The 111375-nt window shown below is 36.0% G+C and overlaps 3 protein-coding genes and 1 long non-coding RNA gene across 6 annotated transcripts; 2 read left to right on the top strand and 2 right to left on the bottom strand.

Moving 5' to 3' along the window:
- Positions 1-6474: 6474 nt before the first annotated feature.
- On the top strand, positions 6475-79699 carry ARL13B (ARF like GTPase 13B; the record flags this gene model as incomplete). 3 transcript variants are annotated; one of them, XM_079704873.1, is made up of 10 exons in its annotated part: positions 6475-6533; positions 21782-21852; positions 28426-28675; positions 58408-58513; positions 59536-59738; positions 62865-62979; positions 66162-66387; positions 68793-68909; positions 69875-69943; positions 79623-79699. In XM_079704873.1, 10 exons carry the CDS (start codon positions 6475-6477, stop codon positions 79697-79699), a joined length of 1293 nt encoding a protein of 430 aa, XP_079560999.1. The 3 variants fall into 3 exon arrangements, with proteins under 3 accessions (XP_079560999.1, XP_079561000.1, XP_079561001.1); XM_079704874.1 differs by lacking the exon at positions 69875-69943; XM_079704875.1 differs by lacking the exons at positions 21782-21852; positions 28426-28675.
- Positions 39824-40729, bottom strand: STX19 (syntaxin 19; the record flags this gene model as incomplete). Its single annotated transcript, XM_079705179.1, has 1 exon — positions 39824-40729. The coding sequence occupies one exon, from the start codon at positions 40727-40729 to the stop codon at positions 39845-39847; it is 885 nt and encodes a 294-aa protein (XP_079561305.1). The 3' UTR covers positions 39824-39844.
- Positions 43902-53919, bottom strand: LOC307054025. Its single transcript, XR_013810926.1, has 3 exons — positions 53894-53919; positions 53652-53702; positions 43902-43975 (listed from the first exon to the last, which is right to left on the bottom strand). It is a non-coding gene; the product is annotated as an uncharacterized lncRNA (long non-coding RNA).
- Positions 79700-88802: 9103 nt separating the features above from the next.
- On the top strand, positions 88803-107692 carry NSUN3 (NOP2/Sun RNA methyltransferase 3; the record flags this gene model as incomplete). Its single annotated transcript, XM_079704791.1, has 5 exons — positions 88803-88817; positions 89628-89737; positions 98211-98554; positions 106664-106818; positions 107559-107692. 5 exons carry the CDS (start codon positions 88803-88805, stop codon positions 107682-107684), a joined length of 750 nt encoding a protein of 249 aa, XP_079560917.1. The 3' UTR covers positions 107685-107692.
- Positions 107693-111375: the final 3683 nt, after the last annotated feature.

Below are 111375 nucleotides of genomic sequence, written 5' to 3'. Positions count from 1 at the left end.
TCCTGGATTCAAATGACAATGCTCGGCAGCTTACTAGTTGCATCATCCGTAAAATGGAGATAGTAGTAGGTTTTCACAGTGTTAACAGAAGAATTTAAAGAGATAACACATGTGAAGCAATTAGTGTGTTAAAGAGTAGCACACAGTTAAGGCACACTTACTACTATCATTCCAGTATTTCTGCCCAGTGAACAATATCAGTTTATTTCCTATGTGTGTGAGTGAAAGTCAATAGGCTGATGATCTTTCAAGGGTATATTCCAGCTCTAGCTTTCTGTGGTTTTATGATCCAGGTGGATGAAAGTTGATATTAGAGTCACTTTTTCTAAGAAAATTTCCAAAGGAATTGTTGAATATATCCTTATTCTTCCCTCTTTTAAATTCTCTTCCTTCTTGCTGTGTCTGAATCTACATGTCATTCTATTCACCACTTTATTCCCACCCCAAGTGACTTAATTATAAATATAATTCTAATCTCGGTAGAATTGTTTGGTGGACTAGCAATCAGAACATAAAACAAAATGACCTTTAAATACTATATTTAATTATTGAATATTTAAATGCATTTAGGCCATGAGTCTTTCCTCATTTGTTAGGAAGAATTAGAAGTAGAATATCAATTTTGAGTTTTCAAAATTTCACGAGGGAAAACTTCCAAAATCATGAATCAACAGCATTCATAACAAATCATCTCCCATAAAGACATTAAAAAATATAAAGAGTATGAAGAAAGAAATGTTGGAGAAATGCAAGGTACCTAAAAGAAAAATCTTGATCTTTCAAAGACTCCAACTGAATGTGAAGTTTTAAGTCATTTTAAGACCACAAAGTTACATCACAGTGCTAACAGTAGTTGTCAATGTGTCCTACCTACACTGTAATGTTGAACTTTGAAAAATAATACCCTGAAATGTTTAAAATGAAATTTAATAACACATCTTTGGATAAAATTTTCAAGTTTTTAATTTATTGCATAAGTTCACTCTGTGAAGATGATTTGGCCTTTAGCTCAATATTGTTTAACATTTGGTCAATTTCACTTGGCCAAAATTTGTTTTCAGTATACTTTTAAATATGCAATTAAATCTTATTCAAAATATAACTGCTAATCTAATCCCTTTTCCTAGTCCTAATTCTAATACCATTCCCTCACCCAGTTTTACATTTCTCCATATAATCTTCTACTGGTATATTGTCCCATTTACTTATTAATTATGTCTATTACCTGCATCCTCATCTCTCTCCACCATGCCAGCTAAAAATTGGCACTTGCCATTTGCCTCTACAAAGATTAAGTCACTAGCCACTGCAGCCGCTGACCTTCAACACACCCTGAAAGGAGTTCCGGGTAATCAGGAGTTAGGCACTCTGTGCTCTGGGAAAAACTGACAGAACAGGCCTTCAGACAGTTAGATAACTTCAGAAGATTTTATGAGCCCAAATTCTTTCATCTTCTCATATCTAGAAAAGAAGTAAAATCATTAACAGTGACATCTGCTCCTCGTCACTGCAGCAAGCCTCTGCCAAAATGTGTGCTTGACTGCATGTACCCCCGGGGCTTCACTAAAGTCATATATAATACTGACTTTCCCCCTGCCTCTTTAGAGCAGTGCCTCAGAGTTATCTCAGATGCTCTTTCCCAGGCTATAGTACTCATTTTGCTCCCAATAAAACCTAACTTGAAACTCTCACGCTGTGCATTTTTTTTTCAGTCAACAACCACTAGAATCCATGAGGGCAGGAATTTTTTAATGTTTTGTTCACAGCTATATTCCTGGTGCCTAGAACAGTGACTGGTACATAAACATTCAACAAAATTCAGTTTAACAATATGTCTGGGAGGGGATTTCCCTGGTGGCACAGTGGTTAAGAAACTGCCTGCCAATGCAGGGGAGACTGCTTCGAGCCCTGGTCCAGGAAGATCCCACATGCCGCGGAGCAACTAAGCCCGTGCACCACAACTACTGAGCCTGCGCTCTAGAGCCCGTGAGCTGCAACTACTGAGCACGTGTGCCACAACTACTGAAGCCCGTGTGCTTAGAGCCCGTGCTCCGCAACAAGAGAAGCCACCGCAATGAGAAGCCCGTGCACCGCAGCTAAGAGTACCCCCGCTGGCTGCAACTAGAGAAAGCCCACGTGCAGCAACCAAGACCCAACACAGCCAAAATATATACATATATATATATATATACACATATATATATATACATATATATATATATATATACATACATGTATATATATATATATATATATGGGAATATTTATGCCCAAATATCAACAGTGATCATTTTCAGTGGTGGGGTTATAGATCATTTTCTTTTTGCTGATTTACGTATTTTACTTTTCTACAATAACCTTTTAATATTTGCTTTGTAAAAACAAACAAATACTACAGTAGTTAAACCACAGGCATTGAGGACCTGTCTTGTTTTATTTGTTTGTTTGTTTTAGATAGAGTGATTTTTATGGTTGTACTTTAAGAATGTTATTTGTTAAATGCTTACAAAATGGATCAGATTAGAAACCAAGTAACATTTATACAAGAGATAACAAGTGTTGGTGAGGATGTGGAGAAAAGGGAACCCTTGTTCACTGTTGGTGGGAATGTACACATCAGTACAACCATTATAGAAAACAGTACAGAAGTTTCTCAAGAAATTAAAAATAGAACTACCATATGATCTGTAAACATAGAGTGTTGCCCACGATTCCAGTTCTACAAGGATCAAGTCATTATCCACTACACTCACTGACTTACAAATACATGCTGAAAGGAATTCAGGATAAAGTGTTCTGTGTTTTGGATCTATGGGCCCCTAGATAGTTAAGAAGTGTATCTAAGGAAGAATTTCAATGACCCCAGATTCTTGCATCTTCCTGTACATAGACAAGCACTAAAATCCTTAACTGGAGATATATGTTTATGTGATTAGCAGTAATCTTTTACCAAGATGTATGCTTGACTACATGTATTTTCCAGCCAAAATATTCATATATATATGAACCTCTTCAGAGAAGTTCCTCAGAGCTATCTGAGAGACTGTCTCCTGGGCTACAGTCCTCAGTAAGTCTTGAATAAAACTCAACTCACAGCTGTTATGTGGTGAGGTTATTGCCCAGTCAGCAGATCTGACAATTTCACCTCTGGTTATATATCCAAAGGAAATGAAATCACTCTCTTGAAGACATCTGTACTCCCCAATTTATTACAGCATTATTTACAAGAGCCAACAATGGAAAAAACAACCGAAGTGTCCGTCAACAGGTGAATGGATAAGGAACATGTGAAATCTATCTATCTATGTTGCACATTTATGTGTGGCAGTAGGGCATTATGCTAAGTGAAATAAACCAGACAGAGAAAGACAAATTCTGCATGTAATCACTTACACGTAGAGTTTTTAAAAAGTCAAATTCATAGAAACGGAGATTTCAGGGGTTTCAGGGGCTGAGGGGTGGGGAAATGGGGAGAGGCTGATAAAAGGGTACAGACTTTCAGTTATAAGATGAATAAGTTTTGAGGATCTAACCTATAGCATGGTGACTATAGTTCATTATACTGTATTGTATACAGTATAATTTGCTAAGAGAGTAGCAAATTCTCACAAAAATAAAAGAAGAAAGAAGGAAAGGTAACTATGTGAGGTGGTGGATGTGTTAATTAATTTGATTGTGGAAATCATTTCACAATGTATACATATACATATATATGTATACATACATTTTCACATATATCAAAGCATAAGATTGTACACTTCAAATATATTACAATATTATTTGTCAATTTTACCTCAATAAAACTGGAGAAAAAAAGTAACCACGTGACACTTAGGATGCATCTCTGGGAGATGAAACAAGAGTCTTAATTAGGATGATGACAGCAAGATTGTTTTTTTCATTCAGAACAAACTAGGTTGTATTGTAGTCAAACAGCCACAAAATTATAGTAGCTTAAAATAAGTGTTTATTTCTTGTTCATAGGAAGTCTACTACAGGACTTTTTGGCAGCTGTCTTCCATGTGTTGGCTCAGCATTCCACGCTGTTTTTATATTGTAGTACTTCAGAGTTAAAGTAGGCTTCCACAGTTACCATTGCAAGGGATGATAGAACATGGAGAATTGTGGACCAGCTCTTAAATGCTTTCACCAAGAAGTGATATAACCACTACATTCACATTTCACTGAACAAAGCAGGTCCCATGACTTCAAGAAGGTGGGAATAACTATCACATGTGCTTGTAAAAGAAAAAGAGAACTGGAAATAGTGAGCAGCACATATGTCTACCAAACCACTTAATATATTGAAAAACGAATAGTCAGCTAGTTAACTAACTGACTAGTACCAACTGTATGTTGGTACCAGAAATGTTTGGTAATGTATCACTAACAGAATTAAGGAAGACATGAAATAGAGCAGGGGTTGAGTATAGTTCCAGAAATGCTCAAGGATAGTAAGTGTCGTAGGTCTCTTCAGGCACAGAAATAGTTATTAGACTCTCCAAGAGAACATGTTTTTTAAAAGGGAAAGCAGAGGGATAAGGTCAGATCTTAGAGAATACATATAGGAAGATGAAAGAGGAATAACCAGTGAGATCAGAAGATAACCATAAGAGCATATAATTGTGAAAAGCCAAGGGAGGAAAGAATTTTAGAAGAGTTAACTGTATTAAATGTAGTTACAGAGGTATTATAGTGTCTGGACAAGACAGTCTGGGCAGAGACAGTCTAGCACTGATGAGGAAGGGCCGGTTAGTTAGGAAAACCAGATGAGGTCATACAGCCTTGAGCAACTGGAAAGAAAATTGAAGTTATCAAGGCAGGACAATGAGAATAGTGAACAAGATCCCTAGCAGTTTGGAGACAGAGGTAGGGGGATATATACCATAAATATTTATGGGACAGGTGACACCAACTTCAAAAATCTGCTATCTTTTATTTGTTAGAAATTGCATCTGAGCTTTATTTCTTTCATTTCATCACCTTAGCAACCCTGCAAAGTAGGTATTTTCATTGTCATTTTACAGATAGGGTACTTGAGTTCAGACCCAGTAAGCTGTAAGAGATGTATATGTGTTTGAATTAGGGTTACATGAATTAGTAAAAGACAGAAAATAATTTTAAAACTAGATCTACCTTAATCCCAAACCATTATTTTCTCTTGGATACACTGGGCTTCCCAGGGCCCTCTCTCCTTTTACCAGGATTTGAAAATATATATTTAAGTGGAGACTAAATGGACACACGGGTCCCTACATATAATGCATTCATTTTTTTCCCTATAGGAATGTATTTGTCCTTTACTTATTTCCAAAGAATATAAAGGAAAAGCACATATTACATATCTCTTTAAATAAAATAAAGCATGTTACAAAACAGCCAGTAGATCATGCTCTCCATCTTGCAGAAACCAAATAGCTAGCAATCTATGTATCTAAAAATCCTGGAAAGAATATACATCAAAATATTAACACTGGTTATCTTTGGGTGGTGAGTGTGAGATCTTATTTTCTTCATCTTGTTCCTTTTTCAGTCTTTTTCACACTTTCTACAATGAGCATATTATTTCTTTTGTAAACATAACCCCACACACAACAAATATCATAAATTTCCATTTCACATTTTATGTAACAAACAGCAATAAACGTTATACAGATTAAAACTTCACTCTCATCTGAACTATTGGATAGTTAGCAAATGAGTTTTCCCCTCGTTCTTAACTTAATTGCCCCAGTGTATTGTTTCTGTAGTTGTGCAGCCAGAGTTGGCTGGAATTCCACAGGATCCTCATCCTTGCTTCATGAAACAAAACAAAACAAAACATGGACAAGACCTGAGATCTCTGGATCTCAGTTGGGGTTGGAGACAGACGAGGACAGCACCCTCACACGGTTTGGATGGGTATGCAGATCGGTCTTAGCCTAAGATCTGTCGGAAATCCCTCAACTCATTTCCAGACGCTTCCGTTGCCTAGTTACGAGAACCACCTTCAGCTCCCCCTCCCCCTCCCTCTTCAAGACCACTCCCCCTTCTCCCTCCCACCTCTCCGGCGGGGGCGGGGAGCCGGGCCGCTTTAGCCACTCAGAGCCCTCTGCGGTGGGTCGTCGAACGATGATTGGAGAAGTATATGGGCGGTGCTTGGGGAGGGCTTTCCGCGCCTGGGAGGAACGTCAGCACGTTGACGCGGGGGTTTTCTCTCGTCGGCCCCGTAAACCGTTCCCCGGTCTGTGAAACTGCGCCTTTGGCTTCGCTGTGCATGGGCGAGGAGCGCAGTATTCCGCTCGCTGGTCGGCGCGGTTATTGGCCTTGGTTCTCGGACTGACCGCCCTCACCTCCCTCCCGGCCTCTCCTCCGGGCCCATCCTCGTCAGGGGCGCCTCGCAGCGGCGGCGGCCCCCAAGACTCGGCCCAGTACAACTAGCGGCCCATCTCCGTTCCGGGCTCGGATGGGAGGTGGCGGGAGGAGCGGCCTGGGATGTTCAGTCTGATGGCCAACTGCTGCAGCTGGTTCAAGCGGTGGCGGGAGCCCGTCAGGTAGGCTGGAGCCGGTTGGCCGGGTGTCTTCCTGGGGGAGGGGGACAGCTGCGCCCCAAGGGTCGGACGGGGCGCCGCCTGTCCTCTCTGCGCCTGGACGAGTCTCCCAGGCCGCAGGGGATGCTTTCCCTCCCAGTTTGATATATCCCCTCAGGGAGCGATAGGAGAACGTAGACTTAATGTTTAGTTGCAGTTAAGTTCTCATCCGTAATGCTTATTATTGTTATAATTTAAATGGATCCTAATTTCTTAAAAAGTTGTGGATTGTGTGTGTGTGTGTGTGTGTGTGTGTAATTGTGTATTTTTCCTCTGAAACTTTTGTAATGGGAATTTTTTTTAATAGGGAAGAATGGAATATAATTTTTATAACATCCACAAACCCCTTCCCAACACACACATTTTGTTTAAGAACTTGGGCTTGAAATCTGGCTCCACTACTTAATAATTATATGACTTAACCACTTTTGGCCCCATCCTCCTCATATTGAATGAGAATGATAGTATTTATGCTTTAGGAGTTTTGTATTAAATGAGAATAACTGATGGAAAGTGTTCTTAACTGTAGTGTAGCTTCAATTTTTATATGAGATTAAACCCTTTAGTTGAAAGAGTCCACTTCTTGATGTTTCATTTTGAATGCTAGATGTATTAATATTTAGAGCCTGCTACTTGGTATTCATTCATTTGCTGAGAAAATACCATGTGCCAGGCACTATGCTAGAAGAAGTCAGTGAAAATGATGCTTTTAAAATTGAGCTGCTCAACCAATAAAGAAACCTTAAGTTCGTTGGTCTTTATAAATAATGTTGATTTTTTATAATTCTACTTTAGAATTAGGCCAAGGGTAAATTATAGCAAAAGTTTTGGGGTTTTCAATCATTAGCATTTCAAATAAGTATTTGCCATAAGGATGAACTATCCTTTAAAGAATGGCTCTGAAAAGCTACGCTTATAAGGAAAACTATATGCCTATATTTGGAAATTTGCTTTAAATGAAACTTTTGAATTCTTCTCCCATTATTAACTCTTAAATGGATGTGAATCTTTTAGATATAAGTGATGTGATCAACTTTTAAGAGTCAAAGATGTGTTTGGGTGTGTAGACTCTGATTTAATTTGTTTTAATCATGTTCTGGTCTGATTGCCCAGTGTCTACTAAGATGGGAGGGTTATTCATGATAGATGGCCCTTTATGTTTTTCTCTATGTCTGGTTTTAAAAATATATATTTTATTTTTGTAAGAGAGCCCAGTAGTAGCATGTGTCCTTTTAACTAAAAACACTCAAGAACTTTGCACTCCAAAGGGGTTTTCAATTTAATTTATCATTCTTTGTGTTTGCTTCTCCCAGTAGCTATAGTATAATAGTCTCTGGGATGATTAAAGAAAATACAGAGTTCAGAGAACAGAGGATATATTGATTGCCAAGTAAAACAGATAATTGGATTTGATTAATAAAGCAGAATTGAAATTTAACCCTATAACTCAGTTTATTTTCTTCTTTAGTAAGTAGTAGCATCAAGATCTGAGCTGTCCAATAGGGTAGTGACTAGTTGCATGTGGCTGTTGAGCATTTGAAATGTGGCTAGTCAGAACTGAGATGCTGTAAGTGTATAATACAAAGTGGATTTTGAAGATTTAATATGCAGAAGAGAAAAAGATAAATTATCAGTCTTTTTTTCAGTTTGATTACATGTTGAAATGATAACTTTTACATATACTGGATTAAATAAAGTATAATATGTACTTTATTTTCACCTTTTATTTTCATGTTTTAAAAGACAGTTACTAGAAAATTTAAACTGGAAAATTTAAACTTATATGTGTGGCTTGCAGTGTATTTTTATTGGACCTCACTGATCTAGATCATGGCATAATATGAAGGACATGGGTAAAATCTCTCAATGTTGGATAGAGCTAACTGTCAAAGGACTTAAAAACAAATTGGGTTACACCTATCTTTTAAGTACCTTTGTTCAATGCCTGGTTCATAATAGTGGCTGAATAATATTTGCATAGTATTTTATATAGTTTGATTACTCCTTAGCAAATCCTTAAGTAAATATTAAGGAAGTAGTCCATTTACTGGAATAAATGAGAGGTGAGCAAGCTGATTTTAAAAATACATCAAATTTTGTGCGCTTAGGTATTTGTGCTGTATTTTTTAAGTTTTAGGCTGTGCTGTTCCTTACTGAGATTCCTCTTCATGTTTTTATACATATATATGTATATATATTTTTTGGCTGTATTGGGTTTTTGTTGCGCGCAGGCTTTCTCTAGTTGCGGCGAGCAGGGGCTACTCTTCGTTGCAGTGCATGGGCTTCTCATTGCTGTGGCTTCTCTTGTTGCGGAGCACATGCTCTAGGCACGTGGGCCCGGTAGTTGCAGCACGCGGGCCCAGTAGTTGCAGCACGCGGGCCCTAGGGCGCGTGGTCTTCATTAGTTGTGACTCACGGGCTCTAGAGCACAGGCTCAGTAGTTGTGGTGCATGGGCTTAGTTGCTCCTTGACATGTGGGATCTTCCCTGACCAGGGATTGAACCCATGTCCCCTGCATTGGCAGGTGGATTCTTAACCACTGCACCACCAGGGAAGTCCCCCACATTTGTATTTTATGAAGATATGTTTGTAAGTGTGAGAGGTGAGTGTGTGTAAGAGAGAAGATGATCATTATAAATACACTATGTTCTGAGATTACTTTGCTGACTTAACTACTGTATACTGCACCCTTTGGATTTACCCACCTGTTCTCACTTAGATTCTCTCCCAACGAGCATATTATTCTAGAGACTGGGATCAGGGATTAGATGGCATATTCAGAACGTGTGATAGGGACAAGGCAGGAGTCAGAGGTCAAGAGTTAAAAGTACCAGTCTAGGTCAGGAGTCAGACCAGGATGCTAGGGAATTCAGGAACCCTGTATCTGCTATTGTTAACCACCAGACAGAACCTAACGTAGTCTCTGCAGCTATGTAAAATTAACCTTGAATAGACTAAAAGCTATACACACAGATAAGTAAGTGGCTTGCTCCTGTAGAAGCAGTGCACTATAGTGTTTTTTTTTTAACTTTTTATTTTGAGATCATAATACAGTGATCAAAGCTAAGGGATTAACTTTGGTACTGTACTATTAACTGAATTATAGATTTTATTCTGAGTTCACTTGTTTTAACATCTAATGCTTTTTTTTCCCTGTCCAGGATCTAATCAAGGATTCCACATTGTTCTGTTGTGTCTCTGTTCTCTCTCAATCTATAATGGTTCTGCAGTTTTTCCTTGTCTTTCATAACCTTGAGACTTTGAAGAGTACCTGTCAATTGTTTTGTTGAATACCCCTTACAAAGATGTTGCTGCATAAATGGGTAAAGGAAATACCATGGAGGTGAAATGTCCTTTTCAGTACATAATATCAAGGGGTACATGATTTTGATATGTCTTACTACTGCTGCTGTTAACCTTGGTCACTTGGTTATTGTGGTGTCTGCCAGATTTCTCAATATAGTGTTTTGAGTCAAACAGATTTGCATCTGAATCTTAGGAGTTTTAGCACTTTCCCCCCAGTCAATTGTGGATAATTTTTGTTTTACAACATTTTGAGAAAGAAAATGTATGCAAGTACTTGATGCTTTGCACATAGTAGTTACTCAGTAAATAATACCTCGGATCTTAGGAGATAAGTGCTGATTAGTAGGTTACCTTCTTCAATTCATTTTATACTTATCAGTATAGATAACCTTCCTTTCCTCTCTTTCTGTTAGTGGAAGAAGGGTTCCTTTTTCTTTCCAAGTCTAATTCTTACACCTGTGCGCTTAATTCCATTTCTTCCCATTTCCTGGGAACTTTAGGGGTTCAGCATTCAGTCAGAGATCACAGAAAGAACTTCTGGGATACAAGAATAAACCTACACTTTTATCCAAAAATTTATTGTCCAATTTTATCATCAAAAATACAAAATCTCTTTCTCTTCTGTCTTCAGAGCTTCACTTCTGTTCTTCCTTTAGTACGTAAACATGTTCAAGCCTCTCTTACCTAAAAAATAAACCAAATTGAATGTTTCTTAATGCTGCTGTAACAAATTAATATCAACTTAGTGTCTTAAACAAGTTTATTATCCTATAGTTCTGAGATCAGAAGTCTAAAATGGGTCAGCAGGATTGCTTGCATACTTTCTGGAGGGTCTAGGGGAGAATCTGTTTTTCTTTGCCTTTTCCAGCAAAGAAAGAGGCTGCCTGCATTCTTCGCTTGTGACCCCCTTCCTCCATCTTCAAAGCCAACATCATAACGTCTTATCATAACGTCTTCTCTCTTCTGTGCTCTCCTGCTTCCTTTTTTTTTTTTTCTTTGCGGTACGCGGGCCTCTCACTGTTGTGGCCTCTCCCGTTGCGGAGCACAGGCTCCGGACGCGCAGGCTCCGGACGCGCAGGCTCCGGACGCGCAGGCTCAGCGGCCATGGCTCACGGGCTCAGCCGCTCCGCGGCATGTGGGATCTTCCCGGACCAGGGCACGAACCCGTGTTCTCTGCATCGGCAGGCGGACTCTCAACCACTGCGCCACCAGGGAAGCCCCTGCTTCCTTTTTATAAGGAAGGACTCTTGTAATTACATCGGGCCTACCTGGATATTCCAAGATAAGCTCCCCATCCAAGATCCTTTAGCTTAATCACATCTACAAAGTTCCTTTTGCCATGTAAGAAAACATAGTCACAGGTTTTGGGAATTAGGATGTGGACATCTTTGGGAGGTTGTTATTCTGTGTCTACCATCCTAAACAACCCTGTCCCTGCAGCCACTACCCTTCCTCCTTCCCTTTACTCCACACTTAACAATTGGCAATGTATGAGTGGTACCTTCTCAGCTTCCTCCCCTCTCAAGCATTCCTTAACTTCCTGCAGTAGAAGGCTTTCACCCAGACCCTTCAGTTTTTCTTGCTACACCAGATGCTGCCTGGTTATTAAATCCAATGGATGCTTTTCAATCTTTTGGCATCAGTTGACACTTAAGAACACTCTCTTCTTGGAATTCTCTTATTTCTTTTTCCTGAATTTAAATTTTTTCATCTTTCCGCTTATTTCCTTTTCTGTCTCTTTTTGCCAGTTAGCCTTTCTTCATCCGACTCCCAAGTTTGCTACAGGTTCTGTCTTCAACTCTCTTTTCTTCTTCTACATATTCTCCCTTTATGGTCAGTCGCACCATATAGAGAGACTTCAGCTACCACCTCAACATTGACTCTCAAGTCCATATTTCCAACACAAAGACTCATCCACCACTTAAGACTTACATATCCAGTTACCACAGAATCTTCAATCCGAACACATCCAAAACTGAACATACATCTTCTCTCATGCCTAATTGCTTCTGCCTTCCTTTTACCCACATCAGAAGCCAAGAGTAATCCTGCACACCTCTTTGTGCTGTTATCTCAAATCATCAAATCCTTTGGTTTATACCTACTTAATACAATTTGTGTGTCTCGCACTCTTTCAGCCTTTTCATACCCACTGCTCCGTTTTAGATAAGGTTTCCATTATTTCTCTCCCAGATCTCTTTGACAGACTTTACACTGTTCCCCTCTGATTAATGCTCCATACTGTCAATGATCTTTTCAGTACGCAGCTGATTTTAAACCTTAAGTCTTTCCTAATTGCCTTCAGTATAACATCCAAACTTATTACTTACAGAATACTTGCAATTTGACCTGAGCCTGGCTATATGGACTCATCATAAGCCATTCTTTTTCTTCCTGTCATTCCAGATTTGGGGTATTTAAGTTCTCTAGTCCCTCCATTCCTCCCTGAATGCCCTTCTCTCTTTTGACTGTTCCTAATCATACTTAAATCTCACTTGGGAGATTCTCTCCTTCAGGAAACTCTTTGAATTCCAGCTAGATTCTTTACCTTGCATTGTGTTTGCTTATTACCCCCTTGTATTGGTCTCTACTTACCATGTATTGTAATGTTTATTCAGTTTGCCTAGTCATACAGGATGTCTTGTGGACAGGAGCTGCTGTTATTTAAAAACATTTAATAAAATAGATAACTAATAAGAGCATGCTGTATAAAAAAATAAACAAAATTCAAAAAAAAATAAAAACATTTAAAAATAATGTATATTTATTGTTATTTAAAGGTGATGCATGTTTATTGTAGAACATTGAAAGCACAGTTAAGCAGAAAGGGGCAAATTTAAGTTAACTCACAATCTCACCCACCAGAGATTACCATTTTTTGTATTTTGGTGTAGAATCTCTTACGTATGTGTAAATTTTTTTAAACAGTAATGAGAAAATAAAGTGCTATTTCATAGCTTTTTATTTATTTTGCCTTAATGTATAATTAACATCATTACATATTTTCGTTCAACATCTTTTTAATAGCAGCAGAGTAATGTGTTGAATAGATTCACCAAAGTGTTTTTAATTATCCCCGTTATTAAATATTTAGAATGTTTAAATTTTTTTTTTTACTGTTATCAACAATGCCTTGGTGAGCATCCTTATATAAATGTCTTTGGAAGTGGAATTCTAGATCAAATGATATGAAAAAGTTTAAGGTGTGTGATATATATTGCCAAATTGCTCTTCAGAAAGCCTTCTTGTTTTTTTAAACCAATTTTTACTCCTACCAGCAGGGTAAGAGAGTGCTTTTTTCCTCAAAAAATAGGAGCCATCACTTTTTCATTTTTTCCAGGTTATGGGGGAAATGTTATCTGCTTTCAGTTTCTATTTTCTTGATTACTGGTAAGGTTAAAAGTTTTTTCCCGGGCTTCCCTGGTGGCGCAGTGGTTGAGAGTCTGCCTGCTAATGCAGGGGACACGGGTTCGAGCCCTGGTCTGGGAGGATCCCACATGCCGCGGAGCAACTAGGCCCGTCCGTGAGCCACAACTACTGAGCCTGCGCGTCTGGAGCCTGTGCCCCGCAACAAGAGAGGCCGCAATAGTGAGAGGACCGCGCACAGCGATGAAGAGTGGCCCCCGCTCCCTGCAACTGGAAGCGTAGAAACGAAGACACAACACAGCAAAAATAAATAAAAATAAATTAATAAACTCCTACCCCCAACATCTAAAAAAAAAAAAGTTTTTTCCCTTAGACATTTGTATTTCTTCTTTTGAGAATTTCCCAGTGATTCCCTTTGCTGTTTTTCTATTGGCACAGGTCCATTTTCTTATTGATTTTTCTAAAAGAGTTTTTAAGTGTTTATACTAGTAACCCTTTCAGTCTAGTATATGTTGCAGATATTTTTCTTTCGTTATGTTTTAAAATCTTTTGATGGTTTTTGAAGCGTAAACATTAAATTTTTTTAATTCAAATATATCATTCTCTCAGTGTAATATTTAGGAAGTTCATCACCACTCCAAGATTATATTCACCTATACTTTTTATTTCTAGTACTTTTATGTTTTAATTTTTAACATTTGAATCTCTGTTGAAATTTATTTTGTGTATAGGGAGCAGCCTTCATCCAGGGCACAGAACACAAGGTCTGTCAAGTCATGGTTCTCAGTAAATATCTGGACCCTGTCAGCAGGTCCTCACCCTTACATATTATCATTTACATACTCAGAACTCTGATTATTTATACCAAGTAGCATCTAGTTGATGAAATGGTAATATAACATATGACAGAATATATGAGTTTAAAGATGATTTCCAAGATTCTAGCAAGGCTTGGAAGCAGAATTTTGGAAAGGGTGTAATTTTACCTGGGTCTTGAAGAAATTTGTGCTTCCTATGCTTTCCATGAGCGTGATTTCAGGAATAGCCCACCTAGAGAGGCAGAAAATTACATCAATTTAAAGGAAGTAATTTTGGCAGCAAGAATTATGTAGTATAATTTAAAATAGTAAAAACATATTTTTACCAGTATTTAAAGAACAAGAAAAATATAGTAAGTACTCATGTGCTTACTACCTAGGTTTTACAAATATTAACCTTTGGTCATCACATTTCAGTTTTTTTCTGAAGAAATGGATAAATCCTTGAAGCTCCCCGCACCTTATTTGTCTCACACCATCCCTTCCCTGAGGTAACCACTAGCTAAAACTAGTTTCTTACCCATCTATGTTTTTCCTTGTCACAATTCAGCCTACCAAAGCTTTAATTCAAGTTTATTAGTAGATTGTTATTCACTGTGGCCAAGTCTAAAAGAAGACACTCACATGTCACAGTAAGCAATGTGGATTGGTGCTTTCTGTGTATCAGTATGGTATCTGGTAAAACATGCCATGATGTGGTATGTTATCTCCGCTAGGAATTTTTTCAGTGGGGAAACAGCACCCTATTAGCCATCTTCCTTGGTCTAAGTAAATATAATTGTAAATCCTAGACTATTTATAGAAATTGGTGGTTCTTAATTAAGCTGTACATACAGATTAGCAAGGATTATCTGATGTGCCATGGGCAGAACTGGAATATCTTACACTTGTTTTTATCCCCCTACAGCTTCCTGTTTATTCATAGTAAGAATCTCAGAATTTTAGGAAAGGGATCTAGAGATATTTTGATTCTACCCCTTTATATTTTATTTTATTTTTCAATTTAAAAAGTATTTATTTTTAGATCAATTTTAGGTTTACAAAAAACTCAGCAGAAAGTACAGAGAGCTCCCATATACCTTCCCTCCTCCTAGTTTCCACTATTATTAACATCTTTCATTAGTGGGGTACATTTGTTACAATTGATGAACATAGTGATATATCGTTAGCTAAAGTCCATAGTTTACATTATCCCTTTATATTTTAGAAATGAACAAACTGATACTAAGAATTTCACTTGATCAGGACTTCAAAGCTAGCATATAACCCCAAGTTTTGCCCTCTTTTTAGTGCTTCATAAATTTAGAGTTATTTTGATGCAGTATTATCCTGGACTCTACAATCTGAATTAAAATGTCAGAAAACAGTACATTTGTATAATAAAATCACACCATAAATGTTTTTGGTAAATTTTTTTCATTGTATTAATTTTTTTTGAGGTAAGTTTTTTGTTTTCTCACACATATATCATAAAACAGTATTCCCAAGTCCCTTTTCATATGTATTTGTTATTTGTTAAATTGCTCCATGTAGTTTTAAATATTTTAAGTAATAAATATTAATTTTGATGTGTTAAATTTTGCTTCATAGTGTTTCAGTGAAGTGTTTTATTTTAACTTGCATAACATTTTTGAAGTTAGAAATAGCTTTTATGTAATTATCTCATTTGAAGTATTGTCTTCCTTAGTTGACAGATGAGGAAGTTTAGAGTTGTAAATGTTCAAAAGGTTGTAATAATGTCTTTCAGAAAAGATTCAGAATTCAGATGTTTTCTGAGTCTAAGTTCAAAGTGCTAATATTATGTGGCTTATATTTTAGACATATTAATTTCTATATCTGTTATATAAAAAGGGACCCTGAGATAAAATATGTAAAACAGTCTTTGGCTCTCTTAATCAATCCCTACTTTTTTTTTTTTTAACTCAGAATTATTTTAGTTTTAAAAATATTTCTCACTGTTAATTATTACCTTGAAACCATAAGCATGTAAATTTATTCAGAAAACTTCAGTCAGTTTGATGTAAGAAAATAGGTAATTTTAATTACATTCTCTAATATTGAACTGTTACTTTGATGTGAAGATTTATATAAATTAAATCCATTATAGTATGTTCTCAACTTAAAGTTATATATTTTAATTTTACTTAGTGTTTACTTAGTAAATGAGGGATCAGAAAGTATGTTTATGTTGTTTCATTCAGTAAAGATGCATGATGTACTCTCAGCACATCTGATCCTGGGGCTGCAGAGTAAAGACAAGTTCTAGTTGAGAAGACTGTATGAAAAGTTGCATGAAAAAGTTAAGGTTTATTTGCTGTGTTAACATGCATGGTCAAGAAGGACTGGGGGAAACCCCAGCCTTAAAGGCTTGCTGGGGAGTGGCAGAAGAAGAGGCTGCAGAGTTTGGATTTGATTCTGTTTAAGGATTTTAAACAGAAAAATGCCATTGTTAGATTTTCATTAACATCATGGTTAGGTTTTATTAACAACATACAATTCATTACCTATTACCTAATCTACCTATTACTAGGTAATTACCTTCTCTTAGCTCTAGGAAGTAGGTTATGATTGTGATAGACTGAAATGTGGGGAAAAAATTCCAAAATATTTTGATGAAAATGAGCCAGACTACCTGGCTATCTGGTTTGTATCTGTGTGTGTGTGTGTGTGTGTGTGTGTGTGTATAAATGTGAGTAAATTTTACGATAAACGAGATGGTTCAAGTTGCCCTTTAAAATAATTATTATTTTTACAAACCGTTGTTTTTAAACTTCCCATGAAAACTGCTGTTAACTAATTTTTATTAGCACTGTAACCTTGGGTAACTTGTATCTGCTCTACTTGCAGGGACAGCATGAAGGTAAATGATAGGGTAAAATAGCTTTGAACTATCAAGACATGCCATATAAATTCAAAGCGTTGGTATTGCAGGGTTTGGGAAAAGCTGAGAGCATTTATTTCTGAGGTACTTAATTTGTGGCAATTACCAAAAAGGTACTTTTATTTTACAAAACTTTGTAGTATTTGATATTGTTCATCTCTTAACCCTTCTGGAAACTGTTCCCATCGCTGCCATTTCTTCGGTGTCATTTCTTTCTGGCTACAATTTTAAGGGTTTCTTCAAAGGTTCTTGGGGTTCTGTGTCCCCTGTCCCCTGTCCCCTGGCTCTTCTTCCTTCTGTGCTCTTTCATCTGTTCTTATAGTTTTAACTACCACATAGATGTCTCATAATCCCAGTCCAGGTCTCTCCTCCAGCTTCAGACTTCAGTGTGAGACAAGCACTACTGTCAACATGTGCAAAACTGAACCCATTAATCCTCCTCTATAATCTGGTCCCTGCCCATCTCTCTGGTCTCATTTGTAGACTCCCTGTCTTGAATTTTATTCTCTAATAGAACAGCTATAGGTTGAGCACTTACTGTGTGCCACAAGCATTGTGCACCTTACTTGCATGTCTTATGTAATTTCACCACATCCCTATGGGATGGATATTTTTATTATCCCATTTTACTGATGAAATTCTGAGAAGTTAAATAATGTATCCCAGGTCATATAGCTTGGGAATGGCAATTTTGGGATTTGAACACAGGCTGCTCTAACACCAAGTTTGTGGCTATATATCAGAGTACCCACAATCCCTATATGTTACTTGTTACGAGTAGAAACATACTGTACATCTTACAACAGAGTCCTTTCCATGTCAGCCTTTCTAGTTTGGTATATAATTCAAGACTCAGGGATAACTGTAATAAGAGCTAAGTGATCACTTTCAACTTCTGGAAGGTCACATTATTACCTATATTATGATACTGGTTCCTTAAGTAGAAGTATGTCGGGTTCCGTTTAGACTCAATACACAGTTGTATTGAGTTGTGATTGTGTATGAATGTAACAAGCATGTTCTCCTTTTGCTTAAGGCTGCTTTCCTGAGATGTACTCTTAATGCCTGGGTTTAGCAACTCAGCACCCTGCCAGTTCTTACCTCCTTGGTGTGGTGTCTTCTCAGGCAGTGTTCTTAGTCTGGAACCTCTTCATCCTTCCTCCTATTTTCACCTTCCCCTTGCTCGGCAAAATTCTACATTTTACGAACTTAGCTGAGGCATCATCACCTTGTGTAAGAAGCTTCCCAGACCTTCTCCTGTATCTCTAGACTGAATAAAGTCTTTTTGCTCTGTATTCCTTTAGCATCTTGTAAATATCGATAAGCATTTTAAACTGTCATAGTGTCATAATGTACAAATATTTGTTTACATTTTAGTCATTTTCATTAGATGATGAGCACTCTGGGATAGAAATCATGTCTCAGGCATTTTTGTGTCCATATTACTCAAATGCCTTACGTACTTTTATTGAATTACTGCCTGACCAAATGACTAAATGATTGCTTTTATTGCTAGTGTCAACTTTCTAGACACTATAAACCTAAGAATACTGTTTATTATTTTTTCAATTGAAGGACTAGTGTATTTGATCAATAAACATAAGACTAAAAAACATAGTTTTTTATTTCTCTGTTGTTACATAGCATCACAGCCAAACTGTTCCCAATCAGTGATAATTTATCTTATTTTAAAAAGCTATAATGACATGTACATTTTAAAATGTGTTAGATTGAATATATTCAGTGTTTAAAGAGTTCCATAGAATTTTGATTGTTAGGTGATTGTTAGCCTTTTAAACCCATTCTATTCTGAAAGTATAAATTTAATGCTTTGTTATCAGGCATTGCAGTAATTCATACTGTGATTTTCATTTGTACTGCTAATGTTATGTTTTTTCATTAAGGCTTTAATTACCTCAAATATTTAATTAAAGCTGTGTTTTCAAGTATATGGCATAATGATCTTAAAGATTAACTGTGTACTTGCAAGTGTAGTCAAAATAAAAATAGAAATCCAGAGAGACTTATTTCGTGCCAGTCTCAGCATGATTATAATTTTCCAAAGTGATTTTCATGTTTGAAGAACTTTTTTTTGTTTGAACCTAATACTATGTTTAAAAAAGGAACGCTTTTAAGGTAAAATCTAACATTTTTCCTTGATAGCTGCTTTAAGAGTAATGTTTCAAAATGTGTAAAAGTAATTATTTGGACAGTGATTTTTTCTTTTAAACTGAAATCTTGACAAGGATGGAGGGGGGAAAACATAGAATGCTACCTTTGTAGTAGAGAATGAAGGGCCATTTTCCTTAAAAAGGTATATTTGAGATTTTTTTACTCTGGCTCATAAGGGATGGGAAAAGGATCCATGATGTTCCTAGGAACTGCTGACCCAGTCGATATATGTTTGCAGTATGGTCTTCTGTGACTTCTAGAATAGGCATGGTCATCTGCTATCTCTTCCTGTGCCTGCCTGTGCTTTCCCTTTACAACCGTCATCACACATAAATCTCTAATGCCTCTTTTCTTTCTAGGCTCTAAGGTTTATGATGGCTAGGGATTGTGGATGTTTTTTTGCTACTGTTTAATCGGTGCCTAATCAATAGTTACAGAATAAATGATGCAAACAAGCAGAAAATGGGGATTTGTTCCCCAAAAGTAATTGTTTTGGTCATGGTGATGTTTGAAGCACTGTAGATCTTGAAATAAATTATTAAAGAGCAATTGAATTAGCTTTACTATTATGGTCTAATTTATTATCTATCTAGTAACTTCAGTTATCCAAAATATTGTTTAAATGCTATACAATCCATCTTTTTTGGATAGTCATTTATTATATTTTATTTAAAAATTATTTTGTACTTAAATTTTGTTCTTTGATATTTGGAAGTTATGAATTCTTCAAACAAAATAGTAGAGTTATACTCTACATATCTCAAAGCTTCCTTAAGAAGTAAACATATTTTTCAAAGTTGATAATACAGGTAAAACTTTCCCATGGATAGAAGTACCCAGACCTCACATACTACCTCAGATCCATAAATTCATAATCTGCTGTGTGCCTCTTTGGCATTTCCACTGACCCCACCACTGACTGACTGTGAATGGGGTGTGGGGATGCTGCTAATTGTGACTTACCACTGACTCAAGCATAGACATACTTTCGTTTATTCTTCATGGTGGATATAGGGATGGTTGAAGCATTTACAAAAGACTAAGGCTCCTGGATAACAAAGGAAATTAACATGAAGAGTAAATTAATTTCACTTACAAAAACCAAAGTCCTCACCATGGCCTACAAGGCCCTATGTTATCTGGCCTCTGATGCGTTTCTGACTTCCTGTCCTTCTTCCCTGCTCCTGTCTCACTGGGTTTTACCACACTGGCTTCCTTGCCTTTGCCCCAGCTGTACTCTCTTGCCCCAGATATTTGCATAAGTAACTCCCTCCTTCAAGGCCTTGCTCAGACTTTACCTTCTTTCTTAGTGAGGCTTGCCCTGATCACCTTATGTAAAACTACAATCCGTATCATGCTCTACTTTATTCTTTTTTCTATAGTACCTAATCACCTCTAACATATGATATAACCTGTAATTTACTTATTTTTATATGTATTATATTGTTTGTCTCCTGTAACTAAAATGTAAGTTTGATAAGGGAAGGGTTTCTCTATCAGTTTTTGTTTTTCATTGTTGTTGTGGTTATTTAAATAAACAGGTGTATCTCAGGTACCTAGAACACTGGTGTATGGTATACAGAAGATGGTCAGTAACTATTTGTTCAATAAAGAAGTCCAGATCCAAGAGAGCCAGGTCTAGACAGATGAAAAAACACCCTTTCTTGCCATCTAAGTTCTGTTTTTTAACCCTTGGAATGATCGCCCGTGAAGAATGACTGTACTTGGTAGAAACCCTGACTCTACCCCATGGGAATGTGGCCCAGTTATGCTGTGGCTTTCTCTCTATATTCCCAAAATGGTGTTAATAGATGGTCTCATCATTTATACTAAGCAGTAGTTAAGCCTGGAACAGAAATGAGCTTTAGTGGTGGAGTGAATCGCTGAGATAATAGGACCAGGATAGTAGGTTTGTTCCTTTATAATCTGCCCCAGGTTTGAGAAGTCCCTAGGAGTTAGGTGAATTAGGTTCTGGTTCTGACTGTAACCAATTCATTGTCTTATCTTATGACTCTGGACTTATGTTTCTTCAATAGTAAAATTGAACTGGATTGTATTTTTTTTTCTACCTCTGTGAAGTTTAGCTATATCATCAGGAACATTTTAAGCTTTATAATTTAGGAACCCTCTTTCAAAATATGTTAGCGCTTAGGTTAATAATCATGTTACTATACTATGTTTAAGATTTATACTTGGTAAGGTGCTGCATATATAAAAACAGTTGAGCATACTAGTAGTGTCAAGAACGTAACAATCATTCTTTTCTTATGTAATTTCACAAGAAAAAACAAATTTGTGCTAATCCTTAGACTTCAGTTAACTAGAAAATTGAGTCTTTAGACATGATAGATAACTCGTGCTAGGATCCATCTCCCTCCCTTGCTTTCTCTCTTCTTTCCCTTATTTCTTCTCTATCCTTCAGGTTATCTACTGTACAGTTCCCTTTTTTTTTTGCTTAGAGAACAAAAGGATGACACTTTACAGGTATTTTTCAAGAATTTTGCTTTTTGAATATATATTTTATTCATCATTGTACCCCCTAGCATCCAGCAGATTGTCTTGTACATGTAGATGCTCCTTAAGTGTTGCTTGGATGAATGAATTTGCTTTTATTTTTACCCAAATACTTAATTGACTCAAAGTGATTTTCAAATTTTTATTGTTTTAAGAAAGGTGACTCTTGTGATGGTGGGACTTGATAATGCTGGTAAAACGGCAACAGCAAAGGGAATCCAAGGAGGTAAGCTGAAAAAATTTATTATTAAATTACTCTGATTTATTTATTTAAATTGCTTTATTACATATTCGGGTACATATACTGTGCACTCTATTACTTTATATTCTTAGTATACTTGAGGCTAATGTGGTGAATAGACTCTGGCTTAATAGTACCAGCCTGTTATGTTTCAGATTTGAATGAATGCAGAGGCTCCTCGAGGTTTTTGATCAGCTAAGAGGGATCGCAGCTGTCTTCTAGCCAGTAGGAAGGAAAAAGTAAAAAAAGGACATGCCCCTGCCTTTAAGGATCCCTATCTTCTACTTACATTTTCTTGGCCAGAATTTAGTCACAGGGCTACAGCTAAATGAAAGGGAGGTAGAAATACAGTTAGCCAGCACAGTTCTCTTTGCATCTCTTGATTTTTTTTTCAACATGATGTGTAATTTTTACAGTTACATTAAAGATACATTAAAGCGCTTTATGTCATTTATATTACATCTCATTGAATGTATTTATTTAGTCTTAATTTAATGCTTTGTAACTACAATATAGAGGTACTATACTAATGAGTTTGTTATGTACCCAGAAGATGTAGCATGAGCCAGGCATCTCGAGGGTATGAATTGGGAGAAAACCTAACATATATTTGTTCCTGAAAATGGATTTTGCAAGTAGGTATCATGCATGACAGATAGGGAGCTTTTATTTATGGAAATTCATGAAAAAAAATTGACACCTTGCAAAATTTGCTGTTAGAGAAAAACATTTTGTCACCCCCCTAATTAGATGCAAACTATATATTATTGTTTGAGGAGCCTTCTAAAGCCTTTTTGTACCCCTCATGCTGTCACCTAGGTTATATCCTTGCAAAGCACTCACTGTCACCATCTAAACCAGGGGTTTGCAAACTTCTTCTGTAAAGATCCATATAGTAACTATTTTAGACTTTGAGAGTCATCTGGTCCCTTTCCCAGCTACACAGCTCTGACATAGTAGTGCAGAAGTAGCCATAGAAAATATGTAAACAAATGAGCGTGGCCATGTTCCAATGAAACTTTATTTATAGACCCTAAAATTTGATGTGTTATGAAACATTATCCTTGGGGTTTTTTTGGAAATTATTTTAAAATGTAAAACACATTCTTAGCTTGAGGGCCATGTAAAAACAGGTGGCTAGCCAGATTTGGCCTGCAGGCCATGAAACCTTATCTAAACGTTTTCTCTTTCATTCCTTCAAAGCCTTATGTTCAAGGGAGCAGGATCCAGGAAGGTGCTAATCAGACCGTCTAATTATTTGTGTGTACTTAGAACAAACTCTTTCCATCAGGCCTTTTTCTTCTGAATCCCACCTCCATTAGTTTCTTTTTCTGAGTTTAGAAAATGTTCAAGGTGTCACATCATGAACAAAAAGCCAAAGCTGCCTTCAACTTTGAGCTCCCCTGTGGCTCTGTTTTTGTTTTTCATTTCGTATTTACTCTTCAGCCTACTCCAGTGATTGATTTCTTACCATTTTTCTTTTTTAAAGATTCCAGTTATATAGAATGACTTGAAGGTTTTCAAATTGAGCCTTTTGATACCTTCGTGATTTTGTTTATGCTGTTCCCACTTGCCTTATTGAAGAGAATATCAACTTATCCTTAAAGACAGATTATCTACTTATCTCTAAAGATGCTCGTTTGTCGTATAGTTTCCTTCTTTATGAAGTTTCTTCTGATCTCCTGCTGCCCTCACCCCTTACCACCACCATCAGTACAATTGACTACATCCTCTGTTTTTGTCTACTCTTATCTGTATCTACTTGTATAGCTACTTAATTGCCCCTCTTTTTATGTATTACTCTACCTCTCCAGACTATAAATTCCCCAAGGGCAGTTTTACTTATTTTGGTGTCCTAGTTCAGGCCATGCCTTAGTAGGAAGTCTTCCTAAAACATTTCTCCCATGGCTTCTCTTAGCTTATTTCTGGCTCTTTTCTGTTTTGTTTTTTATTAAAATTTTTTTAAAATTTTTTATTGTATATTTCCTCCTTTCTTTTGAGATAATCTTCCTCTCCCACTGTATTGCCGTTGTCTGCATCCAAACCCTGGGTTTAGTGTTTCATCTATAATTTTATTATAGCTTACTAATCTAAGAGTACTTTCCCTATCTTGAGGTTCACTTCCTTCAGTCAGCTTCTCTTCTTCATGGCTGTCAAAGTGATTGCATTAATAGGATATAGGTTCAATTGTGCTAACAAATAAGCCTAAAATAACAGTGGTTTAATAAACTAGAAGTTTAGGGCTTCCCTGGTGGCGCAGTGGTTGAGAGTCCGCCTGCCGATGCAGGGGACACGGGTTCATGCCCCGGTCTGGGAAGATCCCACATGCTGCGGAGTGGCTGGGCCCGTGAGCCATGGCCTCTGAGCCTGCGCATCCGGAGCCTGTGCTCTGCAACGGAGAGGCCACAACAGTGAGAGGCCTGCGTACCACAAAAAAAAAAAAAAAAAAAAATAGAAGTTTATTTCTCTCTCATATTACAGCACAGGGAAAAGTAGTCTAGGGTTGACATAGCAGCTCTAAGGTATTAGAGACTCAAGTTCCTTTTCCTATTTGCTTTGCCATTCCTAGTGTTCTCCTTTGCCTACCTGGTCCAAGGTGTCTCACTACTACATGTGCATTTCAGCTGGAAGGAAGAAGTAAAGGACAAAGGGAGGCTGTCCTTCTCTTTTTTTAAAGTATGTGAACCAGAAGCCACCACATCACTGCAGTTCACAGGCCATTAGCTAGAACCCGTGGTGTTCCAGAGCCGGTTGTTACTTGCTCTTATTGGCTCATATTAGTCAAGGACAGCCAGTTAGGCACCTCTCCTCCAAACTCTATGTTCAGGTGCCTCATATTGGTAATTTGAAATAGTTCATAGCAGGAGTATTTACACCATGACAATTGGCAAACACTACCTATCAGAGTTCCACAGCCTCCAAAGCCAGTTAAACATTTAATAGTATACCACAAGCACATTATCTAGAACCTGTTCTCATGGCCACCCCTAGCTGTCATAGAGACTGGGGATTGCATTCTTTATCCTGAACAGCCATGTGCTCAGCTAAAAAATCCAGGATTCTCTGACTTTCCAGTGTTATTTCCTAATAGTTCTAAGGAACTGTTGTTATTTTGGGTGGGAAAATTCTTTGTGTAAATTGGTCCCTAGCATTGTTGACATTAACACATCTTTATTATATTGTAGTTATTTGTTTATGTATATATTTCCTCTTTTTCCCTCTATATAAGTGCTCTTTAAGATCAGAAAATATTAATAAATTTTATTAATTTTGTATATCTAGGACCTTGCATAGTACTTAGCATATAACATAAGCTCAATAAATAGTTATTGATTATATATTTTCATTATATCTTGAACTTTCTAGGCATTGTCTTAACACATATGCTTTACTGAAATCCTCAGGATTAGGGACCATATGTCTTTGTACCCCTGGTTCTTGTATGATGCCTGATTTATAACAGGCCCTCAATAAATGATTACAAGCATGGATGGATGGATAAATATATGGAAGAATGGACATAACGACAGCAGCTTCAGCTGTCCTAGCAGTCTGGTGTTGTAGTATTGAGCAATTATATGCTTTGTACTGAGTGCTAAGTATACAAAGATAGTTCCCAGCTATTGGGAAGGTATAGGCTATTGTGGAGACCAGCAAGAACACAGAATAGTACAATAGATGGTGTAGGTGATACTGAAAGTAGGAAGGAATCATCAGAGAAGGATTTACAGAAAAGGTTGTAACCTGAACATTTAGTCTTGTCTTGAAACACAGAATTATGAGTAGGAACCAGAGGAAAGAATAGAGAAATTGGGGAGGGTGTTCCATGTATCAAAAGAAACAGGCTTTTAAAGTCCTGAATACCTGAATTTGAGTCCTGGGTCTGTCTACCATGTAACCTTGAAAAAATTACTTAATATGAATTGGTTTCCTGGGAATAGTGCCATCATTTTATCTGTGCTTACATTGTTCCCCTGCTTGGAATTTTGTTCTCCCTTCTTTGTTATAATTTTTTTGTCTTTTAAGACTTTACTCCTATTTTGTTTCCTCTCTGAAGCCTTTCTAGGCCATGACTCACTTCTAGCTCCTCTTTACCCTTTTTCTCTTGAATGCCCTCCATCTTAGTTTGGGCTGCTATAACAGAATACCATAGACTTAGTGGCTTAAACAACAGGTATTTCTCACAGTTCTGGAGGCTAGGAGACTGCAGTCAGGGTGCCAGTATGGTCGGGTACTTAGTGAGGGCCCTCTTCTTGGTTTACAGACAGCCATCTTCTCACTTGTATCCTCATGTGGTGGAAGGAGAGAGAGGAAACAAGCTCTCTTATGTCTCTTCTTATATGGGCACTAATTCCATCATGGGGGCTCCATCCTTGTGACCTCATCTAAACCTAATTACCTCCCAATACCATCACATTGGGGATTAGGGTTTCAACAGATGAGTTTTGGCAGGGACATAAAAGTGCAGTTCATAATACCTTCACACTGTGCTCTCCAGACTTGTTAGTAGAACATATAGGTTCCTGTGTTATTCCCATTAATGGGAATAACACAGTTCTCTCTGAATTGTACTGGATATTCTTTGAGGACAGCAACCCTTTTTTATTCATCTTTGCCTTCTAATGCCTAACAAAGTCCTGGTACTGAGTAGGTATTCTGTCTGTGTTATTTCCCTTATCCCTTCCTCAGGGTAGTTGATTTATTTTCACTGATAATTTCCTGGGGGTACTTTTCAAATCATACTCAAAGACAGCTGCCTATTTTAACTGTGAAGCCAGTTCTGGCCTGGACTAGATCCACATTTTTAAATGTCTAGTTTAATTCTGTTTTTGGAATACATGGCTGCTTATATTGCTTCTAAACTTGCCTTTTTCTCCTTCTAGGTAAGGCAGGTATTTTAAAAATGTGACTTGTGATGTCTATTAACTTTCTAGGGAGCTGTGTAAACTGCATTAAGATGCTTGCTGAAAGGGAATGGTACATTGCAAGTCTTTTTCTCAGTCACACCTAAGCCTAACAGCAAATGCCTCTCAAATTTATCTTTGTAATAGCAAATGTTTTGCTGAATGTGGGAATGATAAGACCCTCTAAACCAGTGTTGTTCAGTAGAGCTATTTATAATGATGGACATGTTCTATATTGGCTCTGTCCAGTAGGGTGGGCCACCAGCCACATGTGACTTTTGAGCACTTGAAATACAGCTTGAACAACTGAGGAGCTGAATTTTTAATTTTACTTAAGTTTAATTTTTTAAGTTTTAAAAGCCTCATGTAGTTTGGTGACCACTGTATTGACCGTGCAGCTGTAAACAAAGTACAGTGGAGTAATATTTGTTGTGAATTCCAGCGATGAAGAGAGAATGGAAGAGACAGACATGAAGTTTGAACTCTTCTCTGTAACCACTGAGTCACTTGGTTCTGTTAATCTTTCATGAGTTCTCTCTTGCCATTCTTCTATTTTTATTTTCATACCTCTCCAAAAAGTGGCTATCACTCTCATTTTCAGTCTGTTCTAGAGACTTTTGCAAAGAGGAATCTCAAGGAAGACTACTTAAGTCACCTTAATTATGTTATTGGTCTGCTAAAATACCTTCTGTGGCTCCCAATTCTCTATCTTCAGAACTCTCTTCAGTGTGCATTCAGGCTTAAGGGTTTGCTCCAACTACAATGTTCAACTTGTTCGTGCATCTTGCTTTTACCATTTCTATTACTTAGGTCACTCATCTGACTGTCTAAATCCTACCTAGCTTTAAGGCCTAGGTCCCAGCTCCTAGTTCAAGTCTTGAACCTTAGTGATCTTTTTAACCTCTTACTGTCATTACCACTCTTTGGCAGTTATAATTGTATACATCCTGTACCTTCTTCTTTGTGCTGTCATATGCAGAAGTCCAAAGAAATTCAATTATAAATTTATGAGAATATCCTGTATTCTATTCTTGTAGAAGAAAATAAAATCTACTCTTTGTATTTGCAAACTGTCCTTAAAAGTCTCTTTATTGCAATTATAGCTTTAATTCAGTTAATAAAAAAGAAAGGTCCTATACTCTTCATAGCTGCTCCCATTATTTGGTTGTTCTAGACTATTCTCTGAATGTTTAGTTTTTCTTTATAACTCCACAGAGGTTGTAATGGTCCTTGGGGATGGCTGTGGTATTGAAGGTTGAAATTTTTATTGTTTGTAACTTGAGGAGTCAGTGGCCTTAAAGGCAAGAGTTCATTTGTGTATTTATTCTACAGATCCTTATTAAGTACCCGTTATATGGTGGGCATTAGTTTAGGAACTGGGGTTATATCAATAAAAACGAACAAGCAAACAAAAAAACAGACAGAAATTCCTATCTGCAAGGTGTGTAAATTCTAGTTGGATATTTTATAGTATCTACCTTTCCCCCAAACTAGTGTGCTTAGATGTAATGCTTATTGTGTAAGCAAATAATAAACATTCTATTTAGTACTAAAGTATGATGAATAACACATTTATGTCATTTAAGTTGTGAAGTTAAATTAGTGTTATTAATTTAAAGTCTAAAGATTCTTTCTTTTATATCATTTGAAACAGAGTATCCTGAAGATGTAGCACCTACCGTTGGATTTTCCAAAATTGACCTTAGACAAGGAAAGTTTGAAGTCACCATCTTTGACTTGGGAGGTGGAAAAAGAATTCGGGGAATTTGGAAGAATTACTATGCTGAATCTTATGGAGTAATATTTGTTGTGGATTCGAGTGATGAAGAGAGAATGGAAGAGACAAAAGAGACAATGTCAGAAGTGATAAGACATCCTAGGATATCGGGAAAGCCTATATTGGTGTAAGTAATGTTGGTGTCATTGTAAACGTAGAGACAGCAGCATTAAGTCATTAAAGAAATTTACCTAAGTTACAAAATACTGAATAAGCTAAATTGTCACACCCTCGTATGATAAAATGTATGTAATTTACTGGGAGTTGTTAATATACCAAGGCCTTATTATAATGCTATCTGTAGAGGTTACGGGCAGAGGCTACGTAATGAAGAAATCTTATAATTAGATCTCTTGGGTTTTCAAATGTAAACTCTGTTTTATTTGATCATTTACTTTTGTCAGATTTTTCAAATGGTCTCTTAACAAGGTTCTAAAATGTTTTTCAATTTATTTTCCTCTTTTAATAACTTATTTATGTTTTGCCTCTGTCCTTTTTTTCTTGAAGAGTGTTCTTGTTTGAAAGTTATTTAGATGGTTTATTCTTCTAATGCCATGTTGATTTCTCAGTTTTTACTACTATATTTCCGAACTGAACATGTGATCTGTGCCATTATCAACTTAGATGTATGCTTAGCATCATTTTGTCCAGCTGCCTAAACATTTTAAAAAAATTAAGTGACAAAGGACTTGTTGCACTACCCGCCCTCATAGCATTTCTGCATAGTAAACACCAGATGGTGCTATAACTTTGAGACATAGTAAAGTGAAAGTAGTTTAAATTGCTCGTAAAATTGGAGTAAGCGGAATGTGTGTTTTGCCTTCTTGTCCCTTTTCCCTCATTCTTGTGTTTCATTACTAACGATTAAAAAAGCCCCAAGCAACCTATCACATGGTTAACTGAGAAATTGTAAGACAGAGTTCCTCAGTGGTCCTCAGTAATAAATGAACATTTTTAAATGAGGCAGTTTGGAAGCTCTGATTACAAAAAGTAAAACTTTATTGTATCATTTATTGTTAAGCTTATACTGTTTAATTTTTATACATTTAACTAATTAAAGAAGTTATTTGATATATATATATAATTAATTCTCACCTTTATTGAATATGAAATAGACTTTAATAGATATGTATACAAAGAGTAAACTTTGTTGAACCCATAGACTAAATTAGTCTCTATAAATGTTTAAGCATAGAACCAGTGACTTCTAAAGTAAAAAGTATTAGTGACTGATGTTCATTTGTAAAATAATTGAGTGTGCTTTTTTTAACCCAATAGTTATTTATTTAATTTATTCTTTTATTCATGTATTCTCTCATGCATTTATTCATTCATACATGTACTAATTCAACAAATATTTATTGAACATCCACTATGTGCTAGACATTGTTCTGGTGATAGGGATACCTTTGGGAACAAAAACAATAAAACTCCATGTATGATCTCAGGAGCTTACATTCTAGAGGGTGAGACACAAAAAATGTAATAAATAAATTGTACATTAGGTGATAAGTATATTGAAAACAAAGCAGGTAAAAGAAGATCAGGAATCCTATGGTGGTGGTGGTGACAGGGGCATGTTACTCTTAAAATTAGGATAATCATACTAGGTCATATTGAGAACATGACACTGGAGGTGAGAGTCAGTCATCCCAGATAGATGTACGTGGTAAAGCCCTGAGGCAGAGGCATGCAGTTTGTGTCTGCAGTGTTTACTGAATAATCCAATGTCAGCAAGATACCTGCTTTCAGTTCTGTCACCTCTCTCAGCTAGTGAATTTCAAGAATTGGAAAAAAAAAAAACAAACTCACAACTAGGATGATTGCTCACCATTATAATTTCATAGTGTGATCTCACAAAGACATGAGAATTAATTAGGGATCAATAATATGTTTATGAAATATGGAATGGTTTGCCATTTGATGAGTTTTTCTCAAAGGAGTTTTACAACCATAGAATTTTTATTAATAAAGGTAAACTTTTTGAGATGTGTGTGCTTCAAAAATATACAAAATTTACTAAAAAGTAAATATTCTCTTTTTTTTTTTTTGGCCACACTGCACGGCATGTAGGATCCTAGTTCCCCAACCAGAGATCAAACTTACACCCCCTGCATTGGGAGCACAGGGTCCCAAGCACTGGACTGCCAGAGAAGTCCCCAAAAGTACATATTCTTAATAATTTTAGAAGATGTGGGAAAGAATGAGGTTAAAAAAAAAAGATTGACCTATCATGCAGAGCCAACCACTGCTATCATTTTTATGAGTTTCCTGTGCATATTTTTGTAAAACATGTAACATATGCAGTGTTCATATAATACATAAAATTTTCTGTCCCACTCTTTTTTCTGTTTATTAATCCGTCTTGAATATCCACCCAAGTCCCATATTTGGAAGTTCTCCTGTTTACCTTTTTCTCTCTGACCTACAATTAATTTCTTATTGATGTTACCATCTTAATATTGTTTGAGTCTCTTTACTCCTCTCTATTCCCTTTAATGTTACCTCCTTTCAGCCTTTCTTCACTTCTCCCTTGTGTTACTGATTACTCTCCTAACCAGTCTCCCTGGTAGCAGTCTTGCCTATTCTCTAAGCTCTGCTCTACATTGCTAGCAGGAGCCCTTTTCTTTATTTGATATTTTTCAAGTTACAAAATTGGTACATGCTTTAATAAGTGAAACAATGCAAGAATAGATAAAGTACTTGAGAGCTCTGTTTTAAATCCAAATTTGATCATTTTACTTTTCCTCTGCTTAGAGTCCTTCAGGTTGCCTCCATAGCTCCACACAGATAGGAGAGTCTGTGTTTTAACTGATGTAACCCTAGCACATAATAGGTATGGCATTGAAAAGTCCATTGGATAATAAGTGGGAGGGGCGTCCAGTAGAGCCCTAGTAAGCTGAGTGCTAGGGGCTAGTGGGTGTGGAGATGTAGGGGAGGCTACCTGAATTAGGAGGCTGGCTACAGTGCTCCTTGTTGCACATAGCTGCTTCCTTCCTGCCCACGGACATCTGGACCTCTCATCTGCAAAATCCTATGATGGCATCTAATTTCTTCCGATCACCACTTGTCTGTCTGAGCCTAAACTAGTTGATTTAGGACCTACAAAGCCTCTCAGAACTCACTTTAACCCCTTGATAATTTTCTCTTCCTACCCTCTAATAATGAGCAAACAGAGAACAACAACAGACCTCTGAGAAGATTCAGTCATTCAACAGAAGGAAAGAAACCTGAAGAATTATTATCTTGTCTGTAATCATGAAATTACAGATTGGTAGAGCAGGATTCATTCATGCTATGGGAAGCAGAGTAGATGACCACGATAGCAGGTCCTGGACACTCTAGCTCTGCCTGACCTGATTCCGCACAGCAGTCTGACAGCATGTGTCATTGCAAATGAAGCCTCAGTCACATTTCACTTTATGTCACAGACGTGAGGGTTCTCTTGAAAGGTCAGAGTCGTAGATCACTAGGCTTCGGTGTTTTATTAGCTCGGAATCTCTGTTTGGCAGTTCTCTAGTATTTACTGCTTAATCAGCATAATATTCCAGTCAAAATCTCTGAAATAAGTGGTGAAAAGGTGAAAAAACATGGGTTTAGAGAGAAGACAGAGAATCTGAAGCCTGGATTCTAAAAGTTGCGTATTTGTTTATGACCCTGACAAGTCACTTTACTTCTTTGGACTCAGTGGTTAAATGACTCTTCTTTAATAAAAGTAACTATAAAATATAGTAATTCTGTGATTGTATTCAGCTGTGTATTATAATGTGGACCTTAGTATAGTTTATGCCAAGAATCCATTTTGGTAAAAAGGTAAAAGTGACTTGTATTCCTTCTAAAGAAAGTAAAAATGGATGCCATGCAAATATTTGGCTTTGTTATCATGCTGAGTTGTTTATTTACCTAGAATAGAAAGTCTTTTTTCTCTTATGTCTACTATAGATTAACTTGAACCTCTACTCTAATTAATTAAGGTATGAATTATATTACCCACCCTCACATTCCCCCCACCACATACATACTTTTGCTTTAACCATTTATAATTTAATTATTTATTAAAAGTTCTAATACTGGATAGTCTTGACAGATAAAGAAGACCTTTCCAAGAGAAAAAGTAAACAACTTTTGCAGTGGTATAAGCAGCACTGAAATCAGTAGTAATTTCAAAATTTAAGCTCAACATCCACCGTAGAAATTTTCCATTAATAATACAAGGTACTATTTGTTGATTCCTTGTGGAAAGGGCTGAGCTAGGAGGTGTTTTAAACATCTTAACCTATTGAAATTTTCAGCAGCCCAAGATTACACCAATGTTATATAAGAAGGCACATGTTCTTTCTGCATTCTTCTTTCTAGTACACTCTTGAAAGTTGCCCTCAGAGCGATTGTAAATTACCCTTCATTTTTTGTGGTTGAATCTCCTAATACTTATAACTGAAATAACTCTGGAGATCCACAAGCTAAAATTTCCTCCCAGGATAATAACAATTCTACTTGTGTTAGCATACTTGAACTCTTGGAGTGGTGCCACTTTCTCATTATATACTGTCTGCTTTTCTGTGGAGTTATATGACCTAACTTAACTTTTGGTCAGACCTCACAAATTAGATGCTTCACAACAAAAATGTATAGGAGTTTCACTCAGGGAAGAAAACATAGTATCTCATATATGATCTGGCTAGATGTCATGAACATTTCAGTAAAAAAAAGTTTGACCTGGAGGTCTTTGCACCATGGGTGGCTTCCCAGGACCCTCTGAAATCGCATACACAATTCTGAGTGCATGTACATTTTTCTTGGGAGCAGATTCTAGCTCTCATCAAATTCCTAAAGGATTTCATGACCAAAGAGGTTAAAAAAAACATGGCAGTGAGTTTTTATATTAGGAGAAATAATAAGTAGGGTTTTATTATTGATAATTTTTTTTATTGATATCGGACTTTTGTCTTCACCCTCTATATACCTATTTGACTCACCTTTCTTCTAGACAGTATTACAGGAAACTGTTTGCAAGTTTCTTTGAGTCATATTCTTTCTTATAAGTGCCCAAGAGAAGTTAATTAGGTTATGGGTTATCCTAATACTGTTCTTAGAATTTGAGTCAAATGTATTTTCATAAGTCAGACCTTTCAATAAGAAATAGGAGAACATGGGTCCTTTTTAGAATTCTGGAAACCCATAAGTATGTAAGTATGGACTACCTATGTCACTTGATCCTTAGTTGTAGTGGTGGGTCCCTTAATTTACTATTTTTACCATCTGAAACCCCTACTCACTTTATTTATAAAGTCCATTGGCTTAAGATTTCTTTTCTTTCAGCACAGACTTACCAAGCTGTCATCTTCATCCACTTTATTTAGTTATACTGTTGACTCACCTCTACATTTCCTTACTGAGGGCTTCCTTTTGTCTGTAATGGCATCCAGCTTCACTAATAGCAGCTGTAGTTTACAGTAAAGCTTCTCAGCTGGTTGACTTCCTAGGTAATTTATGCACAAAGAGCCTGTAGAGATTCCCATCTTTTCCCTCCCCTGTCCCAACACCCTCTATTGTAAAACAAAATAATGAAGAAAAACTTGTTGACAGTGTCGTCAGGTGGCAAGATGTTATCCAGGGATCACCTGTATTTGCATCAGACCAAACCTGCTGTATTTTTTAGGGTGGGGCCAAGGATGCCTCTGGCTTTTTCACAGGTTCTCCAGATCTCTCTGCTGCACAGCAGAAATTGAGATCTACTGGTGCAGGGAAAAGCATGGGCTTTGACGTCAGCCAGGCCTTGAGTAGGTTACTTAATCTTCCTGAGCTTCTGTCTCCACTTGTAAATAAGGATTTTAATACTTGTGTTGTCATGTGAATTCTAAAATAATGTATTTAAAGCATCTAGTGCAGTGCTTTACTAGTTTTCTGTGCATGTGATGGTGGATATGAATAGTTACTATTGATGATATGCTGTGTCTAGGTAGAGATGAATTAGGAGAGCCAGTTTTAAAGTGTCATATGTGAATTCAAATTACATGAAGCTTTTGATTACAGAAAATGACATGGCTTAGTGGGTAAGAATAGGAGCCCAAGTGCTCAAAATAATTATTGCATACTTTCTGAACCAGTAGATTCCTAATAGTGTGCCTCCAATGCTTAAGAATTTTTTCTTTTAAGGTAGTAATTTTAAGGAAAAAATGGCTACTTTTAGTGCCTATTGTGTGTGAATAAACAAAATGTTCAACAGGTAATTAGTTAAATATGTTTATGTTGCTTAGGTTAGGGTGCTTTTGAAACATAACAATGAAAACTGTATGTGATATATTGCTCTGCTATGAATCTTTCTGTGATTAAGTCTTGCTTTGAAAGCAGTATGTTTAGATATAACTGCTACTAGAAAATTACTGTTTTCTGAACCCATCTGGATATAATTATGCTAATGAATATTAAATAGTACTCGATATTTTCAGTTTTCATGATAAACAATTTAGGAACAATTATAAACAAGTATCAGTAAGGCACTACATTAAAGGATATAGCACAAGTGTAGAAGGGACAGAAGAAATATCTCTCACCACCTGATTTAGCTGGGGAGTTTATCCCTAGTTTTAAATTTATCTTTTTTAATAATGTTCCTTAAACATTTGAAGCTGACCTATGGGAAACATCTTTTTCTCCAGTAATGCTTGTAACTGACACAGTAGAAAACTCTTCAATTTCTTTATATTTTATAAGTTAAAAATTATTTAATAGTGTTAGGAGACATATATACACACATAGATAGTCATATTCCTGTTCACATAAGAATTCTCTCATTTTTCCACTAACACATTTGCTCAGTTATCTGCTTTTATTCCTTTGTCTTCCCTCCTGTAATATGGAAGAAGTGTTTCTGCTCCTGTCCAAGATCCCACCCCTTTCTACTATTGTATTGGGTTGGCCAAAAGGTTCTTTCGGTTTTTTACGTAAGATGGCTCTAGTAGAGCTTAGTTGTCTTTAACTTTATTCGAAACAATTTTGTTAGATTGTGTGTGACAGCTGTCATATCAGGGTGCATTTAAAAAAAAAAACTTATAAAAATTGGTGAATTTTTGTGTAGCCATTTTAATATTGAAGCCGGAAGGAAAAAAGCAACATTTTCAGCGTATTATGCTTTGTTATTTCAAGAAAGATAAAAACGCAACCGAAATGCAAAAGAAGATTTGTGCAGTGTATGGAGAAGGTGCTGTGACTGATCAAACGTGTTAAAAGTGGTTTGCGAAGTTTGGTGCTGGAGACTTCTTGCTGGACGACGATGCTCCGCTGTTGGGTAGACCAGTTGAAGTTGATAATGATCAAATCGAGACATTAATTGAGAACAACCAACATTATACCACTCGGGAGACAGCCGACATACTCAAAATATCCAAATAAAGCGTTGAAATCATTTGTACCAGCTTGGTTATGTTAATCGCTTTGATGTTTGGGTTCCACGTAAGTTAAGCGAAAAAACCTTTCTTGACCGTATTTCTGCGTGTGATTCTCTACTTAAACGTAACGAAAACGTTCCGTTTTTAAAACAAATTGTGACAGGTGATGAAAAGTGGATACTGTACAATAATGTGCAACGGAAGAGATTGTGGGGCAAGCGAAATGAACCACCACCAACCAAACCAAAGGCCGGTCTTCATCCAAAGAAGGTGATAGTTGTGTATATGGTGGAATTGGAAGGGAGTCTTCTATTATGAGCTCCTTCTGGAAAACCAAATGATTAATTCCAACAAGTGCTGCTCCCAATTAGACCAACTGAAAGCAGCACTCGACCAAAAGTGTCCAGAATTAGTCAACAGAAAACTCATAATCTTCCATCAGGATAATGCAAGACCACATATTTCTCTGATGACCAGGCAAAAACTGTTACAGCTTGGCTGGGGAGTTCTGATTCATCTGCCATATTCACCAGACATTGCACTTCGGATTTCCATTTATTTAGGTCTTTACAAAATTCTTTCAATGGAAAAAATTTCAATTCCCTGGAAGACTGTAAAAGGTACCTGGAACAGTTCTTTGCTCAAAATGATAAAAAGTTTTGGGAAGATGGAATTATGAAGTTGCCTGAAACATGGCAGAAGGTAGTGGAACAAAACGGTGAATATGTTGTTCAATAAATTTCGTGGTAAAAATGAAAAATGTGTCTCTGATTTTTACTTTAAAATGGAAGGAACTTTTTGGCCAACCCAATATATTATTCCTCCCCTTTCTTATATCGAGGTTCTCTCTCTGGATCATTCCCATCAGCAGAATGTGCTCTTGTGTTTCTTTAAGTATTGTGGAATCCTTTGGCTCTACATCTCTCTCCACATGTTGACTCCTTTTTATAGTATTCTATTCAAAATTCTGGAAAGAATTGTCTGTAGTGGATTCTGTACTTATTTATATCACATTCTTTCCTCAACATGCTCCATTTGTACTTTCATTCCTACAATTCCTTGAAACTGCTCTTGTTGGAGTCAACAAATTATCTCCATGTTGCCAAATCCATTGTCACTTTGCTGTTCTCATTTTACCTAAAATTGACTATTTCCTCAACTTTGTTTTCCTTTTAGCACTTTTGCATTACAGCATACTTTTCTTGATTTTCCTCCTATTTCATCGATGGTTCCTTCTTTTTTTTTTTTTTTTTTTTTTTTTTGCGGTACGCGGGCCTCTCACTGTTGTGGCCTCTCCCGTTGCAGAGCACAGGCTCCGGACGTGCAGGCTCAGCGGCCATGGCTCACGGGCCCAGCTGCTCCGCAGCATGTGGGATCTTCCCGGACCGGGGCACGAACCCGTGTCCCCTGCATCGGCAGGCGGACTCTCAACCACTGAGCCACCAGGGAAGCCCGATGGTTCCTTCTTAGTCTTTTTTGTTAACTCCTTTTCTGCTTTAAGTCTAAATTTTAGAATATCCCAGGCTCTTTTCTGGGCTTGCAGTTTTTTGCATCTAGATACTTTTGAGACCTTAAATACTGTTTATTTACTCAGAGGACCCAAATCTATAGCTTTGACATCTCCCAAGAGTTCCTACTGATATAGCTAATATCTTAGAAACCTCCACTTTGACATTTTATGGTCATCTCAGATTCTATTGGCCAAAACAGAATTTCTTGATTTCCTTCTCACCCCTAGTGTTGAAACCTTCATCTCTGTCTTTTCCCATCTCAGTAAAAGCTATCATAATCTAATCAGTATCCTGTAGATTCTACCTCTTAAATCTATCCCATTTTAGTCTGATTTTGTTTTCCATCACTACAACTTGGTATATAGTATTTAAGAACTGGTTCTGGAATCAGATTGCCTAGGTTCAAATCCAAGTTCTCTGTGTACAGTTTCTGTGACCTGAGTCAGGTTACTTAACCTAGCTGTACTTCAGTGTTCTTGTTGGTAAAATTTTAAAATTATTAGAACAATGCTGGGACATAGCAAGTATGTTTTTTTATTAGTCTTGAGTGCTAGTACTGCTGCTACCACCATCACCACCTCCACTCCCATCCTAGCTCAAGCCTCCATCATCTCTTAACTGGGACTATTGCATTAGCCTTCTAATTGTTTTCTATACCTATATGCTTGTCCTTTACTCACCTTCCCCCAATCCATTCTGACCTGTTCTCCGAACAGTAGACAGGATGATTTTTTCCCAAATATTAATTACAAAACATTACTCCCAGGCCAAAAAACAGCTTTGCCTTTATTACACTTGCTGTAAACTTCAGACTTACAGAGCTTTACATCTAGCCCCTGCTGACCTTTCTTAACCTCATCTCTTACCTCACTGCTCTTTTCCCACTATGATACAACTGTACTGCTCATTCTTTTTTTTTTTTTTTTTGTGGTACGCGGGCCTCTCACTGTTGTGGCCTCTCCTGCTGCGGAGCACAGGCCTCCGGACTCGCAGGCCCAGTGGCCATGGCTCACGGGCCCAGCTGCTCCGCAGCGCGCGGGAACCTCCCGGACCGGGGCACGAACCCACGCCCCCCGCATCGGCAGGCGGACTCCCAACCAGTGCGCCACCAGGGAAGCCCTGCTCATTCTTCTTTGAGTGGAGTAAGTTATACCCTTCTCAGAGTCTTTGTACTGTTTGTTTCATATGCCTGGAATATGTGCTTCCCTTGTCCTCATCACTCACATCTTCACTTACATTACCTTTTAGAGAGGCCTATATTTACCACCCAGCCGAAAGAAGCCACTCTGACAATATCTTATCATCCTTATTTTAAATCTCTGCCAAGAACTTAACATTGTCTAATATTTGTATTTGTTATATGCTTCCTCCACTAGAATGTTAGTTCCAAAACTATCCCCATGTGAGTTCAGACTGTGTCCCTAGCCCATAGTCTAGTGCCTGGCTTCACAATAAAGTGATGGAGAAACTTCCAAACATACAATTGCCTTTTATTTTTTACTTTATTTGCCAACCCTCTTAATCTGTAATACAGTGTCCTGAATGGACCCAAGTTCAGGAAAACAGTGCCTTAACTTAGCTTTTTAGTCCTTAAGCTAAAATCAGCTCCTAGTTACCAACTAGACTCTTCATTAAGTACATATTTGGGTTTTCCTAGGATTTGTTGACCACTGAGTTAACTGACCTATCTGAACATAAAAGATTTGATGAAGGGCTTCCCTGGTGGCGCAGTGGTTGAGAGTCCGCCTGCTGATGCAGGGTACACGGGTTCATGCCCCAGTCCGGGAAGATCCCACATGCCGCGGAGTGGCTAGGCCCGTGAGCCATGCCGCTGAGGCTGTGCATCCGGAGCCTGTGCTCCGCAACGGGAGAGACCACAACAGTGAGAGGCCCGCGTACCGCAAAAAAAAAAAAAAAAAAAAAAAAAAAAAGATCTGATACAGCTTCTAGTTTGATTTGGCTTTAATAGAGCGCCACTTGAAGTCTTGTTTTATACAATTCTTAACTATCAAAATGCTCTTAAATGAACCTAAAGCATTGTTTAAGTAGTTGTCACTTACTGATATTCATCTTGTTAAGGCATTGGAAGTTACAAAAATATGTAATAGAGCTTGATACCTGTCTAGAAACTTAAGATCATTTACCTCATTTTCAATAGTTAACCCATGAGTTTAAAGCTAATATGCTATTTTTAGTTTAATAAATGAAGACTTGTTTTATGTCACTTGCTTTAGAAATTTCTGTAACTCTAGTGGGTAAGGGCAAAAGGGGAAAATTATAACTTAATAGTGATGAAAGTATGTGAATGGCTCTATGAAATGAAGAAAAGTGACACAAGACACTAAATTATGGGACATCCTTCATTCTAAAGCTGGAGAAATTTCTAAAATAGCTTCTTTATTTTGAGCCACAGCATGGGCAACACCAGCAACACAATACCCTGCAAGGATTTCTTTTTTTGTATTTTACAGCTCGTCCAAATTTTTCTTTAGTAGTGTTAACATACTCTTTTGTGCCATTCACTAACATTTCAATATTGTTGATGCTTTCTCCCTGTTCCTCTACTAAAAGAGATATCTGAATGAAAACATCCCTTAAATCCTTTATTTTGTTCTCCAAATTAACAAGTTCTTTGTGTCTCTGTTCCATCTCTGAGAGTTGTGCTTTAGTGATACTGATTTCTCGAAGTAAGCTTTCATTAAAAACTTCCCATTTTCCTTGATGAAGCATATCATTTACCTCTTCTTCCGGCACTTCTTTTCCAGCAACTTCAAGCTGACGGAAAATAAATGTCCTGCACTTCTCTTGCTTTGCTGCTATTGTGTCATTGTATATAAACATAGTTTGCTGAAAATGGCGGAACATCGCAGCATGCTGAGATTTAAGTATCCTTGTGACCACTGATGATGGACCGTTTTCATCCTCTGACTTTTTAACTTGTTTTACTAAATCATCCAAACGTCTATTAATGTGTTCTGCTTGGACTTTTATCTCTTTTGTAATGCTAGACTCTCTCTTAAGTAGACTAAACCTTCTCATAGAAGCCACCAGACTTTTCTGTTGCTGCCCAAATTTTTGAACATCATCTGTCAAGTTGTTAATACTCTCCTGTAGTTTTTGTATCTCATGTAGGTGTCTCTCAGCTACAGGCTGTCTTTCATAAATAACAGCTTGCTGCAGAAACACCCCTTGTTCCTCTGCTTCTATAGTCGACACATCCTTTTCTCTAGAGAGCTCAATTTCCTTTGTTCTTTGCTTTAGTTCTTGAAGTCGGTCTTTCATCTTCCCTGTCCTCCTAAAAGCAAAAATGATTGTGTTGAACAAAGAAAAATTTGGTATTTCCCCCCAGTAGCAGTTGGCTTTACATAGCTATGTCTATCTCTCAGGAAAAATCCTCCTAGTTTTCTGAAAAGATGACTAAAAATTAGAAAAATCAATAATTTCCTCATAAAGATCACTGAAATAGCAAAAGTAATGTAAAATATTTTGTAAATCACTTCGCATAATGCAGGGCTTCTATGAGTCCCATACAGTTGAGTAAAGTAGCTGAGTAAGCAGTGATAGAGAAATAATTGCCCCCAAATAAGTTCTCAGTGTCATGATACTGCCACAGAATCGATTTTTCTTGATTTAGGAAGATATATCTTAGAATGGAAGATTTGACCATATCTTTTTAGGATTAAAAAGTCACTCTGAATGTGTCCTTATTACTGAAGATACGGTTCCCAGTTAATTTGGTCTATGTAATGTCAAAAAAACATACTCATTTTGCTAAATGTGTGTAGTTCAGCTAAAACCAGTATAGCGACAGGGCAGATTCCATATGAGAGCTTTAAGCAATATAGGTAATGTTGAATTTATCTCAAAATTTCTCAGGCTTCTGGATTGACTAACACATTATTTGACATAGCTTTGTTTTCTTATCCATTGCATATATATAGAAACATATTCTTGGTTTGATCATGCTGATTTCTCATTATTAGCCTTCCTTTGCAAAGATATCCAGACTGTGTTAGAAAAAAAATTTTTGTCAATTCATAATAAGTGATATTTTTACAAACATGAGAATATATAAAATCTTATTTGGGGGACACTGATAATATTGACACTTATTGTATGCTGTGTTGGTAGTTATTCATGGAATCAATTTGATGTACATAATTATATAGTGATATACATGAAGTAAATAAAAAGAAATCCTTGTTAATAAAATACTTTCTTTTCACAGCACATCTTGACTTTAGAAAGGCATTTAAAATGCCTTTCATGATATTTTTGTGGATAAGAGGAAGCTGTTAGGGAGTTACAAGTAGCTCATTGAACCACACATAGTATCAACTAGAGAAAAAGGTCTCTAATGTGACACTGTTATGCTATGGGATTCAGTGCTTGATATGTTTATGCAAATATTTTTATCAGTTATTTGGGTGTCGTAGAAGGCATACTTATCAAACATGTTGATGGCACAAACTTTGGAGAGTTCTTTAGTATGTTGAAATACAGAATTGGGATTTGAAAATTAAAATAGAACAGAACACTATACTAAAATAACAAAAATATGTTTAACTGGATAGATGCAAAGTATTGCACCTAGTTGTTTAGAAAACACCTTTACATCTATAAACTGGAAGACCCTTGAGTTCATAGCCGTGCTTATGAAAATCACTGGAGATTTTAGTTAATTTTGAGCTTTTAATCAGAACTCTCAGAATAGTTATTATGGTTTCATGAATAATAATGTGCTGTCTAGATTGACTAAGAAAGATATTTGTTCCACTGACTCTATGCTAGTGAAAGCAAATGGGAGAGGGACTGTGTTAAGTATGAGATGAAAATCCACAAATTGGGAATTTCCAAACTGTCATGGAAAGGATGAGATTGGAAGACCGTAGTATATGGAGAGTTGTTGAAAGAAATGGAAATATTTGTTCTGAAAAAGAGAAGGTCGAGGGAATATCTACAACTGTTTTCTAAAATGTGTAGATCTGTATATATGAGAGATTAGACTTACCTGGCGTAACTCCAAAGAGCAGTGTGGGTGGAAATTACATGAAGTGAGGTTCGGTTTAGTATAAAGAAGACTTTTCACACAAGTAGAGCTGTCTGAAGATGGAATGAACTGTTTCATGAGATAAAAACCTTGCCATCACTAGAGATGTTCAAGATGTTCTTGAATGATGACCCAGTCGAGGATACTGTAGAAATGATACCTGTATTACATAAAAAGTTAAACTAATATCCTGATAATATTCCTTTGATTTTAAAGAACTGACATTCTGTCAGATAATTTTTGAAGCTTACTATATGCAAAGTTTTAAATGCTATAGTGTGTATTCAGTAATACCTGTCCTTGAGTAATTAATATCTGAGGGGAGATGGACAATACACAATTAAACAGATAAATGAGATAATTTTAGATCGTGATAGATCAATTAGGCAAGGCATCTCTAAGGAGCTATTTGAGTGTAGATCTAAATGTTGAGAAGATGAAGAGCCAAGAAAGTGCATCCTGAGTATTGGAGATGGGGTGCCAGGGCAGTGAATAGGACTGGTATGTTTTAAGAACAAAATTAATGCTTATGTAGATAGAAATTAATATGGGCAGTAACATTGGAGGAGTGAAGTCAGGACGGTACGTGGGGATCAGATCACAAAGGGCCTTGTGGGCCAAAATAAGGAATTCAGATTTTATTCTAGATGCAGTGGCAGACAGTGAAAGGATAAATAGGGTATTGACATAAGATTTATGTTTTTAAAAGATCACTGTATAGAGAATAGTTTCCTGATAACCTCCAGGAGAGATCTGGATGGAAACTAGATGGAATAAATGGGAACCATCTGGGATATATTTTGCAGGTAGAAGCAATAGGACTTACTGGTGATTTTAACCCTTCAGTAGCATTTAACCACCATTACTTCTTGAAACGCTTTTAAGTGTTTCTCCTGGCTTTCCTCTTGCCTCTTTGGCTCTTCCTTCATCATTTTCTCCTCCCTGGTTTCTTGTCTTTCCTCCCGCTGAATACTGGAATGCCTCCACACACAGTCCTCTTTTTACCCACCGTTGTTTTCCAGTCTCACAGTGTTAAATGCCGTCCGTTAGCTGATGACTCAAAGTTATATCTCAAGTCTAGACTGTTCTCATAGCACTTGTCTACTCAATAGCTGCATTTGAATGTCTGTGTCTAAAATAATTTCCTGATCTTCCAACTCCCAAACTGCTGCTGCATCTCAGTAAGTGGCACCTCTTCCAGTCTCTTCTTCCAGTCTTCTTCCAAGTCACCCTACCAGAAACTTTGGAGTCATTCTGGACTACGTGACTACTCTGTTTTGTGTCCCCGTCCCCCCTCCCCCCGCCCACACACCCTTATATTCAAACTAACAGGGCATCTTGTCAATTCCTTTTTCAGGGTACATCAGGAACCACCTCCCTGGTTCATGTCACCATCCTTTCTCACCTGGATTATTGCAGTAGTCTCCTATATGGTCTCCTTGTTTCTTCCTTTGTATCCCCGTCTCCTCTGGTCTTTTCTTAACACAGAAACAAGAGTTAAAATGTAAGTCAGAGCATGTCATTCCTGTACCTAAAGCCCTCCTTTAGTGTGATCTCTCAGAGGAAAAGCCAGAGCCTACAAGGTCCAATATGACTTCTCCACCTCTCCTTTTGCCCTTCTGACCATGCTTCCTACAACTCCCCCTCCCTCTGCCTCATTCACACTGTGTTCCTGGTTATTCCTCACACAAACCTGGCAGGATCATGCCTTAGGGCTTTGGCACTTGCTGTCTTCTCTGTTTTGGAATGCTCTTCCCCATGTAGTGCTGCCTTATTCCCCCAACTTCTTTAAATCTTACTGAGATGACACCCTCTCAGTAAGGCTGTCCTTGGTGACCCTATCTAGAACTGCAACCACCCTTCCCAGCTTTAGTTTTTTTCCTAGCACTTTTCACTATATTTTACTTGTTTATCTTACTTTATTGTCTGCTCTCTTCCCCAAATATAAGCTCCATGAAGGCAAGAATCTTTATTCATTCTGGTATTCCCAGCACCTTCACAAGTCTCATTTATTCAAGTTCTGATATTGAGCTCTTTATAGTTCATATTTTTCTGAGTTCTTAATATGTGACAAGCACTGTTCTAAGTGTGTTGTATGTTCTTTTAAGAACTCTGAATTAAGTATTATCATGGTCTCCATTTTACAGATGATGACATTAAGACCTGATCTTAAGTAACTTAACCAAGATATCAGCTCGTGGTAGAGTTGGGCTTCAAATTCAGGCAGTCTAGTTTGAAGGACTCACTCTTTACTGTGCTATAAAGCCTTCTTCAATGGTATCAGGTGCTCTATAGAGACCAGTTCAGATAAGTTCTGAGAAGAGGCAATTAGGTAAGTGAAGTGGTTGGGAAAGGAGCCAGATCACAAGGGATACTAAGACCTTGAAATCTGTTTTTGATGGAAAAAATCTTTTATAGATATTAACAGTTCACTCAGAGACATTTGCTGTGTACCTGTATTGCTGAGCATTTTAAGTACTGGTTGGAAACATTTGACAGCAAGTTTTTGTTGCCTGTAATGCACTTACAGTTTTCTGCTGTTTATTTTAAATTATCTAAATATGTAATTCATATAGCTTGCAGTCTTTTATTTTACCATTGATTTGCTATATTAAAAGTAAAAAGCTTCAGTCTGTACAATTTATGCAAATAAGAGACTTCTAAGTAGGGAAAGGATTTCATTCCCTCTGTCTCCCCACCTTTCCATTGTCTGTATTCTACCTTACTTGCAAAGAATAATTTCTTTACCTTAGGAACAAAACTAACCAGATCCAGTGGTTTACTAAGATCTGTGGGAAAAAATAATAAGCTATAATATTAAACCTGGAAAATTTGTGAAAAGAAGATTAGTCAAGTAGGACTATGAGAAGGTGGCAATATAGATTGCAAACTTTGGGTGTTAGGAAATTAGATCAATATAAAACACTAATATATTGATCCATGTGTTGGGCATACCTTCTAGGAAAATATTGATATTTACTGGCCTTTGTCCTTACAAGTAGGAAATAAGCAAACTAGAGAAAAAATATATAATACCATGTGAGCATACTATTTTTTAAAATAAACTTATTTTATTTATTAATTTTTATTTTTGGCTGTGTTGGGTCTTCGTTGCTGCACGCGGGTTTTCTCTAGTTGCGGCGAGCAGGGGCTACTCTTCGCTGCGGTGCACGGGCTTCTCGTTGCAGTGGCTTGTCTTGTTGCGGAGCGTAGGCTCTAGGGCGCAGGCTCAGTAGTTGTGGCACACGGGCTTAGTTGCTCTGCGGCATGTGGGATCTTTCTGGACCAGGGCTTGAACCTGTGTCCCCTGCATCGGCAGGCGGATTCTTAACCACTGTGCCACTAGGAAAGTCCTAGCATACTATTTTTTTAAGTCCTTTATTAAAGTGAAAACAAAGTGATTTTAATTGAGAAAGATTTCAGTACTAGAGCAACCAATTAAATGTGCAGAAAGTTTGATATTATCATTTTTTATATTATTCCCACCTTTAAATTATAATAAACAGATTAATTTATATGTATATATAATTTCATGTAATTAAGTTATTTATAATTAATTAGTTAATTGTAATTAACCTAATATAATCCTTAATATAAACATTCAGATTTTAAGAGATAAATTGTAAAGATTTTTAGTTTTATAAACTAATTTAGGTTGGGATTTCTTGTGAGTTTTAAATATTCAATTTATGAAAAACTCCGCTTGGTCCCATTTTTATCAGTCAAGATATGCTTGGTTATGCCACAGTAATGTCCAGTCACCAAATCTTGATGGATTACAACCACAAAGATGTATTTTTCATTCACATTTCATGTCCATGTTGGGTTAGCAGGGGCTACTGGTTCCCATCTTGGTTTCTCAGAGACCTAAGCTCCACCTTTCTGGATGTGGTAGGCTGGTAGGGCAGTTGGAAGTACTGGAGAGTCTCTCATAGACGTTAAAATGCTGTAGCCTGAAATGATGCATGTCACTTTCCTTTGCAACTCCTCGACCAACTGAAGGAGGATGGTAGTGATATGTGGTCCTCACCTGTTCTCCAAAGGAGAGGTGAACCTAGTTTCTTCCACATCTATTGAATATTATAATTTGATTCCAAAAATAATCCTTAGAGGTTAACTAATCAATTTCTCATTTTTCTTATGGGGAAATTGAAAATCAGAAAAGTTAAGTGTTTTACCCAAAGCTTGCTAGTAGTAGTACTGGTATAATAATGCAAACTTCCTGGCTGCTAGACCAGTGCTTTTTTCATTATAAGATGTATAATATAAATTTCCTAGAATGTATATGTTATGTAAAGCTGGGATCATCTATATGCTCTTTTGTATTCAGTATTTTATAAATATTTGATGGTTATGCTGGAACAGATTTTTAAAAACACCTACAAACATTGGGAAGTGATTGTAGAAACTTTTTTTTCATGTGATAACTTTGAGAAAGCAGAATTACCGCCCATGATTTATTATATGCCTCTGATAAGGACTAATCTTTCTAGTACAGAGGGAGGTAATTACTAAAGTCAGTTAGCCTAATGATTTATCTTGAATAGCTCCATACTGTTCTTTGTTTGGTTTAATGTTTATCACTTCCTTATCTGTATGCTCCGTCTGGTATTACCATATTGATACTGAAAATAAATTCCTCCAAAAGTGTTTAAAACGGATGTCATGTTGCTTTTGATACAGCCATAAGCTTTTTCTTTTCTTTCTTTCCTTCCTTCCTTCCTTCCCTCCTTCTCTCCTTCCCTCCTTCCCTCCTCCCCCCCTACATGATTTGAACAAAGCCTTTTCTTTTAAAAATGTTTTTAATGTGATTATTTTCATCATTAATACAGATACACAGTTTAAGAAGTCAGACCACTTCAAGGCTTATGAAGATATACAGCTGACCCCTGCCTGCCCCACCACATTCTATTTCCAGTTCCTCATTCCCAAAGGCAGTCATTTTCAACTCCTTAGCTATATGTTGCTTTAAAACTCCCTATTTCTTGATAATTTGCTTATGTAGATGTTTACACTTTTTTCAGTTTTAAATAATCTTTGCTATGAAAGATATGAATTTAACTTATTTTTTTTTTGGCTGCACCACACAGCTTGCAGGACAGTTCCCTGACCAGGGGTTGAACCTGCGCCTTGGCAGTGAAAGTGCGGAGTCCTAACCACAGGACCACCAGGGAATTCTCAGATTTAACTTTCTCTTACACCCTCATCCTTCCCTCAAATTTTTCCTCTCAATGTAATTATATCACAGTTTTCGTTATAGTCAATATTATGTGTTTACGTTATTAGGACTACCCAAATACTATATTTACCAGAATCACATATTATATATACCAGAATCACACCAGAATCATATTATATATACCAGAATCACTAGGGTTATATTTCCTTTCTCAGAATAATTTTTTTCACTGTATCTAGGCTTTTTCAGTGGATAGAGCTAGGAGATGTATATTTTTATTTTAAGAAAGCTTTTCACTGAAGTATTTATGCATATACAGAAAGTGCCCAAAACATAAATGTATAATTTGATGATTTTTCACAAAGCGAACAGACCCATGTAACCACTACACAGATCAAGAACCTTGTAACTTTTAAATTTTTCTTGAAATTATTAATTACCTAAGTTTTTCAGTTGCCTCATTTTGTACATATGCATCACTAATTCATTCTAAAACTCTTCATTTGAACTGAAAATATTATCTTGATGTATATATAGCAGGTATTCTTTTCTATTTCATTTTATTGTTTTAGCTTTTGAGGCTTCTTTCTTGGAACCCTGATTACCACACAGCTGTTGTCTTGACCTGATTACCACACAGCTGTTGTGTTGGAATTTTTCTCTCCTTCTGTGTATTTTCTCCTCATTCCTTGTTCCTCTATTTTTGGTTTATCCCCTTGATTTGAGGGCATACCGTAGCTTCCTTTTAAAACATAGGTGTGGTGATAACTTGCATTTCTGAAAATGTTTTTATTCTGTCCTTACACTTGAATGATATATTTTCTGCAGATGTAATTCTTACTTGGAAATTGTGTTCCCTTAGAATTTTGAAAATTTTGCTGTGTTTTCTTTTAAGTTTCTTTGTTACCCTTGAGAAATCTGCCATCTGATTCCTGATATTTTGTATAAGATGTGGGGTTTTTTGTTTTTGTTTTTTAATTTCCTTCAATGTAATCCTTTGCCTTTTCTCTTTATTCCTCGTGTTTTGAAATTTTGCAATAACATGACCTAGGAACGTCTCTTTGCATGTATTTGCTAGATGTTTAGTGTCTCTTTCCAATTTGGAAATTCATGTACTTATGGTTTCTTTTGGAGGGGATCCTAACTTTTAAAAGAACTTCATCTTCTCCATTTTCTTTGTATTGTTTTCTTTGAAATTGCCCTTATTTGGATGTTGACTTTATTAACTATTCCTCTAATTTTCTTAGTATCTGAAAAGTAGAGTGACTTGCCTGAGGTCACACAACTAAAAAGTAGCAGAGCCTACATTCAGATGTACATCTCTTTGCCTGCAGATCTGTTATTTTTCTTTATTTCATAGTGGATAGATATAGATTATCCTAGTGAAACATGCTACAAATGAAGTTGATCTGTATCAAATATTGTATTATGTTGTTAATATAAATGCTATGTTTAAAAGAAAAAAGTTCTTGCAGCAGGTAATATAGCATATTAGATCTAAAATAATTATGTTAGCAGCTGTATTAGGATTTTTCATACAATCAGACCAAATTAAGCACTTTACAATTTAGAAAAAGAAAAAGTATTAGTTCAGGGACTTCCCTGGCACTTCCACTGCAGGAGGCATGGGTTTGATCCCTGGTCAGGGAACTAAGATCCTGCAGGCTGTGTGGCACCCCCCCCCGAAAAAAAAAGAAAATTGATTGGTTCTGATCCCACACACCTGTGTCACGGAAAATCTAAAAAATTTTGAATCCTATCCTTGGCACCATGTAGAGATTGGGATTCTTGTATTTTCTTCTGCTGTACCTCATAGTCATAGAATGAGATAAGACCAGAAGTAAGGTACACTGCATTCCTATTTATGTACACATGTTTCTGTTTCCTATTCATATACTAACCTGTTACTATGAATTCTTACAACTATAATGTATATAGCAGATATGATGTTGTTGTACTATTTTTTTTAATTGACTGTGTTCCTCATAATATGGGAAAAGAAAAGAGTGATAGTATTGGAGGCTCAGATGAGAAATGAGGGAGGTATCAAAACCAAACAGATTTTGATTTTTTTATTCATGAGAATTAAATCTAATCTAATGCTAAGTAGCCTGACAGTTTTTAAATTTCACAGTTCTCAAGAACTACAGTGTCTCTAACTTTCTCTTTGGTTGCATGGCTTGGAACAAATCCCGAAACAACCCCCTCTAATATACTTATGGCTAGTTAGGTCTTTCTTTTTTTCATTTTAATTACACATAAATGAACAATGTCATCAAAAGCCTTTTTCTGAAGCATCATAGTTTAACCTTTTTTTAAGAAATAGAATATTTCAAATTGATATTGTAGCACAGTATACTTTTGCAAAGTGCTTTTGAGAAGGAAAATTTTACTGTCACTGATTTTGGAAATGAAGATATTTGACTCTCCCTTATAAAGGTGGTCTTCTCCTGGGTTTCTGTGTTCTTGGGATAACAGTTTTCTGAAGGAATACCACACTTTCATATTTGAATAAGAGATACTTTAGAGAACTCTTTAAAATATATTGATACGTATTTTATATTCATTAATCTTAATAAATTTAGTAGCAAAAAGAAAGTAAATATTCTGAATCTTTTTTCTATAGATCTCTATATGTTACTGATATTAAAGGAAAAACAGATTTCCTTTCAGTGCTGTATATCATAGCATGCATATTATAGTAAATGATGTTTATATAAAATCAGCTGTAAAGTTTATACTGTGTTCATCTTGGTGTATGTCTTCATTTATTTCTTTTGAACATTTAAAATATATTTATGTTCAAGATCCTTTTACATTATTAGGTTATTTCTGGTTTCTTAGAAATAATTCCTTTTGTTTATTGTGGCCACCAATTGTTTTTCTTGGTGATGGGCAAGTATATTTAGTAAACTTTGTCAGCAGATTATCTTCAGTGGGGAATTATATTATACAAGAATGCCCTGAGTGCCCTGCATTATGGATACATTCTTAACCGCATTTTTGTTGTTGTCACTACTAGGGCCCCATGGAGTTTGCCCATCATAGCCCAGGTAGTATAAATACAGTTTCCCTCTATATCTGTGGGGAATTGGTTCCAGGACCCCCACAGAGACCAAAATCCATGGATGCTTAGGTCTCATATAAAATGGTGCAGTATTTGCATATAACTTATGTACATCCTCCTGTATATTTTTACGTACTTTAAAAGTATACTTTAAATCATCTCTAGCTTACATATAATACCTAATACAATGTACATGGTATATAAATGGTTGTAAATAAAATGTAAATGCTATCTAAATAGTGGCTGGTACGTAGAAATTTCAAGTTTTGCTTTTTTGGAACTTTCTGGGGTTTTTCCTGAGTATTTTCCATCTGAGGTTGGTTGAATCCATGCATGTGGAACCTGCAGGTACAGAGGGCTGACTGTATGGGCCTGATCTTTCTCTAGTGATTTCTATAGCCCAGGTAGTATAAATATGGACCTGATTTTTCTGTAGTGATCTTGTAGCCTGAGTGAATACCTCACTCCCTGCTGTACTCCTGGACAAGCCAACAGAGATTTTCCTGTGTCTGTATACAGGCTGTTCTTTTTCTGGTCCACTATTTCATATAGGAAACTCAATTTTAGTTCCCTATTATGAACAAACTCTAAACCGGAGCCTCTAAGATAAAAGTGTTTTCTTCTTGTAGCCCATGGAGTTAGCGTTAATTCCTACTCTCCACCTTGGCTATGAATGTGTTCCCTCTTCATTTCTGGCACCTGGAAATTTCCCTTTCTTACTTCACATATAATGATGTAGTTTAGAAATTTGTCTTTTTTTCCCCCTTAAGATTATATCAAACACTTCTCTACGTTTCTAGCAAGAGGAGGAGTTTCTGTATCTGTGCATCTTCACTGAAAGTCATAGGTGATTATCTTTACAGAGTTAACATAATTCAGAATGTTCCCTAAATCCTTATATTCATCTGTGCAGAAACTGACCTAATGTAGGTATTCAGGTGCATGCTATACATAAATTGCATTTTCCAGTAGTTGCATATACACAGCTACATGTATAACTATTTCCAATTTAACTGTTTAATCTTATATCTTCATAAATTATAAGCAAAGTGAGATATCTAAGCATATTAGAATTTAAAAGTTGGAAGAAACAGAGTTCAAGAAGGCATAACATTAAGTGCATAGTTGTGAAATCATTTAATTGCTTAGGTAAGTGAAATTGATGATACTACCATTTTATGCAATCTTCTCTCTACCTTAAATTTATTTTCTTAATATCCGAAGAGTTCTATCCAAATGTGAGCCATCTTTCAGCATGTTTAACTTACTGCTTTGCTGTACAGTTTTGAATTCTACTGTTAATAACTATCTTTGAGCTTAAATGTGATATTTGCAAAAAGAAAGTTAGAACACTAATTTATAAATATAGTAATCAAGTTTGACAATTTGTTTTGGGAAATACGAAAGTAAACTTGTATGACTCAAATAAAAGTTTCCCCACTCTATTACAGACAGGGAACATTTCCAGGAACAGAAATATGAATAAAAATTATCTAGTGCTTTAAGAACTATGCCCTGGGATAGATACTTTATAAATTTATAGATTTTTTTAACTAAGACATTTCTTTTTATAGTTACTATAATGATTAAATATTTTAAGAAATGTAACCAGTTTTTATTTAACGTAAAATAGAATATTCTTTTGCTTTTGTGTGTGAAGACATGTTGCAACATTTCCCTAGTTCAAGGTGAAAGCAGCTGTTACTGGAATGTTCACCTCTTTGGCTACTTAAATGAAGAAAACAAACTTAAAAAAAATTATTACAAATTGTGTAAATTCTATCTAAGTTTAAATTATCAGACTTTTTTTGTAATGCAGCCTTTCAGTGCTTTTTAAATTCTATTTTTTGTTTAGTGTAAATAAGTTAATTGTTAAATTAACTCATTTAATGTAACAAGACCATTTTTGTTTAAATATTAAGACTCATGTAATTTTGAACTCTCACTTATCTGATTAAAGTAAGCTCTACTTATGTAAAATTATTTTTATATAAATTTAAAACTGCATAGCCACAAATATAATGTGTTCTAGGTATTACATAGCCAACTTTCAAGTTTAACCTTAAAACATTTAGTAATAATAATTATTATTTTGATTTGAAATGGGTTATATATTAAAATCTAACATAACAATTGTAAAATAACTTTGAAGAAATATCAAAAAATAAAACATGTTTTGGTTAAGCCTCTATACACTGTTTAATTTTGAAAGTATCAGACCTACCTATGTATGTTGCATTTAAATGATACTGACTTAAATTGTTTAAATTATGAAATCAAATATAGATATTAAATTTTATAATTTAAGTACTTTCAGTACACTAGCTGAAACATTTCAAAATTGAGTACTTTAAAAAAAATTGACTACTTTGGTATTTTACAGTAGTCCTTTTACAGCAAGATTATTTTTTGATTTCCTCAAGTTAATTTTTAAGATTCTGGGAAACTACAATGAAGGAATTAAGGCCTTGTAGAAAGTTATCTTAAATTTTTAAACATTATACATATGTGTCATATTGGGCATTAACTTCTTTTCAGAATTTAATGGAAAAGTGTCCTCTAAAGCAAGCATTTTATGACTAATTTATATAGTCTGTTTATAGCAGAATTTTAAGTTTGTTTTTATAGGGTCTGACTTTCTAGTGTTTCCAAAATGAAAAGACATTTTTTTAAAGGACATAAAATAAAAAGTTGATTTTGTTTATGGTGGTCTATTTCTAGGAACTCTAAACCCAAATCTCATTCAGCATATCCGTAGTATATATGAGCACATCAGCTGCCTGTAGCCTCGTCCAAATCTGAGCAAAACAGGTAATTTTAATTATCTGTTGGGCTCTTTTTAAATGTCACAGATTTCAGTCTCTGGATATCTCACATTAAAAAGTACAAAAAAGAGTGGTATGTTTACCTTTGTCTTGTTCCTTTTGTTGCTTTTCCACCTGCACAGTTGGAGTCCTGCCTGTGAGAGGAAAACTGAGTACCACCTGTAATGTTTTACTCAAATTCTATTTGTCTCTGTCTTATAGTTCACAGGATAATTTCTGTATGGTTTTCATTTAGTTAACTTAATTGAAAGCCACATAATGAAGTCAAATAAGTTAAAGTTATCGTTTTGTTATTAATATCAAATGAGAAGAATAAATTTCTTACCTCACCCCTGGGGAATCCAGTTCTGCCTGTTAGCTGCGTGTTCTTTAGATTAAAGGAAGTTTGTTTTCAGTGGAGCTAGTTGGTAACAGGAAGTCCTTGTTAAACTGCCTAAGGTGTACTTGGCACAGGCTCTGTAGTTCCAGTCCTATATTACATACAAAGTACATTACTCACAAAAGAGGGGGTTTGTAATTTAGCAAAGATTACTTTGTTTTCTTTAGGTATGAAAACTTGCTAAATGTATGGAATTTGGAATAAATAGGAATGGAAAGAACCTTGGGTAAAGGCTTTTTGTTCAGTTTACTTTAAAATGATTTAATTCCGTCTTATTTTAAGGAATTCCAAGAACTTAACTGAGAAAATTACCAAATTTCAGAACTACAACAGCCAGAAAAGAGTTCATGTCTTTAAACCTGCCACCTTACCTTTCTTTTTAGTATGCCTGCTATTTTTAAGTTTCTTTCATAGTTTTCAATATCAAAAACTAAAATTGTGCAGCACTATATGTTATGCTATTTATTATATCAATATAACAATTCAAAATTAATTTTTACTAGAGTGAAATATTTGTAGGAAAAATCAGAAATAAAATTTCTCTCACACAACTAAATTTTCTTACATTCCCTTTTTCTCTGCCTGAGTTGTTATGATTTGAGAGTGAGAGGAGGGACATTGCTATAATATCTATCAAAATAACATCTGTATTTATTCTTTGGTCTAGTAGTCCTACTTCCTGGAGTCTGTTCCCAAAATAAGAAATAACATCTTCACACACTTTATTCCTCACAGCCCTCTTTGTAAAATCAAGACATTGGAAACAACCCATGATGAAACATCTATATAATGAACATTTTGTTCATTAATAAAGAGTATAGTAATAAATAAGATTTCTTTATGCTACTCAGAGTAATTTTAGGATTTACTGTTTTAACAAAAAGCATGCTGATGCACAAGAGTGCATCTAACTTTCGAGGAAGAACAGGAGGGTAGAGATACATGCACATAAACGCCCCTTAACCAGCCAATAGCAGTGAATATCCATAGTGCCCAAATTGTGGTCTTTAAAATACCATTTCCCTCTGTACATGTTTATATTATTTAAAAAAAAACAAAATCAATGGGAGGATGAATTAAAAACTAATGAAACCGCTTATACTGTTGGTGGATGTGAATTGGTGCAGCCACTATGGAGAACAGTATGGAGGTTCCTCAAAAAACTAAAAATACAGTTACCATATGGTCCAGCAATCCCACTTCTGGGCGTATATCCAGAAAAGACCAAAAACTCTAATTCAAAAAGATACATGCACCCCCAATGTTCATAGCAGTACTATTTACAATAGCCATGACATGGAAGCAACCTAAATGTCCATCGACAGATGAATGGATAAAGAAGATGTGGTATGTATATATACATGTATATGTATATATATGTATATATAAAAATAAAGGAATGTTATTAGGCCATAAAAAAATGAAATAATGCCATTTGCAGCAACATGGATGGACCATGGACCTAGAGATCATCATACTAAGTGAAGTAAGTCAGAGAAAGACAAATATATGATATCACTTATATGTGGAATTTAAAAAAAAAATACAAATGAACTTATTTACAAAGCAGAAATAGACTCACAGACATAGAAAACAAACTTATGGTTGCCAGGGGGAAGGAGGGGAGGGATAAATTGGGAATTTGGGATTAATAGATACATACTACTATATATAAAATAGATTAAAAAACAAGGACCTACTGTATAGCACAGGGGAGTATATTCAATCTCTTGTAATAAACTAATGGAAAAGAATCTGAAAAAGTATATATATGTACACATATATATATGTATAACTGAATCACTGCTGTACACCTGAAACATTGTAAATCACCTACAATTAAAGAATAGTATAATAAAAATCAATAAAGAAAAACTAATGAAAATGCTTACCTATAGGAGACTAGGAAGAATAGTGGAAAAGAGATAGGGAAAATTGTTTTTTCTGATTTCATTTTGTTTTTATAGTTTTAATTTGGAACCATATAAGTGTTCTAAAAATTAAATCTTAACATAAAGAATAAAACTATCTTTAAAAAACAAAAGCAGCCTGAAACAAATGAACCTAGTTATATATCTAGATGGTGGCATAAACACACAGAGAAGGATTACTTCAAGTAATTTTAAAATCAGTATTTTGACTGCATCTCTTGTGGGATATATCTTATAGGTTATTCTCAAGAATAACCACAAAGGGATCTTAATGTGCATTTAGTAGTGTTATTTTTAGTAATAATGTTGGTATTATTATGTTGAAACTCATAGGAGAGAGCAAATAGTTAACGATGGCGTTATTAGGAACTGTAGTTTTCAGCATAAGAAAAAGATACAAATTAAGAAGCTAAGTAAAAACTTGGTAATATTTTATTTAAAATGGAAAAATCAGTATGACCTCATGACTTAATTTTTTCTTTCTTAAAAACTATATTTTTCCTAGCTTTGTCCACTGAAATGGTGTAGAAACAATGGCAAGTCAATAACGATAAATGTCCAGAAGTGCCCAGATTGTGGTCTTTAAAATACCAGTTCATACTAAAAGGAACCAGGGCTCTTTAGGGAATTGGATGAGTTCAGGTCCGGACCATTGTTTCTTACAAAAAAGCAAAGAAGCTATCAAAGACTCTTGGAGTTGTACCAAAAGAAAACAGGATCCAACACAAAAGGGACTCCCACTAACCAAAAATGGGTAACTTTGAGCCTCAAAAAGAACAGTGACTATAATAAGTTGAGGCATCAAATATATTTTAAAAATCCTTGAGTCCATAATGATATCTCCCACAAACCAAAGAAAGCAACTTGATCACCTTTGGAGGTTAATAGGACATCAGTTCATTATGAAAATTAGGAAATGAAGGCAAAGGATCAAATATTCATCTTGACTTTTCTCTGAATTGTACTTGAGTCACCAAGTAGTTAATGAAAACTTACTTTTTAGCAAAAATCCAGCTAGTTAATGCAGATGGAATACAGAACTAAGAAAGTCATGATTTTATAGCCACTTATATGATAATGGTATTAAACACAGGTCATTAATGGTTGCTGAAACCATTAGATGAAAATTTAATGGAAAACTTTATTTTGGACAAATCAGGCTGACTGCAGCCTGAATCCATGGATCCATTTAACCATCACTGAAATTGGTGCACTCAGATATTAAATGCCTTCTAAGTACTAGCAGCATCTATGAAATATGCTTGCCAAAATATTTCAACTTGAAAGCCATTCAGCCTGTATATTTAACTACTAGATACAGGAAATACAGGGTGTGTGTGTTAAATGACTTCATGAGGAAGATATCAGCCAAATCCTAAACATGGGAGATTCTATAGAAAAATGACTTGTTTTGTTTTATAGGTAGATGTCATGAGAGGAAAAGAAGTGTTGGTCATAGTGTTGCAGGAATGGGAGGTGTTGGCGTCGGGGGGTGATACTGATTCAAAAACACTTAAAAGAATAAATTGTAGTAATGTGTATCTGGTTTGGATCTGGATTTGGACATAGCACTTGTAAAAAGATATTGAGGAATATTAATTTTTTTAAGAACTTAGGTGTGATAGTGATATTGTAATATTTTTTAATTTTTAAATTATGGGGTGACGTGATATGACTGATGGGGGGAAGTGGAAGATACGTAGATGAGCAAGAATGGTACAAAACATAATTTTTAAAGATAGGTGATAGGGTTCATTAGATTTATTTTTCTATGTACTTATTAAATAATATATATTTGCCTGAAACATATATCAAACCCTGACCAAGACTGTTTTATTCAACTTTTTGACCTCTGCCATCTGATGGGCAAATATGGTATTTTGTGGTAATTCCTATTTTTTTAAAACTTATTTTGTTTTTTTTATTTGTTGTGCCTCAATTCGTTCCTAATTGAGTGTAAGGTTTTCTATGCACAGTGCTATGCTAAGTAAATTAGATAAAAGTGGCCTCACTTCTCCAGTAAATTGCACATTTATGTGGACACATTCACACAGTGCAAATACAGGTGAGCTCAAATAATACAAGCTCTGAATGAATATTTGGGTATTTAAAACATGGTACAGATTGTATTTAAGAAGAAAAGGACATGGGATAAGAGCCTTTACATCATGATGCAGTGTATTTTAAGAGAAGGATATAATTAATGTGAAAGTTGGAATTGATGGCTGAGTGCTGTGGAAACTAGTCCACTTCTTTTTCTATTTGTACTTTTTTTGTTGGCCTGTTGACGTATTGCTTGTTTTCTTGACACTTCTCTTTACCTGATTTCCCTTTTATAGGCCAATTCTTACAAACTTACTTTAGTGGCAAAAAAAGGAAAAATGAAGAAATAAATTGTACACTACTCTCTAAAACCAGTATGTTCTGTAATCAGTAGGGTTAAAACTTTGGAATAAGAACATGGTCAAAACGTCTTTTAAGTGGCTGTCTGATTATATATTTGCTATAAAACTACTTATGTCTCTCTAGGTTGGCAAATAAACAAGATAAGGAAGGGGCTTTAGGAGAAGCTGATGTGATTGAATGCCTGTCTCTGGAAAAACTGGTCAATGAGCACAAGTGCTTATGTCAAATAGTAAGTTTTGGGGGTTCGTCTGCCCTATGAATTATGTTCGGTGTAACTTAGTTTTTGTAAAGGTGATAAGCAATTAGGGGGTAAGTAGCTAACAAAATAATTTATTAGTGTTTTTTAAAAAAAATTTTAACCTGTTCTCACTGTTTTTTAACAGTTCTCACTGTTCATTTGATATTATTTATTACAGTGATATTTGTTTTCTATTTAGTTGTTACTGATTTCTATAAACTATCTTTCATGATTTCAAAGACTTTAGGTTTGCTCTTTGTTTAAGACATTGCTGACAGGACCTGTAAGCTATACAAACATGTCATGCTATAAATTTTATAAAATGGTAGAAGTATAAATACAAAATTTATACTTAGGAGAAGTTTATAATGAATTTTGAAAAATTATATCAGGAGAGTTATCATACAGTCTTGAGAAGATGGACTGAGGATTTAATAGTTTATTCTGGTTTCAGAAAATGATTGTTAGGCTGTCAATCTTAAAAGATGGTTACTGGGAACTCTCCGGCGGTCCAGTGGTTAAGATTCCGCACTTTCATTGCCAAGGGTGCAGGTTCGATCTCTGGTTGGGGAACTATGATCCCACAAGCTGTGTGGTGCAGCAAAAAAAAAAAAAAAAGAAAAAAGAAAAAAAAAGCGCACTGCCATAAATTCCCTGGTATAACAAATTAAAACTTTCTGCTATCTTTAATAAGTAAGGGTATTTTTCTTCTGTAAGTTCAATTTTGTCTGTCAGTGAGTTTGTTTAAAATTTAACTGTCAACTTCTTGTGTCATAATTGCTCTCAAATCTTACAGATATAATCCATAAAATATTTCCACTCCTACGTACATACTAATGTAGTGATCATTACAAAGGTGTGTTTTGTAAGTTGAAGCAGGTGCTTCATATCATTTATTTAATGGGTTAATTAATTTTGATTCGCCAGTAATTATATCTTAATGGTTTATGAATAAATTTTTGTAGAGATCTTTTAGTTTTAATCTTTAAGTCAAACAAATTGCTGTTTTTAAGGAACCTTGTTCAGCAGTTTTGGGATATGGAAAGAAAATTGACAAGTCCATTAAAAAAGGCCTTTATTGGCTGCTGCATATCATTGCAAGAGACTTTGATGCCTTACATGAGCGCATCCAAAAAGACACAACAGAACAACGTGCTCTTGAGGAACAAGAGAACCGAGAGCGGGCTGAAAGAGTACGAAAATTACGAGAAGAAAGGTAAGTAGATTAATTTTGTAGCACAGTGCATATGAAAACTCAAAAACACCACACTTTTATTAATAATTTTTTTAGTTTTGTCTGTTTAGGTTCCTCTTTTTGTATGAAGGAAGATACCAGGTAAATTTTTTATTTCTGTAGACCTGCACAAGTTTGGTTGATAGGGTTCTAAGTTTGGTTGATAGCACAATTGGCATCTAGTAGGAAGAGGCCAGGGATGCTGCTAAACATTCTGTGATGCACAGGATGCAGTTTCCCATAGCAAAGACTATGTCAGTAGACTGAGAAATCCTTCATTAGTCTCAGCAAAGATAGAAGGTAAGCAGTTAGTGGATCAGCCAGCTGAAGCAAAATCTGATCTTCAACACTAGTTTTGTCTGAAAGTGGACTAAATTGCACTATCTCAGGTTTTAAAACATGTTTTTAAAATTATTTTAAAAATATGTTGCCTAAAGGGAAATTTAAAATATAAGTTTAGCAAACTCTACATTAAAAAAAAATGTTTACATAAATTCTACCACAGAATCAGTTATAATAATGTTAATGCTGGAAGAAAGTACTCAGATTTGATTAGAAGTTGAATTTAGTTCTTAATCCCAAGATTTCTCTTTCTTTCTCCACTTACATGGCAGGGGAGGGAAGAAACAAAAAGATTTCTAAGTGAGCTCCTGTGAGATCCAAAGTGGTCTTCCATCTACCTAAGTAATATTGGCCTTCCATTTGCTTTAACAGTTGCAGCCTGGTAGGCAAGAACCCACTAACTGCCCTTGGTGAGGTGCTCCTTTATGCTGTCAAGGAAATCCTCTGATTACTGGTATCTTTCATTTAATTCAGAGATAGGACTTAAAGGAAAATATTTGGAGAGATAACTCTTCTGTCCTCAAGGGCTCAATAACATGAGCAGGTCAGTCATCTCGGTCTCTCTTGATAACCATATGAGGTTTTAGTTCCTATGAGAATCTTTATTTTCTATTCTAGTGTATATTTTCATGATATAAAGCTCAGTACAACCAGTCATTCATACAAATATACCTTCCGTGTATTTATAAAAATAAAATATATGGCCATACTTTTCTAAAGGCTTCTTTGCTTTTCCTCTACTTAGAAAAACAAAAAGAACAAAAAAATTGAGTTGGGTAAAAGAAATCTAATTAGTATTTTTTTTCAAGTTTTTACTTTTTCCATAAAGATATTCCAGGTCATGTTATGGCAGGCTTTTCTGGTACCCCATTCCCCTTTCCTCCTTTCTCCTAGCCATGCCACTTGTGGTCTGAGTCCTCTTCTGTTGAGAAGAGACTGCATAATTAAATTTAGACAGGAGTAATTTTAAAAAAAACTTTTTATTGTTAAATACAATCTAATAGGTTTGGGTTTTTTTTGTTGGTTTGGATATTTTTGAAAAAAACAGTAAAACAAGCTATTATTGATATCTGAAAATAGTATATTAATACCAGATACCTGAAATTGCTTACTAATAAATGAGTAACATTAATGACTGTTGGGACTTCCCTGGTGGCGCAGTGGTTGAGAGTCCACCTGCCGATGCAGGGGACACGGGTTCGATCCCTGGCCCGGGAAGATCCCACATGCCGCAGAGCAACTAAGCCCGTGCACCACAACTACTGAGCCTGCGCTCTAGAGCCCGCGAGCCACAACTGCTGAGCCTGTGTGCCACAACTACTGAAGCCCGCACGCCTCGAGCACGTGCTCAGCAAAAAGAGAGGCCACTGCAATGAGAAGCCCGCACACTGCAATGAAGAGTGGCCCCCACTCACCGCAACCAGAGAAAGCCCACGCACAGCAACAAAGACCCAACACAGCCAAAAATAAAAATAAATTTAAAAAAAATTTTAAAAAAAGACTGTCCTGTAAGTATGTTTATATGCAGAGTGCTTTCACACATATTACTTTACCTGAAATAACCCTATGAACTATGTATTTTATCCACATTTATGGGAAGGCGGAGGCTCAGGTATCCAGATAGATATCCAAGGTCACAGAAGTAGTAAATTGCAGATCTCTGAATTTTGGCTTCCTAGGTTCAGAATGAAAGTATATATCTTTCCATCATAGAACTTAATAAGTGCCGTAGTAATGAACATTGACATTGTTATACTATATACTATTGTTATACAGTCTAGTTGCAGATCTACAATAGTTATGTTTCTATCTTCAGCTGCTTCTTTTAGTAACTTATTACCTTCATCTATGGGGCAACATTAGCTTTAAATCACAGAGTAATAAAAGTCTCAGTGGTGACTAATATAGAAATACTTATTTAATCTAAGTGATATAGGGCAGCTTATTTCTATAGCCTCTTCTACTTATGCAAAGCAACAGTTGTTATCTAATTCATTTATGATATATAACTAGACACAGCTCTTAAGATGAAGGTTAACAACAGGACTTATTTATCTGGTTAACATCAGTGAAGAGGACAGCATTTGTTTGGGAGCGTAATTAATAAATTGATAAATATAAACCCTTGTTACATAGAAAAATAATTAATATGCATCACTGACGTTAAGAACTCAGTCATAGGGAATGTCATTTTTGTCAGCATCTCTTTTTTAAAAAATGTCTCTCTCTCTCTCTCTTTCTTTTCGGCTGTGTTGGGTCTTCATTGCTGCATGCAGGCTTTCTCTTGTTGCAGCCAGCGGGGTCTACTCTTCGTTGTGGTGCGCGGGCTTCTCATTGCGATGGCTTCTCTTTGTTGTGGAGCGCAGGCTCTAGGCACGCGGGCTTCAGTAGTTGTGGCTCACGGGCTCTAGAGCACAGGCTCAGTCGTTGTGGCGCACGGGCATAGTTGCTCTGCGGCATGTGGGATCTTCCCAGACCAGGGATCGAACCCATGTCCCCTGCCTTGGCAGGCAGATTATTAACCACTGCACCACCAGGGAAGTCCTGTCAGCATTTCTTTCTTTTAAAATTCAAATGATTAATCTTTACATGGGGATAGTGACCTGTTACCTGCATAAAGATATCTGAAAATCTCTCAGTAATTCAAAGCCATGTCCAGATGTTTAAATTACTGAACTCAATAGCCTTAAACCTATTGGAAATGTTCTTAAATATGGTTCAGCATTTTCTCATAAGGAATTCCAATTTTTTTCCCTCAAACAATAGAGAACAAAGAGAGCGAGAGCAGGCTGAACTCGATGGAACCAGTGGTCTGGCTGAGTTGGACCCAGAACCGACTATTGTTAATCCTTTCCAGCCGATAGCATCTGTAATCATTGAGGTATGGATGGTGGCAAATGTAATTTTTATGTCTTAAGTTATAACGTTGGAAGTTCAGAAAGGAGGCAGGGAGATAGAAGTATTTCACCAGAGGTTGATTATTTGTAAAAGAAATTAAATGGGGGAGATGGCTTAAAGGTTTGCTGCTTTTTCTTCCTCTTCAAATTTACCTTCTGATCTAGTATAAAAAGGGAAGATGACTTCAGAATTAACTGAGAATGAAAATAAAGATTGAATGTAGCAACTATGACAGTTACTGTTCTGATAATTTTTTTTGTCACTTATTTCATATGATAATAGTATGTTTACTCTTATTTACATTATCTTTATCCCTGTATTGCTATTACTATCCCTTTACAGTAATATTTAGATGCTTATGGTGCATTATAGTACATAAATGATTTTCTAGTTATTTTCTTAGGATACTTAATGTTTGAGACTATAATAAATTCTCTTATATCTGAATATTATTTATTTTAATTTTAAATGTCAGAAGGTTTACCAAAAATTAATGTGTAGATTTTAATCATGAAGAAGTTATAGGGTTTTGTGTGTGTGTGTGTGTGTGTGTGTGTGTGTGTGTGTGTCCGTGTCTGTCTCTCTGTGTATCTGTGTCTTTGTTTTCATTTGCTACTGGTGTTCAGAGTTTGCATTGGCCCTGCTTTAATCACCTTCAGCAGCTATGCCTCCTCAGTGGTAGAGCTTCCTAAATCTCCTCTCTGTTCCCTCAGAGCTTAATGTGGCAGGTGGCTTGCTGGACCCGCCTGTATGTTCTCTATTCCTCTTCCCTTTCACTGCCTCCTTCCACACAGGTACTCATCCGGAAAGGTGGATAATTATTTCTTCCTTGGGGCTGCTGCTGAGGAGGGAGGCAGCTCCACAGGTAAGAAGATGAGTGTAGAGTTTTTGGTGTTACTTTGTGTTTGCAAAATAATTGGTAGTATGAGATATTTAGTCTGAAGTTAGTTAGATACTAGAAGGTTAGCTGTATTTAATCTTTTTATTAACCCCATTGCATTTACCTTAAGCGTGTGCTTTTCTAAGTATAGTAAAGCAGTCTTAATAACTTGAGCTATTGTTTTGTGTCCATACTATTAAATATTGTGTTTATCAAGTTTTATATTCTTTTAAAAATATTGGTAGAGGAAAAGAAAATCAAGTTTGGTTTTTCCCTTTGAAACATTGATTTACTCTATATGTGTAATAAAGCTCAACTTATAAATAATGACCAATTATTTTATAGTACCATGGTTGTAAATTACTTAGAAGGCCTTAGCATTTCTACCAACATTGTATTTTTCACGATATAAAGATATGAACAATACTGGTATACAGCACAGAATATCTTATATTGAAGTCCCTGAATTAATTAGAGGCATGGGGAAAGTACAGTTATTATGCTTTTAAAATACAGTAATTTTAAGAAGACCATCAGTAAAAGAATGAAATAAATGGAAATAAATTATCCATAGTCTCTCTTTTTTACCAGGCAAATTTTCTTTTCTTCCCCATAAAACTTCTCCTTTAAAATATTACCTTACATTCATTCCTTTGATTTTATCACAGACAATAAAAATGGTGAGGTATTGGTTCCAGAATAGACAAACAGATCAATGAAACAATAGTAACAAACCAAATTATATATAAGCGTTTAGTGTAAGATAAATGTGGCATTTCAAATCTGGGAGAAAAGGATATTGGGGCAACTGAACAATCATTTGGAAAAAAGTAAAATTATTGAACACTGTATACCAAATTAAATTTCAAAAGACTTAAATGTATAAAAAAATAAGCCTTAAAAATACTCACATAATACAGTTAGACATTGGTATACACTTGGAGGAGGTTGAAACTTTCAAAGCGGGACAATGAGGCCACAAATCATAAAGTGAAAAATAGGTAGATTGTATTATATTCAGTATTTAAAGAGATGTTCTGCAAAGTTAAAGACAGAAAAAAAAAACCCAAGCTAATCCTAATGAAAAATGTTTGAGACCCAGGGAACAACAAAAAAAGAATCCTTAAAAAATTACTGTGTAATAATGAGACTCTAGTAGAAAAACAAGCATTGGGTTATCATGGGTAGTTCCTTAAAGAAAAAATTAAAATGGCAATAAGCATATTTAATAACTTATCTTCAGTTGTATTGATACCAAAAATATTCAATGATAAATCAAATCAACACTGAGGTAAAAAATATTTATTAGTTTGGCAGAGATATAAAAGATTGATAATGATTAAAAAAGCATTAAAAAAGATGTCATGGGGAGGACTTCCCTGGCAGTCCAGTGGTTAAAACTCTGTGGTTCCACTGTAGGGGGTGTGGGTTCGATCCCTGGTTGGGGAATTAAAATCCCACGTGCCGAGTGGCGAGACCAAAAAAAAAAAAAAAAAAAGATATGGGAAAATACACTCTCTCAACCCTTTGCCTGTGGTGTAATTTTACTTTAGTTTTTCTGAAGGAAAGTTTGTAATATGGAACATTTTAAAATGTGCTTACTCATTGATCCAACAGCTAGACTGTTAGGAATTTATTCTAAAGAAGTAATTCAATAATTATATTTCTTATAATAGTGAAAGGTTGAAAATCACTTATTTGTCCATTGATTGGATATTGGTAAAATAAGATGATAGAACCATTCAAAATGATTGTATAATTGATGAAAGTAGTAATGGCTTACACATATAGCATTATATAATATTTTCATAGCTAACACTTTACTATGTATGTGTCATGCAATATTCTAAGCACTTTATAGGTTCATTGACAAAGAAAGAAATGTATATTTTTAAATTAAAATTTCAATTCTTTTTGTTTAAAAATATACATAAATATGTATATATAGACAATCAATCACATTTATGTATGTTTGTGGATGGTGTATGTCTGTACATGTGTGGGGTAGGCAAAGAAAAGCACCTCTTTGTGACTATACATCAAACAGTGGTCATCTATAGATTGTGGAATTACTGGTAATATTTGTTTTCTTTCTTTATACTATCTCTGTTTTCTGAATGTTTGACAATTAGCATGCTTTAATGATATATTCAACAAATAATTTTTTAATAGAAATATCACATTGCCTGGAAGTTACAGAATGCTCTTGGATTATTTGATTTCTCCCTTAAAACTATCTTAGATATGACTATTATATTAAAAATGATATATTTCATTTTTGTCAGAATGAAAAAAAACTTGAGAGAGAGAAAAAGAGGCAAAATGTGGAGGAAGACAGTGATGGCTGTCCCCTGAAACATAAAATGGAGTATGAGCAAATAGAGACACAGAGCCAGATCAGTGACAGTAGCCAAAAAACCAATGAGTTCGGAATAGTAGAAAATTATAAGGAGACATTAACACAGCAGTTGGAAAATGAAGATGAGACAGACCAGCAGTCATCAGAATCAGGTGATAAATCTAGTTATTAAAAATATATATACTTATTTATTTTTATATTTATTTTATTTATTTTAAGTTTTATACATTACATATAACATAAATAATATATATAAAGCTTAAAAATACCTCTTTCATCTGTCATGATTATTTTCATAAAAAATGTATCGCAAGATTTTTCATCTCCAAATGCATTGTTTATCATGGTTTTTTCTTGAATTTTAGGTAATCATTAGTCAGTTTGCTAATTTATGTTTTTATTCATGATGCCTTAAAATCTAGTCCTTTGTAACTTAAAAGAATTTCAGCTGAAAATTCATTTTTAAAAATTGGGAATATTGCATAGCCCCAGGAATCTTTGGAATGTATTTAAAACCTTTAAAGCTTTTGGAGGTTTGTTTTGTTTTTCTTAATGTTTTTTCTCTTTGTTTTGTTTTCTTTTTGTTTTTCTTAATTTCTTGTTTTTCATAATGTTATGATCAGCATCATTTCCTTTATTTACTTGTTATTTCTATAGGATGCAGACATAATCAATAGAACATTTTGAAAGTTTTATCAAATAGCCATAGTACTCTTATTTTAATATTATACATCTTCAATTCATAATTATTTTACTTTTTCTAAGTGGTTATGTAATTTAACAGGAAGTACACATCTTTTGGTATCATAGAGCCTCTGCCTTTGGACTCAAGACATCCTGGGGTAGCATCCAGATTTTCTCACCTACTAGATATATGTTACATTATATAGTCTCCTCTCTAAAATGGGGTTGTCATCTTTTTTTTTCACCAGGCTTTTAGGTTTACTTATAATAAAAGTAACCCTATAGTGTTCCTAGCACAGGGACTGACACATGGGAAATACTCAATAATCATTGCTTCCTTGCCATTCCTAGTTAGCAATATGGTTCCATGGTATATAAGAATTTTTGTACAGTATCAAAGAGTTTATGAAAATAAGATCTCAGTCCCTGAGCTGCAGATTAGCTAAATGGATATTTTGCTATATAGAAATAATTAGATTTGAAAGTTATAGTTTTGTAATTTGGGAAGTTAGGGTAGCCACATTTGTACCCATATCGCTCTATCAACAGGGTAAAACAAAAAGTAGACTTAAAGTGGCCTCTCAATATATTGGAAGAACTCTTTCAAACACTAATATGTTGTTAAAGAACAAAATGATTTGGTAGATGATTTGAAAATATTATTTAACACAGCACTATGTTATTTACCATAGCAGTCCTCGAGTATATTATTCTCAGTTTACAGAATAGGAAACCAGGGCCTTGGGGAGGTTGAGTAATTTAAGATTATACGTCTCATCTGTGGCTGTACTGAGACATACTTCCCTCAACTTCAGGTCCTCTGCTTCGTATCCTATGCTTGTCCATGACCCTGTTCTACTGCCCATCCGAAAGTACCATATGGTCTGGGGTTCTCTTTCCTTTCTCCCAGCTGTAAAGCTTACAGCTTTAATTGTAAAAAGATGTCTCTGTTTCTATCTAGAGTAAAATGTCTCAAGTGATACTAATTTACTTAGAAAAATAATGTTTCTAAATATATTTGTATTTCTCATTGCTTTATAGGTTTTATAGATGTTGGCTGCTTGTTGTGTAACAGATAATTTCCATTTTAGAAAATGTATTATATATATAAATTTAGCAATTTGGGATTGTCAGTGAAAATATTTCCGTGACTGTGTTGTTTGGTTATTTAACTACTATGCCATCCTGGTTCACATTGTTAAAGTTTACATGTCAACAACACAGTTGCACTTAAAATGTTCATATGTGCTTAAGTGAGAATCTGTAAATAGTTATTTTTAGAAAGATTACAAATTAAATTCTGTAAGGTCTAACAATGTGAGTTTTGGTTACATATATTTAGATTGGGCATATCTTATTTGGGGGTTATTTTCATGGATAATGTGTTTAGATTTGATTGGGGTGTTTTTTCACATTTCAAAGGATTATTTTTGAACTTACACCTAGAATCATTCTGTATATCCTATTGAGACAAACCAATATCTCTTGTTTTTCCCCAGGTCATTCTGAGTTTCATGGAAATCCCTGCAGCTAGATAATTCCATTTACTTAGTATGATATTTGGGGAAAAAAATGTTACTTTTGGAAATATGGACTTTTTTTGTATTCCAAATCACCTCTCATAGAACTTAAAATATGTCTTTTTGCCATTTGTGTCATATTCATCAATCATTCATCCAATAAACCATCACTTAAAAATTTATTCTTAGTAAAGGCAAGTTCACAGTTCATTATTGGTAACAATTTTTAAGTTGAATTGAAGATATATTCCTATGGTAATAATAATATCAATATTCTAATTCTGTTCTTTAGTTTTTATTATAGAAGTAACTTCTTCACAGAGGCATAAAGTTTCATGTTTATATTCTTACAGATAACAGTAAAAAGAAAACTAAGAAGCTAAGAATGAAAAGGAGCCACCGTGTAGAACCTGTTAATACAGATGACTCTGTTCCTAAGAGTCCAACACCACCCCCACCTCCTCCTCCTGGTGAGTTAATTGATGTTGATACTGAATTTAGAAATACTGCTTTAAACATTGAAGAAAAAGAAAGAAATTATGCAGTTTTTATTCAGTATGTTTATTATCTTGTGAACTGTGAAAAAGGTAGAATTCTTTGCTCCATCTACTTTGTTCAGAATTTATCAACGTAAATATCTATTGCATTTTTTATTCAGAAAAAATGTTTTATGAAAGTAAAAAAATAAGTAAAAATTAATAAGAAAACTTTACCTAAGCACTTCTTATAATGGATTCAAGTCCTATTTGAAATATCAGTACCCAGATTGCTAAAAGGAATTTAAGTTTAAGGAATGGATGGCTAACATGAGCTTTTAAAAAATTAGATCTTTCATCCTGAAAGTTAACATTTGAAACCAAGATGTGTGTTTCCATTACATTTCCAACATTCATCCTGACCTTCTAAGCTGTTATGAGGATTAAGTGGAATACTGCATATAAAGCACTGGGACATACTAACTGCACAATAATTGTAATTTTTTAACACTGGGCATAGTACCTCACATACTCAATAAATATCAAATGTATATATTTATAGTTTCCTTTTAGCCCTGCTAGAAGACTTTAGATGGTAACATTTTCCTTTGAGAATTATTTTAAGACTCATTTCTAGTATTCCATTTAATAAGTGTACATTTCTTTTAGTCTCTGTTGGGGGTTAGAATAATAGCCTAAGGTTATTTATGATGGTAGTGAGGATGCTTATATTTTTAACGAAAGGTAAATAAAAACTTTAAGCAGATATTACCAACCTATAATTACATTTTTAAATAGAAGCCATTTAAAATGGGTTTATGGTTATTCAGTACTGCATCATTCAGTATATATGAATTGTTATTGAAGTTATATACATTCCTGTCAAGAAAGGGATCCTCTCAACAGACCTAAAGAGATATTGCTTAACAGTGTTTTTAAATGCTTTTCTTTTTCTTTAGTTGGCTGGGGAACCCCCAAAGTCACTAGACTTCCAAAACTTGAGCCTCTTGGTGAAACACGTCATAATGGTAATGCAAAAGGATCAGTTTTCAAAGCTCTATGTATCACATTCACTTTTCTTTACCTCATTACTTCAACAAACTTTTACTTTTGGAAGCCTTTCAAATCCACAACCATCCTTTTTCATTATACTCCACTTTTTTTCATTTATTTATTTTTTTATTCTTAGGTGCCCTCAGCCTCTATATAATTTGATTTGACCTTTACCTTAGAATACAGAGGTAAAGACCGTCAGAGCTTGTGTTTATCCATTATATATTAGTGTAAATAGTTGTGAAAGGGAAAGATTTTTAAATATCTTAAATATGAGACAGTACATTTATAGTGTTAAAAACTTCATTGTCCTATATATGCTCAATATACTCAATGATAATGCCATGTAATTGTTCTTTCTCTGCTTCTAATGATACTCAGCTGCTGTATATTACAATGAAGAGAAGAGTAACACAGTTTGTAAGATCAGAGACCAAATCAGTAAGCCAAATAAAGTTCAGCTAAATAGAAAGTTACTAAAGGCTTCATTGATTAAAGAAAACACTTTTTTTTGGATGAAATTAACACAAGGTTTAGTACAGCCAGTATAGGGCATAAGAACTTCACCTGGAAAACTAGAGAAAGGACAGTTGGGAGTAGAGAACTGCCTTATACAACAGGCAGAAGTTCTGATTTCAGACCATCAGCCCAGATTATTTTAATAAAATATTTCTAAAATGCAGAAGGATAATTTTATATATAATAGTAACTCAATAAACTTCTTTATCAAGAACATTTCATTTCCTTTCTGATAGCTCTGTTTACCTGATCTAGAACTTGGTTTCCTAAGAAGACCCATTTACTACGGAAAAAAAATCAGAAGTTTAATCTTTAGAAAAGCATTATATATAATTTGAAATTATATTGAACTGTATAAAATATTTTATTCAAAAAGTATATAAATTTAAATGTGCTGGTTGCTTTCTTTTTCTGAATACTGTGTCAATAATGAAATATTTCTTCATAATCATTAGTGAAAATTAAAAGATTTTTTTCAATTCTAAAGACAGAAAGTTTGTCCTTAGACTATATCAAAATTACAGTGAAATCACATGTCTTTTTGGTTGCTGACTTTACATCATGATGTTTTTATTGACTATAATAGGTTAATTCCTGTTTTATTACACTCTGAAATTGTGTATGCTAGACTATATTATCAGTTTAAATATTCACTGTGTTGTTAGAAACAATTAGATGATGCTAATATATATGTGTATAAATACATATACATGTGTGCATGTATTTATACACAGATATATTAGCATTACCTAATTGTTTCTAACAACACAGTTAATATATATAAATACACGTATATAGAGAAAAATATTAATTTCTCATATAACAGGTACTATTTTTTCTTACTGAATTGGGCATCCAACAAACAACTGTTTTATATCTGACACCACCTAAAACATTGGTGATGCCAAGATGAATAATACGTAAATTCTACTTTTCTGGGGATCCTAGTCTAACAGAAAAGATAATACTCCCGCTTACTATAGTATATGTGACAATTCACAATATATGGTAAAAGGTTCTATGGTGTACAATTGGAGTACTGTGCACAAACTGCCTAGAGTGAAAGTGGTATTAGAACTGGGTCTTTGAAGAATGAGAAGAGTCAGTAAGTAGAAGAAACAGACTATTCAGAGGTGGAGAGGTGGGAAAAGACATCGCTTATTTGGAAAATAGTATGAAGTTACTTGTGACTAGAGCTTAGGTTCATGTGGGTAGAATGGGTAAGAAAGAGGAAGTTTAAAGTTATAGAGAGTGCTGATCCTTGAATTATGGCTTATAGCCAGATTGTTCAGGGCCTCACATGTATGTTAAGATGTCTGGACTCGCTATAATTTTACAGGAGACACTATACATTTTTAGCAGAGAAATAGTATTACAAGATTTATTGTTGAGGATAATAATTTTTGTCACAATGTAAAGTATAGAGTAGATTGTGGTCACACCTGAGGTAAGGATCCCAGTTAGAAGCTTTTGCAGTAGTGAGAGTGAGAAGTGAGGAATAGGAATTGGAATTGAGAATAAAAATGTATGCAAGGAATATTTGAACAGTTATAAGTACTGTATGATGAATGGATGTATGGGCTAAAAGGAGAGAGGAACAGGAAATTATTTGGCTTAATGAGCTAGAAGGTTGGTGCTATTTCTAAGACTGAAAATACATGAGGAGGAAGGAAACCTGCTCTGGAGGTGTCTGTAGTCTTATCTATTTGGAAATTTCTATAAGCCAGTACAAATAAGATTCTGGAGCTCTGGAGAAAAGGGACACAGGTGGGTGAGAGGGTATGTAGGTAGTTTGTTTTTTTTTTCAGTTGTCATCACACAATAGGAACGCTTTGTTCTGTAATAGGTGTTCTGTAATTGTTTACTGAATGAATGCAGTTGAAAGAATGATAGTTTCCTGTTTCTGAGGGAAAGTATGTAGAATAAGGAGAAAAGAACTAATGGTAGCATCTAGGGGGAACATTATAGTTACAAGCAAATAAAAAAGAGGTTGAAAATGGGCTAAAAAGTTTGTTTTTTGTTGTTTGTTTTTGCTTTGTTTTTCTTTGTTTTCCTGTATTTATTTTTAAATTAGAACTCCTGGGAAAGAATTATAATCAATTAGTTAAGTTTAAGACCACCATTGTTCTAATATATCAGTTAATTTTAAGTATGTATCAATAAATTTAACTTCTCAGAGCAAAGAATTAGACATCCTAACTTCACAAGTTTTAAAATATCTTTATTATTTTTTCTCATAAATTTTAAGGCAAAGTATACCTTATCTAGGTAAAAAAAGATGTACAATCAACTGTGCTTTCATTAATGGAGAAGAAAGTAGGTATAATAAATTTACATTTTTAATTAAAAAGCTTAAATTAGTTTTTAGTGTTTATCATGAGATTTTCATCTGAGATGCTGATAGTTGCCAATTTTATAATTTCATTCTCTTCTCTTCCCTAACTTTGTTCACATTTATTTGAATGTGGTTGATGGCAAGTAGACAACAGATATATGACAAACAAAGGTAAATAATTAAAAGTTAACTACATTTGGGTTTGGCACTTAAAATTTACTGAGATGAAAAACAATTTTTTGTAGTCAAATTAGGAATTAAGGCAGATTCTTATCCATTCTTTGATTAGAGACATTTACCTTGATGGCAATTTAATTTTATTACTTTTCTAATTTCTTTTATTTTCTGTAAACCTCACTCTGTGTAACAGGTAAGACAGATGCATTCTTCACTTTGTAAATACTCTCAATCTGTACTTCATCAACATGTTACATGTTATACATTATGAGAAATAAATCCAAGATTCTGTTAGCCAAAAATACCAAGTGCAAAACTAAAGAATATTTTCAAATCTTAAAATATGAATCAAGATTAAATTTTGTATGTTAAAAAGTTTGAAACCCTTTATAAAAATGGGTGTCAATTAATTTGGTCATATCAGTTGGGCACTATGATCAACTTATATCCCCTACATTTAAGGCAATAAGAAACCTATTTTGTGTAGAATGATTTAATTCTGGCAGTTAAATACAGAATCACATTTAATCAAAAGAAACTTTTTCCTTGTGATGATTAAATTAAATCAAATACAGAATTAAATACAGAATTATCCTGAAATAATACAGAATCAACTGCAAAAAAAAATAATTTCTTGGGAGGGAAAAAGATACTTCTTGCCATGTGTATGTGATTTACCTTTTTAGTCGGGTACTTTTAAATTCCACAAGTAAAACATAATAGAAACGGTATTCATTCTGATTTAATCTTGAGTTCTGTTATGTGTTATAATTCTCATTAATTTTGAAATCAAGAAATTAGAAAAGGCATACTTTAAATTTATCAAAATAGTTGTCTCTGTTATAATTTTAATTATAGCAATAGTAATAACTGTATATACTATGTGACTGGCATATTGCTAAGCACTTTAGGTACATTATCTCATTTTAATTCTTCTAATAGCCTTGTAAGATGGGCAATTTTTTGTGTGAGGAACCTATACCCCAAGGTCACATAGCTATAAGTGGCAAAATCAGGATTTGAACTTAGGTCTGTCCAGCTTTGAAATCCATACTTGGAATTCATTATATTATACTATTACATTAAGATTTGTTAGAGCATCATTGCAGCTTAGTAGTTGCTTTAAATTTATAGTTGCTTGAAGAATCGTTTTCTCCTAATTTTTTTTAAAGAGGCAAGAGTATACAGTTTATTATTTAAAAATTTTTTTTTGTTAAGCAATGATATAGCTGTGGCAAATCATGTATTGTGTATGGTACACTCTGGTAGAGGCTGCAAATTGATGACACAAGAGCAAATCTGACTGTTTAACCAAACTGATGTTCAAAATGTTTGAAATAGGGGGTACATGATGTTGGTATGTCTCATTACTGGTGCTGTTAACCTTGATCATTTGGATAAGGTGGTATTTGCCACATTGTAAAATGTTACTGTTTTCCCTCTTTGTAATTAGTAAATAGAAGTAATTCTTTGAGATTATGAAAATATTCTGTTCTCCACAAACTTTAGCCTATTAGTTTTAGCCTCCATCATTGGACTGTGTCTGCAATAATTATTACTGTGGTATTTGCCTAATAGTAATTTTCTATTTCTCTTTCTTACGTTGAAATTTATTCAGATTCATTATTTTATTTATTTTTTATTTTTTCCTTCCAGTTTTATTGAGATATAATTGATTTAAGCACTATATAAGATTAAAGTATACAGCATAATGACTTGACTTATATACATCATAAAGTGATTATCACAATAAACTTAGTGAACATCCATCATCTCATACAGATAAAAACAAAAGAAAAAGAAACTTTTTCCTTGTGATGAGAACTGTTCGGATTTAACAACTTTCATATATAACATATAGCAGTGTTAATTAATTAATCATGCTTTACATTACATTCCTAGTACTTACTTATTTTACAACTGGAAGTTTGTACCTTTTGACCACCTTCATCACCATACAAAGATACTACATTATTATTGACTATATTCCCCATTCTGTACATTTCATCCCTGTGACTCATGTATTTTGTAACTGGAAATTTGTACCTCTTAATTTCCCTCACCTACTTCACTCATCCCCCCCGCACCCTACTGCCCTTGCTACCCACCTCCCCTGTCCAGCAGCTATCTGTTTGTTCTCTGTATCTATGACTGTTTCTGTTTTATGTTTGTTCATTTGGTTTTTTTTTAGATTCCACATGCTAGTGATATCATACAGTATTTGTCTGACTTGTTTCATTTAGCATAATACTCTCTAAGTCTATCCATGTTGTCAAAATGGTAAGGTATCCTTTTTTTTTTTTTCTGGCTGAGTGATATTCCAGTGAGTGTGTGTGTGTGTGTGTTTGTGTGTGTATCACATCTTCTTTATCCATTCGTCTATTGATGGGCGCTTAAGGTTGTTTCATATCTTGGCTATTGTGAATAATGCTGTAATGAATATGGGGGGTGCACATATCTTTTTGAATTAGTGTTTTTGTTTTTTTTGGAAAAATAGCCAGAAGTAGAATTGCTGGATTGTATGGTAGTTCTATTTTTAATTTTTTGAGGAACTTCCATACTGTTTTTCATAGTGGCTGCTGTGCTGTTTACTTTCCCACCAACAGTGCATGAGGGTTCCCTTTTCTCCACATCTTCACCAACATTTGTTATTTGTGTTGTTTTTGATGATAACCATTCTGACAAGTTTGAGGTGCTATCTCATTGTGGTTTTGATTTGAATTTCCCTAGTGATAGTGATGTTGAGCAACTATTCACGTGTCTGTTGGCCATCTGTCTGTTTTCTTTGGAATAATGTCTATTTAGGTCCTCTAGCCCATTTTTTAATTGGATTGTTTGTGTTTTTGATGTTGAGTTGTATGAATTTGTATATTCAGATGTTAACCCCTTATTGGATATATCATTTGCAAATATCTTCTCCCATTCAGTAGGCTTTCGTTTTGTTAGTTTCCTTGCTATGCAAAAGCTTTTTAGTTTGATGTAGTCCCATTTGTTTATTTTTGCTTTTGTTTCCCTTGACTGAGGAGACATCCAAAAAATATCGTTAACACTGATGTCATAGAGTGCACTGCCTATGTTTTTTTCTAGGATTTTTATGGTTTCACATTTTACATTTAAGTCTTTAGTCATTTAAAATTTATTTTTGTATATGGTGTGAGAAGGTAATCCAGTTTGATTATTTTGCATGTAACTCTCCAGTTTTCCCAGTACCATATATTGAAGAGGCTGTCTTTTCTCCATTGTATATTCTTGCCTCCTTTGTCATGGTCTTTTTTTTAGTGGCAGCCCTAGAGTTTTCAGTATACATTCACAACGAATCCAAGTCCACTTTCAAATAATACTATACAACTTAACGGGTAGTGTGAATACCTATAATAACCAAAGAATCCTAATTCTTTCCTCCTGTCCCTTGTTTCATTGCTATCATCCATTCCATTTATATATAAGCATACATAAGCATATATATAAGCATATATAAGCATTTATATATAAGCATATATGTACATAAGATATGCATATAAGTATATATAATCAGATACATTGTTGCTATTAATATTTTGAACAAACTGTTATCTGTTAGATCAATTAAGAATATGAAAAATAAGTTTTCATTTTACCTTCACATATTTCTTCTTTGATACTTTTTCATTCTTTATGTAAATCTGAGTTTCTGATGTTTATTATTTTCCTTCTGTCTGAAGAACTTTTAACATCTCTTTCAAGGCAGGTCTAATGGGAACAGATTCCTTCAGTTTTTGTTTTTCTGAGAAAGTTTTTATTTCTCTTTTACTTTTGAGGAATAATTTTGCAGGGTATAGAATTCTAGGTTGGTGGCAGTTTTTTTTCTCTAAATACTTAAAAAGTTTCACTCTACTTTCTTCTTGCTTGCATGGTTTCTGGGGAGAAGTTGAATGTAATTCTTACCTTTGTCCACCTACTGGAAAAGTGGTTTTCCCCCCTGGCTTCTTTCAGGATTTTTTTTTTCCTTGATTTTCTGTAATGTGAAAATGATACACCTAGATGTAGTTTTGGGGACATTTATCCTGCACAATGTTCTCTAAGTTTCTTGACTCTGGTGTTTGGTGTTTGACATTAATTTGAGGAAATTCTCAGTCATTATTGCTTCAGATGTTGCTTCTGCTCCTTTCTCTCTTCTCCTTCTGGTATTCTCATTACATGTATGTTAGACCTTTGGTGCTTGAACAGTTCTCGGATGTTCTCTTTTTTTCTTTTCAGTTCTTTTTGCTTTTTAGTTTTCAAGGATTCTATTGATATATCTCTCTTTTCCCAGCCATGTCCAGTTTACTAATAAACCCATCAAATACATTCTTCATTTCTGTTACAGAGTTTTTTTCTCTTTTTCCAAAAGCATTTCTTTTTGGTTCTTAGGGCTTCCATCTCTCTGCTTACATTTCCCATCTGTTCTTGCATGCTGTCTACTTCATCCATTAAAGCCCTTAGCTGATTAGTCATAGTTGTTTTAAATACCTGGCTGATAATTCCAGTATCAGTGCCATATCTTGTTTTGATGCTTGTTCTGTCTCTTCAAATTGTGTTTTTGCCTTCTGGACTTTTTTCTTGATAGTCCAGCATGATGTACTTGGTAAAAGGAACTACTGTAAATAGGCCTTTAGTAATGCCATGGTGCTGTGTGGTGGCAGGGGAAGCATTCTATATTCCTGTGATTAGGTCTCAAGTCTTTTAGTGAGCTTGTGCCTCTGGACTGTTAACTTCATAAGAGTTTCTCAAATTTTTTTTCTCCCCCATTAAGTGGTACAGAATGGCTAGGGTCAGCTGGAATTGGTTATTGCTCTTCCCCAGGTGGGTTAGGTTCTGATAATTCCCCAGGTGGGTTAGGTTCTGATAATACCCCAGCGGGTTAGGCTCTGGTTAACTTGTTTCCTCTGAGTGCAGGCCTTGTTAAGAACAAAATACTCCAAGGTATTTCATAATGGTTCCTTTTCCCCTGCTCTGCTGTGAGCAGGAGGGGATTTTTCTCCAGTATTTACTGTGGGAATTTGTTCAGGCTCCTGGAGCTGAATCTCACAATATCGGGGTGGTGGGGTGGTTGTCCCCCTTATGACTTAATTTCCCTGGAGGTTTTAACTCTCAGGCTTGTCCACACTGAGCATCCAGCATTTTGTCAATCACATTTCAGGTTTTCCTACCTGGGCACTGGTTCCCTCAGCACTTTCCATTCATGAATGTCTGGCCTGGTAAACTGAGACTTCCTGTGTTTGCCTGTCTCTCCAATATTGAGGGTAGTGGTTTGTTTTGTGACCTCCCCTCTCTTATGGATCCCAGAAGAACTGGTGATTTTTTAGTCTGTTCAGCTCTTTACTTCTCGTTAGTATGGGGTGACTTCTAAGCTTCTTAAGTGCTGTTAGGACTTTGCTAAATTAATGTTTGTTAAGTAGAGCCCCTGGCCTCAGTTCAAAAAGACCAGAAGAGAAATTGAAATAGAGAAATTACTCACAGGTCCTGGAGGAAGTACATGACATGCTTCAAGGGTTCCACAGTGGGAGGTGGGAGGTCAAGGCAAGGTGTAGGCAGAGAGAACTGCAGTACCTGGGCCACATGCCTTTATTGGGGTCTGTGGATGGAGTGCTTTGGGGTTGCCAGGCTAAGGCCAGATTGGTCAGTTTAAACCAAAACAGCAGAATTTTGGTAAGTTCCTCTGGGGTATTATCTAAGGGAAGGTGAGGGAGACAGTTGATCACGAAGGCCATTGGGGAAGTCATATCAGGAACTTAGCATTTACCCGTGATTCTGCAGGCTGTTTTCTAGAGCATGTTCTTGCATGAGGTGCTAGTATGTATTTAAGGCCCCCACAGGCCACTTGGCCAGACAAAATAGATGCTGAGGCAGCAATACCATGGAGTAGCTTAGCTAAACTCTGGCACATGCAGAACTGGAAATGGGCCCCTAAATATATTTTTAATATATTTATTTCAAGTAATCTTGAACACCTGTGCTTCTAGAATAATTTTAAGGTAATAGGCCAGAAAATACTTACTGAAGGTTTCCATATGCTATTAAATTTATAAAACTAAATTTATGATAATTAAGGGCTAGGAACTTATTATGAAGTACAAATTAAGACTGTTTCTGTATCAAATATGCCCTAAATCAATGAACTATATTGAAGCATCATTGTAAAAGATTCCTATGTACCAGAACACTCTGATAATTAATGAATTTTTCTCTGCAAATTCCTAGAAGTAATAACCATTGGACAAGGACATGGATTGTACAAATACTGATTTTATCAGGGCTTTGGCAATAGGTTCCATAAATTTTAGATGTTTGTTGTTTGTTTTGTTCTAATGTGAACACTTAATTGGAAACAATAATAATAATATATACATTAGGTGCAGCTTTTTATTAAATCAAGTAGAGATTAATTTATAACCTAGAGTTATGAACTTATGCTAGTGGTTGTGTTTTGAACTTACTCAAGTTTTTTTGGATTCTGCCTTTTCTTTCCCCTGCCCTCCCCAACCACTGCTTCACCTGTAAAGTCAGAGTGTCTTACTCTTTTAAAGGTGGAAATTAACGAATTGTGTCAGAAATCTTGATTTACCATAAGACTTGTATACTTTTGGTATCCCTTCTTTGCACAGACTTCTACGGGAAGCCACTGCCTCCCCTGGCTGTGCGGCAGAGACCTAACAGTGATTCTCACGACATCATATCATAACCAGCTCATGTGGACGTGCTCTGTTAAGGTCGGCAAGATGAGCTGGAGGACCTTCTTTCTCAAAGGAGAAAAACCCTGAACATAGATGACTGGGGCAAGACAACCGTAGCAGTATCAGTGAGCCAAAGACCTGACTGTTTTGATAATTACTTACCCATGGTCTTCATGGTTCAAAGAAAAAAAAGAAGCAAAATGACCAGCAAATGGGACAAGCATTTGGACCAAGTTAGCAAAAATTGGTGTTGACTCTGATTTATACATCCCCACTCATGGGCATATTCCTGAAGGAAAAGCTGTTCAGAAAAAGAGCCAATGGACTCTGTACACTTTCTTTACTATTTGTTTAATAGTCTTTATTTCTGTATCTTAAACATTTGTAAGATATATGTGCATGGAAAGGGAATTCTTAGGAATTTATAACCTAAATTTTTAACTTTTTATATTTTTCTAAAACTTTGGTTTAAGAATTTTAATTACTAAGATACTGACTGTGCACTTTTCTAAAGATGCTTTGTTTAAACTGTGTCTGGAAAATGGAGTTGATTTACTTGACAGACATGAACTATACAAACAGGATATATTTATATGGTTTGAGGTATGTTTTATAATAGTACTGTTCTTGAAATATACATCCTAATTTTACCTTATTTTAAGATATCTTTTTAAAATCGATTCTCAGATTTTTATTTTACCAAATAATGTTATTTGAAAGCACTAATTAATTAATTGAGTTTTTGTTGTTGTTTTTCTTTGGTGATGTTCCCAATAAATGAGAGACACTTGCAATACCTTTTGACTTAAATGCCTTTTAAATTAATAAAAATGTTTTCTGAGATATTATTAAAAGTCCCAATAAACACCTCTTTCAAAGATTAGATCTTTTCAGAGATCAGGGTGCTCCTTCTCACTCCCTTGTTCTATCAGAAGCTTCAGTGACTCTTTTAGGTTATTCTAATTCTTTTTTGCCTTGAAATTAAAGGCAAAAAGACCAGAAAAGCTACTGTAGTCCAGAGACTTTATTTTATAATCGGGAAATACTTGGGTACTAAAGAAATAAGAATGAAATGTTGGTTTAAATTACATTTATAAAGAAATAATTCCAAAATAATTAATTAATTTAAAATAATAGTACTTCTCTTGCACTGAAGAATGGCATCTATAGGATTCTTTCCTCATCTGGCATTTAGACAAACTTTTAGATATATATTTTGAATAATTCAAATGTTTAATTAAAAGCATCCATTTACATCAAGGTGAAAATAGTCTAACCCAGCAGTCCCCAAACTTCTTGGCACCAGGGGCCATCCCCCTCACACACCGTCTGTGGAAGACAATTTTTCCACGGGCGGTGGGGGGGTGGGGTGGTTCAGGAGGTAATGTGAGTGATGGGGGGCGATGGGGAGCGACAGATGGAGCTTCGCTTGCTCGCCCGCCCCTCACCTCCTGCTCTGTGGCCCGGTTCCTAACAGGCCAAGGACTGGTATCAGTCTGCAGCCCGGGGGTTGGGGACCCCTGCCCTAAACAGTAATCACCTTGTTAAAATTGGTCAGTTTGGCAACTTGTACTGATAACAGACTTATACTGGTATCTGACAATAACATGATTAAGTATGTCTAAGACAATTTAATACGATTATTTACTTTTAAAATTTTCCTTTAGAGCATCACATTTTATTCACATTTTTTAACTCATTGAACGCGTTTATTAATCAGGTCACTTATTACTGTAGTCAGCATCATGTGCAGTTTTTTGGAGTTTTGTACATGGGACCTACTTAGCACACTGAGTAGAAAAAGCATTCTATTTCAGATACAAAATTCATAACAACCTAAATTTGATACGTGACTGAAGTGTAAGGAAAAGCAACACAAGAAGACAATGTAAATTTTGAATTGGATTTTAGAGAAAAAACTTGTTTGTATATCTTTTTTGGTTCCTTTTTGTAAAATTTACATTTATTCATTTTCTAAAACCTAAACTAACACTTTTGCCATTTTTAATATTCATCTAGTTTGGTAATAGATATAAATCTTTAAAATTTTTGTTTCCTAACAGTGATTACTGTAGTGTACAATAATTACTGAATCATTTAATAAAAATAAATAAAAATTATTTTCAAGATTTTGAAATTAAATATATGATAAAATGGAATAAATGTTTTATATCACTCTCTCAAAAATTAATTTGTATTCTTAAAGCATTCTAAAAATATTTTTAAAGTTTTGTAAATCCAGGTGGCTTTTAACAAGTAAATGCCTATTTTGTTATATGCTGCATTTTTATTCTTAATCATTATGAATTATGACATTTTCACACAATAAAAATAATTTCATCAGTATGCTGTTTTGCTTTTCATTTGAGAAACTTAAATGATTTCTTTTTGGTAACAAAATAAAGACTTTAAAAATATGATTGTTGACATTTTAAATCGATAGATTAAAATGATAAATTTTTTGTTACTTTACATGAAAAACTTTTTTCTCTGCATGCATTTTTATATATATGGGAAAGAACATTGTCATTTTAAATTCAGTTAAACATACATCATATCACCTTATGTTTCTAGATGATTTGATGTCTGTCTCTTGTTAAGATAAAGCTACTAACCAAAAGATAGTTTCACTTTTTTGAAAGATAATTCTCTATACTTATATGTGTAAAATGCATATATAACATATATACAATTCTGTATTAGTTGATTTAAGTAGAAAACTATTTTTAGAAGCAACACTAGAAAGAAATGTTGCAAAATGCTAATACTGAATTTTTTAGTTATTGGTCGTGTGTTTTCCTCAATTTTTCAAACTAGTTTTTTGTAATTTGCCTACTTTTCTTTTTTTTTTTTTTTAACCCCCACATTTGTTTATTTATTTATTTTTGGCTGTGTTGGGTCTTCGTTTCTGTGCGAGGGCTTTCTCTAGTTGTGGCAAGCGGGGGCCACTCTTCATCGTGGTGTGCGGGCCTCTCACTATCGCGGCCTCTCTTGTTACAGAGCACAGGCTCCAGACGCGCAGGCTCAGTAGTTGTGGCTCACGGGCCTAGTCGCTCCGCGGCATGTGGGATCCTCCCAGACCAGGGCTCGAACCCGTGTCCCCTGCATTAGCAGGCAGACTCTCAACCACTGCGCCACCAGGGAAGCCCTGTAATTTGCCTACTTTTATAATGGAGGAAGCAAATTCATAATTTTGTAAAAATTAATTGCCATGTTTTCTGCAAGTTTAAAATGAAATGCTCTTTTAAGTGCCGAATGATGGAATAGAATTCACCTAATTTGTAAAACTTTCTGTGAGTAGTCGAGAAACATTCAACAATTGAATATGCCATTATATTTGAGGCTGATCTCTTACTAAGTGTTCTTTTACTATGGCAATATTTTATTTTATTTGAAACTTGGTTCTATATGCTACGCTTTTTATGTTACTTAGTTTCTCCCATTCCACACTAAAGAAATACTATGCTTCCAGATGGCAAAACTTATCAAAAGTGAAACTGCTTATACAAATAAAGCCGTAGGTTATTCATTTTGTTATCCTTGGCTTTACTATTTAAGTTTTTCTCTAACTGAAGTATACTTTGCAATTGAGATTCTGCTAATACTGACCTTCTAATTTATCAAGAAATACATTCCAGTGGATCCAAAAAATAAATTCGTATATTTCAAACCTTACATTAAAGAATGGTATAAATTATCAAAATAGCAATAATCCATTGTCTTTGTGGAAACAATAACAGAAGTCTATTTTTTTGAGAAAAAGTAGTAAATCAGAAATGAATTTCCTTTAATGAAGGGGATCCGTTTATATTAAAGGGAAAATACGAAGAAAATCATTTGCCAGTTTAGAGCATGAGTTGTAAATTCCTTTTGTGTGCTGATGAGGAAACAATTTATGTTCTGGGTAAATGAACCAGTGGTCTCCAAATTTTATACATCCTCTTCAGTAAGCATTTTTAGTATACATTAAATATAAAGTTACTGCACTAGTTTGCTAGGGTTGTCATAACAAAAAGTACCACAGACTGGGTGGCTTAAACAACGGAAATTTATTTTCTCATAGTTCTGAAGCCTGAGTCCAAGATTAAGGTGTTGACAACCTTGTCTGAAACCTCTCTCCTTGGCTTACAGATGGCTGCTTCTAGTGTCTCAGTGTACCCAAATTTTCTCTTTATAAGGACACCAGTCAGATTGGATTAGGACCCACCCTAAAGGGCTCCTTTTAACTTAGTCACCTCTGAAAAGACCCTATTTCCACATGCAGTCACATTCTGAGGTACTGGGATGGGAGAGCGGGCGGGGGAGGGGGGAGTTAGGGCTTCAACATGAATTTTGAGGGGAAAAGTTTCAGCCCTTAACAATTATATACATGTTCTCCTGTATTTTGCATATACTCCCCTAAACTTATTTTAAAGATTAGAAAAAATTAAATAAAAATACAAGTTATTATATTCACTTCCCAGTCCCAGTGGATTGTCTGCTGGAGTTTGTACACACCACTTTGGAGGACTATGATTAAAAAAATGAGAGCCTCAGCTAACTAGCTACTCACCTAAAGTGAAGTTCAAGATTGCCTATAACTATGCTTTGTTCTCTTGCTTTGATGGTAGGTTTCTCTATTGTGTTTTTCTGCTATTAAATTTAAGGAGCTTACACTCTCTTGATGTCAGATTGTTTTACTACGAATCCTGTCTTTACCTTTTTGATGCATAAACCTGAACGAGAAGGGCTTTGAGAGATGTTTTATATAAATATGAAAATTCATAAAGTTTATTCTGAAACACTTCTTATATCAAATGACTTCACAATAAAATTGCTTAGGTATGTAAAAATTATTTTCCTGCATAGCAGTAAGTCCTTATATTCTTAAGCTGCCTCAGTCTTTAAAAATAATAATAATAACAATAACAATAATAATTAAAAAACCCTAGTACAATTTCTGGTATTTGTGTCAACTTAATTTCTTATCTCATGTCTGCAGAAACAAGCCTGCCTCTAGCCATTTCTATTCTTTTTTTAAAAATATTACATAGTATTTATTTTTATTAATTTTTTTTGGAGTATGGTTGCTTTACAATGTTGTGTTAGCTTCCACTGCACAGCAAAATGAGTCAGCCGTACACATACAGATATCCCCTCCCTTTTGGACTTCTCTCCCATTTGGGTTACCACAGTGTATTAGGTAGAGTTCCCTGTGCTATAAAGTATGTTCCTATCAGTTGTCTATTTTATACATAGTGTCAAAAAATTATACGTGTCAATCCCAATCTCCCAATTCCTCCCTCCCCATTCCTTTCCCCTTTGGTATCCATACATTTGTTCTCTACGTCTATGTCTCTATTTTTGCTTTGCAAATAAGATCATCTATACCAGTGGTCCCCAAACTTTTTGGCACCAGGGACCGGTTTCACGGAAGACAATTTTTCCACGGCTTGCCCACCGCTCACCTCCTGCTGTGCGGCTCGATTCCTAACAGGCTGAGGACTGGTACCCGTCCGTGTCCCGGGGGTTGGGGACCCCGGATCTATACCATTTTTCTAGATTCCCCATATATGCGTTATTATATGGTATTTGACTTTCTGACTTACTTCACTCTGAATGACACTCTCTAGGTCCATCCAGGTCTCTACAAATGACCCAATTTTGTTCCTTTTTATGGCTGAGTAATATTCCATTGTATATATGTATCACATCTTCTATAGCCATTCCTCTGTTGATGGATATTTAGGTTGCTTCCATGTCCTGGCTATTGTAAATAGTGCTGCTATGAACATTGGGGTGCATCGGTTTTTTGAATTATGGTTTTCTCTGGGTACATGCCCAGTAGTGAGGTTACTGGGTCATATGGTAATTTTACTTTTAGTTTTTTAAGGAACCTCCATACTGCTCTCCATAGTGGCTGCATCAATTTACATTCCCACCAACAGTGTAGGAGGGTTCCCTTTTCTCCACCCTCTCCAGCATTTGTAGTTTTTTTTTTTTTTTTTTTTTTTTTTAGCTGTACACGGGCCTCTCACTGTTGTGGCCTCTCCCATTGCAGAGCACAGGCTCCGGATGTGCAGGCTCAGCGGCCATGGCTCACGGGCCTAACCGCTCTGCGGCATGTGGGATCTTCCCGGACCGGGGCACGAACCCGTGTCCCCTGCATCGGCAGGCGGACTCTCAACCACTGCGCCACCAGGGAAGCCCCTGTAGATTTTTTGATGATGGCCATTCTGACCGGTGTGAGGTGATACCTCATTGTAGCTTTGATTTGCATTTCTCTAATAATTAGTGATGTTGAGCAGCTTTTCATGTGCCTTTTGGCCATCTGTATGTCTTCTTTGGAGAATTGTCTATTTAGGTCTTCTGCCCATTTTTTGATTGGGTTGTTTGTTTTTTTGATATTGAGCTATATGAGCTGCGTGTAAAGCAGTTCCATAAAACTCAGTGTGGAGCTTTGTTTATTCTTCAGTAGCTATTTGGTGTCAGGGAAAATCCATTAATATTCTCATGATACACTGATATTGATTTTAGATAGATTAGCAGGTGAAATGAGAAAGATCAAACTAAAGAAAAAAGGGAGAAAGAAACAGAAGTATCTCCCCTCTGTGGGAAGAAATTTCCAAGCAATGGAATCACAAACTCAAACAATTGATTGCATAAAAATTTAAAACATTTGCACATTTAAAAAAAATTTATTGATTTTATTTATTTATTTTTGGCTGCGTTGGGTCTTTGTTGCTGTGCGTGGGCTTTCTCTAGTTGCAGCGAGTGGCGGCTACTCTTCGTTGAGGTGCGTGGGCTTCTCATTACAGTGGCTTCTCATTGCGGAGCACAGGCTCTAGGTGCGCGTGCTTCAGCAATTGTGGCACTCAAGCTTCAGTAGTTGTGGCTTTCAGGCTCTAGAGTACAGGTTCAGTAGTTGTGGTGCATGGGCTTAGTTGCTCTGCAGCATGTGGGATCTTCCTGGACCAGGGCTCGAACCCATGTCCCCTGCATTGGCAGGCGGATTCTTAACCAGTGTGCCACCAGGGAAGCCCTATTTTCACATTTAAAATCAAATGTTTGTAAGAAAAGTTGGCAAAGTAGTTGAAAATGTGATATGGTTAACATCTCAAATATAAATATAAATATAAATAGCACTAAGACAGCTCTAGATAAGTGGATATGAGCAGGTAGTTTACAACAGAAATAAAATAATAAGATTTGAAAACCTACCCAGACTAAGGACATAATTAAAAGATTATCAGACATGCAAAGATTCATGAGCAAAAATGTCTATCAATAATAGGATAGCTAGTATGTTAACCTCCATACCTTCAAATACTATGCAACTTCTAGAAATTATGTACTGTATATGAAGAATTTTTAATAAAGAAAATGCTTATAAAAACAAAGAGGAGGGCTCCCTGGTGGGGCAGCAGTTGAGAGTCCGCCTGCCGATGCAGGGGACACGGGTTCGTGCCCCAGTCCGGGAAGATCCCACATGGCGCGGAGCGGCTGGGCCTGTGAGCCATGGCCGCTGAGCCTGCGCGTCCGGAGCCTGTGCTCCGCAACGGGAGAGGCCACAACAGTGAGAGGCCCACGTACCGCAAAAACAAAAAAAACAAAAAAACAAAACAAAGAGGGTACATTATACATAGTCTTATCAAACTTGAAAATGCATAAAATTAGAGAAACACACCAAAATGTTAATAGTGATTATCTCTAGTGGCATTACGCATGATTTTCATTCTCATAGGCTTAAAAAATTTTTTTTCTTCAATGAGCATTAGTTTATTTAAAATTCAGAAAACAGAAATGTGCTAAAGAAGTCACAAGACAATATAATAGAACAAATATGACCACTTTCCAAGCATAACATATCCCCTTTCCCTAATAGAAAAATAGTAAATATGATTTCTACTACCTCCTTTAAAGATTTTTATGTCTACATTGCACATATACTACCACATTGATTCACTAAATGCAGCAATCTAATGAGTACAGAAAAAAATAAAGTAAATAAAATCTCTGAGGCTAAAAGGTAGACTAATGACTTTTCCTTAAACTTTCAACAAAATAGTTCATTTAATCATCTCACTCCTTAGTACTATATTTTCTTTTGCACCAAACCTAAATTCATTTTTAGATTATTGGGTAACCTGTTTAAATAAATAAATATATTAAGCTTCAAATCACATTTGGGGTAATGAAATTTATCTTTTTACATGGTCCTAAGATTTGCACCTATATTATACACTATACTGATATTTGGAGCATCAAGGGTCTCAAAATGATGATGGTCATTAAATATTAGGGACTACTTTCCTGAGAACCAGTAACACTTCCCCTAGTAAAGGTGGGTGAGGAGGGTCATTTTTTAGGGTGTAGGGTGTAGGGTGTAAGGTCATTTTGGTCGTCAGGCATTTGGTATCAGAACTTGATGATAATCATGAAGATCAAGATAGTGAAAATAATACACAGTAGCAGCTAACATTTGGGCATTTACTATTCCCTAGTCTCTGTGCTAGACGCTTTACCTGTGTATTTCAATCAGTTTAATCCTTTAACCCTCCCCATTAAAAGAGAGATATTATCCCAATGGGCCATCTCTAGGAAATGCGTGACAATATCTTTTTCATCATATCCATTCTTTTATCTTGAGTCCTGAATATCTGGGATAACGGGGGTCTTCGGATTTGGTAGATTAACAGTAACTAGCTTCGCTTCTGAGAACATCTTAGAACAAAGATCATACAATGTACCTAATGGTGACAAACACTTCCATCCTTTTACTGAGGCTCAAGCACACAGTAGTGAGAGACTGTTCAGCGTGAGGCACGACTTTCTGAGGACAGGCTGCCGAAGGCTCCGCCCACGGGCCCCAGCCACGCCCCCGGAGCAGGTAGGCACCGCCTCCTTCAGCCACCGGCAGAAGTAACTTTGCGCTTGCCTCTCGCGGGACCTAGGGTTTTTGGCGAGATTTCGATAACTCAGGCAAAGCAGAATCTCGCGAGAAGTTGAACCGGAAAAGTGAGGGATGGGAGAGAATTCCGGCGAAACTCGGAAGACGGGCTGAGTATTTGGTTCCCTGCAAGCTTAAGATGCCCGGTGGTTTTGACTTCTTGTTTGACCTCTCCTGACGGAATGATGTTGACCCGGGTGAGGGCTGGGATCCAGCCGGGTGCCTGTGATTGAACCAGAAACTTTATCGACCGACGGCGTGGCGAGGGAGGGCGCTGGGATGTGGGAACTTTGTGATCTCTGGGTTTCTCTGTCTTCAGTCCAAAGCTCGAGAATAATGCCGAGTGTTTTGACGCTTGTTCGTGAGCGTTCTCTGTCGTTTTCTCCCAAGACTCACATCCGCTTCAAATAACCTGTCTGCAGTCCCGCCTGCAGACTTTAATATCCACTCCTTTCAGCTTTGAGCACAATGCAAGCTCTTGGAGGGCTGAGACTCTGTACTGTCCTGGAAGCTTAAAGGATATCTGTTACATAGGTAAACTTTTCTTGGTTTAGTAAATGAAATAGAACTGCAAGGACGTTTCCACAGGAAACTAGAGTGACTTTTCTTCTAAATACATTTCATTTTGGAATAATTTTACATTTCCAAAAAAATTGCAAAGATAATAAAGACTTCCTGTGCCCATTTCACCCAGTTCCCCTAATGTTAACATCTAGAGTGGTTTATTTAAGTTAATTTTGTTCCTTTGACACACATTCCTGTGTTAACACCGCAATTCTGCTTTACCCTTTGCTTTACATTTGAGCAATAATCATTTGGAGAAACCTTTTTTTCATAAGTAGATAGTCAATACAGTTTTTTTATGTGTGAGGTACAACTCCTGTTGTAAGAACTAGTAATTATCGGGAAAAAAAGTGTTGTTAAGAAAAAAGACTGTGCTGATAATGTTGAAGTTCAGTAAATTGGTAACATCAGAGTGTGTCAGCAACCTTTTCTTATCATCATAGCTGAAAGCAAAATCAGAGAGGAAGGTTGCAAAACAGATTTGCAAAGTTGTATTGGATCATTTTGAAAAGGAATATTCCAGAGAACTTGGAGATGCCTGGCATACAGTAAGGTTAGTATAATTCATCTCTTGATGCTTTATGATAGAACAAGAAATAAACCCATCTGGGGGAGGGGTGCTGTGAAGATAAAAGATAAAGGAATCTAAACCCGGTTTCCATTTCCTGCTGAGGCTTCAGAAGGGAGAAGGAGGAGGAAATAGATGGGCTCATGGGAAAATGGAAAGGGTAGAAAGAAAACTTTGTAGTGATAATTTTGTTATAAGCAAAAGTTGTTATGCCCTTGCCTTAAGAAATTGCTTTGATCTTTGAAACAGGACTGCCCACCAGTTTGACAAAATTAATTATACTGTAACAAAAATCTGAAAGAAAAATTTTGAGTATATTTGACTAGTTCTGAAATTCAGGAGATAATGCAACAAGTCTTTAAAGCCAACACTGCTTTATCTTAGCTGAAGTCACTTTATTTGCTAATCATATTTCTTCCCCATATCTATAGCTGACTGTGTTTTGAACACACATGCCTGTGCCCCCCCAACACACACACACAAATTATTTAAATGTATTATAGAAAACAGAAATGAGAAATATTTAATGTCTAGATGTGAGAGAAGTTCGATTTGTATGTTTAGTGAGTTTTGTGTTTGGTCAGTATGTTGCTCTATGGTTTCTTTACATGGAGTGCCTGATACAGTATACCATACACTGTGAAATACAAAGAGCAAGACAATCCCCAGGACCAGTTTTCAGACAGTCTGTTCATGGAGGAGGAGGCGCATGATTAAAACTATATAAACTTCTAATTCCATAAATATACCAATAGAAATAGGCAGGAGTACCTAGTCTTATCTAACAAATCCTGATGGTGCCAGCAGAGACCTGAGGAAAAGCCAGGTCTTGGTGATTTAATAAAGTATGAAGTGGTTCTGAAATAATTTTAGACAAACTGTTTTAGAAACTTGTAAATACTGTAACGTGAAAATATAGTTTATAGTTGTAGTTTTATTTCAAAACTAGATTTTTAAATGGGTGTCTTCTATCACAGAGAAGAAAGAGGAATGAATAGTGAAGTATATAATTAATTCATGAGGTTTTCAGTATGCAGAGTTGCTCAAATAGAATAGCCAAATAACCAAACACCTATGGCATTCTTATTATGTGCCAGGCAATATTGACTTTTTTTGACCCTTAGAACAAACCTCTGAAGTTTGTTTCCCACTTTTCACCTGAGGGAACTGCACAGACTTTTAAGTAATTTGCCCAAGTTCACTCAGCTAGTAAGTGGCAGAACTGGGATTTGTGCCCAGGCTCTCTGGTTCATGAACTCCCACGGCTAACCCCTATTCTATATGCCTCTCATACCTGTGATGTAATTAGGCATAAATGGATGATTTAAAAAATAAAAAAATTTCAAGAGCTGTATTGTCTTCAGACTTTATCTGCTGCTCAGACCCTGTAATGAGTTATTTTTCTATTTACTGTGCTCAGACAGATTTATAAATTATTATTTGACCCTAACCAAAATGAGCAGTCCATTTAATAAGCCATGCCTTCTGCTTCACCTACCTTTTTGTTGAGTTTTCATGGTAATTTAAGTTTTGCATAAACATGCGCTAAATTTGCCATAGGCAGAATAAAGGCTTTCTCAGCTTAGAAAGTAGTCTGAGCATGGAGAATGGCATGGAGAAATAAGGACAGAAATACTTTTGTTTTTTAACTATTTATTTGCAAGACGTAGTCTTGTGCTTGCAGAGTCTATGTACTTCCAGGGAAAGGTGAGTGCATTTTTGTGCTATCTAGAAAGCTAATAATTTACTCAGTACTTTTAGTTTTCTGTAGTAGTGGGGTAGGGTTAGTGTTTATTTTAATTTTATCGTTTTGTAAAAACTCTTCTTGCCATCACACTCTTAGCAGTCCTTTGAAGTTGAGAGTTTACCCAGATTCAACTTTTGCCCTACTTGTTACCTACATGTTCTCCTTAAGGTGAGCCCATTCATGGCATGACTCTAAACTTCCCTCAGTGTGCTCTCATCTCAAGTGATGCAGCCCTTGCCAAGCTTAAGTGTTTCCTGATAACTTTACTTAGTTTCGTACCAGGCAAACTCAAAAGCAGATTATTATTTTCCCTTACCAAACTTATGTTGCCATTTGCTGCTTGCATATTCTATCTCAGTTGAAGGCATCACTATCCATTCAGTTTCCTTTTTCCTCCTCCACACTTTTACTACCTTTTAGTGAAGAATGAACCTTATTCAGAGGTAGGTCTGACATTTGCCCTCAGCTCCTTGGAGGTGATCTCTAAGCCCTTGGAACGCTCTGCCTAAAAGTCTTTGTTTGCCTGAGGGCTTGGGCAACATGGGGGAGTGTAACAACGTGATGTGAGGTGCGGGCTCTGGGCCACCGTATCAGCTAGGGCTCCTGCCTCCAGCCTCCGGAGGGGCTGGAGACTGAAGGTCAGCTGAGTGGGTAGTCAGTCATGTTTGTGTGACTGAGCCCCAGTAAAATCTAGACACCAGGACTCCCTGGTTGGCAGTACTCCTGTGCATATTGTCACACATGGTTACAGGGAAAGGTTATCCTTGTCCATGATTCTACTGAAGAAGACAACTGGAAGCTTCATGCTTTGAACTGTCCTACACTCTGCATCCTGCATCTCTTACCTTGCGTGATTTTAACTGTAATAAGCTGTAACCATAACCATGAGTGTAACAGTGAGTTATAGCTTATAATATAGCTAATAAAATAGCTTTTAGCTAATAATTAACCTGAGAGTGGTCTTGGGGAACCTGAACTTAATAGTCGGTGTCAGAAGTAAGGGTGGTCTTGGGGTCTCCCTAACTCTGTACTACCACCACACACCAGTGCCCTGCCCCCATCAAAATCTAACTGCCCACCAAGTGCTTTTGCTTTTACCTGAGAAGTTTCTTAATTTGGATCTCCTTTTTATCATCACTGTTACTATTTAGTTAGGCCTTCATTGTTTCTTACCTGACATATTGCAACAGCCCTTTTCCATAGTCTCTCCCCTTTAGTATTTGTTTGTTTGCTTAGTTTAGCATCCACTTTTATGACACTATATGCCAGACAGTGTTCTAATCACTTTACATTTGATAACATAATCCTGTACAACCCTTCGAGGTAGTTATTATTATTTCCATTTTGTAGATAGGAAAGCTGAGGCATGCAGAGGTTAAGTAACTTGCCCAGTGATACGCAGCTCACATTTGGAAAAGCCCTGGGAGTTTGTCTTACCCACTCTGTCATGCTGCTTCTCAACGCTGCCGTATTGCAACGTGTCACTCCTGGAATACTAGCCTCCTGCTCCCCCACTGTCTGCAGTATTACATTTGGACTAAATGTCTTATCATGACTAGACAGGCTCCATCATCTTTTCGGGCCAGGAATGACGCTCTCCTTTTTCCCTCTGTGCAGTGGTTAAAGTGGGGGTTCAGATCCCACCTGTGCATCTTGTATCTTGTGACCTAGGAGAGTTCTTTAACATGTCTGTGCCTCACTACCCTTGTCTGTAAAGTGGGAAAAACAGTATCTATTTCATATAATTATTTGGAAAGAGAAAATGAATTTACATATAAAAACGAAGTGTTTAGAATATTGTTTGACGTGTAGTAAGCCCTCAGTACATGTGAGAATGATTTTTATTACTATTACTGTTATTCTCCATCAAGCTGTCCCATATGCACTTGGCAAAATTAGTTCTGCCCTTTGTGTTTCCATTGCATTTTGATGATACAGCTGTTGTAATTCGTTCAAGGTTGTATTGTCATAATTTACTGACCCGTCTCTTCCCTGTCAAGGGAGGGTCTTGAAGAACCAGTATCTTAAGACTTGTGCAAGTGGTCTACATATGTATTCACAACTTAGGCAGTGTTTATATACCAGGCATTGTGCTAAGCATTGGGAATACAAAGATGGATTATATATAGTCTGCCCTCAAATATATATGAGGGGAGGATTAATTGGAAATCTTTATGAACTTTGGAAATTTTGTGTGCACTTTGTGGAAGGCAAAAAAAAAAAAAAAGCCATAGTTAAGTCTGGCCTGTCTGTAAATATATATATGTATATATTTTAACATTCTCCTCATTAACCCAGAGGTCACATAGTTCACATATAGCAGTAAAAAATATTGTATAACCAGATTGCATTACCACAATCTGTGAAGGGGGGGGTGGGGGTGGAGTGGGCTGGTTGAGGAAAACAAAAATGAACTAGTATCTAGATTTCTATTTTGACCCTTATTTGGCTTTACACACATTTTCAACCTAAATCTGTGCACACCCTGTGTAGTAGTAACTTTTAGCCCCTTTTAGAGTCAGAGGTTAGAAAAATTTCCAGGTGTCTCAGTTTATGGCCAGTCCAAGCCTGTGACTTGAAAGTCTGTGCCTTTTCCTCTACCAAGTGTGCTGCTGTGAAGGGTCTGGAGTCCCAGTCTTGGGAGTGTATGGACACATCTCCTGATACAAGGGACATAAAGGACTCCTTGTGTGCAGTCTTTTCAACCTTTTGTTGTCTCCACCAAACACAAACCTCCACTCGGGACTTCCAGTCTGAGGTACTGTGGCTAACAAATATGGACATAGATTGCCCTTCCATGAGAAACAAGGAGGAAACAATGTCAAGAAAGAGTAGGAGGCAATCAGCTCATTATTAGACTCTCTGAAGAATAGAAATTAAATGGCACGAAAACATACCTTGATGCACGCACTTCCATGAGCTGATTTAGTCTTGATTTCTAAACCAGACTTTTAAAATGATTGAATGAGCGCCCTCTAGTGGGTAAAAATAGCAGTAAAACAAAAGGGATTTCTGTATTTTAACCATGAACGTTTAGTGGGTTCTGTAATCTGTGCATTTACACAGAACTAAGCAGTTGTGCTTAGTGATGTGTAGATAAGATAATATTTCATCCTCATCATTCGTTAGGAAGGTAGAATGGAGAATAGAAGAGTAAGAGAAAAGAAAATCACAGAAAAGTTGAAAATCATGTTATCATATAACAAACATTGTCCAAATAATATATTATGCAATTTTCAAGGGATATGTGAGCACAGGCAAGTTATAGCAATCAACTTCCAGATCCTCGGCTTTCATGTATGCTTTTTCAGGAGATTACTCTGCTCCCCTGTTGCCTAAGGGGGTACTTATTCCCCTTTACCAACCTGCCCTTCTACATTGTCTTTGTCCCACTTTACAAGAAGGGTCACACTTTCACCATCCTGACATAGTTTTTTTCAAAATGGTATCAGTGGAAGTACTAGCAAAATATTTGCAGGTCACTGATCTTCTAGGTCCCCGTTCTGCTGACTGCTGGTGTGCTTCCACTTCTGGCCTTGGAGTTTATTAAGTGACGCAGCTTCAGACTCCTCCTCTTGAGAGGAGACCTGGAGTGTGGCGCCTGGCCAGTGTCTTCTTGAGTCTTCTAATATGTGCTTCCTCCACTGTCTGCTGGGCTACTTGCCCATCCATCAGAGCTTTTGAAGTGAGTAGCCACCAGCATCAGGGCATCATCCCACCAATGCAAGCGCTGGAGGGTGTGTGTGTGTGTTGGGGGAAGACGAGGTTACTGGCAGGTGGGTGCTGAGACCCACATTAATACACAGCTTTGCTTTCTCAGGGCTGGGAAGTACCAGCCTGAGCAGCCTTAGCAGTCACTTCACTGAATTGATCTGTTGCAGCTGGTTCCCAAGGGCTGCGTATGTCAGGCTTCAGGGAGAACGGGGCCACTGGCACTAGGTGAGGGTTGGAGTAGAAATTCTCTTCTCCTTCCTGTCATATACCACTTGTGCTACAGTACCAGGGCCTCACACTCCTATTAGGCTTTAAAGCCAGTGGATTTTGAATCAGGGACTTCTCTTTAAACAGTGATGTGACCTTGGGTAAGTTGCCAAATCTCTGACAGCCTCAGTTAGCTTGACCTCTAAAATGAGCATAATAGCTGCCCCTCATGGTTGTTGTGATGGTGAAATGAGGTAAGCATGCAAAAAGCACATAGTAAGCATCCGATCAGTAATTTTTAATATTATCAGGGTGAGATGGAATGGGTGGATTGGGTGGTAGATAGAGAGGCTTCTCTGGGGAGATAAAGCCTAAACTGCCCCATGAATAGCAAGTAGGAGAGTTAAGTCAGGCTGAAGGGGGTGAGAGAGGAAAGGTCATTCTAGGCAGAGGGAACAGTCTATGCTGAGACTGGTAAAGGCTAAAGAAAACTTGCTCCAGGAAATTCAGGCAGTTCAGTAGGCTGGGTGTAGGTTAAGAGGGATCAGAAAGTTTATTTGTTCTGAGCAAGGGCTTATTTTATCTAGTTGTTGAAGAATGAGATAGAATAATTTCTGAAGATTCCTGCCTCACTCTGCCATAAGTACATGTTTTTAAATCGAATGAGGCTCTCCCCCCAGAGTCTTTCAATGACTTCTCATTTATAAGAATTTTAAATTTATGCGGTAATATTTTAAAACTTTATCTTATACTTGACCCATATAATCTTCTGCCACATTAGACTACTTTTAATTCCCCAAATGCACTGTCCGTCATACCTTTGTGCCTGTACACGTGCTATGGCCGCTATGGCCTTTGCCCTGGAATTTGTATTTTCATTTCATCCTGTGGCTAATTCCTCCTTATCCTTCAAGATTTAACATATTGGATAATGTACAAGAATCAGTAGTGTTCCTAAACTAACAATCCTTTTATACAGTAAGGTTAAGTGAAATATGCAAGATTAATAATCTTTACTAAGGGATATGAAAGAAAATGTGAATAAATGGAGAAACATATTGTGGTGAAAGTTGGAAAGAGTGAATACAATAAAATGTTAATTCTCCCCAAATTTAGTGCATTTAATATAATCCTAGTCAAAGTTATTATCTATTTATCTATACAAATATTTTATAAAATATTTTTAACTGACCAGTTGATTCTCATGTTCATCTGAAACAATAAACATTCTAAGATAGCTTTGGAAATTGAGAAGAAAAAAAGAAGAAAGGATGGAGATTTGCCCTGCCAGATATTAACCAATTGAAAGTGTATAAAGCCAATTGAAAGTGTCTAGCCCTTGTTAGCTAAGGGATGGACACATGATTTAAAGCCAAGACACTTTAGTCTGTATTAATAAAATTATGTTTCTGAGCATTATTTCCCTGTTACTACATGACTCAAAACTCTGGCTAGATATTCATTCAGTTTAGAGGGTACCCGATTAGGATGGACTGACATAAGGTTTACAACCGTGGCCTTCATAGATTTCCTTTTAGGGTCCAGTGTAATGCATTGGTTCCCAAAGTGTGGTCCTGGGGATCAGCGCATCAGTATCACCCGAGAACTTGCTAGAAATGCAAATTCTCAGGCTCTACCTCAGACCTACAGAAAGCCCCGGGTGGGGCCCAGCACTCTCTTACAGGCACTTGATGCACGCTAAAGTTTGTGAAGCATGTTTTTAAAGAGACTGTCATCCTCCGGTATAGCTGAAACACTGGGCTTCTGTGATGCACCATCATAGTAAGAGGCAGTGAAAAGAGAAAGCAATTTCACATGTTAGCCTCAACTGAAATTCACATGGCACACATCCAGAGTCGCAGGTGTTACATTTCAATCCAGCCATTCCTCACATAGGCCACACCAGGGTGAGTAGCAGCTGGAATTTACTTAATTGAGCGTGGTTAATGAGGCTCCCAAAGAACTCCCCTAGAAAGGTCAGCTCGTAAATAAATATTTCCTGCTGTATCATTTGTCAGTTGATGTGAGCTTGTGATTGTCAACAGATCTAACTGTTGACCCAAGTAAAAAATTAGGAAGGTAAATCTGTTGGAGAGGTGGGGGCAGGGAAAGCCTGCACCATCAATCCATGAGTGATTTTTAAACCATCCTTGGTTTTGTATCATCTGAGCCACTGATTGCCTTATTAACTCTGTTACTGTAGTGTTCACTGTAGTTAGCTTTCCATACGTTTATCTTCATCGGAGCAAAACTTGAACACTCATTCCTTTAAACACCCTTTAATGATGGTACTTTTCCCTTTAATATTAATAGACTCAGGTTTTAAATTTTGTCTCTAAGAAAAATGCTTCCTTGCGCAAAGAGTGATAGACTAAAATCTATTTTGATGGATTTCGAGGTATGTTACAGACAGGCCATGTTTTTTTTTGGCAAGATAATCTGCAGGGAGGGACTAGACTGAGGCAAGTGAGGCATTCCTCTCTGGTGCAGAGCCCCTAAAGCTTGGTAACCAAGGTAAATACTATTTTAATGACCAAAACTGATACAAAAGAAAAAAACCCACGATGAACAAAATATCAAAAGTTTTAAATATAGACAGGAACATAACAGTACTGTGTTGAGCAATATGGGAGCCTGAGGCAAAAGAATACTACTGTAATACTACTCCTGGCTCTGAAAATCACAGGTAAGTAAAGCGTAGAACTAGGACCACATTCCCTCACTTAGTTATATAAGATTGTATTGCTGTGTATAATATTAATATCCCTCTGTTTTTCTTTTTCTCTCTAGGGATATACTAACATCTCCATCATGTTGGCAATATGCTGTGCTTCTTAACCGATTCAATTATCCTTTTGAACTGGAAAAGGATTTACATTTGAAGGGCTATCACTCACTCTTTCAAGGATCTTTACCCTACTATCCTAAGTCACTGAAATGTTACCTTAGCAGAACTCCACACAGAATGCCTTCAGAAAGACACCAAATTGGAAACCTAAAAAAATACTATCTCCTGAATGCTGCCTCTCTTCTCCCAGTACTGGCTCTGGAATTGAGGGATGGGGAAAAGGTTCTGGATCTGTGTGCTGGCCCTGGAGGCAAATCGATAGCTCTGCTACAGTGTGCTTATCCAGGTAATGTACTTTTCTTTTCATAACTGACAACTTTTAAATATCCACACGTTACAAAATACTTTTAAAGTACGCGGGGAGAAATGTAAGACTGAGTTTGTGGACTTTGAAAGCCTAAAATCCAGGATAGTGTGGAAAAGAATGGAAATATTAGCTGAGGAAATAGTGTAAATAACATTTTTTTTTCCAGCTACTTAATTGGCGGGTAATTGGGAACAAAACTACAACATTTTGTGAACACAAATCTATCAGATAATGTCATTAGCTGATAAGCTAATGATAAAGATTTTTAAAATTTTATTGTTACCTTTACATTTGAGAGTCTTGTATTGATATCCTTGTCATACTTCTGTGCAACAAAAACATATACATTAAAACAATATACATTTAAAAACATATACCTTTAAAATCAATTGTTGTATCATTGGACCACAAGGTTCTAAGAGAGTTCTGTCCAATAGAAATATAACATGAAGTACATATATAATTGAACATTTTTGAGCAATCTCATTAAAAATAGAAACAAGTGAAATTAATTTTTTTTTTTTTTTTTTTTTTGCTGTACGCGGGCCTCTCACTGTTGTGGCCTCTCCCGTTGCGGAGCACAGGCTCTAGACGCACAGGCTCAGCGGCCATGGCTCAGGGGCCCAGCCTCTCTGTGGCATGTGGGATCATCCTGGACCGGGGCACGAACCCGTGTCCCCTGCATCGGCAGGCGGACTCTCAACCACTGCGCCACCAGGGAAGCCCGTGAAATTAATTTTAATAATACATTGTAACCCAATAAGTCCACAATATTATTTGAACATATAATCAAAATAAAAATTATTAATGAGATGCTTTGCATTCTCATTTTCTTACAAAGTCTTTGAAATTGGTGTGCATTTTATACTTATAGCACATTTCAGTTTGGACTAGCCACGTTTCAAGTGCTCCTAGCCTCATGTGGCAAGTAGATGTAGTATTGGACAGTATAATTCTAAAGATTTTAAAAGTTCTTCTGAAATGACTTATCATTACTATTATTAGTAGTACAAAAATGATGAAATGTATGTAATATACATTTTTATATATATATTTGTTAAAAGTAATGCATTCATTATATTTTCTTAATGAGACGATGGGACGTTTAAACTATTACTTTAGGTTTCCCTGAATGAAAATTACTTATGGTTAGATAAGACAGGGCTCAGCATCAATTCTGTCTGGTTTTTGTTTGTTTGATGGTTTTGTTTTTATAAGTGCAAATGCTGTTCACATAGATAAAAAGATGGTGGGAATTGTGTTATAGTAATCTCACTAGTTCTTTAAACTCCTGAATTATAACCCTAAATCACAAAGATATCTTTCACCAAGCATTATTTTAATCATTTACTATGTGAACACTCTTTAGGTCTGTTTTTGATTTTGAAGAAGGCAAAGGATTAGAAACCGTCTCAATTTAAAAAGGCTGTGTTGCCTAATTAGGAGACGCATGCACTTTCTCAACCAAAGCACCAGTGTGTTGAACTGCCTTTGTTTGGAGGGCTATGAAGGTTTCTATGCCCTGGAACAACTTGTAATAAGATACTGGATGGATGGGAAGCTTGCTCCTCATTTGTAAAGTTGGTGAAGGGTCATTATCCTAGGAGAAGCCCTGACCAGAGGTGTTCTCCTTTTTTAAGAAGTTGATGATCTGAAAATTAATTCTTTTGAAACTATCTAAGCCTACTTATCCCTTAAAAAGTTGTTATGTATCCCCAGGGCATGCATATGCTAGTTTGAGGACTGCTACTTTATATCTTCCTTTGATAGCATTCCTATTGAAATAGATTACAAACATTTTTATGAGAACTGTGAATCCAGTTGTACCAGGCATTGGTACAGATATATCAGTTAACTGTATATTTAGGTGAAACCATACTGTGTGTTTTCAAATTGTGGTTAAAACTCTATTATTGAAGCTTGCTGTATTATTTTGTAAGAAATCACAATGAAAGAGATTATTTTGTAAGGTTATTTTATTATTTTTACAATTTGAGCTGAAAGTGAAATTTTATGGAATCGTGTTACAAGGAGTATTTATTACTTTCACTGTGTGTTCTTTGACAGTACTCTTATTTTGTTTGTTGCATCAATTTTGAATATAGAATTTTTAGTATTGTGAACGATGGAAGAGAAATGCCAAATTTGGGTACCATTTTGAAAAGAAGACATTTTGATCCTAGATTATCCTCATTAGTAGGCTATAAATGTTTTACATGTTTATGGTAAGGAAATTCCAGATTAGGAATCCAAGGGCAAACAGATATATTCTAGGAGTTTGAAGTGCAGAAGAATCGTCCTGTTCTTACATCAAGGGCAATGAATTACAGGCAGTGTTCCAAGTAAAGTAGCTTTTCATCTATGAAGGGCTAATGATAATGGTTTACTAAGAAGTACAGATGTCTTCATGCTGATGCTCAAAGCCCAAATTAGGTTAGCTACAGTGCTTGAATTTGGAATGCAGAAGCCATCTAAAAAAAGCTTTTATAAGCAAAGCTTAAAATGATGGCTGCACTAAGTGTGCATTTATCCACTGAATTTCTTTAGATCAGTACTGGCCTTTATTCTGGGCCAGGAGGCTCACAGCTTTGAATGATTAAAAAGCTCGTATTTTAGGATGATTAAAAAATTAGTCTACTTCTCTTCTGGTCCAGCTGCTCCCACCTAACAGCACAGTGAGGGATTGTCCACTGTTTTTTGTTGTTCTGCTTTTGTCAGCGTAGCCTTCATAATGTCCTGGTGTTGATAGAAAAAGAGAAAACAATTCTAAGTAGGAAAGCATTAACATATTAAGAATGACCCAGCTTGATGGAGTGGCTTCATCAACTTTCTTACCGAGGGCTGGCATGAAATTCTCTTTGCTGTCAGTAATACTCTTTTTACATCTAGTTGGCCTTTGGTGGTAGAGAAGATTAGAAAGACTCCTTTCTTTACTGAAATTGCTTTTGCCCTCCTTCCTGCTCCCTCATCTCCTAGAACTCCCTGCATTAGGTGCACCTTCTTTTTGGAAATCATACTAGCAATGACCATTTTGGAACATGTAGTAAAAAAATAAAACATAAAGCCAAGACTCCAAAATGCTATTCCTGAAAAACCACAATGACTTCTTCAAGAATTTTTAAAATTCACCCCCTTTTCTACTTAGCTGAAAAAAAAAAAAAAGATTTGGTTTATTTTTGACAATTTAAGCATGAAATTCTGTCTCAATATAGTGAGTCTTAGTATATATATGAATCTTGGATTGTGATGCCTTACGTTATATATTTTTAAAAGTTTAACCGGGCTTCCCTGGTGGCGCAGTGGTTGAGAGTCCACCTGCCGATGCAGGGGACACGGGTTCGTGCCCCGGCCTGGGAAGATCCCACATGCCGCGGAGCGGCTGGGCCCGTGAGCCATGGCCTCTGAGCCTGCGCGTCCGGAGCCTGTACTCCGCAACGGGAGAGGCCACAACAGTGAGAGGCCCGCGTACCAAAAAAAAAAAAAAAAAAAAAATGTAAGCCCAAATAAATCCCAAATCCCAAATACACAATGCCAGTAGCATCTTATTTAAGAGGAAGTGTTATAAGATTCTTATATCTTTTAGGAAAAATGGTGGCGATTGCCTTAGTTTAGATTTTTCTTCTACATATGCATGTTAAAATCTTTAGGGTTACCACTAAAAGAATAGAAGTAGAATGTAAAATATCTAAATCAGAAAAAGAGAGAAATGGAATGAAATTAAGATGTGATTCTTTCCTTTGAGGCTCCTAGTATTGTTAGACAGGGTGGAGACAAGGTATGACTTCGGGGGTTGTCATGGCCCTGGTTTACACATCATCACAGATATGTTTGGCTTCACCTTTCCTGCTACCCTTCACCTTAAGGCTTGAGCTGCTTGAATTGTTTCCACACTGGAGAAACCCTAGCAAAGGCTCAGGCCATCCTGCAGTTTTCTGCTGCTATTGCTAGTGCCACAGATTGAGGATGCCTTTGGATGGGTGCCAACTGACAAGTAGAGGTCACCACACCTGAGTGCTTGCTGCACCTGGGCTAGGGACTCTGTGGCTTCCTTAGTACTTGCCCGGAGGGGCCAGATAACACAAACCTGAAGTGTGTGGGAGTTATCAACTCTTGGAATGGACTTTAACCAATGAGAGGCTGGATACAGGAGGAAGCCAGTAGATTATTTGTTCTTCGTCTCTGCTTCACTAAACGCCAGTTTCTGACAAGGGTCAGTAATTTCAGACTATGGACATATCCTGAGAGACTGACCGAAGCTGTAGCTAGCATTATTACAAACGCTCTTATATTTGTGCTCCCTCCTTGCATCATTTACTTCCTTTTTTCTCTCACTCTTGTGTCCCTGGGACTGTACCCCTTCTATAATGTAAACTTTTGTCTTAGACTGTTTTCTAGGATTTCAGGCTAAGACAGAGCTTTCAGACAACTATTCATAAGCTGCATTAATGAATCCTCCAAACCCCCCCCCAAAAAACAGTGTAAACTAAATAAAAAAGAATGTACTACCTGTACAAATGCAGCTTTAAGGTGATTTTCTACTCTTTTCCCCACTAACAAAATTGATGCCATCTCTTGAGCTCCTTCCATATAGAAATTTGGAGCCCTGGTAGTGGCAAAGGTAAGCAATGCACATGGACTCTGCTATGACATAAACTATGTTAAGTACTATAGGAGAGGTACATAGTATGTTTGAGAAATAGGCGAGTCAGTCAAGTTTGGTGGATCACAGAATATTTTGGTGAAATAATTGAGGTAGTGGTTAAAATTGAACAATTCTCTTGAGGTCTCACTATTACAGACATTTAATTAAAGCTAGGTGTTTGAACTTTATTTAGTGGATGATGGGAAGCCATTACAAGTTTTTAAAAGTGGAGTGACAACCAGAAAAACAATATGTGTGTGTGTGTGTTTGTGTGTGTATACACACACACACGTATACACAGATATTTTTGAGCAAAGAGTTTACAGAAAGTTTTCCTACTCTGCATTAGAATTTCACCTTCAGTTCTCTCGATTTGTTTCCCTGGTAACCTGACAGAAATTGTCACTTTGTTTCTAGGCTTTTGATAAAAATGACTCTGACTGGTAAAATGAATGTGCACTGGGAGAAAGAGTAAATAAACCCTAAAGACCTGATGGGGATGCCATGCTTTGGGCCTGAGTGCAGTGACTCTTGTAAATGGGCATGTCCCTTGTGGGAACCCTGGAAGCTGTGCCTGTGGAGTTGTTAGAAGAGGTATAGGCTCCTGTGGGACGTGAGGCTTTTAAACCAGGACAGCTCCTGCACCTGCCCAACATGAGGCTCATGTTCTTGCACCTGAATTACCACCTGTGTGGACTGCCACAAGGCCTTCTAAGAAAAAGCAATGTCTCACCTGTCCTTTTGGCAAAAGGCATAGTTTCTGTCCTGTGTAGGATGATGCCCAGTGTGGCCTGTGTGAATGTTTAGTTGAATTAGACCTGAAAATCTAATGGTTGAAAATACCACCTTAAATAAGATAAAAAAACCTAGAAATTATAAAAGTGATATGATTGACTATTAAAAAAATTGTGAAACTTATGTACTTAAAAAGACACTACAAATAAATTCAGAAGACGATTTAGGAAACATTTGCAAATCAGATGGCAGATAAAGGGTTAATATTCAAAATATGAAAATACATCTTACCTCTTAGTAAGAAAAATATAAATAGTGCAATAGGAAAAAAAAAGGTCAAATGATAAGAATAGGCAGTTGACAGAAAAGCAAAACCAAATGATGAATAGACAAATGAAAAGAATTGTGTTAGACAGCAAGGATTATACTACAGCATAACAAGCCATATCAGACTAATAATAAAACTTACTTCTGTGAGAGTTTGGTGGTGGGACAGGGTAGTATTTACTAAAACTAAACATTCCCCTACCCAAACCTATCTATGCCTCTGGTAATATCCTGTTAATAATAAAAGCACATTATGAAAGTACACTTTTATAAAGATGCTTATTGAATGTTATTATTAGTGACAATAGTGTGAATACCCAACAATTAGCAATGGTTGAATAAAGGAGGACACATTTTTTTCTATGTACTATTTAGCAGCCTTTAAAAATGATTTATAGGGCTTCCCTGGTGGCGCAGTGGTTGAGAGTCCGCCTGCCGATGCAGGGGACATGGGTTCGTGCCCCGGTCCGGGAAGATCCCGCATGCTGCAGAACGGCTGGGCCCGTGAGCCATGGCCGCTGAGCCTGCGCGTCGGGAGCCTGTGCTCCACAACGGGAGAGGCCACAACAGTGAGAGACCCGCGTACCGCAAAGAAAAAGAAAGAAAAAAGGAAAGATTTATATATCTACTGATTGACTTGGTGGTATTGCCTTTGAAATATTGGCATATATGGAGAGTAATGGGATAGAGAAGTGTGTAAATATAATCCTGGGTATGTAGACAATTATATAAGCATATGTATATGGGGTAGTTGGGCAGTTGGGCAGTTGGTGGAGGGGGTAGATGAAGAGTAATGTGAAAAAAAGACACTACAAAAATATATAATTCCATTATATAAGTTTTATATGTGCATATAGGCATAAAGAAATATGGTATGATTATTTATCAACATGTTAGATGGTGCTTATCTGAAGACAGTGGGTTTTAGATAATTTTTGATGTTCTTTATATTTTTATGCATTTAAAAATATGCTTGTCTTTAAATATATATTATATGAAATTTATGTCACTACATAATAAATATATATTTAAATAAAGGAAGAACAAAACAACTGTTTTATTAGGGAGAGAACCATTTGCTAAATGCCTTCTATTACTGAGAAGCAGCATGGCATGGTGCTTAAAAGTAAGTAGGGCTCTGGAACCAAGTGTCTTGGTTTCCTGCTCTGTGAACCTGGGCAAATTACTTAACCTCTCTTGGCCTCAGTTTCCTTATCAGTAAAACAGAAACCATAAGAAAATTATCTCATAGGTTTGTGAGGATTAAATGTGTTACTACATGTAAAGTCTTAGAACAGTGCTTATCCTTTAATTGGGACTCAAGAATTGTTAGTAATTATTATAAACATTTGTTGTTACTACTTTTGCAGTCCTATGCTAGATATGTTACTAAAATATCACAGTTACTTTTTTAATTCCAGTTTCATTGAGATATAATTGACATACAGTACTGTATAAGTTTAGGGTGTAGCATTTAATCTTAACAACCACTTTGTAAGGTAGAGCTGGTAAAATTTCTCCTGTGTCCTCTTAGGGCTTCTGGCTGTGACCAACATAAGACAGAGTAACAGGAGTCAAGCATACAGATTTTTTTCTCTTGGCCTTGACTCTGTGTTTCTGGTGATAAGAAAGTTTCTTTCCTCTTGGTATAGGCAGGGTATCTTTCACATGGGAGTACACCTCCTGCTTTCAGGAAGAAAAAGAAAGGTCAAAATGCCGTTCGTGCATCAGCTGTTATTCAAGTGCCTTTAACTCAAAATAATCAGTATGTCAAAGCAGCATACTTTGAAGTGGTGTGTTCTGAACCCCTTCACTAGGGACAGTCCCCATTTTCCAGATAAGAAACTGAGACTCTTGAGGAGAGCTAAGTAAGTTCCCCAAAGTCTCACAGCTCATAATTTGAGCCCATGTCTTTCTTATCATAAAGCCAATTACATTTTACATGCTTTTTTCCACATACCACATTTCGTTTATTTAAAATGAAGGTGTTCTGTCCTAGAAGGAACTTTATATATCATGTACTCTTACGAATATATCATTTACTCTTAAGAGCTTTAGGAGAGAACTGTGTCTGAGGTATTGGTTGTATAGCATATCTTTAGGAATCCATAATTCTCTAAAGGTTTTCATCTTCAAAATGAAATTTGAATGAGTAAATGGTGAGAGCTTCTGAGAGGCTCTGTAGGCATGACTATGTTAAATGTTTTATGAAGTGTTTGTGAGTGTATTTCTGTTTTTAAACATAAGAGAATCATAATGTTTACCTCTGAGCCCTTCTGTGTAATTATGATGAACCAATTCTTTCTGAAATTTATTTGATCAAAAGTGGAAATTTAACAATTCCGTTGTGTTCGTTTTAAAACTTTTTAATCCTTTACATTTAGGTTATCTTCATTGTAATGAATACGATAGTCTGAGATTGAGGTGGCTGAGGCAGACGTTAGAATCTTTCATCCCACAGCCTTTGGTAAATGTAATTAAAGTATCTGAATTGGATGGCAGAGAAATGGGAGATGCCCAGCCTGAAACGTTTGACAAGGTACTTTTATTACATTGTGACAGACTGATAGACTCCCAGTGATACTACTGTTATGTTGCTTTGTTGTTGTTGTTTTCCATCTGCTTCCAGACATAGCCTCATACAATTTCTCAGTACCCTGGGAAACTTTGATAAAGTGAACATGGAAGCAGTTTTCATTTGATGGTCAGCATGTTCAAAGGAAGTGGAAACATTGAGATTGGGGATTATAGAATGCTTTTTATTTCCAGGTACCTCAAAGATACTCAGGAAGAGATCAGATATTATTTGGGTCAGTACTCAAACATGTGCACAGTATTGCTTTAATTGGGTAACATTTCATATCAGAGTATGACAGTTGAAGGCAAAGAAAGCATTTCAGTAAACTGAAGTTATATTATTCTTAAAAATAAATGCTGAGAATTCAGAAGTATAGTAACATCTGTTTAAAATGAGTAACTTTTGTAAAAGTTTTTGCTGTCATCAAAATATGAAATATTGGTAGAGATTAGTAGACTGTTAGTCCTCTCATTCCCCCTCCCCCCTAAAAAACCCAAACACTGAAATTGCACAGGAAATTTTTCTGTCAAGTATTAGTGAAGAAATGTCATAAAGAACTTACCAAGGTGTATTTTCGGTTTTAAAATAAATTTATTTATTTGCTACTTTTTGTCATGATGTACTTAGCTTCCCTCTATACTTTGTGTCTGAGGATATATTTTCAGTTCATATTTGCATTACGTGTCCTTTTTTTTCTGTAGGTGTTAGTTGATGCTCCGTGTTCAAATGATCGAAGTTGGTTGTTCTCTTCTGATTCTCAGAATGCAGCCTGTAGGATAAACCAAAGGAGGAATTTGCCTCTTCTACAGATAGAACTCTTAAGGTGAGGGCTATTAATATAAAAGCTTACTTCGGTTTCTAATATAATTTAAGTAGGCATGAGAAAACATGACACAGGGCAGCTCCCAAATGGAGGGTTTCCCGTGTAGGTGTCAATAATTAATCCTCCAAAGTCTGCACCCAGAAAATTCTCTATCTCTTCCCTTTCAGCTCTTGTATTATAATGCCACCTCTGCCCCCTCTGTACCCCCAGCCCCTCAATGAAATCTAGTGTTGCTGTGCATTGTCTTTTAAAGGACACAAATGATTTTACTGTGGTTTAAAGCTGTTTGCTTATCAGGACCATCCTGAGCGTAGGATTCATCACCATATTCTTTCACCAGAATATGAGCAGCCCCCGTAAGAGTAGCTTTGGACCAGGACACATTTTTTTTTAGTAATGAACACATTGTTCTGGGTGAGTAGGAAGTTGTAGTTTGTTGTTAGCACTTATCTCTCCTCTAAGAATTTTCCAGAAGTGCATGACCACGAGAGATACTTGGTTTCTTCAGAACAGAGCCATTTTGGGACATCCTATCCTGGTTTCAAAAGAAATTTTTACTTACACCCTAGTCCCAAGTAATTCCTACTGTTTAATGTGGAACAAAAATTCTTTGAACTATTTAAAATATAGTTAAGTGATAACTTATCACTCATTACTTCTTACATGTGGAATGATCTTACGTGTGGAATGAGAATGAGTGACAGTTTATATGCACTGCTGACAACATGCTTTACTTCCAACTTCTGATTGACTCACCACAGTGAACATATGCCATTACCAAAGTATTACAACCAGTACTAATACATGGTCTTGTTTTTGTACCAGATTATGTCTCAGCTCATTCTGGTGATTCCAGGTAGCACCAACCAGCGGGTTCTTAAACATTTTTCATCTGGCAGTTAGACTATTTGTTTGTATTCTTCCAAGGTCAGCCTTTCATTTACTGTAACCCTGAGATAGTTTGAGGATTCTATGCCACCTTTCCCTTCTACCTCTTGGGGTGTCGCACTGATCCAGCTCTAAGTCTTTTTTTCTTACCTACACTTTCTTGATCTGGCTCTTTAGTTAATTATTCCCGTTACTTCGGGCTTTGCCATTGTGATGCCTTACACCAACAGACACTAAATCTTATGGTGGCTTATTAGCATTGTGACCTCTAATTTTTTTTTAAGCTGTAAGCAACCAGGCTTCCTGCGGATATCATTTTTCTTCCCTCTCATGAAAACTATATATATAGAGAGAAATATGTTAAAAAAAAAAACCAAACTGCTGTTATTGTGTGAACATGTTCTGAAACTGGTTCCTTTTTGTTCTTAATATTTCTTGAAGTCTTTTCCTTGTAAACCTACTTTGTTCTCTTCACTCTCCACAGTAAGCCAAATCTGATCTGAAATGTAAATCTGATCATGTCATTCTCCTGTTTGAAGTCTGCAGTGGTTCCCCGTTACTGTTAAGATATCAGATTCCTTAGTATGATATTCACATCTTCTTTGAATATGGTTCCTTATTCTGAGGCCAGTGCATTTCCTGTTTCTTATGCTTAAGAGTTCTTCTTCTAACTCATTCTCCCCGTTCTCTTGGCTATCTCTGCTGGTTCTTTGGGAATCAGCTCTGAGATCTCCTTATTGAAGCCGTACCTAACTCCCTAGGACTGGGATTGGTATTCCCCTCATGTCCTTACCTTCATTTAAAAATATATTGTTTGTCAGTTCCTCTGATGGACATCTACCTAGTACTTGTCTCTTTCTTCAACAAGACTGTAAGCCCCATGGGAGAAGGGATTGTCTTACTGTTTTTATTCCCAATATGCAATTTGGTGTCTGGCATGCAGAAGGGGGTTCAGTAAATAATTGTTTAAAAACACTAAATTACAAGGGCTGAATATTTAGAATTTACACATGTAATTAAATTTATAGCAAAGTTAATCTGACAAAAATAATGACAATCATTATTGTACTGCGTGGTAATTAGGCATAAATGTAAAGCAATTCACATAATTTATTTTGATTAGTATTGCATTTACATAACCAAAGCATGGTTTTAGTTTCAGTTTAGTTTTTTCCCCCATTTAATACATATCCCTTAACATCGTATAGCATTTTGATCATCATCTCAAAAATCATGTATCTGAGTAAACCTCACATCCACACCGTCTTGTGCCCTAACAAGTGAGGCTCTTCTTTAGTGTCTACCCCTCTCTCCCATCATCTTACTCCCCAAAAGAAATGGCTTTAGCATCACATCACTTTAGTAGCATATTAACAGGGTGAAAAATTGACATCTCAATCACAATGGGTGTAGGTTTTCATGTAATTATATGTGATTGGGAAAGACTTTCACACCAGCCTCCTCCCATTCTTTTCCTTGAGCAGCTACTCTGCATTCCCTGCCTCTGATGCCTGGTCTGTGTGAGAGGTTTAGGAGTCACTTGAGGCAGCTGAAACTCTGAGCCCCTTGGCTGTGTGATTATGATGATAAAGGGGAAAAAGCGTGATACACAAGCTATAGTCACAGATAATGGTTCTAATTCCCTAACGTCTACAAATTTGGGGGTTAAAAAGATAAAGGAAAAAGCGATAATGCCAGCCACAATCTCTTTTATCTCCTGCCCCTGACTCCAAAAAATGAAAAAAACAAAAAAAGACAATAGAGACTATAGTAATTTTCTCATCAGGTATAGCACTTTTACTATATCACATACAAAGAAATTTCTCTTATTTTCTTCCAAATCTTCCTCATATAGTTATTGCCTTGTCATCCTTTAATAAAAGGCAGTCCTTTTATTCCACAATAAGAAATAGGTTTTAAATGCAAGCATATGCAAGAGAATAAATACATTGATGTGTATGAGTTTTAGTAGTCAAAAGTATAAAGGATTGATAGCAGATCCTTATTTGCATTTGCAAAGAACAATTAGAAAGCAAGCAAGCAAGCAAATATTGCCTAGCTTGATACTATAGACAGAAGATGGCACTCAGAAGGGAGAAAAGAAGTAAGAAGGATAGTTGAGTGGCAAATAAGGAAAGCTTTTTGTTTGTACTATTTTGTTGAAGACTCAATTTGTATGTTTCTGCATGTCTGCTGACAGATATGGTGCTCAAAGATATAAAATAGCTTCCATGGTTATTATTCATTCACTTTACCAGAAGTCACTCATATTTACATTAAATAGGCAACCTGCATAGTATTCAGAATTTTAGCTTCTGAAAAACCAATATGCTATTACCAAATATTCTACAGCCAAACATTAATCTTACACATGTTTTTATGAATGTGATACATCAGTGAAAATCAACACTTTAATAGAAGTTTCTTGATGTTAAACTTTTTAAAAGGAGTAATGTAGATATGTAATAGTTTTTTAGAAATTCTTTAAAAAAGGTAATGCATGTATATAATTATATATAACTGTGAAAATAGTAATCTGATTTTATTTTGGCATGAAAAGCGTATTGGAAGGCACACGATGACAGGAAATCCCAAACCATATGAGTTTATTGTACACTTATTGGGGACTTTTCAGTTTATCCATACAGAGATGGAAAAATTAGAATCTTCTATTAAATTTATACAACATGAACATATAAGTTATATACAACTCTCACATGCTTCACAAGATGAAAAAGTGGGACAAGGATATAAGGAATAATTGAGTGTAAGCCAGTTCTATTAATGAAGTGCCATTTGAAAGTACA

Source organism: Hyperoodon ampullatus, assembly GCF_949752795.1.
Source record: "Hyperoodon ampullatus genome assembly, chromosome: 5".
Taxonomy (NCBI): Eukaryota; Metazoa; Chordata; class Mammalia; order Artiodactyla; family Ziphiidae; genus Hyperoodon; species Hyperoodon ampullatus.
This window is presented reverse-complemented; position numbering and strand designations above follow the sequence as displayed.